This window comes from Eschrichtius robustus, chromosome 9 (assembly GCF_028021215.1).
Source record: "Eschrichtius robustus isolate mEscRob2 chromosome 9, mEscRob2.pri, whole genome shotgun sequence".
NCBI classification, from domain to species: Eukaryota; Metazoa; Chordata; class Mammalia; order Artiodactyla; family Eschrichtiidae; genus Eschrichtius; species Eschrichtius robustus.
Window position 1 is genome coordinate 124753203 of NC_090832.1, and position 144179 is coordinate 124897381.

The window sequence follows — 144179 nt, forward strand, 5'->3', positions numbered from 1 at the left end:
AGAGATGCAAACTGCCTAGCACTCCTGTCTCACCTCACAGTCGCTGTGGTTCATGCCTCATGATACCACCCTTTCACACCATCCACTCTTCCTGTAACATCCATTTTTCTATTTTTACTAATAAGTGTGATACAATTCACAACTTAAAAATTCTAAACTAGTATGCCATCTGTTGCTATGAATATGAAAGATAGTGCCTCATTTGGAGACTTTTATTACATTAAAGCATGAAATGTGGACTCGTGATCTCCCAGTAACCTGTAAAAATCTCTAATTTCTAATTTTGGAACACCTTTACGGTTCACATGCTCCTTTTCTTTTTTTTTTTAATAGATCTTTATTGGAGTGTAATTGCTTCACAAGACCGCGTTAATTTCTGTTGCACAACAAAGCAAATCAGCCATATGCATACACATGTCCCCATATCCCCTCCCTCTTGAGCCTCCCTCCCATCCTCCCTATCCCACCCCTCTAGGTCATCTCAAAGCACCAAGCCCATCTGCCTGTGCTATGCTGCTGCTTCCCACCAGCCAACTATTTTACATTCAGTAGTGTATATATGTCGATGCTACTCTCACTTCGCCCCAGCTTCGCCCTCCCACCCTGTGTCCTCAAGACCATTCTTAATGTCTACATCTTTATTCCTGCCCTGCAACTAGGTTCATCAGTACCATTTTTTTTTTATTTGATTCCATATATATGCGTTAGCATATGGTATTTCTTTTTCTCTCTCTGACTTACTTCACTCTGTATGACAGTCTCTAGATCCATCCACTTCTCAGCAAATGACTCAATTTCGTTCCTTTTTATGGCTGAGTAATATTCCATTGTATATATGTACCACAACTTCTTTATCCATTCGTCTGTCGATGGGCATTTAGGTTGCTTCCATGACCTGGCTATTGTAAATAGTGCTGCAATGAACATTGGGGTGCATGTCTCTTTTTGAATTACGGTTTTCTCAGGGTATATGCCAAGCCGTGGGATTGCTGGGTCGTATGGTAGTTCTATTTTTAGTTTTTTAAGGAACCTCTGTACTGTTTTCCATAGTGGCTGTATCAATTTACATTCCCACCAACAGTGTAGGAGGGTTCCTATTCCCCACACCCTTTCCAGCATTTATTGTTTCTAGCTTTTTTGATGATGGAGATTCTGAGCAGCGTGAGGTGACACCTCATTGTAGTTTTGATTTGCATTTCTCTAATAATTAGTGATGTTGAGCATCTTTTCATGTGCCTCTTGGCCATGCCATCTGTATGTCTTCCTTGGTGAAATGTCTATGTAGGTCTTCTGCCCATTTTTTAAATGGATTGTTTGTTTTTTTGATACTGAGCTCCATGAGCTGTTTGTATGTATATTTTGGAGATTAATCCTTTGTCTGTTGTTTCATTTGTAAATATTTCTCCCATTCTGAGGGTTGTCTTTTTGTCTCGTTTATGGTTTTCTTTGCTGTGCAAAAGCTTTTAAGTTTAATTAAGTCCCACTTGTTTATTTTTGTTTTTATTTCTGTTACTCTAGGAGGTGGGTCAAAAATGATCGTCCTGTGGTTTATGTCAAAGAGTGTTTTTCCTATGTTTTCCTCTAAAAGTTTTATAGTGTCTGGTCTCACATTTAAGTCTTTAATCCATTTTGAGTTTATTTTTGCATATGGTGTTAGGGAGTGTTCTAATTTCATTGTTTTACACGTAGCTGTCCAGTTTTCCCAGCACCACTTATTGAAGAGGCTGTCTTTTCTCCATTGTATGTTCTTGCCTCCTTTGTCGTAAATTAGGTGCCCATATGTGCGTGGGTTTATCTCTGGGCATTCTATCCTGTACCATTGATCTATATTTCTGTTTTTGTGCCAGTACCATACTGTCTTGATTACTGTAACTTTGTGGTATAGATTGAAGTCTGAGAGCCTGATTCCTCCAACTCCGTTTTCCTTTCTCAAGATTGCTTTGGCTATTCGGGGTATTTTGTGTTTCCATATGAATTGTAAGATTTTTTAATTCTAATTCTGTGAAGAATGCCATTGGTAGTTTGATAGGGATTGCATTGAATCTGTACATTGCTTTGGGTAGTATAGTTATTTTCAAAATATTGATTCTTCCAATCCAAGAACATGGTACATTTCTTCATCTGTTTATGTCATCTTTGATTTCTTTCATCAGTTTTGTAGTTTTCTGAGTACAAGTCTTTCGCCTCCTTAGGCAGGTTTATTCCTAGGTATCTTATTCTTTTTGTTGCAATGGTAAATGGGAGTGTTTGATTTTTCATTGTTGGTGTATAGGATTGCCAGAAATTTCTGTGCATTAATTTTGTATCCTGCAACCTTACCAAATTCATTGATTAGTTCTAGTAGTTTTCTGGTAGCATCTTTAGGATTTTCTATGTATAGTATCACGTCATTGGCAAATAGTGACAATTTTACTTCTTCTTTTCCAATTTGTATTCCTTTTAGTTCTTTTTCTTCTCTGATTGCTGTGGCTAGGACTTCCAAAACTATGTTGAATAAGAGTGGCAAGAGTAGACATCTTGTCTTGTTCCTGATCCTAGTGGAAACTCTTTCAGTTTTTCACCATTGAGTATGATGCTCGCTGTGGGTTTGTCATATATGGCCTTTATTATGTTGAGGTAGTTTCCCTCTATGCCCATTTTCTGGAGAGTTTTTATCATAAATGGGTGTTGAATTTTGTCAAAAACTTTTTCTGCATCTATTGAGATGATCATATGGTTTTTATTCCTTAATTTGTTAATGTGGTGTATCACATGGATTGATTTGCATGTATTGAAGAATTCTTGCATCCCTGGGATAAATCCCACTTGATCCTGGTGTATGATCCTTTTAATGTGCTGTTGGATTCTGTTTGCTAGTATTTTGTTCAGGATTTTTGCATCTATGTTCATAAGTGATATTGGTCTATAATTTTCTTTTTTTGTGATATCTTTTTCTGGTTTTGGTATCAGGGTGATGGTAGCTTTGTAGAATTAATTTGGGAGTGTTTCTCCCTCTGCAGTTTTTTGGAAGAGTTTGACAAGGATCAGTGTTAGCTATTCTCTAAATGTTTGATAGAATTTGCCTGTGAAGCCATCTGGTCCTGGACTTTTGTTGGAAGATTTTTAATTACAGTTTCAATTTAATTACTTGTGATAGGTCTGTTATTTTCTAATTCTTTCTGGTTCAGTCTTGGAAATTTTTACCTTTCCAAGAGTTTGTCCATTTCTTCGTGGTTGTCCATTTTATTGGCATATAGTTGTTTGTAGTAGTCTCTTACAATCCTTTGTATTTCCGCAGTGTCAGTTGTGATTTCTCCTTTTTCATTTCTAATTTTATTGATTTGCATCCTCCCTTCTTTTCTTATGAGTCTGGCTAAGGGTTTATCAATTTTATCTTCTCAAAGAACCAGTTTTTAGTTTTATTGATCTTTGCTATTGTTTTATTCATTTCTATTTCATTTATTTCTGCTGTGATCTTTATTATTTCTTTCCTTCTACTGACTTTGGGTTTTCTTTGTTCTTCTTTCTCTAGTTGCTTTAAGTGTAGGGTTAGATTGTTTATTTGAGATTTTTCTTGTTTCTTGAGATGAGATTGAATTGCTATAAATTTCCCTCTTAGAACTGCTTTTGCTGCATCCCATAGGTTTTGGGTCGTTGTTTTTCATTATCATTTGTTTCTGTGTATTTTTAAATTTCTTCTTTGATTTCTTCAGTGACCTCTTGGTTATTTAGTAGTGCACTGTTTAGCCTCCATGTGTTTGTGTTTTTTAGTTTCTTTCCTGTAATTGATTTCCAATCCCATAGCATTGTGGTCCGAAAAGATGCTTGATACGACTTCAATTTTCTTAAATTTTCCGAGGCTTGATTTGTGACCCAAGATGTGATCTATCCTGGAGAACATTTCATGTGCACTTGAGAAGAAAGTGTATTCTGCCACTTTTGGGTGGAATGTTCTATAAATATCAATTAGATGTATCTGATCTATTGTGTCATTAAAGCTTGTGTTTCCTTATTTATTTTCTGTTTGATCTGTTCATTGGTGTAAGTGGGGTGTTAAAGTCCCCTACTATTATTGTGTTACTGTCGATTTCTCCTTTCATGGTTGTTAGCGTTTGCCTTATGTATTGGGGTGCTCCTATGTTGGGTGCATAAACATTTGTAATTGTTATAGCTTCTTCTTGGATTGATCCTTTGATCATTATGTAGTGTCCCTCCTTACCTCTTGTAACAGTCTTTATTTTAAAGTCTATTTTATCTGATACGAGTATTGCTACTCCAGCTTTCTTTTGATTTCCATTTGCATGGAATATCTTTTTCCATCCCTTCCCTTTCAGTCTGTATGTGCCCCTAGGTCTGAAGTGGGTCTCTTGTAGACAGCATATATATGGGTCTTGTTTTTGTATCCATTCAGCCAGTCTGTGTCTTTTGGCTGGGGCGTTTAATCCATTTACATTCAAGGTTATTATCGATATGTATGTTCCTATTACCATTTTCTTAATTGTTTTGGGTTTGTTTTTGTGGGTCTTTTTCTTCTCTTGTGTTTCCCACTTAGAGAAGTTTCTTTAGCATTTGTTGTAACGCTGGTTTGGTGGTGCTGAATTCTCTTAGCTTTGTTTGTCTGAAAAGCTTTTGACTTCTCCATTGAATCTGAATGAGATCCTTGCTGGGTAGAGTAATCTTGGTTGTAGGTTTTTCTCTTTCATCACTTTAAGTATATCCTGCCACTCCCTTCTGGCCTGCAGAGTTTACACTGAAAAATCAGCTGATAACCTTATGGGGATTCCTTTGTATGTTATTTGTTGTTTTTCCCTTGCTGCTTTTAATATTTTTCTTTGAATTTAAGTTTTATTAGCTTGATTAATATGTGTCTTGGTGTGTTTTTCCTAGGGTTTATCCTGTATGGGACTCTCTGTGCTTCCTGGACTTGGGTGACTATTTCCTTTCCTATATTAGGGAAGTTTTCCACTATAATTTCTTCAATTATTTTCTCAGACCCTTTCTTTTTCTCTTCTTGTTCTGGGACCCCTATAATTCAAATGTTGGTGCATTTAGTGTTGTTAGAGAGGTCTCTGAGATTGTCTTCAATTCTTTTCATTCTGTTTTCTTTATTCTGCTCCTTGGCAGTTATTTCCACCATTTTGTCTTCCAGCTCACTTATTCGTTCTTCTGCCTCTGTTATTGTTATTGATTCCTTCTAGCATATTTTTCATTTCAGTTATTGTGTTGTTCATCTGTTTGTTTGTTCTTTAGTTCTTCTAGATCTTTGTTAAACATTTATTTTCTCAATCCATGCTTCCATTCTATTTCCTTGATTCTGGATCATCTTTACTATCATGACTCTGAATTTTTTTTCAGGTAGATTGCTTATTTCCTCTTCATTTATTTGGTCTTGTAGGTTTTAACCTCGCTCCTTCATCTGTGACATATTATTTTGCCATCTCATTTTTTTTTTTTTTCATGAGTGGGATTGTGTTCCTGTTTTATTGGTTGTTTGGCCTGAGGCTTCCAACCCTGGAGTTTGTAGGCTATTGGGTAGAGCTGGGTGTTGGTGCTGATATGGGGACCTCCATGAGACCTCACTCTGATGAATATTTCTTGGGGTCTGAGGTTCTCTGTTAGTCCAGTGGTTCGAACTCGGAGCTCCCACTGCAGGAGCGTCCCCCCAACCCCAGGCTTGCAAATCAAGATCCCGCAAGCCATGTGGGGAGGCAAAAAAACAAAAACAAAAAATAAAGTAAAAAATAAAATTAGACCAGGAACCTAACAGACATGTTAGAAAGAATGTAAAAATAAAAATATAGATGAATCAACAACTGGAAGATACATCAGTACCACAATATTAAGAAAGAGGAGGAGGGAAAGGAAAAAAAAGGGGGGGGGGAGGCCTTGGCTGTGGGGGGCGGGGCCTAAGCAAGGGAGAGGTCTGGGTGGTGGGCGGGGCCAATGCTCAGGACCCACAGTGCTGGAAAAGGCCCTAGGGGCTGTGGGGGGGGTGGGGCTTAGGCTCAAGGAACAGAAGGGGCCCAGGTGTGCCCCCCCAACCCCGGTCTCAGAGAGCGGGGGACCTCACCTGGGAGCCCAGCAGGCTTCCTGGGCTCGAGTGGGTGGGGCAGTCGCCCTCCTCTCCTTTCCTGCTCCTCAGGTCTGGGGTCTGGGATCGCCCCTCCCGCCTGCCTCTCCTGATCTCCCCGGCCTCCCTTCTATGCCCCCAAGAACCCACTTGGCCTGGAGGGGGCTTTGGATTGTAGGGGACCAGCCTGGGAGGTCAGAGGCTCCCGCGGCCCCAGTGGACAGGGCAGTCGCCCTCCGCTCCTCTCCCGCTCCTCCTGGACGGCCCCTCCCGCCTGCCTCTCCCGATCTCCCTGGCCTCGGGGGCACTGATCTTCTCTGGCCTCCACTTCTCCTCTCCCTTTGGTCCCCCTACATCCTACCAGTTCACTTTGGGGGTCCTCCCGTCTCCTTGGGGGTCAGAGTCCCCCACCAGCGGCCAGGCAGGCGCCCTAGTTGTGGGGAGACGCTAGCTCCGCAGCTTCCCACACCGCCATCTTGACTCCTCCCACATGCTCTCTTAAAATAGCAATTCCAAAGAAGAATCTGAGGCTCAAATCAAACACAAAATTAAAACCAGCTTTAAAAGTGCTTAACTTTAATAGAAATCAATGTGAAGCCTTCATAAATTTTAACTGACTTTAACTTCCTGCTTTGGATTTATTTTCTTTACTGATAGTCCATATAGGGAGACCCAGCAATTACTATGATTATTAGAAGAGGGTATATTCAAATCTGCTGTCTGCTGCTATAACTATATGGCACATATTGGTAACCTATCAGAATCCACAATTTACCTCTCTCTTCATATCATTAATACATCATAATCGGATTCAGAAGTTTAGTATTACTTTAACAAATCTGAAGTGTACTCAGGAATGTGAACAAGATTTTATATATGTAAATAATCTACATGTTTGTTACATTTCCACCATAGATTTTACCTTAAAATACCTAATGCAGTTACAGTACATCAGAGTGAAGATAGATGCTTTATACTTGTACATTTTCTGAAACTGGGGCTTATTTTATGAAGCAAACTTGGCTTAATAATTAGAACTTTCATGTTAACCAAGTTTGGGGCACTTATTTTATACAGTCTCAAATTTTAAGATTAAACACAATTTCAATCAATATTTATACTGAGCAAAAATTATGTCTGGTTCTCTTTCCTATAACGCCATCAATCTACTCACTACATTTTTGAGCTTATAGTTAACTTTACAATCTTTAAATTATTATATAAGTAACATACACTTGCAGAGCTTAGAAGTCAAACCCTGCTAAAAAGACTTGTGCCAAAAGTGGCCCCTGGCCCCAGCTCAGAGGCATCACTTTCAGCTCTTCTGTTCTTTTTTTAATTCAGTTTACTTTTAAAAACACTTTATTGAGGTATGATTGATATGTAAAAAGCTGTACGTATTTAATGTATACAACTTGATGAGTTTGGGAATAAGAACACACCATGAAAGCCTCACCACCATGAAGGCTGTTGACAAATCCATCACCTCCCAGTTTCCTCCCACCCCCTTTAACAGTAGTATTTTGCATGTGTGTGGTAACAACACATGATCTGCATCTTTTTTGTTTTTTGTTTTTTTTTTGGCTGTGTTGGGTCTTCATTTCTGTGCGAGGGCGTTCTCTAGTTGCGGCGAGCGGGGGCCACTCTTCATCGCGGTGCACGGGCCTCTCACTGTCGCGGCCTCTCTTGTTGCGGAGCACAGGCTCCAGACGCGCAGGCTCAGTAGTTGTGGCTCACGGGCCTAGTTGCTCCGCAGCATGTGGGATCTTCCCAGACCAGGGCTCGAACCCGTGTCCCCTGCGTTGGCAGGCAGATTCTCAACCACTGCGCCACCAGGGAAGCCCTGTGATCTGCATGTTTTAAGTATACAATCATACTGTTAGTTACAGGCACTGTGCTGAATAGATCTCCAGTACTTATTTTTGCAAGGTAAGTTAGTTCTGGCCCCTTCCAGTCAACTGGGGAAGGAGCACACACCCACACACACTCACTGTAGGGAAAGTGAGGCCGTGCTTTGTGGGCTGCAACGTGGCAGTGATCAGTAGAACCGGTGATGAGCCAGTGAGATGCTGACCTGGGGTCAGCCTGATATTGAGATGGCTTGGGCCATGAGCAAGCAGCATGCTGAAGTTTATTACAAGCCAGTTTCATCAGTTGACCTACAATACCTGAAACTCATCAAAGTGGATGACCAAATCTGCTCTGAGTTCTGGAAATTTTGAGAAGCTCAGGATAGATGTATTGGACCCAGAAGAGCTCAAATTAGAACCAGCTGAAAAAGGAAAATAGTTAAAGAACAAGGGCTTTATGTAGTTATAATAAACTAATAAAAGTGGAGGCCATTCTACTAGAAGTTTCATGGGACCCACACTCGTTCTGTCTTCCTACACTGTGATGCAGTCTTAGAGATATCTCCTGATTTCATCAAAAGTGAACTTTGTGTTTGCTTCTTGCTTTTCTTGTTATTTAGAGGTGATTTTTCAAGAGAAAGCTGAAGGTGTCTTTTGTCTATCCTAAAACTAGAAATCCTAGCGCATGCTAAATTGTGCTTCCAAAGTCTCTGTAAGTAAAAAAAAAAAAAAGTTAAATCACCTTTTTTTCATCATCTTATGTGCAGATGAAGGGATTGGAGATTCCCTTAATATTTTTAGCCGAATCTTAAAAGGTACAAAATATTTGCCATCCATTTCAAATGCCATCTGTTTTAAAAGGAGCATATTTATAGGATTTTATTTTTTAGGAGCTCCAAATACACACTAAATTAAGCTCCATAGCTAAACAAAAATGTTAAGCATTTGGAAAATTATGTGCATTATAAATTCATATTCACAACCATTTAACAATGTATCCAGTTCTTCATTTTCTATGCAAATTAATTCCAAACTTAATTATACCAGGTATGGAATCTAAAAAGGCTATATGCACATAATTAAATGTATAAAAGATAGGTGAAGGGAGACTATAAAACAGAATACCTGATTACTTGAGAAGTCACAGTCTGTCTTGAATATCTGAAATTGAGTTTGGCCCTATAGTTTTTCCCACACAGTCTTAACTTGGGCCATTTAATTTTTATTTTCAAACAAAGAATGGTGCTAGAAATATTTTTATTGAGGTATAACTGACATAAACATTTTATTAGTTTCAGGTGTACCACAGAATGATTCAGTATTCACATATACTGTGAAATGATCGCCACAATAAACCTAGTTAACGTCCGTCACCATACATAGTCACAAAAATTTTGTTTAACAGTGCTGTACCTAACACCCCATGACTTACTTATAACAGGAAGTTAGTACCTTTTGAATCCCTTCACCCATTTTGCTCACCCCTCACCTCCCACCTCTGGCAACCACCAATCTGCTCTGTCTCTATGAGCTTGGTTTTTTTCTTGTTGCTTTCTGTTTTTTTCTAGATTACACATAGTAAGATCATACAGTACTTGTCTTTCCTGACTTACTTCACTTAGTATAATGCCCTCAAGGTCCATCCATGTTGTTGCAAATAGCAAGATTTCCTTCTTTTTATGGAATAATATTCCACTGTGTATATGTGTGTATCACATCTTCTTTATCCATTCATCCATCAGTGGACACTTAGGTTGTTTCCATATCTTCACTATTGTAAATAATGCTGCAATGAACATGGGGCTGCATATATCTTTTTGAGTTAGTGTTTTCATTTTCTTCAGATAAATACCCAGAAGTGGAGTTGCTGGATCATACAGTAGTTCTATTTTTAATTTTTTGAGGAACCGCCATACTGTTTTCCAAAGTGGCTGCACCAATTTCACTTATACATCAACAGTGCACAAGGGTTCCTGTCTCCACATTCTCATCAAAACGTGTTATTTCTTGCTTATTTGATAATAGCCATTCTAACAGGTGTAGGATATCTCATTATGGTCTTGACTTGCATTTCCCTGATGATTAGTGATGTTGAGCACTTTTTCATGGCCATCTCTATGTAGTCTTTGGAAAAATGTCTCTTCAGGTCCTCTGCCCATTTTTTAATCAATTTTTGTTGTTTTTTTGTTTGTTTTTTTCTACTGAGTTGTATGAGTTCTTTTTATGTTTTGGATTATTCCCTTATCAGAAAAATAAGTTGGAAATATTTTCTCCAATTTAGTAGGTTGCCTTTCCATTTTGTTGATGGTTTACTTTGCTGTGCAGAAGCTTTTTAGTTTGATGTAGTCCCACTTCTTCGTTTTTGCTTTTGTTGCCTTTGCTCTTGGTGACAAATCCAAAAAAAACATTGCCAAAACTGATGTCAAGGAGCTTACCCCCTTCCCCCCCCCCCCCCCTAGTTTTATGGTTTCAGGTATTTCATTCAAATCTAATCCATTTTAACTTTTTATATGATGTAAGATAGTAGTCGTTTCATTCTTTTCTCTGTGGCTGTCCAGTTTCCCCAACACTGTTTATTGAAGACACTGTCCCTTCCCCATTGTATAATCTTGGCTCCTTTGTCATAAAATTAATTGGCCATATATGTGTGGGTTTCTGTTCTGTTCCATTGATCTGTGTCTTATTTTTATGCCAATACCATTCTGTTTTGATTACTATAGGTTTAAAATCAGGAAGTGTGATGCCTCCAGCTTTGTTCTTTCTCAATATTTCTTTGGCTATTTGAGTTCTTTGTGGTTCCATACAAACTTTAGGTTTGTTCTATTTTTGTGAAAAATGCCATGGGAATTTTGATAGGAATTGCATTGAATCCATAGATTGCTTCGAGTAATGTGAACATTTTAACAATATTAATTCTTCCAATCCATGTGCACAGAGTATCTTCCCATTTATTTGTGTCTTCTTTCATCAGTATTTTATAGTTTTAATAGGTCTTTCACCTCCTTGGTTATATTTATCCCAAAGTATTTTATTCCTTCTGATGCAATTATAAAAGGGATTTCCTTAATTCCTCTTTCTCATAGTTCTTTATTAATGTATAGATTCACAACAGATTTTTATATGTTGATTTGTATACTGCAACTTTACTGAATTCATTTATTCTAACAGTTTTTTGGTGGAGTCTTTAGGGTTTTCTGTAAATAATGTGTTACCTGCAAATAGTGAAGTTTTACTTTTTTCCTTTCCAATTTGGATGCCTTTTATTTATTTATTTAGCCTAATTGCTCTAGGGCTTCCAATACTATGCTGAATAAAAGCGGTGAGAGTTGGCATCCTTGTTTTGTTCCTGATCTTGGAGGAAAAGCTTTTAGCTTTTCACCATTGAGTATGATGTTGGCTCTGAGCTTGTCATATGTGGCCTTTATTCCCTCTAAACCCACTTTGTTAAGAGTCATCACAAATGAATGTTGGATTTTGTCAAATGCTTTTTCTCCATCTATTGAGATGATATGATTTTTATCCTTCATTTTGATTTGCAGATGTTGAATCACCCTTGCATCCCTGAAGTAAATTCCACTTCATCATGGTGTATTATCCTTTTAATGTATTGTTGAATTCAGTTTGATAACATTTTGTTGAGGATTTTTGTGTTTATGTTCATCAGGGATATTGGCCTGTAGTTTTTCTTTTTCTGTGGCATCTTTGCCTGGTTTTAGTATCAGAGTAACGTGGCATGCATCAGAATCACCTGGAGGCCTTGCTAAAACATTGATTGTGGGGATCCACTCTACACGTTTTGGATTCCATAGAACTGGAGTGGAGCCTGATAATTTGCATTTCTCTCAAGTTCCCAGTGATGTTGGTTGCTAATGTGGAGACCAAACTGAGAACCACTGATCAATGATTATCCTCAGTTTCTTCCCTGCAGTTTAGGAGAAACAGATAGTACTTCTCTCCTTTCCCACAAGTTTTACTTTGTACTCTTGATTCCATCTTCATCCCCATTCTGCAATTATTTACTCTATTCCCAGCACCTCCAATCTCTTTCTCTCTGTGTCGACTTCTCACCTTCTGCTTTCTTGATGCATAAACTTCCATTTTTAAAACACAGAACAAGTGACCCATCTACCTATCATTTCTGTGTCTCATGCATCTACCTGTTCACTGCCAAGTTTCTAAATGAAATATCCTTGAATCAAAACCTCTACATTCTCTTACTTTTCTCCATTACTCGGATCATCTCTAATCAATTAGAGTCCTAGCAGGAAACAGACAGTACTCTCACCTTGGGTAAATTACTGAAGGACTCTTTATAATGTGGGCAGGATACTGGGAAACTACAATGAATATTGCAGTAACCTGGGCTAGAAATAATGGGAGATCTTTTGCCATTCCTAGAACTGAATGGGTGAAGGGAAACAGAATCTGGAGAGAAAAGTGCTCTGTGGAGAGTGAGCTACCTGATAGGAGCCTGTGAGACATGTGGCCCGTAGCAACATCATGGAGGTAAAGGGCAGAAAAAAAAAAACCTTTATCTTTCCTCCTGTCAATATGCCAGTATTCTGCTAGTGTTCCAAATTGGCTAATGTAACCAGAAGCCAGAGGTTGCCTAACCCTGGCTGGTAAATAAGCTGACTGGTAAAGTCCTAGAGTTCAACTCCACAAGACATAGTAGAGGGAAGAAGAACAGAGAATGGATCTGAGGTGCAAACAGAATATATCCAGCACAGTCCACTCCTTTTGTTCTTCAGCATCTATTCTTGTCCTTTATTTATGCAACAAATTTATGTCCGCAACATAGGAAACAAAGTCCTGTAAGCTACCATTTCATAAGAGGTTGATGTCAATTCAGTCATACTCTTCTCATGAATACAATGGAACTTTCATATGTTAGATGATAAGACATGTCTCAAATTTAAAGGACTGAAACAATAAAAAATAAGTATTCCAAATTTAACAAAATTAAATTAGAAATCTACAACAAAAGGATATTGGGGGAAATTCACAAATATTTTGATATTAAACAATATACTTTTTAAATAATCCATGGTTCAAAGAAGAAATCAAGAGGAAATAAGAAAAAAGTATTTTGAACTGAATGAAAATGAAAACACAACATATAAAAATTTATGTAATGCAGCTAAAGCAGTGCTTACCAGCAAATTTACAGCTTTAAATGCCTATGTTTTGGAAAGAAGAAAGACCTTAAATCAATAATCTAAGCTTAAACAGCTAGAAAAAGAACAGCAAATTAAAGCTAAAGCAAGCAGGAAAAAAGGAAATAATAAAGATCAGGGTTGAAACAAGGGGGATGCAGGCAAAATAGGGAAAGATCAAAAGGATCCACAACGTTGGTTCTTTGAACAGAACAATAAAATTGTTATGATCAAAGAAAAAAAGAGAAATGGACTACCAAGATCAAGAATGAAAGTGGGGACCTCACCACCAACTCTACACAAATTAAAAGGATTAGAAGTAAATGCTATGAACAACTTTATGCCAACAAACTAGACAATTTAGATGAACTGGAAAAATTCCTAGACACACAAATTACTGAAACTGACTCAAGAAGACAGAAAATCTCAATAGACTTATATATAACATGTAAAGAGAAAGAAACTGAATAATTTAAAACCTTCCCACAAAGAAAAGTCCGTAACCAGATGGCTTCACTGGTTCATTCTATCAAATATTTAAATAATACCAATCATTTATAAACATCCAGAACACAGAGGAAAAGGGACTACTTCTTAAATCACTCCATGAGGCCATTATTAAACTAACTCTAAAGCTAGAAAAAGAGAGCAAAAGAAAAATCACAGACCAATATCATGAATTATAGAAACAGAAATCCTCCATGAAATACTAGCGAATCAAATCCAGCACCTCTTTCCAAGAGGCTGTTAATGGTCCATTGCTTGACTTACTGGTAAATCACTGAAGTAAAAACCTTTTTGTCTTGTGTTACGGTTCAAGATTTTGAAGATTTAAATACACACAAGAAAGAAAAAAGTGCCTAGCCTATGCCTTCAAACTATAAGTAATAGTAAAAGTAAAAGACAAACAGAAAAACAAAAATAATGGCAGAATATGACAAGTTCCCTAAAAGATATAAAGTGTTAAGAGGAAATGGGAACATAATTGATCCATGTATGCTAATACTTTATTTTGGTTTACTTTTGAGGAGGTATGAGAAGGAAAAAACAAAAAGTTTATAAGGAAAATAAAATTGGGGTTGCCTTTATCATGGATGGGTAGAATTTCAATAGGTGAAGAGAAAGAAAAATGTAGGTAGAGATCTACACGAGCAAAGCTTGAAGCCTCTTTGGCAGAAACATCAGGTCAGGTTTGGCTCCACCACTATGTGTATAGATTTAAAAAAAAAAAAAAAAGAAAAAGAAATCACTGGAAGCCCAAGCTGAGGAAACATGAACTTAAAAGTGTAGAGGAAGTAACTTGAGTTTTCAGAGCAGGAAGATATGCTTTGGGGGTATTAGTTTGAGAGTTAAAGAATTTAATGTCTTGGACCAGGAAACAGAGAATGGGGTGGCAGTTAAGGGACTCAACAATTAAGGGACTTAAGCAGTTAAGTGGACCACTTTCTCGACCTTTCAGGAGTTGGCAAGGTCAAAACTATTTTCATAACATGTTACTTGCCTTTTTCAATCTCAGTCTTTCAAGTTTCCAGACACTATGACATTTGTTTTCACAACAGATTAAATGTGGAAGCAAATATGAGAATGTAGGAGTCCTCTATTAAGCCAGACAGTAAAGGCCTGAACCTGAAATACTGAGTTACATATTTTCATATATATATGAAAATATAAAACAAGCTCACTCTTCTAATTTTGTTTTGTAAAACAGTTACATTTTCATTAAAAATTTTATTTATGTTAGTATGTGTTGGCTTATGATTTTTAAATGAACTAAATTTAAAAGTTCTAATTTCCAATACATTATATATGATAGATATGTAATGAATATAAACAAAAGCTCTTTCGGGTCCTCAATAATTTTAATCAGTATAAAGGGATCCTGATGCCAAAATGTTTGAGAACTTTCAGAAAAACTTCAGGACCTAAAACAGAGTAGTACTAATGTGAATGAAATGAAGAAAATTAGATAAAAGATATTGCAGAGACAGAACTGACAGGAGTTGGACAATAAATGTGGGAAAGAGACAAAGAAACCAAACATTTAGCCTTAATGAGAATGACAGAATAAGAGATACGGAAATAAAAAAAGATGAGGGTTTGGGAAAGGCAAGAATTCAGTTTTGACACAAACAGCCAAGCAGCCAAGTAGAGACATACAAGAAAATGAAATATATATAGGGTCTGAAATATAGTTTGATGGTCATGTGTGTAGGAAAGACCAGGTTGTTTTGGCATCTTACATGATTGAACATCACCTCAAGCAAAAAAGATATATATCAACATTACCATGAGTATCTTGGATCACTTGTCCCCAATTCCCTGCTGGGAGGTTGCTGCAGTTTCTTCTGAAAATAGCTCTTAAATTGATAATTCTGGAAGCTTCTGGGTTATATGTATTTTTACTAAGTGCTTTTTAATATTTTCTTAGTCTTGGCTAAATTGCTACAGACAATTAGTAATTTCTAAGCAGCAGTCTGGTGTAGTTGTAGGTGGACCAGACTGAAAAGACATAAGATTTCATTCTCATTAGTCACTTTCCCTGGAGTTCATGCTCTTCAATTTATATAATAAAGTGAATATACAGGGTTAATCTACAAGGTTTCTTCAGATCTACAATTTTATGAATCAGGACTTCCCTGGTGGTGCAGTGGTTAAGAATCTGCCTGCCAATGCAGGGGACATGGGTTCAATCCCTGGTCCGGGAAAATCCCACACGCGGCGGAGCAACTAAGCCCGTGCACCACAACTACTGAGCCTGCGCACCTAGAGCCCGCCAGCCACGACTACTGAGCTCATGTGCCACAACTACTGAAGCCTATGCTCCATAACAAGAGAAGCCACCTCAATGAGAAGCCCATGCACCACAATGAACAGTAGCCCCCGCTTGCCACAACTAGAGAAAGCCGGCGCACAGCAACGAAGACCCAATGCAGCCAAAAAAATAAAGTTTTATGAATCAGCTATCAACCCCCTTATCATGAACTAAAAAATACAACCCAGCCTGCAAAAGAGTATAGAACCAACCAAGATATTAACTAGCAATACCTTTCTCAACTGACAATCTGTTGTTGTTCCTCTATAAAGATTGTCTACAATCTATTTTAAAAGCCACCTCTTTGGACTTTACAAAAAGTCCTGAATCCTAGTATTTTGTCAACAAATACGACTTTACCTGACTGGTCTTGATTTTGCAAATTTTAAGCATATTCTGCTCTGACACCTCTACCCCCAATCCCAATTCCCCATCCAATCAACACCTTTCTAAGCTAAGGAGTTCTGTGATTGTTCTGGTCAATCTTAAAAACCTCTTCATCCCACTGATCCTTAAATTGCCCATTTCTAGAGTCTTAAGACTTTCTTGACATCATGGGATTAAAGGTGAGTTAATTATTGTAGGCAGAATAATGTTAAGGAAAAAACCCATCACTTTCCTGGGCTTTTTGGTCAGTGTATTGGGTTGCTATCTTCATGTAGTTTGTAGCAGTGCTTACCTTTCATTTTACTAGCAAAAGAACTTTTTTCTCCCAAATGAAGTTTTATATAATACTCCACTATATAAAACAGGTTGTAAAGTGCAATTGCTCTGAATGAGGTTAGTGAAGACCTAAAACCCACCCCACAGACTTGGTCAACCCTGGCTCCTCCTTCACATCCCACTCACCAAAGGCCCTTAGGGTGCTTCCCAGGCAGCATGGAGTACACCACGGAAATCATCACTTTATGGTATCTTTAAAGATGCCAAGAAGCGTGGAAGAATCAAAGGTTCAAATGAAATAAATCAATTACTTCAGAAAATCTCTTTACAGCAACATCCATAAAATTCATTGCTTCTCAATTTACTCAAACATGCAGGTGCATTTTAGGAAAACTGCCCTTTTTTAAGTAGTTAAGGAATGGATACAGCATCAACTTCAACAAATACTGGCTACAATATATGATATTAGGAGGAATCATTCGTAATTCCTCCTATAATAGGTGTCAATATAGTATAAGATATCAAACACACAGTAACAGTGAAATGGATCAAGATTATTTTTTATTGCACATTTGCTTACAAGTTTGCTGCTTTGGGTGGAGCTCAAGTGTTGAGTTAATTTCAGCCGTATTTTCGTCAACCTAATTATAGCAGTGATTTGCCTGTATGTTCCCCTTGGCTTATTATTTCTCAGAAACATTAACCTTCCCAATTTGTCTAGGTGCTGGAGCACAGATTTAACATTTGTTTTTTTAAAAATTTAACCACTCAAAAACAACCCAAACAGCATACTGTAAAGAAAACAATGTTTATGTCTATTCATATAACCCAGGCTCAGAGAATTTCTGATTATGTAACATTGTAAAGGTAACTGTAAGCCAGCCTTCTTCCAAACTATTCAATTCTTATATGTATAATTAAGCACGTATTTTAGAAAATTTTAACACTTTCAGAAATGGATTCTGTCACAATAAGGCTTTTATAAGGTCTCCTCTCCCCATCCAGAAACAATCCCCACAATGACTCCAAATCTTATAAGAAACTATTATCTTAGACTAAGCTGCTCAGAATAGTATTCTTATTTCCTTTCCACCATACTCCACAGTTCAATGCAAAATGGAGAATGTGTTGTTGAAACCGAAATAAAATGGCATTCAAGCAGCTCAAGCTTTAAAAATCAGGCCAGAACGTTCAAAGCCTGATGAAAGACACAAGAATGGAGGCATAACTACTATAGCAAACACAAAATTTTGGCTATCAATGGATCAAAAGTAATGGCTGACACTCCTACTTTAAGCTCATCAATGTCACACTAAAAAAAAAAAAGATATTTGGCAAAAATCTTCTAAATTATTTATCCCAAATTCTCAAATGGAAAGTTATTTTTAATGCATCACTCTTAAATTTTACACTTCAATCACTCATGTTTTCCTTTTAAGACTATTCAGAAGAAATAGTTCTAATAAGTTTTTCCTCTCACACATTTTTACACAAAAGGTTACTAAAATCACAATTCTGAGGGATTTCTTTTTAATCATACAAACAGTATATGCTTAAAGTTCAGTAAAGAAATTAAATCCTTTCTTATTCTATCTAGAATGATCTGTTACCAAATTTGTAAGAACTCTTTTCCCATAGCATGTATTTATAACAATCCCAACTTATGAAAATTGTATCTCAACTCCGTGGTGAACTAGCATCCATGCTTATTCCACAGAGGTACTGCCAGTGGTCCCTGCGGTGTCCTTTCAACAATGACAAACTCATCAGGGTTGCCAAATGCTTCGTAGAAAACCAATAAATCTTGTATCGCACGCTCCTCAATCTGAAAGGAGAAAGGAAAAAAGAGAAGTTGCTTTGCTCCTTCAATTATAAACCGAGCAGGATTCTATTAGCTTTCCAATTTCCTTTTGTGGAACTACCATTTCATACAAGACAGTGGAATAGGTATCCTGCTATCCCCTTCAAAAGGGTTGAGGCCTGAGTTAGAATAATCAGATACCCACCTTCCCTTGATTTTAATCTAGAGCAAGGAAAAAGAAACTGAAGATAGCTGTTGGAATCCATTCATTCCAATTGCTCATCCTGTGAGATACTTTCTGTTGTTGTACAAGTCGTCTAGTTCTTTAAGCTCTTTAGGACAACTATGAGTCTTGTCTGTTTCCTAAGCCTGGCTCTCTGGTTTTCAGCTAAGTCTGTGGAATCTCAGTGTCTCTCAAATAAGTTCTCTTCTCCTTAAGTTAGCCTGACTTGGTGTCTGTGGCTTACAACCTAAGAACTCTTACTGATACATAAGCCAGGTGTAGAGCTAGATAATGCCAAGTTCTCTACTGGCCACTTTCAAAAACTAAAACAGTCCAAAGCATCACCAGTGCTAAAAATATTAGCTTTAGCCCAATTTATTAGTTGTAAATTAATTATCCTGAATACCTTCAATTAATACTTGCTGAATGCTTCAGTTTTGTTTTACATTGCACTCACATTTTAATGTGATAAATACATGCACCTCTGCAAAGCAAACAAAGAGAATTTTCTTAAGACCTAAGAATGAAATGTAAATTAAACCCAAATAAGCATGTTATTTACCTGAATCAAACCCAAGGGTTTTTCTCGACTTCTGATAAGAGCTGCTTCCTGCTGTAGCTCTTCTTCTACAATAGATGCAAAAGTGACTGGGGCTAGCACGGAAGGAGCAGGCAATGAAGAACATAGCCAGGGACTGAAAGAACAGGAATTATGAGTTTTCATTCATCCTGCCAAATTTTTGCACACAAAATCTCCTCTGAAATACTCTTTAACAGTGTTACATTTTTTCCTTGTGACCTATAATGTAAGGGGACCTGGAAGCTTTTGCATTCAACTTACAGAATGACAAAGTGACAAACAGAAACAAGGAGAACTAATATTTTATTTGGATTGGTGCTGTAGAGAAAACTTTGGAAACACCAAAAAGTGGAATGGAGCAAAGCTATATAACTAAACAGAAAGGTAACTCAAACTGTGGAGCAGAAAGTATTCAGATAATACATTCTACTCAATATCATACAATATATTCCCAATTTCTTAATATTCTCTCTCAGTCCTAAAAAGCAGTCTAGCTTTGAGGTCCCAAAGCTAATCAATTAAACTTACTTGGGACTATCTAGAAGTGGTACATCTGAAATATGGTTGCCTTCTGGTCCTGGGGAACCATGAGTAGAACATCTGCAAAACAACAAAAACTGAAGATTAAAGCTTCTAGTACCATTAGTAAAATAGCTTATTAATAGAAATACAGAGGAGGAATTGCAGGGCCCTGACTCAGAAGACAAATTAATATATGCAATCAGACGTACCTTTAAAATTGTAAGTAAACAACAACAAAAAAATCTGTAGGTAGTTATAAAATCTTGTGTAAAAATACCATGGGGAAAGATCTTGGAAGAAATGGTCTGTTTTTCAGAAACAGAGACACAGATGTAGAAAACTTACAGTTACCAAGGGGGAAACGGGGTGGCAGAGGAATAAATTGGGACACTGGGATTGACATATACACACTACTATATATAAAATAGATAATTAATAAGGACCTACGGTATAGCACAGGGAACTCTACTCAGTACTCTGTAATGGCCTATATGGGAAAAGAATCTAAGAAAGAGTGGATATATGTATATGTATAACTGATTCACTTTGCTGTACACCTGAAACTAACACAACACTGTAAATCAACTATACTCCCCCACAAAACAAATGGTCTGTTTTTTTCTAATAATATTCATATAGCTAATTTACTGTAATCAAACATATGTTAGGAAATACAGACAACTTTGTGAAGAATGTTTTATATTGGGAACATTTATGAATAAGAGTGACAAATTAGCACTGAGTTTCAAAACACATAGAAACAAGATAATTAGCAGCCAAATTTTGTGACTGTAATATATAGTCTAAATTTTGTGAGCAAGAAAAAATACAGTAAATACTCTGATACTCCAGGGATTATAGATAGGACAGAAATTTTTTTTATTGAAGTATAGCTGATTTACAATGTTGTGTTAATTACTGCTGTACAGCAAAGTCATTCAGTTATACACGTGTGTATACACACACACACACATATTCCTTTTTTTAAAATATTCTTTTCCATTATGGTTTATCATAGGACACTGAATATAGTTCCCTGTGCTATACTGTAGGAGCTTGTTGTTTATCCATTCCATATACAGGAGCTTACATCTGCTAACCCCAGCCTCCCACTCCATCCTTTCCCCAACCCCCTCCCCCTTGGCAACCACCAGTCTGTTCTCTATGTCAGTGATCCTGTTTCTTAGATAGGTTCATTTGTGTCATATTTTAGCGTCCACATATAAGTGATATCATATGGTATTTTGTCTTTCTTGTTCTGGCTTACTTCACTTGGTATGATAATCTCTAGGTCCATCTATGTTGTTGTAAATGGCATTATTTCATTCTTTTTTATGGCTGAGTAATAGTCCATTGTTTATATATTCCACATCTTTATCCACTCATCTGTTGATGGACATTTAGGTTGCTTCCATGTCTTGGCCATTGTGAACAGTAGTACTGCTATGAACCTAGGGGTGCATGTATCTTTCTGAATTATAGTTTTGTCCAGATACATGCCCAGGAGTGGAACTGCTGGATCATATGTAATTCTATTTTTAGTTTTCTGAGGAACCTCCATATTGTTTTCCACAGTGGCTGCACCAGTTTACATTCCTACCCACAGTGTAGTAGGGTCCCTTTTTTTCCACATCCTCTCCAGCATTTATCTGTAGACCTTTTAATGATGGCCATTCTGACTGGTATGAGGTGGTACCTCATTGTAGTTTTGATTTGCATTTCTCTAATAATTAGCGATGTCAAGCATCTTTTCATGTACCTATTGGCGATCTGTATGTCTTTTTTGGAGAAATGTCTATTTAGGTCTTCTGCCCATTTTTGGATAGGGTCTTTTTGTTGTTGAGTTGTATGACCTGTTTGTATATTTTGGAAATTAAGCCCTGTCAGTCTCATAGTTCGCAAATATTTTTTCCCACTCTGTAGGCTGTTTTTTTTTTTTTTAAATGATTTCCTGTGCTATGCAAAAGCTTGTAAGTTTGATTAGGTCCCATTTGTTTATTTTTGTTTTTATTTCTATTGCCTTGGGGGACTGACCTAAGAAAACACTGGTACGATTTATGTCAGAGAATGTTTTGCCTATGTTCTCTTCTAGGAGGTTTTATTGTCATGTCTTATATTTAAGTCTTTAAGCCATTTTGAGTTTATTTTTGTGTATGGTGAGAGGGTGTGTTCTAACTTCATGAGTTACATGTGGCTGACAGGACAGAAACTTAAGACACAATCTGCCTTCCAAGAACTCACAAACTAGATCAGGAAACAACATATAAAATGATATAATACAACAGAAAAGAATTTAAGAAAACAAACTTAAAGGTCTTCTGACTGACTATAAGGACTATAAAAATGATGGAGAAGACAATAAAAGGGCTATAGAATGAGGGGGGGGTAAGAAGCATTCTGTAAGGAGAAAAATTAACAAAGGAACTATAGAGCATGGCCTAAATGTGGAATTTTATGCTTAGAAAGATAACTAGAAATTACTTAGATTAATCCAATGCCCTCTTTCAGCAATAAGCAAATTTAGGTCTAGCTGGGTTTAACAACAGAAAGTCAAACAGCAAGTGAACAAACAGGGCCTAAAATACTGACTTCCTGATTCATTTATGCACATTTATTGGGTTTGTGTCAGTACTATGGTACTGAAAATCAGGCTGATTAAAACTCAGTCCCCTCCACTAAAAAAAACTCTGGTAAAAGAGATTTTAAAAGGTATTTAAGAATGACAGGCTTCCCTGGTGGCGCAGCGGTTGAGAATCTGCCTGCTAATGCAGGGGACACGGGTTCGAGCCCTGGTCTGGGAGGATCCCGCATGCCGCGGAGCAACTGGGCCCGTGAGCCACAACTGCTGAGCCTGAGCGTCTGGAGCCTGTGCTCCGCAACAAGAGAGGCCGCGACAGTGAGGAGGCCCGCGCGCCGTGATGAAGAGTGGCCCTCACTTGCTGCCACTAGAGAAAGCCCTCGCACAGAAATGAAGACCCAACACAGCCAAAAATAAAAAAAAATAAAAAGATTACTATTAAAAAAAAAAGAATGATAAAGCAATGTGAGAGTATATAATTAATATTTATACCAATGTGTACCAAGTACTATGGATTCACAGGAGAAATTAACAATATGGAGGAGGGTATAAACTGTTGGCTTCACTGAGGAAATGACATTAAAGCTGAGACTCGGAGTGGCATTGAGATAGGGTTTTGGTCATACAAATACATGGAACGGTAAAAGATTTTGTTGGCTTAAGTAAAGGTAGGTTGTTCTCTTCAATAAACCGAATGATTGGATTAAGAGATTAGGAGGGAAATAAAGTTAAAATGAAATGGTAGGGTCAGAGTACAAATACAGTAAGAACTAAAATGTTTAAACCTGATGTGTGAGTGGGCAAACAAATTTACTGAGAGTATTTTCATATACATTATCTCATTTAATCTTTGTAATACTCTGTGAAGAAAGCATGCATTATTTCCGTTATACTGATTAGGAAACTAATACTCAAAGAATATTCGATAATTTGCCTGATTCGCAAATTGGGAAAATGGTAAGGACAGAACTCAAATCCAGGCCTTTTTCACTCAGAATACAGTGTATTTTCCATACACTGTAGTGTAGAATACAGTCCATTAAAAATGTCTTCTCATTCTTTAAGGACTGGTTCAAATATATCACCTTTTCTCTTTTTAGAGCACTTCAATTACTGTTCTAAAACTTCACACACATCTGTCTTAACTGCTAGACTAGTCTCTCAAGGTACAGGACTCTGTTTCTTTCATCTTTGTATCTCACTGTCCAGCAAAACACCTGGAACATAGTTGTTTGTAAAAAAAAAAAGTAATTAGAGAATAAATAACTGAAGCAGAAAGCCAAAGGATTTAAAATATGGGACAGAGTAAAAGCAGAGTTTTTCTTTAACAAATTCCTTATTCTTTCGAATTACTAATAACTTCTTCCTTCCAGATGTGGGTACCGAAATACAAAATGAAATGAAAATGGGTACTTATTAGGTTCTTAGTTTTAATGAAGTTCTATGACTTGAATCCTGCCGGGTACCTGACCTATGACATCCAAAAAAAATAAGAAAAGTCTCCAGGATGAAGTAAAAGACTTCCAGCCAGAAGAAAAATGAAGCCAAGGAGATGAACTAGAAAGCTGTTGGGATAAACCTGTTAGGAGATGATGAGAATCTAAACTAAAATGACTATAAAATAAACGGGAAAATTCTACATTCTAATGGAACAGATAACTACCTTGGACAGGCTAAATGTAAGTCCCCTTGGTTAAGTTCCTTGAAAGGTCCTTAAGTCAGTCAGGGCTGGAGATTAAAGGCCTTCTAGGACAATAAATTATAACACAGCATAACAAAACAGATAATGACTAAACTGGTGCTGAAAAATCATCCTGGTGTCTAGGGATCAGCTAAAGTGTTTTGACATGTTCAAAGAAATGCAAAAATCATATAGAACCAATTACTTTTTAATTGTTAAGTAAGAAGCAGCAACTATAAGCCCTATCTTTGAAAATGATGTCACTGGCAAACAACTGAATATAGGACTAAAGTATCTTGTATAGGCCTTGTTAAATTAAAGCCAAACAATCAGAGCTTAAGTATAACAACTTTATCTATGTAACATTCTGTAATTCATAAAGTACTTTCATATGATAGGCATTACTGTTCTCGTTTCAGAAAAGGTTCAGAGGGCTGCTGTTAGCATTAGACTTAAATCTGTTCCATAAGATGTTAGCATTCTTTCCATTAATGATTTTCCTATGGATAATCTCATTAATTATAAATTTACTTAAACAGCTATAAGTCTGTCAAAATTTCATCTTACAATGAAGCAAAATTGCTAAATAAAACAGAGCTATGACTAAACAAATACAAAAAAAAGTATAAGCTTTCCAACAATAAATAACAGCATTATTAAGCCTTAGGTATTTGCAACACAAATAGACATCCCAATAGATAATCCATATAAAATTTAGCCTTCTGAAAATAAAACCAACATAAAAGGGCTGGCTAATTTTTGTTCAAACTGAAGAATATTACTCTTGCCAAATTTAGACTTCAAGAGAAAAACTAAATTACTTTTTGCTCACATAGTTGACTATTTTTAAAAAGAATTTTGTATTATCCCAGTTACAAAGATTTTATATAAAATTAGAGCTGATAGAATGATTTTGTCTCACACATAGTTTTCCTTACTAATTAGAAACACAAGATCACATTTTCTGCCTAGAGTTACATAAGGAGGTATTTAAGTGAAAGGAAAATGAAAGAAAACACATTAAAATGAAAAACAACACAGAAGTAACAATAAACAAACAGAAACTGCATTAATCCTTCTTTTCACATCAATAAGTAACAACACTGCCATTCTTCTAGTTCTCTAGCCTTGGGGGGAAAAAATATCACATTTCCTACAATTAAAACAAGAATTTATTATTTGTGGAATTTCCTAAGATGAGCCCTCCATCCCTGCCACCCTGATTCCCTAAAGAATCATAAGCATTCTTGTCTTCTTGCTTTAATTCCCACTATTTCCTCTGTTTATACTGCCCTTTCTCCTCTCTTCTTTTAAAAAATCCCATCCTATGTTCAAAAGCTAGTAGCAATGAAATGGATCAATATTTTTCTAACACTATTCATATGGCCATAAATATAACGATCAAATATTTGCGACTGAATAGGAAAAGTGTTTATGAACTTAATACTCAAGCCTTTCCTCCTCAATGAAGTTTTTCCAGACAAGTCTAGCCCACTGTCATTTTTCCTTCTCTGAACTACTCATACAGCACTTAGTCATATATTGCTTTGTGACTTCTTTAACGGTTATATTATACTGCAATTTTATTCTTGTTCTGTCAGTTAAATTCCATGTGTGCATAAACTTACCAACTTGATTTCAAACATATTTAAGGATGCGCCTATTATACTTTTATATATACCCAAGAGAGGCCAGCAGAATACTGTACGTATATCAAGTGTCCCATAATTTGCTGAGTTAGTTAATATTTTACTTTATCTGTTATGTTTTATTATTTCCTTAAAAAAAGCTCTCCTATGATAACATATTTTCTATGATGAAATTAAAAATGAAACCCAAGCTGTTTTCTTTCTCAGTGATCAGATGATAACAAACAGCTATTTAAAACATTAACTTCCACTTGCCAAACACCCAAGCTATGGATAGCATGATACTACTATCACACACTCCTTTAACTAAAATTTGCAAAGCAGTCTAACAGCACATACCACTTTTCACAATTAAGAGCCTGATGTTATAGCACACCCTAGCGATCAACTATGAAACCACACATCCTTAAAATTTTTAAAGTTCCACGATAAATAAAAGTATTTATCCAAAGAAAATAAATTTTAAAAAATACATTCAATATTTAAAATGGAAAAATATTACAAAAACAATCTTAACATTCATACCTTAACATTTATGCATCTAAGGCATACAATATAACTCATTACATTAGAAGTAAATGGTACTTGAAACAGAGCTACAATTTTGTTTCATTTATTCTTCTCCTCATTCACCAGATGCTCACTGAGCACCTACCACATGCTAGGAAACATTCTAATCAGTGATGAGCAAAGACCAATCTTCCTCCCTCTCACTGAACATACAGCTAAAAATAGAGACATTAAAATACTTGTATTCGAAAACATTAAACAAAGAATCACACCAATAGTTAAGTGTACAGTAGTTCCCCCCCTTATCCACAGGAATACATTCCAAGTCCTCTAGTGGATGCCTGAAACTGCGGATAGTACTGAACCCTATACATACCATGTTTCTTCCTATACATACATACCTATAATAAAGTTTCATTTATAAATTAGGCACAGTAAGAAAGTTACAACAATAATAAAATAGAACAATTATAACAACATATTGTAATAAAAGTTATGTGAATGTGGTCTCGCTCTTTCAAAGTATCTTGTACAAATATAATGCCTTTTCCATCTTAACTAGGAACTTACGCACTGTGGCCGTAACTTCTGCATTCTGAGGTATGATAGCAAAACTGGCATGAATTTCTTTTTCCTTCTTCATAATGTCATGGATAGAAGATTCACTTGTATCACAGATCTTAGCAACCTAAGGATACAGGTTTTTTTCTCTCCTTATTAGGTCGAGAACTTCCATTTTTTCACTTAGAGAAAGCACTTTACGGCTTCCCTTCGGCACATCTGAATTGTCAGCGTCACTACTCTTGTGCTTTGGGGCCATTATTAAGTAAAATAAAGGTTACCTGAACAAGCGCTGTCATACCCTGACAATCGATCTGATAACTCAGATGGCTACTAAGTGACTAACGGGCAGGATACGCTGGACAAAGGGATGATTCACGTCCCAGGTAAGATGGAGCCAGGATGGCGAGAGATTTCATCGCGCTACTCAAGACAGCGTACAATTTAAAACTTAAAAATTGTTTATTTCTGGAATTCTCCGTTTAATATTTTCAGACTACAGTTGACAACGGGTAACCAGAACCACGGAAAGGAAAACCGCAGACAAGGGGGGACTACACTAACTGTGGTGAGTGTGATGAGTGAGAAGCGCTATGAAGACATGTAACAGGAAACTGACCCAGTAAGAGAATAAGACAAGTCAGACTTCTTCAAATATGACTGGACAGAGATTGGAGGAGAGTCAACTATTCAAAGGGTAAGTAAGTGGGAAGAAGTAACTGGTATTTGAGAAACTAAGAGAAGGCCAAGGTGGCTAAAATACAGAGATCATATTAAAAGATAAAGCTAAAGATGCTGGCAGGAGCTAGACTATGTGGGCCTTGAAGGCCATATAAGAACTCTAGCTTTTATCCTACAAGGTTAAGATTTGCATTAAAAAAAGAAAAACCGGGGGAGGAGAGAAGATGGCGGAAGAGTAACACGCGGAGATCACCTTCCTTCCCACAGATACAGTAGAAATACATCTACACGTGGAACTGCTCCTACAGAACACCCACTGAATGCTGGCAGAAGACGTCAGACCTCCCAAAAGGCAAGAAACTCCCCCTGTACCTGGGTAGGGCAAAAGAAAAAAGAAATAACAGAGACAAAAGAATAGGGACGGCACCTGCACCAGTGGGAGGGAGCTGTGAAGGAGGAAAGATTTCCATGCACTAGGAAGCCCCTTCGCGGGTGGCAGAGGGGGGAAGCTTCGGAGCCACGGAGGAGAGCGCAGCCACAGGGGTGCGGAGGGCAAAGCGGAGAGGCTCCCGCACGGAGGAGCGGTGCCGACCAGCACTCTCCAGCCCGAGAGGCTTCTCTGCTCCCCCGCCGGGGCGGGCGGGGCTGGGAGCTGAGGCTCGGGCTTCGGTCAGATCGCAGGGAGAGGACTGGGGTTGGCGGCGTGAACACAGCCTGAAGGGGTTAGTGCACCACAGCTAGCCGGGAGGGAGCCCAGGAAAAAGTCTGCAGCTGCCGAAGAGGCAAGAGACTTTTTCTTCCCTCTTTGTTTTCTGGTGCGCGAGGAGAGGGGATTCAGAGCGCCGCCTAAACGAACTTCAGAGACGGGCACGAGCCGCAGCTAACAGCGCGGATCCCACAGCAACAGGGGCGCAGAGGAAAAAGCGGAGAGACTCCCGCACTGAGGCTCGGCGCCGAGCAGCGCTCACCAGCCTGAGAGGCTTGTCTGCTCCCCTGCTGGGGCAGGCGGGGCTGGGAGCTGAGGCTCCGGCTTCGGTCGGATCGCAGGGAGAGGACTGGGGCTGGCGGCGTGAACACAGCCTGAAAGGGGTTAGCGCACCACAGCTGGCTGGGAGGGAGACCGGGAAAAAGTCTGCAGCTGCCGAAGAGGCAAGAGACTTTTTCTTGCCTTTGTTTCGCTGCGCGCAAGGAGAGGGGATTCAGAGCGCCGCCTAAACGAACTCCAGAGAAGGGCGCGAGCCGCGGCGATCAGCGCGGACCCCAGAGACGGGCGTGAGACGCTGGGGCTGCTGCTGCCGCCTCCAAAAAGCCTGTGTGTGAGCACAGGTCACTCTCCACACCGCCCCTCCCGGGAGCCGGTGCAGCCCACCACTGCCAGGGTCCCATGATCCAGGGACAAATTCCCCGGGAGAACGCACTGCGCGCCTCAGGCTGGTGCAACGTCACGCCGGCCTCTGACGCCGCAGGCTCGCCCCGCCTCCTCCGTACCCCTCCCTCCCCGCGGCCTGAGTGAGCCAGCGCCCCCGAAGCAGCGGCTCCTTTAACCCCGTTCTGTCTGGGCGGGGAACAGACGCCCTCAGGCGACCTACACGCAGAGGCGGGTCCAAATCCAAAGCTGAACCCCAGGAGCTGTGTGAACAAAGAAGAGAAAGGGAAATCTCTCCCAGCAGCCTCAGTATAGCTTTGCTTTATAATAGCTTTATTTTACTTCACTATATTATAGCCTCTTTCTTTCTGTTTTTTCTCCCTTTTACTCTGAGCCGTGTGGACGAAAGGCTCTTGGTGCTCCAGCCAGGCATCAGGGCCGTACCTCTGAGGTGGGAGAGCCAACTTCAGGACACTGGTCCACAAGAGACCTCCCAGCTCCACGTAATACCAAACGGCAAAAATCTCTCAGAGATCTCCATCTCAACATCAAGACCCAGCTTCACTCAACGACCAGCAAGCTACAGTGCTGGACACCCTATGCCAAACAACTAGCAAGACAGGAACACAGCCCCATCCATTAGCAGAGAGGCTGCCTAAAATCATAATAAGGCCACAGACACCCCAAAATACACCACCAGACGTGGACGTGCCCACCAGAGAGACAAGATCCAGCCTCATCCACCAGAACTCAGGCACTAGTTCCCTCCACCAGGAAGCCTACACAACCCACTGAACCAACCTTAGCCACTGGGGACAGATACCAAAAACAACGGGAACTACAAACCTGCAGCCTGTGAAAAGGAGACCCCAAACACAGTAAGAAAGATAAGCAAAAAGAGAAGACAGAAAAACACACAGCAGATGAAGGCACAAGGTAAAAAGACACCAGACCTAACAAATGAAGAGGAAATAGGCAGTCTACCTGAAAAAGAATTCACAATAATGATAGTAAAGATGATCCAAAATCTTGGAAATAGAATAGACAAAATGCAAGAAACATTTAACAAGGACCTACATGAACTAAAGAGGAACCAAGCAACGATGAAAAACAAAATAAATGAAATTAAAAATACTCTAGAAGGGATCAATAGCAGAATAACTGAGGCAGAAGAAAGGATAAGTGACCTGGAAGATAAAATAGTGGAAATAACTACTGCAGAGCAGAATAAAGAAAAAAGAATGAAAAGAACTGAGGACAGTCTCAGAGACCTCTGGGACAACATTAAACGCACCAACATTCGAATTATAGGGGTCCCAGAAGAAGAAGAGAAAAAGAAAGGGACTGAGAAAATATTTGAAGAGATTATAGTTGAAAACTTCCCTAATATGGGAAAGGAAATAGTTAACCAAGTCCTGGAAGCACAGAGAGTCCCATACAGGATAAATCCAAGGAGAAACACGCCAAGACACATATTAATCAAACTGTCAAAAATTAAATATAAGGAAAACATATTAAAAGCAGCAAGGGAAAAACAACAAATAACACACAAGGGAATCCCCATAAGGTTAACATCTGATCTTTCAGCAGAAACTCTGCAAGCCAGAAGGGAGTGGCAGGATATACTTAAAGTGATGAAGGAGAAAAACCTACAACCAAGATTACTCTACCCAGCAAGGATCTCATTCAGATGTGATGGAGAAATTAAAACCTTTACAGACAAGCAAAAGCTGAGAGAGTTGAGCACCACCAAACCAGCTTTACAACAAATGCTAAAGGAACTTCTCTAGGCAAGAAACACAAGAGAAGGAAAACACCTACAATAACAAACCCAAAACATTTAAGAAAATGGGAATAGGAACATACATATCGATAATTACCTTGAATGTAAATAGATTAAATGCTCCCACCAAAAGACACAGGCTGGCTGAATGGATACAAAAACAAGACCCATATATATGCTGTCTACAAGAGACCCACTTCAGACCTAGAGACACATACAGACTGAAAGTGAGGGGATGGAAAAAGATATTCCATGCAAATGGAAATCAAAAGAAAGCTGGAGTAGCAATTCTCATATCAGACAAAATAGACTTTAAAATAAAGACTATTACAAGAGACAAAGAAGGACACTATATAATGATCAAGGGATCGATCCAAGAGGAAGCTATAACAATTGTAAATATTTATGCACCCAACATAGGAGCACCTCAAGACGTAAGGCAAATACTAACAGCCATAAAAGGGGAAATCGACAGCAACACAATCATAGTAGGGGACTTTAACACCCCACTTTCACCAATGGACAGATCATCCAAAATGAAAATAAATAAGGAAACACAAGCCTTAAATGATACATTAAACAAGATGGACTTAACTGATATTTATAGGACATTCCACCCAAAAACAACAGAATACACATTTTTCTCAAGTGCTCATGGAACATTCTCCAGGATAGATCATATCTTGGGTCACAAATCAAGCCTTGGTAAATTTAAGAAAATTGAAATGATTTCAAGTATCTTTTCCGACCACAATGCTATGAGACTAGATATCAATTACAGGAAAAGATCTGTAAAAAATACAAACACATGGAGGCTACACAATACACTACTTAATAACGAAGTGATCACTGAAGAAATCAAAGGGGAAATCAAAAAATACCTAGAAACAAATGACAATGGAGATACGACGACCCAAAACCTATGGGACGCAGCAAAAGCAGTGCTAAGAGGGAAGTTTATAGCAATACAAGCCTACCTCAAGAAACAGGAAACATCTCGAATAAACAACCTAACCCTGCACCTAAAGCAATTAGAGAAAGAAGAACAAAAAAACCCCAAAGCTAGCAGAAGGAAAGAAATCATAAAGATCAGGTCAGAAATAAATGAAAAAGAAATGAAGGAAACAATAGCAAAAATCAATGAAACTAAAGGCTGGTTCTTTGAGAAGATAAACAAAATTGATAAACCATTAGCCAGACTCATCAAGAGAAAAAGGGAGAAGACTCAAATCAATAGAATTAGAAATGAAAAAGGAGAAGTAACCACTGACACTGCAGAAATACAAAAGATCATGAGAGATTACTACAAGCAACTCTATGCCAATAAAATGGACAACCTGGAAGAAATGGACAGATTCTTAGAAATGCACAAACTGCCGAGACTGAACCAGGAAGAAATAGAAAATATGAACAGACCAATCACAAGCACTGAAATTGAAACTGTGATTAAAAACCTTCCAACAAACAAAAGCCCAGGACCAGATGGCTTCACAGGTGAATTCTATCAAACATTTAGAGAAGAGCTAACACCTATCCTTCTCAAACTCTTCCAAAATATTGCAGAGGGAGGAACACTCCCAAACTCATTCTACGAGGCCACCATCACCCTGATACCACAAAGACGTCACAAAGAAAGAAAACTACAGGGCAATATCATCACTGATGAACATAGATGCAAAAATCCTCAACAAAATACTAGCAAACAATCCAACAGCACATTAAAAGGATCATACACCACGATCAAGTGGGGTTTATCCCAGGAATGCAAGGATTCTTCAATATACGCAAATCAATCAATGTGATACACCATATTAACAAATTGAAGGAGAAAAACCATATGATCATCTCAATAGATGCAGAGAAAGCTTTTGACAAAATTCAACACCCATTTATGATAAAAGCCCTGCAGAAAGTAGGCACAGAGGGAACTTTCCTCAACATGATAAAGGCCATATATGACAAACCCACAGCTAACATTGTCCTCAATGGTGAAAAACTGAAACCATTTCCACTAAGGTCAGGAACAAGACAAGGTTGCCCACTCTCACCACTATTATTCAACATAGTTTTGGAAGTGTTAGCCACAGCAATCAGAGAAGGCAAAGAAATAAAAGGAATCCAAATCAGAAAAGAAGAAGTAAAGCTGTCAGTGTTTGCAGATGACATGATACTATACATAGAGAATCCTAAAACTGCCACTAGAAAACTACTAGAGCTAATCAATGAATTTGGTAAAGTAGCAGGATACAAAATTAATGCACAGAAATCTCTTGCATTTCTATACACTAATGACGAAAAATCTGAAAGTGAAATTAAGAAAACACTCCCGTTTACCATTGCAACAAAAAGAATAAAATATCTAGGAATAAACCTACCTAAGGAGACAAAAGACCTGTATGCAGAAAATTATAAGACACTGATGAAAGAAATTAAAGATGATACAAATAGATGGAGAGATATACCATGTTCCTGGATTGGAAGAATCAACATTGTGAAAATGACTCTACTACCCAAAGCAATCTACAGATTCAATGCAATCCCTATCAAACTACCACTGGCATTTTTCACAGAACTAGAACAAAAAATTTCACAATTGGGGGAATCATGCTCCCTGACTTCAGACTATATTACAAAGCTACAGTAATCAAGACAGTTTGGTACTGGCACAAAACCAGAAATATAGATCAATGGAACAGGATAGAAAGCCCAGAGATAAACCCACGCACATATGGCCACCTTATCTTTGATAAAGGAGGCAAGCATATACAGTGGAGAAAAGACAGCCTCTTCAATAAGTGGTGCTGGGAAAATTGGACAGATACATGTAAAAGTATGAAATTAGAACACTCCCTGACACCATGCACAAAAATAAACTCAAAATGGATTAAAGACCTAAATGTAAGGCCAGACACCATCAAACTCTTAGAGGAAAACATAGGCAGAACACTCTATGACATACATCACAGCAAGATTCTTTTTGACCCAGCTCCCAGAGAAATGGAAATAAGAACACAAATAAACAAATGGGACCTAATGAAACTTAAAAGCTTTTGCACAGCAAAGGAAACCATAAACAAGAACCAAAAGACAACCATCAGAATGGGAGAAGATATTTGCAAATGAAGCAACTGACAAAGGATTAATCTCCAAGATTTACAAGCAGCTCATGCAGCTCAATAACAAAAAAACAAACAACCCAATCCAAAAATGGGCAGAAGACCTAAACAGACATTTCTCCAAAGAAGATATACAGATGGCCTACAGACACATGAAAGAATGCTCAACATCATTAATCATTAGAGAAATGCAAATCAAAACTACAATGAGATATCATCTCACACCAGTCAGAATGGCCATCATCAAAAAATCTAGAGACAATAAATGCTGGAGAGGGTGTGGAGGAAAGGGAACCCTCTTGCACTGTTGGTGGGAATGTAAACTGATACAGCCACTATGGAGAACAGCATGGAGGTTCCTTAAAAAACTACAAATAGAACTACCATACGACCCAGCAATCCCACTACTGGGCATATACCCTGAGAAAACCATAGTTCAAAAAGAGTCATGTACCAAAATGTTCATTGCAGCTCTATTTACAATAGCCAGGACATGGAAGCAACCTAAATGTCCATCGACAGATGAATGGATAAAGAAGATGTGGCACATATATACAATGGAATATTACTCAGCCATAAAAAGAAATGAAATGGAGGTATTTGTAATGAGGTGGATGGAGTTAGAGTCTGTCATACAGAGTGAAGTAAGTCAGAAAGAGAAAAACAAATACAGTATGCTAACACATATATACGGAATCTAAGGGAAAAAAAAAAAAAAAAAAGGCCATGAAGAACCTAGTGGCAAGACGGGAATAAAGACACAGACCCACTAGAGAATGGACTTGAGGATATGGGGAGGGGGTGGGGTGAGATGTGACAGGGTAAGAGAGTGTCATGGACATATATACACTACCAAATGTAAAATAGATAACTAGTGGGAAGCAGCCGCATAGCACAGGGAGATCAGCTCAGTGCTTTGTGACCACCTAGAGGGGTGGGATGGGGAGGGTGGGAGGGAGGGAGATGCAAGAGGGAAGAGAAATGGGAACATATTGTGTATGTATAACTGATTCACTTTGTTATAAAGCAGAAGCTAACACACACTTCAATAAAGATGTTTAAAAAAAAAATGAATGGATAAACAGAAGGTGGTATATACAGAAAATGGAATACTATTCAGCCATGACAAAGAATGAAGTTCCGATACATGCTACAACATGGATGAACCTTGAAAGCATTATGCAAAATGAAATAAGCGAGACACAAAAGAACAAATATAACATGATTCCACTTGTATGAAGTACCTACAGTAGGTAAATTCATGGAGACAAAAAGTTAAGATTAGCAGTTAGCAGGGGCTGAAGGGTGGGATGAGTAACAGAAAGTTATTGCTTTGTGGTTATAGAATTCCTGTTTGGAGTGGTATAAAAATTTTGTAAACAGCTAGTGGTGATGCCGGTACTACATTGTGAATGTAACTAATGCCACTGAATTGTACACTTAAAAACAGTTAAAATGGCAAATTTTATGTTACATATATTTTACCACAATTTTTTTAAATTGGTAATGTAATATGCTCCACTCCCCCCAAAAAACCCACATTGAATTGTATGCCTTACATGGGTAAATTGTATGGTATATGAGTTACATATCAATAAAGCTGTTAAAAATCAAAAAAAAAAAAAAAAAAAAAAAGAAAAAGAAAAACCACCTCACACACTAGCTCAGTATATTTTAGAGAAGAAAGAAAGGCTATGGCAAGACCAGTTAGGAGGCTTACTCAGATGGCCCAGGTGAAAGATCAAAGTAGTCTGAATGAGGGTGATGGCAGTGGAGATGAGGTTTAATACATAGATCTGAGAAATATTTAAGAAATAAAACTGTGATGTCCTGCTGGAAGAATGGAAATTGCTGAAGAAGATGGACATGCCGAAGACTTGCAAATGACATTTACCGAGGAAGAGAAATCAAGAAGAATAAACTGGTTTTATGTTTTGTCTGTGTTTTTGTTTGATTTTGGTTTTATGATAAGGCTATGAGGAAAACATTAAGTTTGGTTTTGGACATAAAGTTGAAGGTATTTCTGAACATCCAAATAGGATGGCGATACCAAGAAGGCAGACGGAGAATGAAGTGTGAAGCTCAGATGGCAGCGGTGGACAGGCAGTTTAACGTTGAGTCTTTAGGGTACAGCTGATAACTCAACATAGGAGCTCAGGAAATATCAGCATAGAAAGAATGTAAGTGAAATGAGAAGACGGCCTGTAAGTGAACTTCAAGTACGACGAGTCGTTGGCAATATGGAGGTCACTGCTGAACTTATTAGCCTGAACTGTTTCAGTTTAGTAATGGGATTGGAAGCCAGAATGGATTGAGAAGTGAGCGGGTGCTGACAGCTCTTTTGAGAAATCTGGCTGTGAAGGAAACAGGAAATTGGTAACAATAGGACAACTGCTGGAAAACGTGTGGGGGATGAGTGAGGGATAGATTACCCCACCCATTCCACATGTGAGAGACCTGCGCATATTCAAAACCAGACGGGAAAAAATCTACTTAAAAGGAAAACACTGAACATCCGTAAGAAAAAGAGAGGGATAATTAATAGTTGAAGCCCTCAGAAGTGGGAAGGGGTTAAGATACAAGGTACAGGTATAAATCCTAGCCTTAGATGGGAAGGATAACTCTTCTACTGTAAAACAAGAAAGGAAGATAAGATGAATACAAATAGAGGCAGATTTGTGTGTCTTGAAGTAGGAAAAATAAAGAAGTTATGTCTTTCTATTTAAAAGTATGGTCTACAGGACAACACTCATATAACTTACCATATAACTTACGTTTTTTCTTCTATCAGAAGACTATTCATTTTTTAAAAAATATAATAGATGTAGGGTCATTACAGAGAATGATAACCAATTAAAAAATTTTTTTTCTAATTGAAAATTTGTCTGAATAGAAAAACCTCATGAGATGTGTATACATATGTAATGCTACATTTATGAAATATATATGTATAAGTGTGTGTATGTGTACAAGTAGCACTCAAATGTAGTTTGGACATGGAATGCCAAGAAGTTGATTTGTTTTCATCATTATTAAGAAAATCCTAATTGAAATAAATACTAGACAAGACAAAATGAGAAACAGATTGAATGTTGAGGCTGATAAACGTCCTCTTCATAATGCCTTGTACTCTTTTAATTAATCATTTCTGTAATAAGGTTGCTCTTCTCTTTTGGACTAAGTTCTACATGAGCAGGGGCTATGTTACAGTTCACCACTGTAACTCTGGTACCTAGTGTAATGCCTGATACAGAGCAGCTAATAAATATCTGTCAACATTAAGACAGCATCTTACATTGCACCCAATTTGTATTTATGAGCCTATCAAAAGAGCCTTAATATTCTCACTTCATCGTAAGTAAACATTATGTAAAATGGTTTATCTATCTGTTTTGTATGTTACGGTTCCATTTAAGATTTTTATTTTAAAATAGCATTACACTGCTAAAAAGTATTTGAAAAGTTAGGGAGATAGACCAGATGACTTCTTCAGGTTAATCTCTCTCTCATTTTCTGTACTGTAAGTTAAGTGGCTCAAGAACTTTGGTTGTAAATGTACATAGGAAAGCCAGTCACAAAATCAAAAAAACTATGTTTAAACAGTTCATCTAAACCAACAGTTTCCAATGTTCTTGGAAGACTCTGACAGTTCCTCAGGAGCTGCTTACAGGACAGGTAGGTAAGGTGAGGTTAAACTAGTTTGATTCCCAGACCAGACCCCTCTCCTCACTTCAATCAGAGAAGTTTATATTACCTGTTTGATAAAATAATTGGACATGATATTTGATTTTAAAAAAGGGTTTAGGGAGGAAAAAAAGAGGTTTGACAGTGAAAAATTATCATTATGAAAAACAAAATTATTAATCTGGTCACAACTAACATTTTTAATCACATTTTTGTAATTAAACACTCCCTAAAACACTCTAGGGAGTGTATTATTTGGGAGATGTCATATTAGCAGAAATAGGGAAAAAAAACTCCACTTAGTTAACCAACTTGAAACATAGGCCAATGTTGGAAGAAAAAACTATCTGATGCCCCAAGAATGTTTGGTTCCCTTTTGAATAATAATTAAGAGAATTTACAGATCATGGTGAAACTATGTTTAGATTTTCATGGTTCATGTAGGCATTTATAATATGAAACATCTTTGTTAAACTCCAATGTATTTTAAAATCAGTATCAAAAATAGCTAGAGAAAAAGCTGGAAATACCCAAGTCGCTCAACAGATACAAATAAACAGGTGGGTTCATAGCCAAACAAAGAAATATACTACTCAGCAATAAAATGGAATGAACTACTGATACACTTAACAACTTGGATGAATCTCAAAATGTATGCTAAGTAAAAGAAAGATTTTTATAAAAGCACATGCTAATAAATGATTCTATTGATATAAAACTATAGAATATCAGAGCTAGTCTATAGTAACAGAAACAGATTAGTAGCTGCAAGGAGACAGGACGGAGAAGGAAGGACTGCAGAGGGGCATGAAGAAACTTCTGAGAATGATGGATCTATGCACTGACTTGAATAGCTGGTGATGATGGTTGCACGAGGGTATACGTATGCCAAACTTCAAATCGAATACTTTAAATATATACAATTTACTGCAAGCCAATTATACCGAAATATATCTTTAAAAAAATACGTTAATTTTGAATGTAAAAGAATGTATAAAAATCTACCTCATAAATTTTTAAAGATTATTTCAGGATATAGAACCACCATAGCACATTTTAAGGTAGGAAAATGATTATTACCTTACAACTTTTGCAGCCTGGGAACTTTCAATTCCTTTAAAACAAAGTTTTTTGACATGATCTCCGGAGCTTTGGCCAGTAATAGATTTTTTTTCTTCTAGTAAGAAATCCCAGAATGACTTGGATGAAACTGAATGTAGAGAAGATGCCCTGTAAAAAAACAATAGAGATCATGTAAAAACACTCATTTTTGCTGGAAGTGACAAGGTGATAATGGAGAGTATACCAAAAATTTTACAATGATATAATTACAGTTTTCAATGTGATGTTGGATTCTTGCTGTCAATTGTAGACTAATCAAAACTGTGTGGAAAAAACAATAAATGGAGACCAACACTGGTGATAACCCAGATGGTGAAGTAAAAACAGCTATTATAACTATGCCTCAGGTAACAACAAAAAATATGGTCAGAATAAATTAATAAGAAAATCTGTATAGACCTATACCTCTTTTAAAAATTGAATTAATCCCACCAGTTTTTTATTGTAGAAATTAACAAAGTGATTCTATAATTTATATGGAAATACAAAAACCTAGATTAGCCAAAGTCATCGTAAAAAAGAGAGATACAAAACTGGAAGAAGATAAAACAAGTTACAGTAATCAACACAGTGTGGTATTAAGGATTAACTGATCAATGGAACAGATTAGAGAACCCAGTAATAGACCCTCATGTAGATAGTCATTTTACTTTCAATAAAAGAACTGCCAAAGCAACCCAGTGGGAAGAATGTTTTCTATAATAAACAAATGGTTTATAGAAGGAAAAAAAACCTTGACCTTTATTTCACACCATACCCCAAAATTATTTCAAGATGAAATATAGAACTAACATAAAAGCTAAATATCCTGGAAGAAAACAGAAGACTATCTTCATAACTAACTCTGTGGTAAGCAAAGGTTTCTTAGGACATAAACAGCAATAACCATCAAATCAAGAAATGATAAATTGGACTTAACCAAATTAAAAACTTCTGTTCATCAGAAGATATCGTTAAGAAAACATATCGTTAAGAAAACAGAGAAAATATTTGTAAAACATACATCTGGCAAAGGACTTCTACCCAGACTCTAAAAAGAAATCCTAAGGACTTCCCTGGTGGTGCAGTGGTTAAGAATCCACCTGCCAACGCAGGGGACATGGGTTCAAGCCCTGGTCTGGGCAGATCCCACGTGCCTCAGAGCAACTAAGCCCGTGCGCCACAACTACTGAGCCTGCGCTCTGGAGCCCGTGAGCCACAACTCTGAGCCTGCTCGCCACAACACTGAAGCCTGTGCGCACTAGAGCCCGCACGCCGCAACTACTGAGCCCACGCACCACAACTACTGAAGCCCGCGTGCTCTAGGGAAGGTGTGCTGCAACTACTGAGCCTGTGTGCTGCAACTACTGAAGCCCACGCACCTAGAGGCTGTGCTCCACAACAACAGAAGCCACTGCAATGAGAAGCCCACGCACAGCAACAAAGAGTAGCCCCTGCTCACCATAACTAGAGAAAGACCACACACAGCAATGAAGACCAAATGCAGCCAAAAAAAAAGACAAGGCAATTTCAAAAGGCATGCAGAAAGGCTCTGAATAGACACTTCACAGAGGAAGAGATGTTAATTGGTCAATAAGCACGTGAAAAAGTGTGCTCATTACTCATCAGGGAAACACAAATTAAAACCACAAGGAGAAACTACTACATGCCCACCCAAACAGGTAAAATTAATTGACAATACCAAATGCTGGCAAGGATGTGAAACAGCCAACAGTCTCATAAATTTTGCTGGGAGGATAAAATGATACAAATGCTGTGGAAAAGATCTGGCAGTTTTTTTAAAAAAGTAAACATGCATTTTCTGTAAAATCCAGCAATTCTACTCCCTAGTGTTTACCCAAGAGAAGTTAAAATATATGTCTACAAAAAGCACTAAACAAGAATGGTCAGAGTAGCTTTATTCTTAAGAGCCAAAAACTGGAAAGAGTCCAGGTGTCCATTGACAGGAGTAAACACAAATTGTGGTATATTCATACCTTGGAATACTACTGAGTAATAAAAAGGAATAAACTATTGGTATACACAATCCAAATAAATCTGAAAAACATGCTGAGTGAAAGAAACCAGACACAAAAGTATATTATGTTTCATTCTAATTACATTAACTTCTAGAACAGGCAAAACTCAACTATAGTCAAAAAAGAAAAACCACAACGATGGTTGACACTGGGGTGAGAGGGGGGCAAAGATAAAAAGAGAACTTTTTGAAGAAAATTTTCTGGGATAATGGTAATAATGCTCAGCAATTTACTAAAAAGGTAATAAACAATGACCAATTGGGCTTTATTTAATGCAAGGTTGTTCTAACACTCAAAAAAAAAATCAATCAGTATAATTCATCACATTAACAGGATAAAGGAGAAAAATCCTACAGAAAAGTTCTATGATCCAGTCAATGGATGCATCAAAAAAATTAAATACTTAGGGATACAATTAACAAAACGTGGCTGGACATGATACATATACTTAAAACTATAAAAGACTCCTGAGAGATTTTAAAGAGAATCTAAAGGATACCATGTTCTTTCTTAGGGGACTCAATGACCCAATACTGATAACCTGTCAATACTCTTCAATTCATCTACAGATTCAAAGCAACACCCAAGAAATCCCAGTAGGCTTTTTTTTTTTTTTTGACAAGCCAAATGTAAGATGTATTTAAACATGGTCAAAACTAAAAATAGAAAAAATAATTTTGAATAAAAAGAACAAAATCAGAGAAATTATACTATCTGATTTCAACACTTATAAAAGCTATCATCAAATGCACATACATATAGGTCAAACGGAACTGAGTAGAGTCCAGAATTAGACCCACACACACATCATGGTCAACTGACTTCCAGCAAAAGTGCCAAGTAATAAAATGGAGCAAGAACAATCTTTTCAACAAATTGTGCTGCAACAACTAGATATCTGTATGAGAAAAAAAAGAATAAACAAAAACCTTGATCTCTACCTTACCCACATATAAAAAGAAAATCACAAACCCAATCACAAAAGCTAAATTTAGGAAACATCTAGATCAAAACAAAAAATTTTTGTAACAGAGTAGTCAAAGATATAAAAAGCCCTAACTTTCAATGAAAACCAAAAAAAAAATGGATGTAATGGGTTTTACCAAAATTAAAAACTTCTGCTCCTCCAAAGACAATGTTATTACGAAATGAAAAACCAAAATACAGACTGGGAGATAATATCCACAAAACACATCCAAAAACGTCCTTATTTCCAGAATATAGACTCTCAGAATTCTAGATTAACAAAATAGCCCAATAAAAGGCAAAAGATCTGAAAAGACATTTCAGAGATATGAAAATAGCCAATAAGCCCCCAAGAAATATAAAATAAACCACACCTACGAGAAGACCTAAAATTAAAAAGATTAAATATACAAAGTGTTGGAAAGGATGTGGAATAATGGGAACTCTTACACACTACTAGTAGGAATGTCCAATGGCATGACCATTTTGGAAAACTGTTTGGTACTTTTCCTAGGAAGTCAAACATTCACTTAACATACGAACCAGCAATTCCAATCCTAAGCATTTACTCAAGAGAAATAATAACATAAGACTTGCACATAACTTTTTTCATAAAAATAAACTCGGTATTTCTCAACCATAAGAAAGGAAGAGATTATTGACACCTGCAACAACATGGATGAAGCTCCAAACCTTTATGTTGAATGAAGGAAGCCAGACACAAGAGAGAGCATACTGTACTTACATGCCATTTATAAGCAGCTCCAGAACAGCCAAAACTAAGCTGTAGTGATTGATAGAAATTTCATCAGTGGTAGCCGGGGGCATGGGTAGAGGGTGGGGGTTGGTTGAGAAAAGGTAGTGGGATGGTGGAAATACTTTTCTTAATTGGAGTGGTGATTACACAGGTGATACATCTGTCAAAACTCCCACTATACACTTGAAATTAGTGCATTTTACTGTATGTAAGTTATACCTCGGTAAAGTTATTTCAAAAAAACGGAATACACAATGAAATCTACTGTACTCCTTCTGAATGACTAAAACAATTTTTTATGGAAAGGAAGTGGAAAAAGGTCAACTCACATACCACTAGTGAGAGTGTTTAGTGGTATCTACTAAAAATGAACATATACATATCCTACAACCCGGTAATTTTATTCCTAGTTATATACCCAACAGAAATGCAAATATGTTCAACGAAGACGTGAACTAGAATATCTACAGCAGCACTAACCCTAACAACAGTAAAACAACAAAGCTACTAAAATGCCAGCAAGAACTGAATGAGTAAAATAAATTGTGGTATATTTACACAATGGAATATTAGACAGTACTCATCAAAATATGAATGAATTTCATAAATATAATGAGCAAAAGAAGCTAAAAACAATAATGATTCTGTGTGTGTGTGTGTGTGTGTATTAAAAAGGGAGAGATTACTCTATGGAAGTAGAAGTCAGGATGGTGGGTTGGGGGAGGGGACTTCTGAGATGCTGGTAGTGTTACTTCTTGATTTGAGTGCTGGTTGCACAAGATGTGTTCAGTTTGTGAAAATACAACAACCTACACTTAAGATAACTGCACTCCTACCGGACACTATAAAACTCTTAGAGGAAAACATAGGAAGAACACTCTTTGACATAAATCACAGCAACATCTTTTTTGATCCACCTCCTAGAGCAATGGAAATAAAAACAAAAATAAACAAATGGGACCTAATGAAACTTCAAAGCTTTTGCACAGCAAAGGAAACCATAAACAAGACGAAAAGACAACCCTCAAAATGGGAGAAAATATTTGCAAACAAATCAATGGACAAAGGATTAATCTCCAAAATATATAAACAGCTCATTCAGCTCAATATTAAAGAAACAAACAACCCAATCCAAAAATGGGCAGAAGACCTAAATAGACATTTCTCCAAAGAAGACATACAGATGGCCAAGAAGCACGTGAAAAGATGCTCAACATCACTAATTATTAGAGAAATGCAAATCAAAACTACAATGAGGTATCACCTCACACCAGTTAGAATGGGCATCATCAGAAAATCTACAAACAATAAATGCTGGAGAGGGTGTGGAGAAAAGGGAACCCTCTTGCATTGTTGGTGGAAATGTAAGTTGATACAGACACTATGGAGAACAGTATGGAGGTTCCTTAAAAAACTAAAAATAGAATTACCATATGACCCAGCAATCCCATTCCTGGCCATATGTCCGGGGAAAACCATAATTCAAAAAGATACATGCACCCCAATGTTCATTGCAGCACTATTTACAATAGCCAGGTCATGGAAGCAACCTAAATGCCCATCAACAGACGAATGGATAAAGAAGTTGTGGTACATATATACAATGGAATATTACTCAGCCATAAAAAAGTAACGAAATTGAGTCATTTGTTGAGACATGGCTGGATCTAGAGACTGTCATACAGAGTGAGGTAAGTCAGAAAGAGAAAAACAAATATCGTATATTAATGCATGTATGTGGAACCCAGAAAAATGGTACAGATGAACCAGTTTACAGGGCAGAAGTTGAGACACAGATGTAGAGAACAAACGTATGGACACCAAGGGGGGAAAACTGTGGTGGGGTGGGGATGGTGGTGTCCTGAATTGGGCGATTGGGATTGACATGTATACACTGATGTGTATAAAATTGATGACTGATTAAAAAAAATAAAGCTGATAAAACTAACAATGTTAGATCACAGTGCAGCAAGCAGTGTGCAGCTCAGATGGTCATAGAAATTGAAAATATTTAAAAGAAAATTCAATTAATAGATTTATAATTGTTTTCTGAACAAACTTCCAGTGAATACATTAAATGTGCTTATTCAATAGGGAATCTGTTTCATGTAATACATAGTTTTCGTGTTGCTATATTAAATAGGTTTGTTTCCTGTACTAAAATAAGGAATAAATACATTTTCAAAAAAAATTTAAAATTTAAATCTAATTTTACATGGAGAACATAGAGGAAATAAAAATTAAGTTGATCTAAATAATCAAAAATACACAAAACTAATCACACCCAGTATAGGTGTAGTACTTTGAGAATTAGTTGAGTGGAATGCACTTTAGAATATCTACCAAAAAACAGTATACAAATTAAAAATCACCTTTACAGATTAATTTAGCTTCCAAAGATTTCATGCTCAGATTGCTATGGTATGAGAATCTTTTTATTCAACAATCAATGTTTTACTGCAATCAAAAATGTAAAAAGGATTTGCAGGGTAGTAGTCAGGGTCAGGCACACAGGCTCTGCAGCTAACTGTTGTAGGTTCAAATCTTGGCTCTGTCACATACCAGCTTTGACCTTGGGGAGATACTAACCTCTGAGCTTCAGTTTCCTCATCAGTAACATGGAGATACTGACACCATCTCCTTCCTTATAATGGTTGTTATGAGGATCAAATGTTAACTTATGGTAAAATACTTACTTAAACAGTACCTGATACATAGAAATGCTATGTTAAGTCTGTTACTATCCACAATTTTCACAGCATTTAACAAAACTAACTTATTTTAAGAGAAAAAGAAGACAATGAGAACACAGAAATTCTGACATGAAGAAATATAGTCAGTTCATAGGCATATCATCTTTCCTTCCTAAAGTCTAACTTCGAAAAACTGATTCAGAAATGTAACCTTTAGCTATTATTTTGTATACTAGAATTACACTGTAACCTTAGCATCATTTTCAGAAATCCTTAATAAGTCAAAATTATGAATAACAACATAAGCAATTTCCTAGTCTAATATTAATTTCTTCTATTTTATTTACTCAGAAAACAAAGTGAACACAAATGCTAACCAGTTAATTCCCCAAGAAGTTAAATTCATACTTTGAAGAAACCATAAAATCCACGCCCAGATTAAATTCATAAACTATTTGGGGTTCCCCATAAAAAATTAGCAAGGCCTTCTAAAATCCTGTATCTTGTCTGAATAACTCATCTGTACCTGATTCTGACCTAACCACCAAAACACTTTTACATGCATCATCTCATTTAACCCTTACAATAACAATCCTTAAAGGTAAGTATTTTCATCACTACCTAAGTTTAAAAGAAGAGTACAACCAAAGTTGAGGGATCTGAATGATCCTAAGATGACCAGAGATAAGGCAGAACTGGGATCCAAACCCAGTTCTTAATGATCACAAAACTCATGCCTGGCCATCTAGTCTATCACTGGCTTCAATAAGAAATGAAAACAATACTCCTTGTAAAGAGCCAAAGATGACACAGATGGGAGGAACATAATGGTGATTCACACTGTTTTGTTAGCATATGAGTTAAGCATCTATTCATAACAAAATCGGCTAAAAACTTTTACCAAATTTTTATCTACTCAATAATTAAATCAATACAAACTACCTCACATATAATTTTTCTAAGGAAAAAAACTAACCAATAACTTAATACATGTTAAAGAAATCAATCATGTGAACATACTACAGATTAAGTTACAATTTATTTAGTATGTAATAATGGTGAACATTTATACATTTGATTATACAACACTGAAGGTGCTAGGCTAAATGTGTTTAACTCAGTGTACTCTTCACAATACCCCTGTGAAATAGGTACTGTGTTTAGCCCTATTTATGAACAAGGAGACAGAAAAAGATTAAATAACTGATCTGACAGAGAAAGATTAAATAACTTATCTGAATTCACACTGCTACCAGGTAACAGATTCACAATTCCAAGCTCAAGCAAGGCTCACTCCAGAACCCAAGAGATCACTATAAGATCTATATTAAGATCACTATACTCTACTACTGTGTCCACATTTAAAAATCATTTACCCTATGTAAAATCTTAAATCATAGAAGGGAAATGTTCTTTACAGATTTATCAGAAACATGACCTACTGAAGTATTCACATGAAAGATATTTTCTTCAAAAGGAACTTACCTGACTTTACCACAAAATTTTCTCCAAAGCACATACACATGCAGAACACTGAAAAACTGAATACAAAGAACCACTCTCCGTTTCCTTACCAACTCCTTTCTGCTCCCGAAAACACACATACCTGAAGGTTTCTACTGGCAAACAACGTAACTAACTATGGTGGAAAGTACAGTGTCTCATTAGTCATTAGGGAACACTGCTGGCGAATACTCTGCCAAAAAAATCCGCTGAATGTCTTTTGTAAGTAATTCACGTCTCTAAATACAGAAACTTCACAATGATCTGTGTAAGAATCACACGGTGTCAGATTCATCTTAGTGGTAATTTGGGAGCTCCTAGATGTGGTAAATAATATACACACTAAAAATTTTTATTTCTTTAATGGCTACTTATGATAACATCTCCTTAAGAATAAATATAGGTAACAATGCTTACAAGATACCTTAAACTCACATGTTCATTAACCATGCACAGTGGTTACCTATAAAACGTCTTACGCAGACTTCTTTAAATGAGTTCTGTTAGTCTTTCCACTGATCATGCCATACTTTGAAACAGTGTCTGATTTCCAACGATTTTACTTTCCTAACTCAAAGGTTCTGGCTCTTTCCCATTTTAGCAGCCAGAGAAACTTAATGAAGAAGCATCTGTAGCCACATAAAAAATTAATCAAGATTTTGTTCCTCAACTAAAGCAGCCGTGAAATTTTTGCTTTAATGAATAAAATTTCTAGCTCCAAAAATTTAAATAATTGAAATTAGTTTATAATTTATAGGTTAGCTCTAAATGGAATTTGGAGAATTTACATTCATACATCAAGCCAGGCCACAAAGATTGTGCATTCTTCCACTCAAGATGACTGGTGAGAAATGTTGTATTATTTCTCCAAGTAAAATAAAGGAAAATGAAAAGTGACCAACTCCCATGTACACTTGGCGTTTTCACATTAGATTTAAAAGTCAACTGGTTAGAACTTCATTGTAATGCAAAAACCAATTATCTTTCATATTTAACACCAACACAAGGTGAGTGAATGTGTGAACAATCTAAGTAAAATTCCTTACCACAACCAGAAGCGGACTTAGAGGGCTAACGTGTGATTTGCTAATGAACGGCACATTAACCTCATTATTAAGATAAACACAGTACAAAAACACCTTCTAGGGCTTCCCTGGTGGCGCAGTGGTTGAGAATCTGCCTGCCAGTGCAGGGGACACGGGTTCGAGCCCTGGTCTGGGAAAATCCCACATGCCGTGGAGCAACTAGGCCCATGAGCCACAATTGCTGAGCCTGTGCATCTGGAGCCTGTGCTCTGCAACAAGAGAGGCCCGCGCACCGCGATGAAGAGTGGCCCCCGCTCACCGCAACTAGAGAAAGCCCTAGCACCGAAACAAAGACCCAACACAGCCATAAATAAATAAATAAATAAATAATTTTTAAAAACCCTGCTAATAAATAAATAAATAAAATCACATTAGATGATTCATCAGGATGAAGATGTCCCTTTGAGAAGTATTTAAAACCAGATAAATCACTACAGTAATGAATATATTCCATAAATACAATCTGTAAATCAGATTAAAATGCTAATTTCAGATTAATTTTCTACTTTTTTCAAAGCTGGGCAAAGTTAAAATTCTACCAACTTTCTATAAACCAATATTTACAAGAGATATTCTCAGGAAAACAAATCTATTACTATTTTATTTCTTTAACCATATACCACATGTATTTACAACCTATGTGTAACTGATTAAAAATGAAGTGATATACTAAACCTGCAGCCTTATAAGAATTCAAGAAAGAAAATTCAACAACCTAAAAATGACTATTTCCATTTCTACTAAATATACATCATAATTCAGGAATACCAAACATCAACCATTTTACATAAATATGTTCTTAAAAGTTCTAACAAGGGACTTCCCTGGTGGTGCAGTGGTTAAGACTCCATGCTGCCAATGCAGGGAGCCCGGGTTCGATCCCTGGTCAGGGAACTAGATCCCACATGCATGCATGCCACAACTAAGAGTTCGCATGCCACAACTAAGCAGCCCGCGAGCTGCAACTAAGACCTGGAACAGCCAAATAAAGAAATAAATAAATAAAAATAAATATTAAAAAAAAAAGTTCTAACAAATGTTTTCTGATCCCTGTCATTAATTTATATGCATATATTATATACATATATGCTTATAATACATATGTATAATTACGTACATTTCTTGACATATATATCTTACATACATATATTCTACTAAGTTAACTCAGCCCACTATTTATTTATTTAATAACTCAAGCAGTACATAAATTCAGAAGAATTTAGGAGAAATGAACTTTAAAAGATCCTTCAGATACCAAAAATTTGGTCTTATAAAGTCATAAAAAGGGTATAAATGATTGATTTTATGACAATTCAGATATCTCTCACTTTCATAAAAATTCAGAATAAATTACCTATAATTGGTCAGTTAGATAAATTTCTTTGGTTCCGTAAAATACATAAGATCCATTATTCATCTGTTTGTATTTAGATTTTCCAGTCGCATTTTCATCAACTAAATGTATAATAAACATCACTTATAATTCAGTCACCAAATTACTTTTCAAAGAAAAATACCCTGATTATATTTTTGGCCAAATTTTATGGCATTCTTCCTCCCACGTTCCTAGAATGCTCCTTAATATGCCATAATATATTTTTTTTGAAATTTAGATAGTCTCTTCAATGTAGGAGTCTGAGTTCATATTGCTAATAATGACTAGGGAAATTTTTTTCCTAAACCTGAAAATCAAAGTCTGAAGTTTCAGATAAATGATTACTCTAATCCTTTCCTCTAAAATCCCATGTTAAGTGAACAAGAATATAATCAGAAAGGCATAAACCCACACAGGCAAAAGAATAAGGCATTATTAAGACAATGGCAGACCAGAAGTAATAATACACTACTGGAGGACAGAACAGGGCCAGAATGAACCCTGATGTAGTGGAAGTAAAGAAAACCTGTCATCAAGTGGAGTGGGGGTAGAGTGTGACGCTTGGAGCCCTGAAGAGGCTCATACGTTGGAGACATCTTAAGCATTAAATCCTGACGTAGTCATGCAGATGAAAACAGGAATACTGGCTGAAGGTTCACTTGTGGAGTGGCGGAGAATGCCAGATGCCCTCCCTATCTCCACGTGGTCAGATGACTGTACTTCCTTCACCTTGGTAGGAGGAGGATTTGATTGAAAATCACCAGTATATAGAGGCAGGTAGGACTGAACTGCTGTGTTTAAAATCTATACACTAAATGATGAGATATGTGAGAATCTAGACCAAATTGTGAGAACCTCAGTCCCAGGCCTAACTGCCTCACCCTGATCAGCTTCCAGAAGGCTGGCAACCAAATATAAAAATTAAAAGCCTTCTCCTTAGAGAAACTGACAGACCAAGGAGAAAAAACACGGAGACAGTGGTGCGGGGGTCCTCTAAGGGTACCGCTGGGTCACCCTACAGTCGCACCCATCAGTCAACCTGTCCCACACAGGCACACAGATTCCAACCAGAACTTAAACAATCCACCAAATAAAACAAAACGTAACTAAAACATACATGAAAAAAGAGTGAATACACATCAATGTAAATCAATGACTATTTTTAACTTTTATAAATGGAATCATATAGTTTTATTTTCTGATTGGCTTCTTTCGCTCAATATTACATTGATAAGATTCATTCACACAGTTGTATTTAGTCATAATTCATTTTCATCATTGTGTAGTACTGTACTATACAAATAAGCTATAATTTATCCATTTACTGCTATAGACATTTAGGTTGTTTACAGTTTTTGGCTTTTACAAATAAGGATGATACAAACATTCTGATACATGTTGCCTGGTGCACATGTACATATATTTCTGTTGGATATATATTAAAGAGTGAGAAAGTTTATAGAGTACAGGCATCTTTGACAGTTGAATGTTGAACAGGATACTGATAAAAGGGCACTATCGGCAAGTAAGAAAGAGCTCTTGGCAATTAAAGATTTTAATAGTTAAATTAAAACATTCAGTAGAAGGTTTGTAAGATAAAGTCTGGGAGATGTTCCAGAAAGTATTTAGAATAGGAAGATAATTATATGAACATTAGAAAAGCAAAAGTAAGAAAATTAGGGAAATCCAGGAAGAGCCATATCCAACTAATGTGATTTCTAGAGAAAACAGTACAGAAGAAAGTATCAAATAGAATACAAGATGTTCCTAGAACTTAAAGACATGCTTTTCCCAATTAAAAGAGCCCATCAAGTACCCAGCATAATCTATCAAAAAAGAACCCACATCAAGGCACATCACTCTGAAATTTTAGAACACTAGAGATAAAGAAAAAGGGAAGGGGGGACTTCCCTGGTGGTCCAGTGGTTTAAGAGTCCTCCTTCCAATGCAGGGGACGCAGGTTGGATCCCTGGTTGGGTAACTAAGATTTCCACATGCCCCAGGGCAACTGAGCCCACGTGCTCTGGAGCCTGTGCCACAGCTAGAGAGCCCACGCGCCGCAAGGAGGAGCCTGCATGCCACAAGTAAGACACGATGCAGCCAAATTAATTAATTTAAAAAAAGAAAGAAAAGAAAAAGGGAGGAGGGGGAGAGGGAGGAAACTGGTAAACATAGTAAGAGTTAGGAATTGGAATGGCATTAAACTTCACAACAGCAATAAGAAAAAGGAACTCTACAAATGATTTCCAACTCAGAATTCTGTTCCGATCTATCAGTCAAGAATGGTGAGAATAAAAACATTTTCAAAGATATAAGAGCTCCAAAAATGTATGTCCTATACATCTTTTATCAGAAAACCACTGGTTTTTATGTAGATTGTGCTACATCAAAACAAAGAGTAAACCAAGAAATAGAAAAACAGGATCTAGGAAACTGGGGATCAAACACCAGAGGGAAGCAAAAGAAATTCCCAGGATGACAGTTAAGAGAAGTCTCAAGATCACAGATACTGAGCAGGCCTGGAAAAGGCCTAGTTCAGACCAGAGAACTCAGAGTTCTAATGAAGATGCCTCCAATAAAAAACAGAAGTCATAAATTATCTGGTATGTTGCATCGTAATGGAGAGAGGTATGTTTTAGAGAGCTCTGGGGGGGGAAATTACTGATGAGTACATAGGCAGTATAGGAAAACTGACAGAATTAGTTATTATAGGGAAAAAATAGAAGAGTGTAAAAAAAGGAAATAAAATCATCCTCGCAATATGACTCTGTTGTGAATCTTAATTAACCAGTCATAAAAGAGAAAGTTTGGGGCAGGGCAGGCAACTGCTATCTTTCATGATAAGAAGCCTTGAAGTATTACCATACTATTAAATATTTTAAAATATGTGTTTTGATTTAAAAAAATACTTTATTGGGGTTGGAAAGAACTCCTATGTTTGAAATAGATGCTAAACCAAGAATTTTTGTCCAGTAGTTGGATTTCCTAACTTGAGTGATCATTGTTTTGATCCTTCTTTTGTTCATTTACTTTTTGTTTTTAAATAAGGAAACTGGTTGATGGCAGGGCTATAACTGTATTTACTAAGCCCAAAGCTTCCTCATGTGCTTAGTTAATTCTCTCAAATTGCGATATATTTAGTATCTTGAGAGCTAATCAAAGAAGGTTTTTTTTTGTCTTTTCCATACTTTTGTTTAGGGAAAACATAAGTCAATATTGTAACAGGGGACTTCCCTGGTGGTGCAGTGGTTAAGAATCTGCCTGCCAATGCAGGGGACACGGGTTCGAGCCCTGGTCCGGGAGGATCCTACATGCCGTGGAGCAACTAAGCCCGTGCACCACAACTACTGAGCCCACACACTGCAACAAAGAGTAGCCCCCGCTCACCACAACTAGAGAAAGCCCGGGCGCAGCGATGAAGACCCAACACAGCCAAAAATTTTTAAAAAGTAAATAAATAAATTTATATTAAAAAATATATATTGTAACAGCTACTCCATAAACCCTACAGAGGCAGTGATTAAATCAGTTTTGTATATTGCCTTATCATCAGAAACTAGAACAGTGCCTTGCATGTAGAAGGTGCACAACAAATACCAATCAATTAAAACATTCTACTTGGGCTTCCCTGGTGGCGCAGTGGTTAAGAATCTGCCTGCCAATGCAGGGGACACGGGTTTGAGCCCTGGTCTGGGAAGATCCCACATGCCGCAGAGCAACTAAGCCCAAGAGCCACAACTACTGAGCCTGCGCATCTGGAGCCTGTGCTCCGCAACGGGAGAGGCCGCGACAGTGAGAGGCCCGCGCACCGCGATGAAGAGTGGCCCCCGCTCACCGCAACTGGAGAAAGCCCTCGCACAAACGAAGACCCAACACAGCCATAAATAAATAAATAAATAAATAAATAAATAAATAAATAAATAAATAAATAAATAAATAAATAAATAAATAAATAAATAAATAAATTTATTAAAACAAAAAACAAACATTCTACTAAATCCATTCCCTCAAGTTTTACTCTCTTTTCTTTTTCACTTGGGTGTTCTCACCTCTTGTTTTCTTTTTCTGTGATCATGTTTTAGATTTCCTAGTAGGTCTGATATTTAGTCCTACTGGTGGCGATCAAAATGAGTTGCCACTCTCTTCAAAATAATTTACATTCTAATTGGGAAAAATACTCCCTCTTACAAATAGAAAAAAGTGGCATTAGAAGTAATGAAGGGATTCCCCCAAACCAAGAGTAGTCTCTAATACCCTCTTCAATGCTTGTGAGAACAACAGGGTTCTACTGATCTTTCCTGCCCTTCACACTATCCATGTATTTTTCTTCCAAAATTGGTTTCCAATTATTATGATATTAGTTACCAAAAAAAAAGGGAGGATGGGAGGGGAGAAATACAACCTGTTTTTCATATGTCAAAACTGCTATCTGACCTCTTTGGAGATTATTCCTATTAATGTTGCATTATGGGTAAACTGTAATTGAGAAAAGTTATATAACACAATGTTAAGTAAACAGCCCTGCTTAAAAGTGACAATGACAAGCTATGATTATAAAAATTTAAAGATATTCATGATACATACAGGGAATATACAAAGAAATTAGGGTGCTAAAAGAAAACTCTTTGCTTTTATCAAACTTCTCTATGATATACATTATTTTTTATAAAAAATGAAAAAATAAGAATGTTCCCTTAAACTGCCTTAGCAATAAACATTAATTAAAATACCAAGAAGAAATTTTATCTACACATACGAAAAAAATTCAAAAATCATGATGTACTTCTCAAAACAAACAAAAAACTAAAGTATTTCCCAAGGTCCAATTTTTAACTTGAAAGCAAACAGGGGAATGAAATATTTGAAAAGATAGGAAGGAAAAAAAAAAAAAAAGCACCCAAAGCCAAGAACTACCTTAAAAGCTAATGTACAAAGCTTATTTTAATTAAAAATTAGAGCATACCATGCATTCGCTGGTTTGGGGGTTTTTGAAGGAGCACTTAAAGCTGTTTCCATGCTATTCATTCCTGAATTATTATCTTTGGTAGTCATTGCAATCATTTTTCGTTGCTTCTGAGACAGTTTAACTCCATGAGAAATCATTTTTCTAGAAATTAAGTTAAATTAAACCAATCAGTTTCACCACTTCTGAGAAAGTTTAATTCCATAAGAAATAATTTTGCTAGAAATTAAACCAATTAACATTAATTTCTGCTCAAAAAAGGTTACTGGTAATTATATTGCTCTGTGTTTATTTGATGGGATTTTACTATTACTAGATCAAAATGACCACAAGTTTCAACAGTGGCAAAATATATAATTAGTTTATACTATCAAGGATCAAGTAATAGCTACATGGGAGCCCTCCTAATACACTTGCATCACACTTGTATGAGAAATAGATCATTTTAGAGGCAAATTTCCGGCATGTAATACTGTATTCCACAAGAGCTAGACTATCAACCCAACCCAGTCTTCAGCATATATTTAAGAAATAATGTTATGGCGGCTAAATTACCTAGAAAAGAGCTTACAACTAACTTTAACATCAAATGCAGAAAAATAATAGGAAAGGTCCAGTAGGTCTTTCCAGTTCTTTAGGGCAGAACTATAACACAACATGGTCTTTCCTTTTTTATGATTTTGTAACCAACCCCAAATTTGTCTTTGGTGTAGCTCCACATTTTTGTCTACTTTCTTCTATTTGCATGATGGTTCTGAGATCCATGACAGGAGGGCTTACAGGACTAAAAGACATATAAAAGTTACTTTACAACCCATTCATTTATCCATGAAGTCCAACACCCAAACATTACTGAAACTGTAAATTATATATAACATTATTAATGAGAGGATAATTTAGGTCTATTTTGTCAGCTGTGGCCAACTTCAAAAAGGATATTTTGAATGAAAGCTACTTTTATATATACATACATAATAATAAGATGCATCAAAAGTCATAATGTTAAGAGATACATGTTTAATAAAATATCTAACATTAGTGATTAGAAGATGCTTCCAGGTGTTCCCACAAATATGTTTACTTAGGAAGAAAGGTGAGACTACTTTCTGAACTATCTTTAGACCATGAAGCATCATAAACTGGGACATCATCACCTTTATTCCAACTGTGCAAAATACAGCATATTTCAAAATAATTACACAAATGGCCCAGATGACAATACAGTTGGTAAGTCAATTAACAGTCTTAGCCTATTATAAACCATACTAGGTAATAAAGATAAAGCATAAGCTCAATTAGTTCTTTGAAAGAATACTGTATGTTAATTATACTTATTCCTTCAGTTTTAAAAATTGACTTTTCTAAGTAAAAGAAAAATATGGATAGAATATAGGTTAAGTTAAAACTACAGCATAACATTAAATGAATTCCCTCTGAAAATTAATTGTGAGTAACAACACATTTTGTGAGATCTTAAATACACTTTAATGTGCAAAAAAAAAAAAAAGATAAAGTAAGCTTACAAATGACAAAATGGTCTTCCTGAGTGGGAGTTTTTACTAATATACACTATCCATTAAAAAAGAAAAAGAAGCTGATATCAAATGTGTGTGTGTGTGTGTGTGTGTGTGTTTGTTATAGAGTATTTTACTAAGTATTCCCTGATGACACTGCAAAGGCAACTAAATTCTGTCTGGAAAAAAGAGCCTATTTTAGCTGGTTGGTAATTTGTATGCACTTTAGCTGGTAATTTGTATGCATTTAGGTAATTTGCTGTATATTAGAAATTTATATTAATTTTTTAAATGCACTTCATTAAAAAGTTTCACTTGACTAAAAATAAATGATATTTCTCAGACTAACAAGTACAGAACAAAATAAAAATCCTACCTGAAAGAGCCAGAAACCCAACTGGAAGAGCTTGTAGTATCAGTTCTGTTACTGGGAATGGGCTGTGGAGCAGATATTTTAAATACTGATGATTTTTCCCATGGTTTTAAATCTTCCCTAAAATGTGTAGGAGGTGTACCATTAACATAGGATTTAGTTTTCCCCTGGAGGTAAAAAAAAAAAAAAAAAAAAAAAATTAAAAAGTGAGTAATAGCAGGTACCCCTAGCACAGTAGCTAACACATAGTTGGTACTCAGTAAATACTGGTTAAACTATATTAAAGAATAAAACCTTACAACAATAATTATCTAGTATTTTCAATTCAGTTCTTCTACAGTTTAGTATCTTGATCAATTCTCAAACCATATCAGTGGCTATAACCCAATTATTAAAAGCTTTGGGAATAATTTTTAGGGACGTAAGTTTGCATATCAAGTTCTTATTTACCTGAGCATTAAACAAAAATGTTAATAAATATAAGTTGTTCAAATAAGATATGAAGCAGTAACTTTAAAATTAACATCCATGACTTTAAAATGAAACAAAATGAAAGTCTGGTATAAATGTCATACAATTCACTCTGAATATAATTAAAGGACTCTGAATAAAATTAAAGCCAAATAATATTGACACTTCAAAAGGGACCCTAAAACTATTGCGATTACAATAGGTCAAGGAAGTTACTGAAATGGTATTTCCACTGCCAGGACAGATTCTTCTACTATTGCCAAAAATTCACAGTATGCCTTCAACCTTCTTTTAAACCTCATCTGTCTTCCAGGCCAACCTAAGTGTAATATTAATTTCCCCCAAACTTCTACCTTACATAAAAAAATTTTTATGATAAAAATTTGTTTTATATCAATCCTTGAGGCCTATAAGACTCTTAATAAAGGGTAAATTTTCTACTGTCTCACAAATTTCTAGATGTTCTAATATATTTTGTGGATGTACAGAGGTTAGAAAAAAATTACTCTACATCTGGTAAGTTTGACATTCTCCTTCCCTGTAGATTAACAACTATGGAATTAAATGTTAAGAGATGTCTGAAACATGGCCTCCCCCAGAGTTGACCAGCCTAGGAATTCAGCAGCTTAGTGTCAATTATGCTAGACTAGGAGAAGAACTCCATTCCAGATTGCATTGCTCCAGTTCACACCATGGCGGAAAGACACTAAACGGATTTTGGTATTAGGCTTACTTTCAAAATCATTTTCCTTTGACAATTTTTAGCTGGTGTTAACTGACATTTCACAAAATATATTTCAAGTAATTTAGCTATGAATATATATTTCAATATGCCTATACAGTATTGCTATACTTTACATCAACATTACTTTTATTGCAGAAAGATCAGAAATACAACATCATAAAGGGCTCAAAACTGCAATTATAATCTTTAAAACTAGAAATATTAGGCAAATTTGAGAAAACTAACACTACATATATTATGTCATTAACTGTATTTTCTTATAAACCAGCCAGAAGAGTGTTTTAAAGTTAGAGTAAAAATAATGAAAAACTAAACTGTCTACAGACTAAAATTTGAAGAAAAGAGTGCATTAATAAACAAAGACAAACCTCAGTCTTATCTGCATGAAATCCTGTTGTGAAATCAGGAGACTGTAAATCCCTAGGACTACCCACTCCTGCATAGCTTCCTTCAGAGTCTGATGTCAACAGTTCTGGAAGAGATTCCACAGAATTGGTCTTACCAGACTTTAGCAATCCTAAAAAATAAAAATTTTTTCATGTTTAAACACATATACAGTAAACATATATGTATTACATTTAATGAAACAAATAGAGCTAAAAGCATCCATTTATCCAGATTTAGTAACATTTAAATTATAGTCACTGTACTAAAGTCTTAATAATTCAAGCTAACTGAAGAAAGAAATCAGTTGAAGCGAAAAACTGAAATGGAGAATTTTAAAACAACAGTTTTATTCATTTTAATTACACACCAATTAAGCAATAAACCTGAGGAAGATGGTTATTTGGTATCTAATTTAAAAAGTGACTCAGAACATTTTTTTCCCCATAAAGATAAGACAGCAAGACAAAATTAATAAACTCTAGACCCCTCCCCTTTCCCTTTCTCATCTGTCTCTGCACCTATGCAAAGGGGGATTAGTCCCAGTCTGTGTGGAAGAAGCATTATAACCTTTCTGCCACTCATCTAAGCCAGCAGGCTGGCCAGGTAGCAGAGGCTTTGCGGAAGTCAACTGTGGCCTGTTTGAGGGTTTTTCCTTCTGCAAAATATCTGTGAATTGAGAGCTATTTTCAATTAGCTTATCACCTAAAGCATAAGTTGTTATGAAATGTATATACCATTTGTTCTCTTAGGCAAGCTAAGTACCTGTCTCCCTGCTACATCTGGTATCCTGGCTCATTAGCAAATCAGTCATTTCAAGTATAAACAGAGTAAAAAAAAAACAAACTTTTGCTTAGGTTCATGTGTTTATTTCCATATATTTAAAATGTAGTACAATCTAAATGAAGTAGCAAAATAAATACATTATAAAACATATCTCATAAATTCAGTAAGTGTTGTTCTCTTTAAAAGTAAGTCACCCTGGGCTTCCCTGGTGGCACAGTGGTTAAGCATACGCCTGCCAATGCAGGGGACACGAGTTCAATCCCTGGTCTGGGAAGATCCCACGTGCCGCGGAGCAACTAAGCCTGTGTGCCACAACTACTGAGCCTGCACTCTAGAGCCTGCGAGCCACAACTACTGAAGCCCAGGCGCCTAGAGCCCATGCTCCACAACATGAGAAACCACTGCAATGAGAGCCAGGGCACTTCAACAAAGAGTAGCCCCCGCTCACTGCAACTAGAGAAAGCCTGCGCGCAGCAACAAAGACCCAACACAGCCAAAAATAAATAAACTAAATAAATAAATTAAAAAAAAAAAAAAAAAGTAAATCACCCTGACAAGGTATGTGCCTTTTTTGTTGTTATTGCTAAAATACAATTTGGAAATAACATTCAAACTTTTCTCCCCCACAATGTTTTAAATATTTTTAAGAGTAGCAAACTTTTATATGAGAGTATATTTAATACTGGGATGCTCCCAAAAGTCAATTAGAAACAAATCTAATAAATAAAGACGATTAAAGTGGCCAACAATTATTTTTGATTAAAAAACATTTTCACAGAATGACTTCTAACTTTAAGGATCAACACAAACAAACATTAAGCCTTCATACAACTGTCCTTGATGAAATTAGCTTCATACTCAGATTTTCTCCCAGAATAGGTTACTTTGGCCCCCAGTTAAATTTAACCTTTCAATCATTTTTTGCTTTGGCCACAGAAGGAGTAGTATAACAGGAAGAATACCGAACAGGAATCAAGAAAATAAATTCTACCTCTGGCTGCTACGACCTGAAATCACTTAAAAGTTTTCTGAGCTTGTTTCCTCAAGTTTAAAGGAAGGGGTGTAAATTAATTCATTACTAAGGTCTCTTCCAGCTCTGAAATGCTAAGACTCTTAACACATATGCTATCAATAACATCCTTTAAAACAAACCAAGTATCTGCTTTTTCCATAAATCTTTTAGGTATTTGGAAAATCACTAGCTCCACAACTGTCTGTCCATTTATTCATCCTGCCATCAATCCACCTATGCCTCCTTCTAAGGACTACGGGTAATTCATATAACACAGAGGATGCAAAATCACAGAATTTAAACTTTAAAAAGGTCCTAAAATAGGAATCAGGATATGCAGCAAATGAGAAAGACCTATAGACCTATCTTCAGTACTTCATCAATCAATTTAGGTATATTAGCTTTCTTTTTTAATATCTCGTGTGTTATCTAAAATGACTATTCTTCACATTATTTATTTATCAAACATGTCAAATACCTCATTTTTACTTTTCAAAGTTGCCTGTATACGGCTGATTGACTGTGAAAACACTGCTGATAGAAATTGCACCAGTTTGTCTTACGGCTACAGACACACCAACTATTTCTGAAAGCCATGCTATGCTGCCATTCTTTTTTGGTTACACTTCAAATTTTTATCTAAAGAAACTGTTAAAATTTAGGTCGTTCAATCTGGATCTAATCAGATGAATCCAGAATGTGGGATAGTCTACAATACCACTGGCCTCAACTTCTGAAAACAAAACAAAACAAAACAGAAGGGTGTGGCGGTGCTGTTCTACTTAAGAGACTAAAAAGACATTAATAAGCAAAGGCAATGTCAACCCTGATACGACATTAGATTTTTTTTTTCTTAATGTTAAAACAGAAAAGGCTATAAAAACATGTTTGGTCAATTACGGAAATCTGGGCATAGACTACAGCACTAGATAATATTAATTAATGTTAATTGTCTTTCAATGTGATAATGGTATTGTGGTTGTACAGAATAAGGGTTGTATCTCCCTTATGCTTAGGAGATTCATATTAACCTTGGGGGGCAAATGTCATGTCTACAGCTTAGTTCCAAGTGGATCAGGTTAAAAAAAAAGGGTGTCTGTAGAATGTTTGGAGGATGAGGGAACAGAGCATGCAAGACAAAGCCTGCAAGAAAAAGCAAATGTGGTAAGAGGTTAACAATAGATCTGGATAATGGGTATACACAGGTGTTCATGGTATTTTTCTTTCACCTTTTTAGTAACTTAAAGATTTTCAAAATTAAAAACTGGGGAAAAAAATTTCAGAAAAACTATATATAACCTTACTTTCAAACAGGCTCACATAATGCCTAGATATAAAACGTGTTGTATTTTACTACTGGATTATAACCTCCTTAACACGCATGAATGGAATCCCACGTGGCATCTCACTTGAAGCACTGATATCTATGAACTGAATGCACGTGTTAACAGTATCTCTGTCATGTTTTGCCCACCTCTAACCCTCTATGCCACTAGACAGAGTGGTCTTTTCTAAAAACATAAACCTTATCCAGTCACACCCTGCCTTAAAAAATCCATCAATAGCTACCTGTAGCCTTCAGATTAAAGTCCAAATTCCTTAGTTTGGCATATAACACCCTCCAAAATCTGACCCTCTCCAACCTATCTCCTATCTGCACCTACCCGATATGGCTGAGCTATGCACAACAAACATGCAGTCTTTCTACTGCCTCTAGGCTTGAAACATACTGCCCCATTCTCTTAGCATGTCAATCTGCCTCCTTTTCTTGGCTAAATTCTCTTCACTCTTCAAGATCCAGCTCAGGGATCACTTGCCTCTAACAGATGTACCCTGATCTTCTCAGACTAGTTTGGGTGCCCCTTCTGTGCTCACAGAGCAAATGTCAATCAGAGTACTTATCACAATACATTATCATTTTCTGTGGCCTCCCTAAGACAAGGACTATTTTCTATTTCTGTAGCACCAGCAGATGGCATATGAGAGTATTTAATACATGTTAAATGAATTAGATAAGGAACAGAGATATGAAAGATTAGATCAGAAAATATACCCTAAACTATTTTCCACTAACCTGTAGATGGTGGACTCTGAATAATATCTGAAAGGTTATAACCTCCAGAACTATCTGACCGCTTACGTGGCTTCTTTTTTGCTTTCGTTTTTGTCTTCTTGAACACACTTTCCCTAGGAAAAAAGCAAACATAAAAGTCATTTTAAAAAAATTAAGTTACAGATGAAACAGGAGAAGAACTATGCATTTTGAGCAATGGAATACAGCATTTTGGTCAAACAGAAAACACAGAAGAATACATATGTTCTAGTCCCATTTATCTAAGTGGCCCAGAGCAAGTTACTCAACTCCACCAAACTTCAGTGTGATACTATCACTTGTTCTAACCCTAGCATTTCTGTGAAAGTTAAGACACAAGATGGTACATAAGAAAATACTTTGAAAAGTAAAATACTGTACATGTTCACACACAAGCTATTATAATCTATGATCTGGAACTAGAAATATTTGGTGATAAGTTTTAAAGTATTTCAGGGGCTGCTTAATTCCTTGAATTATTATTAATCAGGAAAGAGAAAATAACTATCTATGAGGACTACAACAGTCTTATTTCACCTAAAAATTATAGATCTCATTACATAATTCATCCACAGTAACACAAGTCAGCTGTGAATACTATTATTTTGTGAAGGATAATGTATTTATGTCAATGTTAATCATTTTATTATAATTTTTAATGTAATAACATGTCATACATCCAAGTCAGATATTTATAAACCTCAAGTATTCCAGTGGCTACCACCAAACTCTAGAAAAGAGGTTAAAAAAAATTTCTGGAACCAAGAGCAGCTTTTCAGTGAGCTACAATTATACTCATACGTATATATACACTCACACATATATGTAGTAAATGACTTGAATATCCGAAGATTTTATTTTAACAGGTTATTTACCAAGCAGAAGGAAAGTAATTCTATAACCAGCTGATAAATTAGCCTAAAATGCAGATTGGAAATTCTAAGCAGGACTTATTAAATGGTCAACAGGGAGATTGTGTAGAACCTGGGATATTTTATTGAAGGACTCCCAAATGCCAGTCACTGTGGGTCATATCTCTTGAACGAGTAGGGTTCTCTATAGAGAGGGATCTAGAAGAATGGCTGATGAACTCCCCTTGGTTCACCCTCTCCAGAAGGCAAATCTCTCGTCTTCTGCCAAGATGGAGGAGGGGCAATCACTTGGTTCAGGAATACATCAATGCTCTTTGAAAAATTCTCCAAAAAAAAAAAAATGCTCTTTTCCAAATCCAACCACTTACACTGGTCTTCATAAACCTAGTACCTGTAATTCTTAAGCCTTTCCAGAATTCTGTTTTAGTTTTTTCTGTTCTAAGTCATTACTGCTCGGCAACCACTTTCCAACTTCCAAAACTGTTAACATCTCCTGACTGCCATTTACTCCTTTCCTGTTCTCTCTGCTCTAGTGCAATATGCCTTTTTTTATTTCTTTACTATAATCTCAGCAGGGTTTGGAAAGGTAGTTAAGATAACTGCACTTATTCAACCCAACATATTTAACCAGAAGGCTACATTCTTTTTGTGTTTATACTTAACTTTGTTATATCTGCAAGTATTAATTACGCATTTACTTTGTATTATATCAAGGCTAAAAATGAACATAAATACCTATTTTTTATGTTAGGTTCTCAATTTTTCTTTCCATATTAATATAAAAGTGTCAACAGTGTCCAAGATTGGGGATGGGGGAAGGAGAAAAGGAAGGAAAAAAAAAAAAACAGAGCTTACGAATAATTTTGTTCCATATTTATTTCTTCTTTCAAAAAGATATCTCCATCTTCTACATCCAAATAGCTAATATCTGGTCCATCTTGATATGGTGTAATGACTCTTCTATCCATTGCTGGAATCTATAGAAAAAAAGATGTCACTTTTTAAATACAGAATTTGTAGAGGAAAGACATCAGCTACCTTTCTGTCTCCCCTTCAATCTACAACCAGTAAAACATGCAGAGCTCAACAAAGTTGCCTCTGCCCAACACACTAGAACACCAGAGAATTCCACACATTTGTACATCTAAAGGCGGGTAGGCTGGAACACAAGAGGAGAGAGGCAGAACAGATGAAAGAGTGGAGTCTGTGCCTGCAGTTCTGGGCCTCTAACCACGGCAGCTGAGCCCACAGCTTCAGGGAACCCAGCACCAGCATGTGAGGCGGTGCACTTACAACTCTGGCATCCTGAATGGAGGGGTGCTCACAACCACAGGTAACTTGGTAGCAGTGGAAGTGAGCCCTGGAACCCAGCCGCCATCCCCCACCATCAACAGTGGCAGAAGCCCACGAACCTCATACAATATCAGACAGAGTACAGGCACCTGTGCAACCCTGGCTTCCAACACCCCCATGATCCTCCTCCCCCCACGCAAAGAGTGTTACTCAAGGAATCCCACAAACTGGGGAAGAGCCCAACATTCCGATGATGACAGTAGCTCTGGCAGAAGAAAGGCAGTAAGGATCTGGGAGGCACAAGAAGCAATAATGAAGGCACAGAAGCACACCTCTTTCAGAGCCGGTGGAGGCTGGAAAATGCCAACTAGCAAATATAATCAGAGCCAGCTCAGGTAAGAGAAAACAAACCTGTGTTATAGTGCCACCTACTGGAAAGCAAAAGAAAGGACTCTAACTTCTAACCTGTCATTAACTTCAAATGCACCTGCAGAGGAACAATTTAATTCAAGTACCATATACAACCACAATAACACTCAACCACAAAAAGAAAATAACAGTTCTCCAGAAACCAAACTAAGTCACAGAATATTTCAATCTAACTGATAGAGAATTCAAAATAGCTGTCATGAAGGAACTCAATAAGCTATAAGAAGTCAGAAAGGCGGTTTAATGAGCTCAGGAATAAAATTAATGAACAGAAGAAATACTTTACCAAAGAGACTGAAACTCTAAAAAAGAACCAAACAAACGCTGGAGTTGAAGAACTCAATAAATGAGATGAAGAATGAATTAGAAAGAAATGGAAATACAGCAGATCATATGGAAGAGAGAATTAGCAAGCTCAAAGGTAGAAATCTTGAAATGATACAAGTAGAAGAGAAACAGAATATTAAAAAAGTGAGGAAATTTCACAAGACCTATCCAACTCATTTAGGAAGGAAAATATTAGGGTAATGAGTAACCCAGAAGGACAAGAGAGGGAGAAGGCAAAAGAGAGTTTATTTAAAGAAATAATATCTGAGAATATCCCAAAGCTGGAAAAGGAACTGGATACACAAGTCCATGAAATTAAAAGAACACCTAAATGCAAAACGACCTTCTCCAAGACATGTAAAAAATATTAAAATTGTCAAAAGTCAATGACAAAGATTTTTAAAGGCAGCCAAGAAAAAGGATGGTAGCTGGGAATTCCCTGGTGGTCCAGTGGTTAGGACTCAGTGTTTTTACTGCCAGGGCCCAGGTTTGATTCCTGGTCGGGGAACTAAGATCCTGCAAGCCATGTGGCATGGCCAAAAAGGGGGGGAAAAAAAAAAAAAAAAGGCTGGTGGCCTACAAAGGAACCTCCACTAGGCTAGCAGCAGATGTCTCAGCAGAAACCCAACAGGCCAGGAGGGAGTGAAATGACAATCTCAGAATACTAAAAGATAAAAACCGTCAGCCAAGAATACTCTGTCCAGCAAAGACATCGTTCAAATATGAAGGAGAGATAAAGACTTTCTCAAACAGAAGCTGAGGGGAGTTCATCAACACAAGACCTGCCTAACAAGACATGTTGAAAGCAGCACTTCTAACAGAAACAAAAAAGACAAAGGGACACAAAACTTTGAGCAAGATGATAAAACAGAACCAGAAAATTGCAACTCTATGAGAGCATAAAGGTTAAATGGAGAAAAAAAGAAAGAAAAATAACTATAAGCTATTTCTTTTTAGTAGCAAACTCACAACATCGAAAGGGATAATGTGAGAAAACAAAAACATAAAAGGGGATGAAAAAAACTCATACAGGTAAATGAAGATAACATACTATCAGCAGAAAAAAAGACTGTTTTATCTGTGAGACGTTTTATACAAAGCTCAGGGCAACCACAAAACTTTATGTTACAGAGCAGAGACATGAAACATAAAAAAAGAAGAAACTAAGAAAAATACCACAGAAAACCTCCAAACCAAAATAACAGACAGAAACACAAGGAAAAAGAAACAATAGAGATATCAAGCAACCAAAAAACAAAACACAAAATTTCAGGACTACATCCTCATCTATCACTAATTCCCCTGAATGTACATGGACTGAATTCATCAATCAAAAGACACAGAGTGGCTGGATGCATTAAAACACAAGATCCAACCAAATGCTGCCTCCAGGAGACGCACCTCAGCTCTGATGACAAACACAGGCTAAATGTGAAGAGATGGAAGATGATACTCCAAGCAAATGGCTGCCAAAAGAAAGCAAGTGTAGCCATCCTTATACCAGACAAAATAGACTTCAAGCCAAAAAGGTAACAAGAGCAAAAAATGGTCAGCATATAAAGAGGACAACTCATCAAGAAGACATAAAAGTGACTAATGTATATGTACCTAACATAAGAGAACCAAAATGTATACAACGATTACTAACATACCCAAAGCAAGGGAACTGACAACAACAAAATAATTGTAGGGGACATTTAACACCCCACTTACATCAACAGATAGATCATCCAGACAGAAAGTCAACAAGGAAACAGTGGCCTTAACTGGAACGTTAGATCAGATATAGTTAACAGATTTAAACAGAACAATGCAGCAAAACACACATTCTTCTCAAATGCTCATGGAACTTTCTCAAGGATAGGCCATAAATTGGGACACAAAAGAAGTCTCAATATAGATTTAAGAAGACTGAAATTCTATCAAACATCTTTTCCGATCACAATGGTATGAGAAACTAGAAATCAAGAACAAGAACACTGGAAAAATGACAGATAGTAAAGATGAACAATATGCTACAGAACAACAATTGGGTCACTGAAGAAATCAAAGGAGAAACAAAAATATTACCTGAAGACAAATGGAAATGAAAATACAATATACCAAAATCTATGGGAAACAGCAAAAGCAGTATTAAGAGTTTGTAGCGATAAAGGCTTACCTCAGGAAACAAGAAAAACTTACACCTAAAGGTACTAGAAAAAGAAGAACAAACAAAGCCCGAAGTCAGTAGAAAGAAGGAAATATAAAGATCAGAGAAGACAGAAGAAAAGATGAATGAAACTAAGAGTTGGTTTTTTGAAAAGACAAACGAAACTAAGAGTCAGTTCTTTGAAAAGATAAACAAAACTGACAAACCATTAGCTAGATTCACTAAGAAAAAAAAGAGAGAAGCGTGATAAATAAAATAAAAAATGAAAGAAAAAAAAAGATACTATAGAAATATAAAGGATTATAAGAGAATACAAAAATTGGACAACCTAGAAGAAATGGACAAATTCTTAGAAACATACAACCTTCCAGGGCTGAATGATGAATAGAAAATCTGAATAGCCCAATTACTAGTACAGAGACAGTGTACTAGTACTTTTTGAAACAGTAATCAAAAAGCTCCCAAAAAACATAGGTCCAGGACCAGATTGCTTCACAGGTGAATTCTACCAATATTCAAAGAAGATTTAATATCTATCCTAAAACTATTCCAAAAAACTGAAAAGGAGGGAATGCTTCCTAACTCATTTTACAAGGCCAATATCACCGATACCAAAACCAGACAAAGACAACACAAAGAAAGAAAATCACAGGACAATATCTCTGATGGCTGCAGTTGCAAAAATCCTCAACAACATATTAGCAAAACGAATTAAAAATTACATCAAAAGGATCATACAACATGATCAAGTGGGATTTATACCAGGGATGTAAGGATGGTTCAACATCCTCAAATCGATCAACATGATACACATTCACAACACATTCACAAAATGCATGTGATCATCTCAATAGATGCAGAAAAAACATTTGCCAACATTCAACACCCATTTATGATAAAAACTCTCGACAGAATGGTACAGAAGGGATGATATGTGACAAACCCACAGCTAACATACTCAACGGTGAAGTAGTAAAAGCTATCCTTCTAAGATCAGGAATAAGACAAGGATGCTCAATCTCACCACTCTTATTCAACATAGTATTGGAAGTGCTAGCCAGAGCAATTACGCAAGAAAAAAATAAATAAAATACATCCAAATTGGAAAAGAAGAAGTAAAACTGTCACTATCTGCAGAGGGCATGATTTTTATATACATAGAAAACCCTAAAGATTCTACCAAAAATCTGACACAAATAAATGGAAAGATATGCCAGGCTCATGGATTAGAAGAATTAACATTATCAATATGAAAAGATATATGTCCATATTACCTAAAGCAATCTAATTCAATACAATCCCTATCAAAATCCCAAGAACATTTTCCACAGAAATAGAACAAAAAATTCTAAAATTTATATGGAACCACAAAAGACCCTGAATAGTCAAAGCAATGCTGAGAAAAAAGAACAAAGCTGGAGGTATCATATTTCCTGATTTCAAACTATATTACAAAGCCATTGTAGTCAAAACGGCATGGTATTGGCAGAAAACCAGATGCAAAGATCTCTAAACAGAATTGAAAGCCCAGAAATAAACACTTGCATACATGGACAATTAATTTACAACAAAGGAGCAAAGAATACACAATGGAGAAAGGACAGTCTCTTCAATAAACAATGCTGGAAAAACTGGACAGCCACATGCCAAAAAATTAAATTAGACCATTATCTCACACCATACACAAAAATTAAGTCAAAGTAGATTAAAGGCTTGAGTGTAAGACCTGAAACCATAAAACTACTGAAAGAAAACACAGGTGGTATGCTCTCTGATATCAGTCATAGCAATATCTTTTAAAATATGCCTCCTCAGTCAAGGAAAACAAAAGCAAAAATCAATGGGATTACACCAAACTAAAAAGCTTCTGCACAGCAAAGGAAACCATCAATTGAACAAAAAGACAACCTACCAAATGGGAGGAGATATTTGTAAATCATATACCCTAAAATAACTCATACAACTCAACAACAACAACAAAATTACCTGATTAAAGAACGGACAGAGGAATTGAATACATATTTTTTCAAAGAAGACATATAGATGCCAACAGACAGATGAAAAGATGTTCAGCATCACTAATTATCAGGGAAATGCAAATCAAAACCACACTGAGATATCACTGTACACCTGTCAGAATGGCTAGGGTCAAAATGACAAGAAATACCATGTGTTGGCAAGGATGTGGAGAAAAGAGAACGCTCATACACTGTTGGTGAGACTGTAAATTGGTGCAGTCACTACAGAAGACAGTATGGAGATTCCTAAAAAAATTAAGAATAGACTACCACAAGATACCCAGCTATCCCATTTCTGGGTATTCATCCAAAGAATACAAAAACACTTATTTGAAAAGATATATGCTCCCCTATATCCACTGCGGCATTATTTGCAATAGCCAATATATGGAAACAACCTAAGGGCCCATCAAGGGATGAATGGATAAAGAAAATGTAGTATATGTGTATGTATATATAAATACACACACACACACACACACACACATATACATACAAAGGAATACTACTCAGCCATGAAAAAAGATGAAATCTTTTTTCCACATAGATGGACCATGAGGATATTATGCTAAGTGAAATAAGTCAGATGGAGAAAGACAAATACTGTATCATTTCACTCATAGATGGAACATAAAACACTAATAAACAAACAAAAACAAAATAAATGAACTAAACAAACAAAAAAAAAACCCCAAACATGTGGATACAGAGAATAGAGTAGTAGTTACCAGAGGGAGAAGAGGAGGTGGGGAGTGAAATAGATAAAGGGGATCAACTATATGCTGACAGATGGAAGTTAAATTCTTGGTGGGAAGCAAGCTGTAGGGTATACAGAAGTAGAAATATAATAATGTACACATGAAACTTACATAGTGTTATAAATCAGTTACCTCAATAAAAATAAATAAAATCATTAAAATCCATATTTTTACACTGTCCTGATCTTTAGTAAATAAATAACGAAAGACCCCAAAGCATTCAATAACTTTCATTTATAAAGAAATTTAAATAGGTATTAATTTTATCATTAAATATCTTCAATTTTTATTATCGTGTTTACCTGTACAGCTTGTAAAGAAATATTATGTCCTCATTTTTAAAAGATCCTAATGAATCAGAATTCATTAGGAAATTGTTCCATTGAGAAGTCTGACCAAATATACTGCGTTAGTTGATACTGTAATTGACAAAAACATAAACCTTACCATTTTTCGGTAAAACACAGAAAGATCCTTCAAAACACCGTCACTTAAAACATCAAGAGACCTAAATAATAAGATATAAAATTCTATCTTAACACTCAAGTTTAATACCTGTTAAGACTTTCAAATATGCAGAGACATTTTATATTGTTGAATAAGGAATATTTTTTTAAAGCATTAATATGCCAGCTGCAACAAATTCTTTTTGGAAGTATGTGTAGTTATATATTTCACATAAACAGCAAACATATTAGACAAACATACTGAATAAAACTCAAGCAACTCTTATAAATAAGTGGTAGAAAAATATTTTCTATCATAATAGCAAGTATTCAACTTTCATTTTCCACAAGTATAATCTTTACTACAGAAGGAGTACTATATTGACAGAACAATGGCCTAACTATCAGGTACCTGAATTCTATCTAGAATTATCACTGCTCCCAATTACCTACATGACCTTGAGCAACTCAGTTTCCCTCTCTAGTCCTTAATATCTTCATGGGTAAAATGACGTTTGGGGACTTCCCTGGTGGCGCAGTGGTTAAGAATCCGCCTGCCAATGCAGGGGACACAGGTTCGATCCCTGATCTGGGAAGATCCCACATGCCGCGGAGCCACTAAGCCCGTGCGCCACAACTACTGAGCCTGCACGCTAGAGCCCATGAGCCACAACTACTGAAGCCTACACGGTCTAGGGCCCAAGTGCTGCAACTACTGAGCCCGCAAGCCACAACTACTGAAGCCCACATGCCTAGAGCCCGTGCTCTGCAACGAGAAGCCACCGCAATGAGAAGCCTGCGCACTGCAACGAGGAGTAGCCCCCGCTCGCCGAAACTAGAGAAAGCCCGCGCACAGCAACAAAGACCCAACGCAGCCCAAAATAAAAATAAAAATAAATTTAAAAATTAAAAAAATAAAACGACATTTGGACTAGTTCAATTGTATTCAAAGGAGATTTTAAGGAATTCTCAGGTTCCAAAGAGGTACTTTGAGGCATCAGTAAAAATTTAAATCAAAGTTTACATTCTAAAGTGTACTTCAAACTATTTTTAAAACTAATACAAAGCAACCATATTCAAATCTGTACCACATTAGTTTTTTAACATTTTGAAGACAATTAACTTGTGATGCTACATCAATTTTGATGCAGCTCTGTTTTCTTAACATCTCTGTGCGTATTTATTTACACTTCTGGCAAACACATATTTGACTAGGAATGGTTACATTTACATAAATCTTTGCTTTTAATGCAAGTTATAATGTCTACTCATGTAAAACTATTCACCGCAGCACATGTGCCACCCTTAATAGTTCAGCTGACAAACTTGTCACAACATAATAATGGAACAATAGTAATGTGACACATCATCCTCCAATATCATATTTTAGATAGATTTGGCTTGTTTCACACTGTGACAAATTAAACGAGCTTAATTTGGCAATGCAAGGGGAAAAAATTGCTATGATTAGAATGACTAATGTAATGTCAGCAAAAAAAATAAATGTATTCTGAAACCTCTGCCAGGTTCTGACAATGAAATACCAGAGGCATTTTGAAATGACATTGTCTAATATCCCATAATATTAATTTTCATTTGGAAAGCATTTTTCACAAAATAACAAAGCATTAAATAGCCAAAAGAATTTTCTCTAAACTGAACCCTAAATGGCAATTATTAAGAATCTGTTAGTGATTCACCTTTTAAAAATGGTAGAAAACTTTTACTTCAAACATGTTTTTGGAATTAGTTTCATTAAGCATCATCAAGCATCGTCCTGACTTTGAAAGGTGAATTATCAAAAAACTGTTACCATTTATAATTAATTATATGGATCAAGGTTTTCTTGATTATTTGCCAAAAAAAAAGTTTCACGGGTTTTCTCATCCTCATGTGAGGATATAAACAGAATCTACTTCGTAAGGTTTTCATGAAAATTAAGTGAATCCATATAACACTTTTAGAATGCCGCCTGGCACATACCATTAATTATCATTATTACTATTACTATGTAACTATTATTATAGTACTATTATTAATTATTACTATTAATAACTATTATTATGGCAGTAAGTGTTAGCTATTATTACAATTAAAACAAAATACAGCATTACACTAGACACCGACTTTAAAAATGCAACTGACACCAAGAAATCTAATCTGAAATTCCCGTGCTGACCAAAAAGACTTACTTTTTCTCATCACTGACTTTATACTGAGTAAATGTAATGAATTTGTGACCTTATGCTAAAAAATAAAGCTGTAAATTTATTTCATTAAAAAATTCCACTGCTGGGCTTCCCTGGTGGCGCAGTGGTTGAGGATCTGCCTGCCAATGCAGGGGACACGGGTTCGAGCCCTGGTCTGGGAAGATCCCACATGCCGCGGAGCGACTGGGCCCGTGAGCCACAATTACTGAGCCTGCGCGTCTGGAGCCTGTGCTCCGCAGCAAGAGAGGCCGCGATAGTGAGAGGCCCGCGCACCGCGATGAAGAATGGCCCCCACTTGCCGCAACTGGAGAAAGCCCTCACACAGAAACGAAGACCCAACACAGCCATAAATAAATAAATAAAATATTAAAAAAAAAAAAAAAATTCCACTGCTAAAACAGTTGAAAACAATGGGATTAAATTTCCCAAGATTCCTCTAATTCTAAAATGTCGATGACTCCTAAATCATTAGCATTTATCAAATTCTTTCCATCCAGGTAAACATCAATATAACATGAAATATTAGCTTATAAAACAGGATACATATATTTAGCTGATTTTTTTCACATAAAATGTGTCATTTTTCATAAGAAAAATTTCATTACCATGCAAGCTTCAACACACATATCAGCTTGCCATAAACTAGACCAACTCAATTTTTTCAGGCCATCTGGTGCAGCCTAAGTTTGACCAAAGAATCAGTATGTAGTATAGGAAATATCTTAAAAGAGAATAAATACAAAGAGAAAACAGAAATCAACCAGTAACAAATTGTATGCATGCATGTATGTGAAGTAATTAAGTGCTGGCTTAATTAGTATTACAGATAGTTTCCAAAAGCCAAGGTAAAAACTACATAGATACAAATTAGCCTAAACAAAGAGATATGAAAACATATACAAATATACTTGTGATAATATTGTCCCACAACCTTCCAACCAGCATGTAAGCACCACTGAGGGTGAGGATATTGTCTTTATTTGTTCCCGGTAGTATCTTAGCAATGGCTGGCATATATTAAGCATCCAAATACTGATGGAATGATTAAATCCCCTTACATTTTCACTTTTTCTACAAAGCTGGGATTTATCGTTATTCACTTTTAAATTACTAATATATTTGTTATCATATATAAATAAGTGCTTTTGCAACAGTCTGTATATATCTAACCTACCTTGCTTCAAGTAAAGCTGCCATATTCAGTCCTATAAACTGTAAACAAGATAGTTTCAACTGTTCAGCATTATACATTGCTGCGAATTCCAGTAGCATAGCAGCATTCTTAAGGGTAACTACAAAGGAAAAGATATGTGAAATGAGATGAAAGGCATGTTACTACAGCAAATGAAATATACTTATTTCTCAAGTTGTCAGGTTTGAACACTTAGAAGAAGGAAAACTGAAAGTAGTGTCTTGCCAAAAATAAGTTATACTAGGGCAAATATACAACTCATTTTCCATCCCAATATGCCAAAGTAATTTTAAATGACTTGTTCACAGGAAGTATAAACACACGTAAAATTTTAAGCAAAAGAAAATACAGAAGGTGCATTACAGTGTCATCTAAAAGCAAACATATAAGAATTGACAATCTTCTACCTAACCTTTTCAGAATATTTTTAACTTTCACTGATAAACAACATTCCTTTTCATTTATATAGCACAGAATAGTCATTCTCTCTTCTATAAAACTAAAAAAGTATACTTAGGAGTAGGAGAAACTGATGAAATCAGTCTACAAAATGTATTTATGTTGAGTCATCTATCAGACTTTACGTGGGTATATTTACATATATAAACACATACAAATACTATATATTTAGAAAATAAGTACATTTAAATCTTACCACATTATTGTTCATGCCAATGCAGAATCTGGCATACTGTACAAAAGATGCTGGATTTTGTTACAATCCTTGTTAACTTTATATATGAAGTGTGTTTTGCTAGAGACTGTCCCAGAATAGTCTATTTACCTAGCATGTAACTTTGGCTTCCCAAACCCCTCCATTCTTTTTCTTACTTACTCTGAGTCCCAGCCAACAGAGGAACACAACTATTTTCTACACCTGGCTTCCTCCACTTCTTTGTTCTTTCTCCCTTATAACTCAGTCAAAAGTTATATGCAGACAATATGCAGACAATAATGATCGCTGCCTCACTCTTGACTAACCTAAAGTTTCAACTAATGATGAACCCAAATTCTCCCATTTCACAGAAATAAAAATGGATCATACAAAAACTTTAGAGTTGTTCAAGGAGAGAAGATACTCCACAGAGCTCAAGAAAAGTGAGTAAATAAGACTCTAAAGCTAAGACAAACTATTAGAAGCACAAATTAGAAAAATTTGACAGGAAATCCCTTCACACTTCCTGAAAAGGCAAAGAAAGAGAACAAAGATAAGATTAGAAAGCCAAGAAACTTTTATATCAGGGTGAGGAAATTTAACCTTTAGCCCAGAGTAAGCAATTAAAAATATATGAACAAGGGAAGACATTAATTCCTTCCTACAGAAAGATTAAAGAAGTTAGAAAAGAGAAACAGGAATTAAAAGACTACTATGACACGACATAGAAGGGATGGGTAACAGTGATCTCAACTAGCAGAGTGACAGTGAGAATAAAAAGGTAGGGGAAATGTGATCAACACAGTTAAGATTATAATCAATTTTGACAGCTGCAAATTGGGTGTAAAAACAAAATAACAAAAAATAACTCTGGGTTCCAAAGTTGAGTGTTAGGATGACAGCCATGCAATTAACAGAAATAATGAACAGAGAGAGAAAAATAAGAGTTTGAGAGAAAAGAGAAGTTTTTGATCAAATATATTAACGGGATGGTTACATAAAAATTCCAGCAAATAGCAGGGTAGCTAAGTGTAGAGTTACAGACCAGGGCAAGGCTAAAAAATTTCTGCTTTCAAACTCTCATCTTTCAGATTCCAAAATAAGTTTCATGCCATCTTTATTATTCAAGCTTTTATGGCATTTCCAAAAAATTAACGTATTTCAATTCTAAGATGTTCATGTTTTCACATATTAACATCTCTAAAATAAGGATGTGCTTACAAATGATGACACGAAGTAGTTTAAATGTCTTGATATTTTTAATGATACAAAAACATGCATTTTACCATAAACTTCATCAGAAAGTCAATAAAATACAGTAAATCCTGGATCAACCTGAAAACACACTAAGATTCTAATTCAAAAACTCACGTTTTTCACTTAATGCCACTTCACAAATCTCTTTCAATCGAGATATGAGAAGCTGATCAGCCACCACAAGAACACTACAAACAAAATCCACATTTTGAGATTCTAAAAAAAAAAGAAAAGAAAAAGAAGCGTCACTCTTTATTATTATTTTGTAAACATTATACGTAAGGAGAAAAAGTTCAAGTAATTAAGACACTACAAACGAGAGAATTATGATGATTATTTTCTAAATGTTGAAATGGAAAGTATGATAAACAGCAATAACATCAAAATATTTCTGTCTTTTCAGTAGAAAGCTGTAAAATAAAACACACCCAAAATGCCCTGGTTCAGACTAGGACCATAAAATGGGCAACTTGAGTAGATCTTTTTTAGTCTAAAGAACCACTAGAATGCCTGACTTGTTTAAAATCTCCCATGGCTGTTGAACAAACATTTCTCAAACTAATAGAGGGGAAAGTCAAATCTCATCATCGAAGGTAATATACAGGTGTATGTTAATTAGATACACATATGTTAAAACATATATATACATACGCGGGGTAGAGGGGGCAGGGAAGGACGAAGGGAGAGGTGAATAATGCTCTTAGGCTTCCTTACTTAAAACAAAATTGGTCATCTAAGAGTACTTTTTTTTTAAAACTATAGAACTTCCTTAATTTAACATAAACTTGATCCAGTGTACTATTAATGACCTTAAGCAATGCTAAAATCACTGCCAGAATAGTAATATAAATAGGAAAGAAAAAAAAAAACAATACCACCACCATAGGAAGAAAAAAAAAAATACTTAAAAAGAAAAAAATGAGCGACTTTCCTGGTGGTCCAGTGGGTAAGACTCTGTGCTCCCAATGCAGGGGGCCCAGGTTCAATCCCCGGTCGGGGGACTAGATCCCACATGCACGCCACAACTAAGAGTTCACACACCACAACTAAGAGTCCACACACCACAACTGAGAAGTCTGCATGCCGCAACTAAGAAGTCCACATGCCAACAACTAAAAGATCCCACGTGCTGCAGCTAAGACCCGGTGCAGCCAAAAATAAATAAGTAAATAAAAAGCAAAAAGCCCTCAAAATGAAGATGAAATATATGCATTTAAAAAAGAAAAAAATGAAAGTAGATAAACCATTTTAAAAAATGAGGGAGGGACTTCCCTGGTGGCGCAGTGGGTAAGAATCCGCCTGGCAATGCAGGGGACACGGGTTCGAGCCCTGGTCCGGGAAGATCCTACATGCCACGGAGCAACTAAGCCCGTGCACCACAACTACTGAGCCTGTGCTCTAGAGCCCGCAAGCCACAACTACTGAGCCCACGTGCCAAAACTACTGAAGCCCGCGCTCCTAGAGCCTGTGCTCCACAACAAGAGAAGCCACCGCAACGAGAAGCGTGTGCACCGCAACGAGAAGCGTGTGCACGGCAACAAAGAGTAGCCCCCGCTCGCCACACTAGAGAAAGCCTGCGAGCAGCAATGAGTACCCAACGCAGCCAAAAATAAATGAATAAATTTTAAAAAATTAAAAAAAAAAAATGAGGGAGAGGTGAAGTCATTGTAAATGGCAGACTAAGAACTACTTCAAAAATTCTTCTCCACAAAAGCAATGAGAATATTATAATAAATTATCAAAAATCAACTTTTTCAGAATTCTAGAAATTAGCCAAAGGCTTGCAATAATCTAGGGAGCACTGACTCAAAAAAATTGGTGGAATCTTAAGAATAGTAAGCTTTTGGAGACTAGCTGCTCCTACTTAGATCCTCCTCTCCTCTCCTCGCCTCTCCTCCTCAGTAGTTGTGAAAACCATCAATCCTGCAATCACAGGCAGCTACATCCACTGGAGGAGACAGAACAGTTGTGGGGCAACATTATCTAGAAACTGTCATTATTTGACCTGTCTGGCAGTTTCCTGGAAACCCAGTCAGCAGGGGTTTATTTGACCTGACTCAAAGCTTGCCCAGTGTGAACAGCCTCAGAAGAGGGCATTTATTCAAAACAATTAGCAATTACTTAACACTGAAGCTGCCCAAGACAATAAATAAGGGATAGAGCAAACAAGAAGCAGGTTAAAAAAACTTAAAAAGAACATCTAGGGAAAGAGATATTGTCGTGACTGAACGTTTATGTCCCCTGAAAACTCATATGCTGAAGGTATAATTTCCAGTGTGGTTGTATCTGGAGACAGGGCTCTAAGGAACTGATTAAGGTTAAATGCAGTCATAAGGTAGGGCCCTGATCTGACAGGATTAGTGTCTTTCTAAGAAGAGACATCACAGATCCATCATCTCCCCCAACTAATCCCCTTCGTGTGTGTGTACTCTCTCACTCTCTCTTTCTCCACTCACACTCACACACAAGCACTGAGGAAAGGTCAAGTAAGGACATAACAAGAAGGCAGCCATGTACAAGCCAGGAAGAGAATCCTCACCAGAAACCAACCTTGCTGGACCTTGACCTGAGACGTCTAGCCTCCAGAACTGTGAATGATAAATTTCGGTCTCTGTTATTCTGTTATGGCAGTCTGAGCTGACTGTGTCCATAAGGGGTTTTGAAGTTTTAACATATTCCTATGAATCTAGAAGGTCATACATATGTGGAGGGCTGTGCACATGCCCAGAAAAAACTTAAGAAGGCCCAAAACTCTTACTTCTGGCTGACCTTGAGACTGCAAAAGCAGGAAGTGAATCTAAGGCACAGTTGTAAACTGCCTGGCTAAGAACTGAAGCCAGGCCGCCACACACACAAAGAGCCCCTAGACACAGACTGGGAGATTTACTGGTTTAGGCATTTAAGGAAAATTCCGTCTAATTAGTAGCTGACCACTAAGCTGACCAAGCAGAGACCTCAGTGGTCATATATGACAAAGAATACCAATTTTACAGAATTAGTTCCAATAAGTCACTAAACAAACAGCAAACACAACAATCCCCAGGGAAGGAGGAAAATCTGATTTCAAGAGTTGCTACATGATATTATTTAGATATGTCCAGTTCTCAACAAAAAATTATAAAAGATGAAAAGAGAGATGTAAATATATGGTCTATATACAGAAAAAAAGCAGCCAAGAGAATCTGTCCCTGAGAATGCTAAGATGCTGAGCCATTACTTAAAATCAATTATTTTGAATATGTTCAAAGAACTAAAAAAATCATGTCTAAAAATCTAAAAGAAAGTATAAGAATAATATCTCATGAAATTAAGACTATCAATGAAGACAGAAACTATACATCAATTGAGATTATCCAATCTGAGGAACAGAAAGAAAAACAAGAATGAATAAAAATACACTGAGTATAAGAGACCTATGGAACACCATCCAGCCTAGATAGATACTTATGGTAGTCCCAGAAGGAAAAAGAACAGACATAAAGAATATTTGAAGAAATAATGCAGAGGGGGAGAAAAGTAAGAGTGAAGAGGATTTGTATGGAATCAAAGTTAAGTTGTGAATAACAACCAAGATAGGGAGTAACCCCAATACCCATCAATAGACGAATGGATAAAGATGTGGGTGGGTGGGTGGGCGGGGGTGTGTGTGTGTGTGTGTGTGTCTCACATACAGTGGAATATTACTCAGCCATAAAAAAAGAATGAAATTCTGCCATTTGCAACAATGGACCTAGAGGGTATTGTGCTTAATGAAATAAGTCAGAGAGAGATAAATACTCCATGTTATTAATTATATGTGGAATCCTGGAATCTAAAAAAAATAACACAAATGTATATAACAAAACAAAAACAGACGCACAGATATAGAGAACAAAAGCAGTTGTTACCAGTGGGGAGAGGGAAGGGGGAGGGGCAAGATAGGTTTATGGGATTAAGAGTTAGAAACTACTATGTATAAAATAAATAAGCAACAAGGATATATATAGTGTACAGCACACAGAAATACAGACATTATTTCGTAACAACTTTAAATGGAGTATAATCAATAAAAATATTCAGCCACTATGCTGTACACCTGAAACTAATATTGTAATTCAACTAAACATCAATTTAAAAAAAAGAAAAAGAAAAAAAGTTGTGGTTATTTTAAAACAGACTGTTATAATTATAAAATATTATTACATGTAAGCCTCATGGTAACCACAAAGCAAAAACCTACAGTAGAAACACAAAAGATAAAGAGAAAGGAACCAAAGCATACCACTACCAAAAAATCATTAAATTACAAAGGAAGACAGCACAAGAGGAAGAAGGGAACAAAGGAACTGCAAAACAGTCAGAAGACAACTGACAAAATTCCAGAAGTACATCCTTACTTACCAATAATTACTTTAAATGTAAATGGATTAAATTCTCCAATCAAAAGCAAAGTAGTTGAATAGATTAAAAAACAAGGTACAACTATATGCTGCCTACAAGAAAATTATTTTACCTTTAAGGACACACATAGGCTGAAAGTGACAGGATGAAAACACATACTCAATGCAAATGGTAACGGGGGATGGGCATACTTGTATCACACAAAATGGGCTTTAAGTCAAAAACAGTCACATGAGGGCTTCCCTGGTGGCGCAGTGGTTGAGAATCTGCCTGCCAATGCAGGGGACACGGGTTTGAGCCCTGGTCTGGGAAGATCCCACATGCCCCGAAGCAACTAGGCCCGTGAGCCACAACTACTGAGCCTGCGCATCTGGAGCCTGTGCTCCGCAACGAGAGGCCGCGATAGTGAGAGGCCCGCGCACCGCGATGAAGAGTGGCCCCCGCTTGCCGCAACTAGAGAAAGCCCTCGCACAGAAACGAAGACCCAACACAGCCATAAATTTTAAAAAAAAATGTTTAAAAACAGTCACATGAGACAAAGATGTCAGTATATAATGATAAAGGGGTCAATACATCAATAAGATATAACAACTGTAATAGACATACAGCACTGAAGCACCTAAATATATAAAGGAAACAGTAAAAGAGCTGAAGGCAGAAACAGACATCAATATAACAACAAACAAAGGACCTCAATACTCCATATTCAATAGGAATAGATAATCCACACAGAAAACCAATAAGGAAACAGCAGACCTGACTAACAATACCCGCCAAAAGGCCCTAACAGACATATAGAGAACATTCCATCCAACAACAGCAAAATACACATTCTTCTCAAGTGTACACAAAACATTCTACAAAATAGACAATATGTGAGGCCACAAAACAAGTCTTAACAATTTAAGAAGACTGAAATCATACCAAGTATCTTCTCTACCAACCACAATGGTATAAAGTCAGAAAAACAGGAGGAAAACTGGAAAATTCACAAATATGTGGAAATTAAACAATACAGTCCTGAACAACCAATATGTCAAAGAAGAAATCAAAGAGAAAGCAAAATAATATCTTGAGACGAAGGAAAATGGGAAACACAACGTATCAAAACTTATAGGGGGGCTTCCCTGGTGGCGAAGTGGTTGAGAACCTGCCTGCCAATGCAGGGCACACGGGTTCGAGCCCTGGTCTGGGAAGATCCCACATGCCACGGAGCAGCTGGGCCCGTGAGCCACAATTACTGAGCCTGCACGTCTGGAGCCTGTGCTCCGCAACAAGAGAGGCCGCGATAGTGAGAGGCCCGCGCACCGCGATGAAGAGTGGCCCCTGCTTGCCACAACTAGAGAAAGCCCTCACACAGAAAAAACAAAGACCCAACACAGCCATAAATAAATAAATAAAAATTAAAAAAACAAAAAACAAAAAACTTATAGGATTAAACAAAAGAAGTTCTAAGAAACACGTTTATACTGATAAATGCCTTAAAAAGAAAGATCACAAAAGAACAACCTTAAGGTTTTTACACAACAAAGAACTATAAAAAGGAAAAACAGAGCCCAAAGTTAGAAGAAAGGAAATAATATAGATAGAACAGGAATCAATGAACCAGACACTAGTAAAACAATAGAAAGGACCAATTAAACTAAGAGTTGGTTATTTGAAAAGATAAACAAAATTAACACACCCCTGTAGACTAAGAAAAAAGAAGACTCAAATAAATAATTGTAAATGAAAGAGGAAACATTACCAGTGATATCGCAGAAATACAAACGATCATAAGAGACTACTGTGAACTATATGCTAATGAATTGGATAATCTAGAAGAAATGGATCAGTTCCTAGAAACATACCAAAACTGAATCATGAAGAAATAGTAAATCTGAACAGACCAATAACACAGTAAGGAGACTGAATCAATAATTAGAAGTCTCCAAAATAAGTAAAGCCCAAAACTAGAAAGCTTCACAGGTGAATTCTACCAAATATTTAAAGAAACATTAACCTCAATCCTTCTTAAACTCATCTCAAAAATTGAATAGGAGGGAAAACTTCCAAACTCATTTTATGAGGCCAGCATTATCCTGACACCAAAGGCAGACAAGTTCACTACAAGAAAAGTACAGAACAATATCCCTGATTAACATACATATAAACATCCTCAATAAAATACCAGTAAACCAAATTAAACAGCATATTAAAAGGATCATACACCATGATCGAGTGGGATTTACACCTGTGATGCAAGGATAGTTCAACATGTGCCAATCAATAAACACGATACACCACGTTAACAGAACATAGGCTAAAAATCATACGATCCTCTCAATAGCTGCAGAAAATGAATATGACAAAATTCAACATACATTCATAATAAAAACTCTCAAGAAATTAGGTATATAAGGAATGTACCTCAACAAAATAAAGGCCATATATGACAAGCCTAAAGCTAACATCATATTCAACAGTAAAAACCTGAAAGCTTTCACCTAAGATCAGGAACAAGACAAGGATGCACACCCTCGCCACTTTTATTCAACACAGTATTGGAAATCCTAGCCACAGCAATGAGACAAGAAATAGAAGGAATCCAAATTGAAAAAGAAGAAGTAAACTGTCATTGTTTGCAGATGACATGACAGTATACATAGAAAACCCTGATGACGCCACCAAAATACTATTAAAAATAATGAAAGAATAAAGTTGCAGGGTACAAAATCAATACACAAAAACCTGTTGCATTTCTATATGCTAACAATGAGCTAACTGAAAGAGAAATTAAGGAAACAATCCCATGCACAATCGCATCACAAAGAATAAAAGACTTAGGAATAAACTGAACCAAGGAGGTGAAAGATCTGCACACCAAAAACTATGAAACACTGAGACAAGAAATTAAAGAAGGTAAAAATAAATGGAAAGATAGCCCATGTTCATGGACTGGAAGAATTGATATTGTTAAAATGCCCATTCTACCCAAAGCAATCTACATATTCAATGAAAGCCTATATAAATTCCAACGGCATCTTTCACAGAAGTAGGAAAAGTAATCCTAAAATTCATACGGAACCATAAAAGACCGTAAATAGCCAAAGCACTATTGAAAAAGTACAACAAAGCTGGAGGCATCACATTTCCTGATTTCTAAATCCTATTACAAAGCTTCAGTAATCAACACTATAACGTACTGCCATAAAAACAGACATGTAGACCAATGAGACAGAATACAGAGCCCAGAAATAAACCCTCATATATACAGCCAATTAATCTTTGACAAGGGTGTCAAGAATACAAAATGGGGAAAGGACAGTCTCTTCAATAAAGAGTATTAGAGAAACTTAATATCCACATGCAAAACAATGAAATTGGACCCACATCTTACACCATACACAAAAATCAACTCAAAGTGGATTAAAGACTTGAATCTAAAACCTGAAACTATAAAACTCCTAGAAGAAAAAAGGGGAAAAGCTCCCAAACATTGGTCTTAGCAATGATTTTTTAGATGTGACACCAAACCACATGTAACAAAAGCAAAAATAAACAAGTGGTATTACATGAAACCAAAAGCACAGCAAAGCAGTCAACAAAATAAAAAGGCAACTTTGGAATGGGAGAAAATATTTGCAAACCATAACTGATAAGAGATTAATATCCAGAATATATAAGGAACTCCTAAAAATACAATAGCAAAACAAACAAAAAAAATTACAGACTTAGAAAACAAACCTATGGTTACCAAAGGGGAAAGGTGTGCCGACGGATAAATTGGGAGTTTAGGATTAACATATACACACTACTATATTTAAAATAGATAACAAACAAGGACCTACATATAGCACAGGGAACTCTGCTCAATATTCTGTAATAACCTAAATGGGAAAAGAATCTGAAAAAGAATAGATACATGTATATGTATAACTGATTCACTTTGCTGTACACCTGAAACAACCTGCAACACTGTAAATCAACTATAGTCCAATACAATATAAAATTTTTTTAAAAAGAAACATAAAAAAAAATTTTTTTAACAGGCAAAAGACCTTAATAGACATTTGTCCAAATAAGACATACAAATGGCCAACAGGTAAAAGAGAAGGTGCTCAACGTCATTATTTATCAGGGAAATGAAAATCAAAACCACAGTGAGATGTCACCTTATACCTGTTAGGAAGGCTATTATCAAAAAAAACCAAGATAACAGGTGTTGATGAAGATGGGGAGAAAAGGAAACCCTTGTGCACTGTTGGTGGGAGTGTAAATTGGTGCAGCCACTATGGAGAACAGTATGGAGGTTCCTCAAGAAATTAAAAATAGAACTACCATATGATACAGCAATCCCACTTCTGAGTATTTAGCCAAAGGAACTGAAATCAGGATCTTGAAGATATACCTGCATTTCCAAGTTCACTGCATTATTCACAACAGTTAAAATATAGAAACAGCCTAAATGTCCATCGACAAATGGATAAAGAAAATGTGGTATCAACATACAACAGAACACAGAAGCATACCACTCTATGACTAAAGACACCTGGTAAATAAAACATGGGTGTGTTGCCTGACAAAGTATACAAATGAACTGTCTTTATAAATTTCGGTTCAATTATTAGTCTATTTATTTTACTTCAGGTATGTTCGCACAGGGGAAAAATAGGCAAGAAAGAACTTTTGTAGACTGTCAAAGCTATACTCCCCGCTGTCAAGTCCTCATTTAATCATATAAGTAGCTGGGTATGGAAATGTTAAATCTAATCTCAACCAATATTAATAAGTCTTATATATTCACATAGGTAATGAAAATTTTCTTTTCCATTCTTTACTATTAGTAATCATCCCTACTGCTTATTTTAAATTTAAGCCTCTGTTGATGGCTTATTTCAATTAGAGTAGAAATTAAGATTCATGTGATTTTTATCATTTTTAACTATATCTTAAATATCTGAAATGTCTTAACTCTTATTAATACCTTTTATCACCACAGCTTCATCAGTATAGAGGTAGTCCAAAATAACTTTCAGTATGTCAGAATGTATTGGCATTTCCAGAGCTGCACAACTGGAAGCCTAAATAAAAGAGAGTAAAATAATTAAACTACAAAATACTACTACAATCTGACTGAGGTTACTGATATGAAAAACTTTTAACAGGAATCACATCAAATGCAAAACAACATAACATTTATAAAACGCAAAGCTAAAATGAGATACATTTAATTTTAAAATGCCTTGTAACATGAAAAAGAATCAAGAAAAATTGAGAAAAAAAGAAACAAACTGGTATTCCAAATACAAGTCCAAATAATAATGAAGAATTTATTTAAGGAACTTTTTTGCAACAATTTTCATTTTGGAATGTTGCTATTTTCCAGCAGGCTTATGCATAAATAAAGTTGAATACAAAGCAAAAACTGAGTTAAAATATTTTTTAATTTCTTTAGCATATAATTTCCCAAAAGTATAAAGTATAACTACCAGCCTATGTGTTCTATTTAAATCTTACCTCAATCCATGAGCTACTCAGCATACTATGAAAATATTCTGAAAGAAAAAAATTGAGTAAGAATAGTGAAACAATACCAAAACAAAAAATCAGCAACTAACAAAAGTGTACCTACCAAGTCTAGCACAAAGAACGCATTTATGACAAGGAAATTCCTTTCCATCCACTGATTTCATGGTCACATCACATAAATAAGAACTGAAAAAAAAAAAAAGTTTAATTGAAGAGCAATTTCTTTACATATTTAGCAAATAAAAAATAAGAAAATCCATTATAGGATTTGTTTTAACGTTTGATTTTCTCCTAATTAAAGGTGGCAAAGAATATACAACTTGAGAGTATACATATAAAATACTTCATCTCCTTCCACTTTAGGGAAGATAATAAGGCCTTACAATAAAGATAATATTTGTAAAGGGAACTGAATACAGATAAATATTCAAAAAAGTCTTGCTTTTTATTTTCCTTTTTCAATACAGGCCCGGTGTAATAAGTAACATCATAGTCAAAGGTCTTTAATTCACTTATTTGTACAACCTATTCTGTGCTAAGCACAGTCTAGATACCGCCACAGTTTTTTTTCTCCAAGACTTTTCACCTACCAAGTACACATACCTAAAAACAAAAACTTTTAATAATAAACATATTTAGAATAGTATATCTATTACGGAAAAAGATTATACTAAAGGAAATAATCTTCATAATGCTGACGAGGCATAATTATTTTGGGTTAACATCATTACTTACTTATAAAAAAATACAAAATTCAGGCCAAAAAAATTTTTTAATTCCTTTCTTCATTAGAAAGTAATCAGAAAAAAATGAACTGTATCAATGTCTTATTGAGCAGTTAATACTTCATCCATTTGCCTCAACAGCTCTCCAACATTTCCAGAAATAAAGAAGACTAATAAAGGTAAGAGGGTATCCACATACACATTTTGCTTCACATATGAGTAAAAAGAGCTCTATTTCCACACTTAGGTCCCAAAATCTAGGGATGAAAAGTTTATCTTCATTTCCTAACTTACCATTTTCTCTGACTTAGCTTTGGTTTATTACCAGTTTTCTTGGCAATGACATTAATTTCTTCATTCTCAAATCGGACTCCATCTAACCTATCAAGGGTAAAAATTAACAACTGGTGAATATACTCCCCTACCAAAACGAACAACAACAAAAATCCACCAAATTAGCCCACATCTGAACATAACTATATAATCTGTATCACCTGGAAGAGTATCTCAACTAACCCCCACTCTGTGATAAAGAAATATCATACTTAACATTCAAAATACATTAAACATCATTATGCATAAAGCCCTTCACTGTTTTCAATTAGAAAACATGATATACTCCCCTCCCTTGCTCCTGCCCCACAACTAAGGTTATACTGCCACAGGCAATATAAATACCTTAAAAACAGAGAATTCCAAAAAATCTGGTTTATAAGATGACAAATACTGTATTAGGCACTTTATACATGCTGTATGACCAAACTACACCAACAATATTAGGTCAATATTATCCCTCCCCTTTTATATACTGAGAAACTGAGGTTCAAGGAAATAAGAAATTTGCCCTAGCTAGTCATAGAGCTAAGAGGCATGTATAGTTCTTTCTAACTCCAAAGACAGTACTCTTTCCAGAATACCACACTGTCTGCCACTCCAGATCCTACAAACACCACTGAGAGTTCAAACCCACTAACAGCCTTCCTATCTTTAATGTTTTAATCCAGGGAATCCCAGAGATAGCTTTCACAGAAAATGGAGAAACAGGTCCATGAAAAGAAAGATACAAATCCAAAAACTAAAGGGGAGTTGGAGAGAAAAGGACATGGAGATGGAGACTGAGGGAAAGAGAAAATAAGAGAAGGAAGATGAGGAGGGAATGGGGGGAAGGGAGGGGAGGAGGAGAAGCAGGTCCAAGAACAGAAGCAAGAACAGTAGCAGCAGTAAATCAAAGCAAAAAACCAAAAAAACAAAAACAACAAAGAATTTCTAAAAGGAGGACATAATGAGGTACATGAACAGATATCAAGGAGGAGTCATACCTACTACTCAAATTACTGAAACCAAATTTCTTTGCAACATTTTGCAACATTTTTACAGGATCATCTTCCCCAACACTTTTTACTTTTTTGGAAGATTTGTTTTTGCTTTTCTGCTTTTCACTAATTGTATGAGCTTGACTACTTTTGTAAACTTCAAATGCTGACTTCTGATTATCTTCATGGGAATTCATTTTATTCAAATGACAATTCGGAGTGCTCTGATATTCTTCTGGTTTTTTGTTTAAATTGATTCTTGGTTTGAAGCCATGAGTTAAAAAGTCACAAGTATCTGTGTATATAAATTGTAAAAGGTATTCAAACAAGTCAGGATGAACCTTCTCTACCACAAAGAGATGGCACCCTGCAGAATCTTCATCTTTCCGGTAAACATCTATAAAGTCTAAAGTAGTACCATCTGAAAGAAACAATTTCTGGAAAAAGTCAGAACACACTGCCAAAATATATTTATGTGCAGGGAAGATTCTATTGCCAACTTGAAATGTCACGTCATGGATGTTGTCCATTTCATCCGTTTCCCTCAACAGTTTGCCAAACTCTTCAAAAAAGGATGATGAGGACACAGCTGGAATTTCATAAAGGCTAGAAATGAAACAAAAATTATTTTTACTTTCCAGAAAATGAAAAAAAGAAAGCATCCCTAGCCAATTCTCCTTTTAAAGTATAATTTCTTTTTTATTTATTAAACTTAGAAAATTTTAAATTTAGCATTTCCAGTAACATAAGGATATTGCTCACAGTCTTTGATACTGTATCACCCTTAAAATATTTTCTATTCCTTTACGTATTTTTTCCCCTAAACTAAAATGACAAGAATTAAGTGTTCCTTTGAAAGCAGTGTTTTCTTTCTACGAGGAAACACTAGAATATAAATTTGAACGACTGTTTCACAGAAATTTTTTAAATGATTAAAAGTATCACTAAAAACATTCAAAAAGAGTAGAGTACAGTTTTCAACTTTTTCCTCTTTTATATCCTTTTATTTCACAAGTGGAGAAAAACAAATACAGAAAAACGAGTAAATACTTCAGGTCCCAGATCCCAGAATAGGTTAGAAACTTAAGGAAGTAAAGATAAATACACACACAGACATACATCAGTCCACAACTCTGGTTCTTTCAGTACTGTAAACATGCAATCATACCTTCCCAATCTACATTTTGCCCTTCTAGGTAGGGTGACCAACCCCCCTGGTCAGCCTGGGACTGAGGGGTTTCCCAGGAGAATAGACGTTCAGTGCTAAATATGGGACTGACCTGGGCAAAGCAGGAGGAATGATAACCCTGTCTCTAGGACTTTTTCCCTCTTCAATAAGACCCTTGATATTTATCTTAACCTGTCATCTCTGTACTAATGTGACAGAAGATTTGCACTGAGATTCACAATGCCCACCAGATGACTCTATACTACCTCTTCCTTTGTCATTTCTCATTGTATTCAAGGGTCAGAAATTTTTATAAACTACGTAACAAATATTTATAATCTATTTCTCAGAATCTGAGAACCTAGAGTACATCACAAAGTACTAAAGAATCAATTTTGTGCGTATATGTACACATTATCTTCAATATTTTCAATAAATATCAGTTTACAAGCTAAAAGGAACATTCAACATTTCCAATATAACAAGTTCCACCCCTGAGTTAACCTGGTAACATGACTGTATCCATATGTCTGAAGTCTCTACAAGACTTGACAACAGCTCTTCAATTAAATTTGTTCCAAGAGCTATTGAAAACAGAAAACCCAGTGACTGTTCCTTCTAAAAATGAAATTTAATACATACAAGAGTACCTTGTTTTAGGATCTGACTGCAAGATTGCAAAGTTGCATCCACTTGGATCTGTGCTGACACTAACAGCTCTATGGGCAAAAGTAAGTTTCTCAAGTCGAATTCTTTCATATGCACTATTTATATCAGAGACACAAGACACATCTGGTGAGGAATTATGAAGGTTTGATAAAATCTCTGCTAAAAAGAAAAAAATAAACTTCAATTAATCAAGGCTCTATTGAAACTGTTAAAATGATTTAGGAGTAAATAGAACAGAAAAACAATTAGGAGAATATGGAAATATCTTTTGTCTGTATTAAGTCCTTCTGAAGAACTACATCTTCTCTCTCTTCAACATAATTTACACCCTATATATTGGTTGCCTTATAAAGGAAATTTTGGTGGGTCAATTCTCAATTATTCATATTATCCTCCACACTGCAACCAAAGCTGTCTAAAAGGCAAATACAATATTATACGACCTTCTAAAATTCCTGTTTCCATTAAAAATTTTATTTGCTCCCTCCCTTCTTCTCCCCCTTCCTTCCATTTATTCAGCAAATATCTGAGTGACAACACTGTGCTACTGTGATAAAGTGCTTTACAGTGTATCCCTAGTAATACAGTAGTGAACCTATAAGATAGGCATGTCCCTACCATCTTGAAGTACACAATGTAGCAGAGAAGACAGACATTAAACAAATGATTTTATCATTAGAAGTCAGATCAAGGCTATTTAAAAAAAATATGAAATGTGCATGCAAAGAAATGATTCTGACTGTAGTATGAAAAATGTTTAAAGTAAATAAACATAAAGACAAAGAGATCATTTAAGAAACTAAGAGTCCAGAAAAAGAATGAACACTATAGACTGAGGTTGTAGCAATGAAACTAGAGAAAGTGAAGATTTCAAAAATATTTGAAATGGAAGTGACAAAACTTGGTGACCAATGGGATGTAGAGGGTGAGTGAATATGGGGTGTGAAAGATAACCATTTACTTAGAAACACTGAAAAGCAGATGCATGAGCATGAGATCAGAATTCAGTTTTAGACCACTAAATATGACTAAGACACAATTCTGAGGACTTCCAACACTTACAAGTCGAACGTGCATTCTGGTTACTCTCTCAAAAATTCACTCTATTTCAGCCTCACAGAGCTTTACTAATCTTCCCCTGACAATCAGTTATTCTAATTTCTATGCTCTCAAAAAACTTATCATGTCCACATTAGTATTTGTCTCCATGAACTGCAAATATTTATATACATGTCTATTGCCCCTACAAACTCGTTAAGTGTCTGAGAACAGGAGCCTGTCATATATTTTTGTATCATTAAAACCTAGCCCTATATCCGGCACATAGTAAATATACCTTAAATGTTTACAGACTTGTGTAATCTATAAAGAAATAAAATATGACAACTCAATAACTATCCAAAAATCATTCCTTTGTGGCTTTATAATTTTAAAGAATATGTTTATAACTTCCTGAGTAATTATAAATGTTCTTTATATATCTTTTAGCATATAATAACTGATTTATTTATTCAACAGATGACTTAATGAGGGACTACTATGTGTCAGGAAATATGCTGAATGCTAAGGAATACAGAGGAACCTTTGATTCCTCTATAAGGATATACAGACCTTATATCATGGTCCTTGCCATCTTATAATCTGATAGGAGACCAGCATTAGAAAAATTAATCACAAAGATAAATACATAAAAACAAGTAAAAATAAGTTGCATGATGAAAATACAAAGAGAGTATTAAAAGTAAAACAGGGTTACTAAGTTTAGATTAAGGAATCAGTGAAAACATCTCTGATGAAGTAAAAATTAAGCTGAGATGTGAAAAATTAGGAAAGGCCCTGGGACTAATCACAGCTGGACAAGACTGAATACCTGAAGGTCAGTGTGTCTGAAGAGTGGTAAGTGAGAGAGAGAGAACTCAAGAGGAGTTCAGAGATGCAGACAAGGGTCAGAGCAGGAGCCTTGTAGGCCATGTTCAGGAAGTGAGGAAACCATCAGAGTTTTTAAACACAGGAATATTAGGATCAGAGCTTAAAAGCTCTCGCTGGTAAGAGAAGAGATAAAAAGAAGCAAGAGTGGAAATAAGAAAACTTATTTTTTGCAGTCGATCATGTGATGATTTGGGCTAGGGTGGGAGCAATGAGATGTAAAGAGGTAAATGAATTCAAATTTTTCTGGAAGGAAAAAAAAAAAGCAACAGATTACTAATTACGGATGAAAGAAAAAAGCTGCTAACCTAAGTTAAAAACCAATGTTAAATAACCCACAAGTTTGTAAATTTATAATCAGATAATTAAGAATGAACTATATAATGTAATGAATGACTTCTATTTTCAATGGTAGCATCTTAATTAAAGCTCTCCTTTATATTCATCAAGGAATGAATAAAACTTGTCTCCAATTATTCAGCAATCGTTTAATAAAACAACCTGTACTTTTTAAAATTCTCAGTGAACATAAAAACCTTATTCTTCCTGTAATTTTCCTCTAAGTCCTAAGATACTTTATAAAAGTTTAATTTTATATATTCAACATGTAAAAAAACAAAAACAAAAAAAACCATAGCATAAGCCACTCAATTCTCAGTCTGGGGAGAGAAAAAAAAAGGAGCTTGGAAGATGGTTCAAATCCATCTGGGAAGTTTTTTTTTTTTTTAAACTTTATATATCCCTGCCCCTAGAGCCAAGGCTAGAGACTAATGTGCCCCTGTTACTGATGGGAATGTGCCATGACCTCAGGGCATACTAAAAGGTTGAAAACTACGGACTTAAGTGGATTGAATTCCCTTTGTTTACCTGCATACACACAACCAAAATCAAAAGAAGAGATATAGGGGTAAAACCTAATAACACTTGTCAGTTAAACCTAATGATAAATACTTATAAAATTAAACGTTAGCTGAAGGTATGCCATTCACATATATGAACTAACCTTTCTTTTCAGAACTCTTTCTTTTTTCTTCAAACCATTTCCCTCTAAATCCCTCTCCATCTCTTGAGACAAAAAGAATTTCATTTCTACTTAAAGCAATATCAGAAATGAAGACTTGGCGTGGATAGGCCCATCGACACTGCTTCAGAGAACTGTTGACTGATCTCCAGCAAAATACCTAAGATAAAACCAAATTACAGTGGAAATAGAAAGCAATATAGCATCTGAACAACCAAAAAATGAAATCAAGAGATATTATCTCTAAAAATAAAAGCTCTGATTAGTATGTTTCAATGTTCATTCTTTCATAGTAAAAGATAAACACTATAAAAGTCAAGATGGTGTGTCTTTCAGAAAATACATCAAGCTAACATGAAGCGTTAAAAATGCTTTAAAGACACTCCTCTTAAGAAGTAATTTTCACTGTTACTTGTTTGGGGCAAACAGATACAATGGAAAGAAAAATGAAAATCTTAATGCTAAAACTTGGAATGTCAGACTTGGTGTAGTATTTACAAGAATGTAAACCACCCTATGAAAATCCAAACTTTACTCTCAAGGGGGAAAAAAAGGAGATGTCTGCATAACTCAAGTAAAACAAAGTCTTAGAGACAGAAAAATCATAGTATTCAATGGCTTCCACGTGGTTCTGCAAACCTTAGTGTTCCTGAGAAATGGCTCAGGGGCTGCTGCTCAGGGATGGAGAACGATGAGAGGCAGGGTGCTGGGCTTCCCAATCCAGCTCTATCCAGAGCAGCAACCCTTTTATCTGCTTCACAGATTGGTATTCCAAGTATGATTTCATTTGAGCAATTAATACTGCTGATCTTTAAAAGCTCAGTCCCCTCATAATTAAGAAACCTAAAGCACAGAATGGTATCTGCCAAGGTCACTCAAAAGTTATGTACACAAAAATAGACTATATTGATTAACTGATTCCGTCAGAGCTTGGCTGTCATTTTTATAGGAAAGTAATTAATTTTACAGGAGGTAAATATCCACGTGTATAAACAAGCTAGATCCCTATTAATGTAAATGAAATAAATCCCAAAGTCAAATGTTTTTATATTCAACTTTTTAAATGCAACTCCATGCCTCTACTTCCTGCTTTTAGTACAACTTAGATCTCTGATTCTTAAATATAGTTCCCTCAAATAAAATGATCAACCACAGTAGATTTATGCCTGTAATGTACCAGCAGGTGGAGCTTTATGATTAATTGTTCAATTTCTAAAATGTCAATTTTTAAAGCACTTTATAAAACCTCAAAAAACACTTGTTGTATGTTTTTATTGTATAAACAAAAAGCAGAAAGCAATCTGTTTTTCCAGTCACAGTGTAAAATTTTTTCAGTGTTTCTAATGTATAATACTTACTTTTTAATTGACCATTTTATCAGAGGAATAAAAATTAGAACTCTATTTACTTAAATGAGAAGAGGTAAGAGAGTCTTTTTTTTTTTTTGGCTGCGCTGTGCGGCATGCAGAATCTTAGTTCCCTGACCAGGGACTGAACCCGTGCCCCCTGCATTGGGAGTGTGGAGTCTTAACCCCTGGACCGCCAGGAAAGTCCCAGAGATTCTTTATATAGTGATCTAGAAATACATTACATTTTCTATATGATAGTTATGATCTCTGCATACATATAATGTGTACATTTGTTTAAAACCAAATTTGAGAGAAAATTTCCAATTATGTATTTTTAATATTGCCAGCTTAGCTTTTTACTTTTTTTAAGAATAGTTATATATCTCATATCTAAGCAATTCAATACCATTTTTCAGTACTCAGTGTATATATCAAATAAGCTATCAAAACCCCTTACTTCCATTTTAAGTGCAATAAATGAAACTTTAAACTACAGTTTAACAAGGCAGTACTATGCAACATCAGTTAAATGTCATCATACTTTCTTTGAAATACCAGCTCCCAACTATCAATAATCAGTACTGGACATCAAAAACAAGTAGGGGAACAAAAGTCAACAGGAATCATCACTATCATAGCAATACAGTTTTACATCATCAGGTCTCCTACAGCTATCAACTGAGAACAAGATTACTATGCTTTTGTATAAATATATACTCACCCTTCCAGCTCCATCCATTCCAAGAATGCAAATTTTTTCACCCCCATTTTCTTTCAAATGTTCAGGATCAACTTTGTATTCCATATGCCCCCCAGATACAAGAACCTTTTTCATGTTTAGTTGTCTGGGTGAAAAAAAAAATTCTAGATTAACATGTTCTCTAAAATATACAATCAATTTTAAAGAAATTACTGTTCAAACACTAATTTAGGGTGATTACTGTGAACGGTGGAGTAAGATGGTTTGGTCTTTGGTATCCTCAGTCCCTCCTTTTATGAGTTTCCCCTACACAATGACCATTTCTTTCTATGGCAAGTCCTTCCCTCCCCACAAGTCTCTACCTACCCAGATACACACATTAACCATCTAAAACCTCACTTGCTCATGTACACACATTCTCTCTAGCTTAAATAACTGATAAGCCTAAAAGCTCCTAAATATATCTGCATTGTAACAGAAAAAATTTAAACCTCAGATCAAAACAGAAATCCTTAATTTCAAATACGGACAACTTTAAATAGATACACCTACCATAAAAATCATTAGTATTGCTAATTTAATAACTCATGCACTAGCCAATTCATTATACAGTTCATTACATCTACACATGTGATGTGCCTGTAGCATTCTGTGAAACCTGCCTGCTATTACTCCAATGATTATCCTCCCTTTCAGATATTTTACCCACGTTTTAAAATGTTTTTATTTGTTTGTTTGTTTAATGTTTTTCTTCTCAAAATTACTATGTTGTAACCAGCTGTAACAAAAGAATTTTCTTAGTGAAAACTTGCATGTAACTTATATTTATGTAATTTAATGTTATCAGGGCAAATTTTATAAATGTAAAGTAAAAACAAAACCTAACATTCCACAAATCATCTCATGCTCAGAAAGAAACCTACATAGTCAGTTCTAAGAAACATGTATGTTCACATTTTCATGTTTTTATAACTGAAATATGACCTACAATTGATAACCTTCCAGTTGTTACACACAGAAGATAAGTTGTATATATTGATGGTTGACATCTGCTCATGAGCTAACCTCACAGTTGGTATCTATTCATGAAGTTACCATCTCATTGACATTAGCAAAAGCACATTCTGTTGCATTTCAATTCAAATCCCTGATTACTTTAAAAGCTGGATAACTACTCTCTAGAATTCCTACACACTCCTGCTTCTACTAACTGAGCTATTGTATCTGCTCAAAGATCTATTTCTCTACTTGTATTTATTACTACAGTTATAATATAATGAAATATTATGTAAATCAATGAAATATTAGTCTGAAAAGAACACTTTCTGTAAAAGCTGAATACTTTAAAACGACACAATAAATATGACAAGCAAAAAATGGCTGTCAAATCAGATATGGATTAACCAACCAACTATATAAAATACTGAAAATATATAAAAAATATAGGATTCTGCCCTTAACTTACTTCACACTTGTTTTTTTAAGCACTTGCTCCTTAAATCATTCAAAATGAAGTAACAGGTAACACATTATAAGTATTATAAGTATGGTTTATGCACAAAAGACAGAGAACTTCAATTGGCAGACCCATCTTAGTTTTATAATTCCCTGCTTTAACTGACTTTTTGATTAGACAGCCAACTGCTTGTTTACTGCCATGTTACTAAAACAGATAACAACTGGCTATACAGATACAAAGATAACAAAATATACCACTTAGGTATAAATACATGGACTGAGTAGAGGGTCCACAGAATATGATTATTTTTTTTAAATAAATAAGTGTATAATATATAAAAGGCTACACATGAACCAATGATGATAGTGTCACAAACCAAGAATTATGATTCATCTAGTTCTGCGCACCTGAAGCATAAAAAAGGGAAACTTATAGGTCATATTTAACCATATGTTACCATAATTCAGAAATAGTGTTTTACAACCTACAAAGAACTTTTATATATATTTACTGGATGTTTGCCAAAAGACTAAGATTATCAAAGGCAAAAACTCCTGACTTTCCCACCGTTCAATTTTCTCCATCTGACATTTCAGAGAATGCATAAAGCTGATACTCAGATATTTGCTGGAAGAGCTGAATTATTATTAAAGTATGTTTCTTTCACAAAAATACACATACTTAGAAGCCATCTTCTTGCACTGATAGTCTGCAAGTAAGTAAATATCTCCCTTTGTGGTAACACAGACAGTTGCCCCATCACTAGCAGCAACCAAAGACACAGTGATGTCCTTATGATGAAGGGCAGAGACTTGACGAGGAGCAGTTACACACTTTTCTCCATTGGGATCTAGTAAATAACCTAAAAAATTACACAAATAAACAAATCACAAAATATCCGTTTTAAGAATACAATTTATTTTTCAGATATTGTCATCATGGATTTCTTACCCAGCTGTCCACCATTTAGTCCCATAGTGTAAACAGCTTCTCTAGTCCATAGCACTGTGTGAAACCTGCCTGCTGCTACTCCAGTGACTGTCCTCCCTTTCAGATATTTTGCTTGCATCTATTCAAAAGGCAAATAAGACTTCAGTTTATTATGTACCTATGAACTAACAGAATTTTGCACAAGATCCAGCAGACCAGGGTAGCAAATATATGGCATACTTGCTGCCAGCACCCCCCTCAAGTGCTAATGGCATTCATCACTAATAGATCTCAGCACTAATACTGAGACCCCAGCTCTTCTCAGAATACAAGACATCTTGATGCAGCCACCTTAAGTCAGCAGTTTAAACATGTAAAAAAAAAAAAACTGACACAGTATAAAAACCAAATCATTAAACTTTTGTTAACAAGCAATATGCAAAACAGGCGTTCTCATTCTTATTAAAAACTATGATACCTTTAAACTTGACATATCCAGAGTATCTCAACAGTGACACTACTGACAGTTTGAACCAGATCATTCTTCGTCGTGGGGATTCTGTTGTGCATCGTAGGAGGTCTAGCAGCATTCCTGGACTCTGCCCACTAGATGTCGGTAGCACCACTCCCACCCCTACACCCAGCTGTGACAACTAAAAACGTTTCTAGACACTGCCAAATGGCTCCTGGGGCACAGAACTGTCCACACTGAAGAGTACCGGCTATGTCCATATCAACCCAGAGCTCTAGACATTGCCAAACGGCTCCTGGGGCACAGAACTGTCCGCACTGAAGAGTACCGGCTATGTCCGTATCAACCCAGAGCTCTAGACATTGCCAAATGGCTCCTGGGGCACAGAACTGTCCCCACTGAAGAGTACCGGCTATGTCCATATCAACCCAGAGCTCCACGGTAGCCACACAATGAGAATAAAAATGGGAGTAAAATCTACCATTTCTAAAGAAGCCTGCAAAATGATTACATATCTACAAATTCCACAGTTGGTTGGGGAAAATGGGCCTAAGAAGTACCAAAGATTGCAAACTACCTCTAATTATTTTGGAGTAATTCCTGTTGATTCATTAGCCATCCAGGATGGAAAAGCATTGGATTTTAAAGCTTATTACTAAAAATGTGTATCTAATAATCATTTTAAATCCAGAGGATTAAACCAGTGAAGAAGTCTAACACCCAAAATACAAAATCTTATGAGTTGAAAACACATTTGCTATATGTGATGATTCTAGTAACATATTAATGTTAAAGCACCAGTCCTGTCCTGCGTACTAGGTCCCTAAAGTTGAGGAAAGGCCACCCTCTGGTGGTGGTTGTACAAATGGGAAGGGGAAAACAGAACAAGAACAGTTGCTTTTAGACCTATGTTCCCTCACATAAACTTGCCAGGTATGATTTCTGCGCAGAGACAGATCTACCATGAAGCCAATAACCTTAAGTTTCTGGATGCCTCATTTACATGGCCCATTTTTTACTTACAAAATTTCTATTTTTTTCTTAAGGAGGGTCTCAAAATTATTTAAGTTTCAAACCCAAAATATCTGGATTCCCCGATGCTTATGAACACATACAAGTTGAATCTAAGGCAGTTTGCTGCCTAATTTCCCAAGTGCTTTCTTCCTCACTCCAAACAAATGTTAATCTGTACATTACTATGCTTAATTTCTCCTGTGAAAAATAAAATATATACCACTGAAAAAACACACTGTTGAATACAAGTAAAATAAGTTGCTCTGTCAATGCCTTCCATTTTTTTGTCCATATAGGTTTTATACCAATGGTCACCTTATTATTTAAAAAAGAGAAGTTTACCTGTCTGGGTACATTACAACTGGAAGGTGGAGGAATGATTCCTAATTGATGAAAAATATTTAGGCCAAACGTATAAACACATCCATCTTCAGTTAATACAACAGTATGATCCTTAGCAGCTGCCACTTGAGAACAATTATGACCACTCAGTCCTTCCACAAGCCTAGGGACCTACAAAATAAAATTAACTTTAGTATATTACATTAACCATTTATATACAGTACAAAATACAAATACAATCTTATGATACCACATCCCAAATGATACGACTGCTGTACACCTGTATCTATCATAGGCGAACTGTACAATTCAGCAAGGGGGAGATAAGTTTAATGGACATTGCTTTGTAAGTAAAATACAAAATCCCAGTAAGACATTTCAATAAAACAATTTGATTCAATAAATGATTTCTGAGCCCTTATCAATTATCATACACCAAGTGCAAACGTGTTTGGTTTGAATAAAGGGAGCTCTTCAGCCAAAGTATTCATTGGTGTAGTGAAGAAATAAATAAGAATACAGGAATCAATGCAGCCCTTCGATGCATAACCAAACATACGATATCATATTCCTTTAAAGTCATCTGTTCTGGGTTCAAATCTTAATTCTGTCATTTACCAGCTATTTGATCTCAAACAAATCTCTTATCTTCTCTCATTTTCTTCATCTGAACACAAAATAATAATAGCATTTTGGATGATAAAAAATCAGCATAAGGAGTAAATGAGTTAGTAAGTACAAAACACAACACTCTCTGGCTCAGAGTAAACAACTGATAAATGAGTGCTATTATTATTGTCATTGTGTATAAAATGAGGATAATAAGGCCTATAACCTCACAGGGCTGTTGTTAGACTTAAGTCAAGGTAATGATATTGCATGGAAAGCATGAACAATGCCTAGAACATAATATACCCTCGAAAAATGGAAGAGACTACCATAGCTCTCTCTCATTTTTAAAGACCTCTTAACTGATGAAGATGCCAGCAGTCCCCTCAAAAAAAACTTACCTTAAAAATAACCTAGTGAGGAAATAACTTTCCTGAATGTAATGATTATTAGGTTTCTTCCAATTAGCACTAAGTTTCAGTAGCATAAGTCAATTTTGTGATTATACAATGAAAATATTGGCTTAATTTTCAGACCACAAATACCTTAATGAGAAGTTAAAAATGAATAAAAACTTGGACCCCGGACTACAGGAAAAGAGTTTTACAATTAGTCTGATTTTTTAAATTTCAACTATGGAAATATTTGAAAGCTTATTTATGTACTCTCCTGACTCAATGTTTGCTATACAATATAATTTTTCTTTGATGCTTTAGAATTTTGCATCATATCTAAATCCTTATTTTGAACACAATATACCAGGAAAGTAACTGATCTTCTAAACTCTATTATCAGTCGGTATATTATTTTCTCCTTATAGTTGGTCAAAAAAAATTTTTAGTTAACTGAAGTTTCCAGTTTATAAAATTTTACCGAAGTTACCTAAACTGTATAATGACATTTCAATTACCAAGCATGTCTGTTCATCTCCATGGCCTAATCGTCCTCCAGGACCATGACCACAGGTATAAACTTGCCCTTTCTGAGAAAGAAACACTGAGTGAAATTTACAAAGCACCACCTACAGGAAAACAAGAGAATATTATTAAACTTCTGTGAATAAAACATCCTTTATTTTATAAAAAAGAAATAAGAGAATATTACTAATTGTTTAAGCTAGATAATAGGTACATTAGGATTCATTATACGGTTCTCTCTACTTTGTACATGTTTAAAGTTTTCTGTAATAAAAATTTATAATATATGGTGGTCTATTTTAAAACTACGTCTAAAAACACTGACATTCGGGGAAGAAAAATTTAGAAGGAATTAATAAGCATGTGTTACCCACAAGAGACTAAACAAAGGAAAATGCAAATCTTAAGTATTCAACTACAAAAAGTAGCAGCCAGTTGTTTTCCAATTTCATAAAATCTCAAACAGCAAGAATTGAACAGAGTAAAATATGAAGCATAAAAGATTACCAAATAGTGACTATTACTAAAGAAAATAGTGAAAATGCTTTAAGAGTATTTTTTCCACCTTATAAACAGGGAGTGGGGGGTAAACAGTATGTGCTTTTTATACCTCTGATTTTGTCTAATATATCTTTAATATAATTACATGGCTTTAAATAGTTTTACACTAATTTTCAAGCTTTTCTCTTTTCCCCACTTCCTTTCTTACTGCTTCCTTCCCAGAACCCTCTTTGCCCTGACAAACAGTTCCATTTTCATACATTCTTACCAGAAAACAAGGTTACTAAAAGGGCTGAACTGCATCAGAAGGCAATAATAGGAAACCAACAGCAGTTTTAAATATGCATGCACTTACATACCTAACCTGCAGGCCACACTTTGCTATTTTTCAATGCATCAGTATACTTATTTTACCTTAATACTATCTAAAAATCCTTTTTTATTTTTAAAAATAATCTGCATTTACATCTCTTATGCCACCCATAAATATTTCTAGCTTAGGATATTAAAAAAAGGATTAAGAAATAAAAAATCCTAGAATTATTTTCCAGAAAGTCAGGGTCCTTTGGAAAAATAAGAAAACCATGGACTTCCCTGGTGGCGCAGTGGTTAAGAATCCGCCTGCCAATGCAGGGGACACGGGTTCAACCTCTGGTCCAGGAAGATCCCACATGCCACAGAGCAACTAAGCCCGTGCGCCACAACTACTGAAGCCTCCACGCCTAGAGCCTGTGCTCCGCAACAAGAGAAGCCATCGCAATGAGAAGCCCGAGCACCGCAGTGAAGAGTAGCCCCTGTTCACAGTAACTAGAGAAAGCCCGTGCGCAGCAACGAAGACCCAAAGCAGCCAAAAAAAAAAAAGTTACAAGCTGAATTGCAAGCTGTTTACACATATCCCTAAACCACTTGGCGAGTTCTGTAAATACATGTGCCTATGATAATGCAAAAATCACTATCTTCACTATCTTATTTAGCTGTACCATAAATACCTGAAAAGTCTAAAAATAAAACCCAAAATTGTATTCAAATTTGTAATACAAAGTTACAATCTGTAAGGGAAAAATTATTTCATAAAACCAGAAGTAACACATTTTGTTCAATTCTATATTCAATATTAGAATGCCATTCTATAATCTCTGACTTCTACAAAACAACAAATACCAGAGTGAAAGACCTCCAACTTCAAAACCTCTGAATTTTTTAAGAAGGTAACTGATCATGGATTTTCATCTTAATTCTCAGGAATATATTATGCTAATAATAATCATCTCTGTCCCATGGCAGTTAATTCATCTGGTACTATACTACAGAATCAGCCCTTTTTCAGTAACAGGGCTCTCAATATAACAGGTGCTCAGTAAATATTCCCATTAACTTGCTTCCATTTTTCTTACTGAAATTTACACTGCTTTCCTTCCTCTCAAACCTATCCATAGTGCTTGTGTTTCAACCCTCCTCTTCGTAATTAAAAAAAAAAAATCCCTTACATCCTTAATTTCTTCACAAAATACTCTCACATCCTTGCCTTAACTGAAATGTAGTTTTCTCTTTGGGTATACTGTTTCATCCTTAACCCTACCAAGTGGAATATGCTCAATTCTTCTACAGCACATGTATCTTAGGATCAGAAGGTACAATCAGCCCGTTTCCTAATGCCACCATTATTCCTTCACTTTTGTGTAAAAATCTCTGCTCCTGAAAAATCTCACCTCATGAAATCTGACTATATCACGTACTAAGTCAGAAAAGGAAAACAGGTATCTTTCTAAGTGCCTCAACTCTGATCAATCATTAGTGGCTGTTGACGGGTGAATTCTGAGGACCTGTTCAAGTTCAGTCTAAAATAGAGAGGGGAGAGAAGAGGGAGGAAGGGAGGGAGGGAGGGAGGGAGGGAGGGAGGAAGGGAGGGAGGGAGGGAGGGAGGGAGGGAGGGAAGAAGGGAGAACAAGAGTACGCTGTGACTGATTAGCGACATCTGCCAAAGGCTCTGAACTAGGTGAGTAAGAGCAGCCAGCCCTGCTCTAACAGCTTTCCTCACACTCACTAGAGACTCTGACCCCAAGCTTATGACTCTGGGCCATCCCAAGTCCTTTCAGTATCCTAAGTTCCCCCAAGGTCTATGTAGATGGCCAGTCAGAATCCTAGCTTTCAGGACACCACTCTACTCTCTACTTCTCTAGTCACTCTTCATTCCCATGTGGGCTCCTGTTCCTGGCCTCTCAAATTTTAATATTCTCTTGAGTTTAACTCTTCTATTTCATTTTTTTTAAACTGCTAATTGTGATACATTAACTAATGACTTTTGGTGTGAAAAACACTGTTCTACAGAACCCTAAATATGGTGGCCATATAATTTATAATCCAAATATTTGGGGGAATAAAAGGGGAATGACATTAACGATTACATCAGGAAAAAAAAAATCACGTAGAGATGAACTCAAAAGACACATTCTGAGGTGTAATTTTCAGGATTCAGAAACTGAGATTTATAGCTTTAAAAATTAAGTAGAGAATGTTTAGGAGTGGCAAAATTAGCACTTCAGACAGTTAAATTTAAAAACTTTGAAAGAATGTCTGGAGTACAACTGAAATGAAACCCAAGAGGAAGAAAGGCTGAGGCTACAGATATAAATTACACACACACACACACACACACACACACACACACACAGAGAGTTACAGAGAAAGATGAGTAGGTCAACAGTAGCAAAATCCACTGAAGTGGAATCATCCAGAATAATGATATAAGGCCAAAGACCAAACCTTTACAATTATCAATTAAAATTTTACAATTACTTGTATTTAAGAACTCAGGTTCACTTACCAAAAACTAATAACAAACTTCATTTGAGTATCAACAACAAATTCACTTGAGAAACAATTTGAAGAACTCTAATTAAGTAGAAAGAAAAGCTAGAAAATCAACACAAGCTCTACCTTTTTAAAATTAATATCTGTATAATGCCTTCTAACTTCTAACATGCCTTACACAAACATCTCATAGTTTTATAATATTTTACATAGTCTAAATATGATTAAGACTAACAAAATCTAAAAAGAATTAGTAAAGTTCTGTTCATCAATTTCTTCATTCAAATATGTTACTGTACCTTCACCAAAGTTAACATAATCCAAATGAAAGATAAGCTATCAAATACAAAAGTTCTTTTTAATCTCTAAAAGTACTCAGATTGTATTTCAATATACCTGCTTGATATAAACCCCACTCCTAGAGAACAGATCCACCAACTCGGGATGATGTTTGCTATTCTGGCTTCCATGACCCAGGGTGAAATTTGTATTATCTCCCCAAGTGTAGACATCTGTAGGATCTAAAATGAAAATTAGTTTTTATACTCTTTTACATTTTAAACAAGTAGCAGTGTAGTTTAATTACAGATATACTCCACTAATCAGTTTACCTCAAACATGATTCTTCACAAAAACTAATTTAATTACCATATTTAGAAAGATACTACCAACCCTCTCTTTTAAATTATGAATCTAATAATTTACTATATAACTCTAAGAATAGAAATCAGAAAATCCAATTCAGCACAGGCTTGTCCCAATGTAAGCAATCTAACACTTTACCCTTGTTTCTTTAGCAGTTAAAGTTTAACTGCCAAATGATTAAAATACCACCTGCCATATGCACCTAGTTTCCATGAAAATAATACATATAATTATTTAAATGTAAAATGTTATTAAAACATTTAGTATATAAAGGTTCTAAATGAAGCAAACATGATATTAGTTCCTATTTCTACAGAAACATCATTTTCAATTAGTTTGCTCTTGATAGATGCAAAATCACACTAGAGATTGGGCCAGTATCCATTAAACTGGGATAAAACTTAATCACAGCTAATTATGATATAAAGCTTCATTTTTATTTTGGAAGGCTTATAAAGTTCTTGAATGGAATTATAACTGTAACTTGCAACATAGTGTCCAAGATAGAAATAAAAATGAAGAACATGTCCTTACTTAGCTTGCTCACTAGTTAAAATGCAAATTAACTAGTGCCCCCATTTAAATCTCTTCTCCTTTTCAGTCAATTTCCATTACCAAAGCTCCCAGGGCAAAAAAATAGAAGAGATAAGTGCAATGAGAAGAAGGAACACATGGGTAGAAGAATCACTTCCTTTCCCCCTCTACCTCAAATGCTGTTACTTTCTGAATGCACATCAATGGCTTTACAGTAGTTACAATTCTAGCTGCCTTCCCTTTTTAGGCTGTGTTTTTACTCTTATACACAGAAATGAACACTGAATCTGAAAAATGTAAAATAAACCAAAGTGCTCTGAAAGAAAACCAAAGTTATCAACCAACATACATCAGAATAAAAGTTCTTTGCAGATATCCACACAAATTTTCTCAGGTATTTCTATAACAATAAAATTTCATTAAAATTTTCTAAGCTGTACCTTAATGGAATATATTTGTGGAATTTTCTTACCGGTATTTCTGAATACTACATGAGCTGGTCTATCCTTCATTAGAAGATCCAAAGCTGACAAGCCTTCTTTATCTTGAATATACAGACTAACACCACGCTAAAAAAAAAGGAAAAAATATGTGTGTGTATATACAGATATATATGTATTTATTTTTAATCATTTACCTATAATCAGTAATTTATTTATCAAAAAGTCAGATGATAAAACCCATAAATACATTAAAAATAAACATTTAATAACAATTATCTCCTATGCTCATACACATTTATTTCTCACATAAAAGAAAACTAAGAGAAATCGAATATCCAATTCTTGGGGGAATAAAGAAGAACCAGAAAACGTGAACAAATAAAATAACATTTAAAATCAAAATGAAAAATAAATCAAAATGAACTAGATATGAAAGCTTTCCACAGTAAGGCAGGTCAGTTACTGAGAAGGCCCTAACTTTTGGTCTGCGTCTACATGTGTATGTACACACACATGCTTTTTTTTTCGTATTTACAGAGCCAAACTCCACATCCAGCTAAGGGCTGTAAAGATTTCTACACAATGGCAAACAATACTTTTTACTTTTTATATATATGTTTTTTAGGATTTACTGTATATAATGTGATCACCTATGCTCCACCTTTTTGCCTTGAATTCTATTACATCTATTACTGACATGAAGACAATTATATTCTTTTATTTCTACTTGTGTGATATATATTTTTATATTTTTCCACTTAAAATATTCTACTTAAATTTTCAGAGCACTGTCTCTTACCACTTATAGTTAGATTGTATCAAAAAAAAAAATCCCTGAGAATGCACGTGTGTGTGTGTGTTTTAAGAATGAATTTAAAGTAACCTGTAGTTTTATATCTCCAGAATTCAAACATGAAACAGAACATTTTCTGTCCCATTTATTTAAGGCAGTTAGCACACCCTATCCCTAGCACCATATTTACTGTTTTTAAAATATACTGGAGGAGGGGAGAAATAGAGCAATGTTCAATTCATATTATTATTATTACATACAGTTTTTTAAACACAAAATGTACTCCTTTTCATAAATAACATTTAATATTTGCTGATAGTTTAATAAGGCATTCAACAATAATTTTAACTTGTGTGAGTGATCACTGCCCATCCATCTACACACACAGTTTACCTGGGCAATTACAGGTTGAGACGAACCATGAAGTTTTTAAACTCGAACCACAACATGTTGGAATACTCTTTTGGGGTTACTTAAGAAAGAGAATCTCCTCTTACCTTGTAACAATGGATTTTAATAAATTAAAACCAAGATGGTTCCAGATGGTTATAACACTTGATTTCACACGGGTTGTCAATGAACAAAAGTACTCGTTAGTGAGCTAACAAATAAAACAAAATTCAGAAGTGACCTATGATCTTAACAAATTTAAAAGTGTATGTTGCCTGCTACTTTCAAAGTTAGATACAATAAATCCATGTGGGAAGACCTGAGCTTGGCCTTCATAAGGGTAAGAAGGGTAGATTTCAGGGCAGAGTGTTCCAAGCTACGAATCTGACAAACAGGATCCCAGAAACTTAGATCCCTGGAGAGTTTACTTTACCAGTTTTATAAATTTGTCCTCAACTTTATATATATATACCAACTGGACCCGAATAAGACTACATACAGTTGCATCATCCTAAGTAGCCCCAACTGCATAAAGGACTAGGAACACTTTTTTGCCTTTACAGCTCCCTACATATGGTGGTCTCTGACACTTTCTAATATGCTCACCTTAAACTCTAAAGGTAGTAGGATCAGTGTGTAGTCTAGTCTATCCCATTTATTAAAAGATCAACTCTTTACATATCCCCAAAATAGTAGGTAAATTCATTAGCTTATTAAATAGTATCTAAGTATAACCAAAAAACAAACTAACAAACAAGCAAAGAAAAGGATTCTATCCTTTTTTTTTCCCACTACAATATCCCTAGCACTTAGATCACTGCCTAATACACATTAGGCACTAAAAAAAAAAATGTATTCCAAATACTTTACAAACAGTATATCACTTAATCCACACAATCTTATGATTCAGTGAGTTCTTCCATTTACAAATGGGAAAAACTAAATCAAGTTCTTCCAGGTTAGTAATATAAGTAAACCACCAATATTAAAGAAAAATGGTATAGAGGTAACAGACACAGCAGGACCCTACGAACATAAACATGCCTCCTGTCACGGAATCAAGAAGGTAATGAAAACCTGCATAAGATATGCTGTTGCTACTCTGGCTTTTGGTAGACAAGAAGTTTCTGCTGAGGTTTTTCCATCTTTGGCAATCGGGAACTGATAGCACGGGTGTTTATTTATTGTACAATTTTAGCACTTAATTTTAAAATTTCATACCTATAAAGCTTTTATCAAATGTAATTCATTTAAAATGCGTTTTTCTGTATAGTCTCTTCTTGCTAGTCCGTAACACCTTAAATGCTAGCGCCATCAGCAGAAGTGGAACTGACATGAACACCCCTATCATTGCAGCCCTTCCAATTAAAGGAGTGTTAAAAGGGGAAAGAAGTCTGTGCTAAAAAAATGCAGATGGCTTACAGCAACATGCGAACACTAAATGGGTGAAAGAGGTTTCTGTGGGAATATTTTTATCAGTGGGAAGCATCCATGTTAAGTGTCTATCACGGATCAGAAGGACGCTGATGATGATAAGACAGTCAAGGCAAGAGCAAGGCGGCCCAAGGCACAATTTCCTGGCTTCTCTAGCCAAGGAGGCGAGGATGATTTCTAAAGGGAAATGAAACCCAAAGGGAGGGAAGGTCCAAAATTCAGACCAGAACCTATTTCAAACTGAAGCCCCAAATCCTAACACCAGAATGGCAACCCCTAGGACAGCAGAAAATCCAAGGACACTCTCAAGCTTGAAAGGATTGGCAGTCATCCAATTTTCCAGCAGAAACTGGTGGGAAAGGGTAGAAGTAGAGCTGATAGATGCTTTAACTCTTACTAACCTAGCTTTTCCTATAAAAGAGATTACAATAAGGAAATTAAACTGATACCCAAAGGTTTTAGATATAAGAGGAATTAACAGTACTATTAATAAACTTAAGAAAAGTTTTTCTTCACTGAAACTCCCTGGGGGGAAAAAAAATAAGGAAGGTACCACTATTATCCTCTTTTTATAGATGAAACTGAGGTTCAAGATTTAGTAACTCATCCAAGAGGACTCAGTTAAGTAGTAAACCTAGATAGTTTAGTTCCAAAAAAGGATATTTTGCTATTAACACATACTGAAAATTATTTTGATCAGTAAATGTTACCACCTAAAGACCAGTATGTAAACAATTTTTCTGAAGTCAAAAACAGACACCAGGACTTCCCTGGTGGCACAGTGGTTAAGAATCTGCCTGCCAATGCAGGGGACATGGGTTTAAGCCCCGGTCCGGGAAGATCCCACATGCCACGGAGCAACTGGGCCGGTGCGCCACAGCTACTGCGCCTGCGCTCTAGAGCCTGTGAGCCACAACCACTGAGCCCACGTGCCACAACTACTGAAGCCCACACACCTAGAGCCCGTGATCCACAACAAGGGAAGCCACCGCAATGAGAAGCCCGTGCACCGCAATGAAGAGTAGCGCCCACTCACTGCAACTAGAGAAAGCCTGCGGGCAAAAAATCACCCAAGGCAGCCAATCAATCAATCAATAAATAAATAAATAAAATTTAAAACAAAAACAGACACCAAAGATAAAGACACTGAAGATAAGCTCCCTAATGCCTTAATGTGACCACAAGTGCCTTGAGGACAGGAACTGCTTTGTTCTTCTCTGGTCCTCCACAAACATGACTAAATGCCTATACAAAAGCTAATTGTTCAATTTAAAACTCATGACTTCTAACAGTTTTTAATTTGCATTCATTAGTGAAATGACATCCATGGGGTATATATCAAAACACTTCATATTATTTGGCTAAACAGTACAACAAACCTAGATTTAATCTACTTGATGGGAAATTTAAAATAAACTGATTCTAATTATTTTTTTTAGAGGTAGATTTTTTTTTAATAAATTTATTTTATTTTTGGCTGCGTTGCTGCACGCGGGCTTTCTCTAGTTGCAGCGAGCGGGGGCTACTCTTCGTTGCGGTGCGCAGGCTTCTCATTGTGGCGGCTTCTCTCGTTGCGGAGCACGGGCTCTAGGCCTGCAGGCTTCAGTAGTTGTGGCTCGCGGGCTCTAGAGCGCAGGCTCAGTAGTTGTGGCGCACGGGCCTAGTTGCTCCGCAGCATGTGGGATCTTCCCAGACCAGGGCTCGAACCCGTGTCCCCTGCATTGGCAGGCGGAATCTTAACCACTGTGCCACCAGGGAAGCCCTGATTCTAATTATTTTTTTAAAGAACTATAAAAACTTAATCCTAGCCAAACAAGAAATAAACACACTACTCAAAACATAGTCCCTAAGTGATTTCAATAACCAGTGCCCTTTTAAAGTAGATAATAATATAGTTATACAAAAGGAAACTATATTTCTTAAAAATACTAAAAGATATATAGTACTGAGTAAATGACAAAATGGGATTTACTTCAAAATAACATGGGGTGGAGAAAGTCAGTGGAGACATACATAACACAAAATTGGCCAAAAGTTCATGATACATTGTAAACTTTGGTATATGTTTAAAATTTTACATAAGAGGTTTAAATTAAAAGGATATATGAGACTTGAATTCTAAAGATGAGTTATAATAGTAAAAGATATCAAACAATTGATAAGAACTCAAATCTCTTTTGGAAAGTAAGTGGAGTATATGAAAAAGATTAAGAAAAACACATGCCAGACCAAATAGTTTTAAATAAACAAATGACACTTACCTTCAATAGAGACCAAACACAATCAATATGTCCATAAAAAACACTTCTATGTAAAGCTGTCCATCCTGATTCCTTGTCTTTCACCAATGGATCCACTCCTTTCTCAATAAGCCAATCTAACACTCCTTTCTTTCCACAGGAGGAAACAAGGTGGAGGGCATTTCTGCCAAAGGCATCCTTGATAGTTGCAGCATTGTAACAATGACTGGAGAGAAAGGCCTTAATCTGGTTTTCACTCCCCTTTGTCACCACAGAAAGGACATCCAAAGCATGCTTCAGGGATCGACACTTTGATGTGCAGTCAGGGATGGAAGAATTCATCCTAATTGTTTTTATACAGCTTACTTCTTCTGAACAGTCAGATAATTTTAAAAAATGAAAAAGCCAGGACACAAAGGTGCTATTCAGAAAGATTTATAGAGAATAAATGGCCTGTTTAGGATTATAATTTAAATCCTCATGGCAACAGTATAAAACCATATAGATTTGTACAATTTATTTTGGCACTTAAATCCAACAATTATAAATAGCCCTATAAAGTTTATATCAAACACAAGTTCTTTATTTAAAAAAAACACTTCCCACAGTTTATAAATTATTCCTGGAGTCAAGCACCAAGGGGGAGGAGGAGGGGAACTCCCCCTCCACACTGTCCGATCCTTTTAAATATCCATAATTGCAAGTGTGACCTATAAGAGAAGAAAGATAAAGTAAAAAATACACAATCTATCTCTTGCTCAAGTATTTTACAATACAATTACCTCCATATTTAAGTGCCCCTAATTCCTATTTCAAAAACAAACAAGCAAATAAATGAGCCTACCAGCTTCTCACTGATAGGATCTGACGTTAGTTGCTCCCCCTTCCCTGTGATATTTTCTCCCTATGGAATGTGTGGCAAAGTTAGGAGCTTCACTGACAAAAAGCTCGACCTCCTCTCCCAGTTTTGATAAGGGAGGTTAGTTCTGCTCGGCCACAAGCCTGACTGAAAGGTGGCTCCATCCACCTCCACCCGAGAAAGTTGAAGAGGAAAGGGAAGTGGATCCGCTTGGCAGCAACCCTCCAGCCTGTTCGCCCGGATTCTACGAATGTTACCATACAGGTAACTGGAAGGGTCAAAGAGCTCTCACATCCGAGGTATGTCTAAGTTATTTGACTTCACTCAAACTTTATTTCAGAATCCAGGCATCACGAGTAGATATGTATATGTGGAGCGATGAAGTTATTAATGCATTTAATCAGGAACCCCAAAATGGAGGCCACCCCAGTGTCCTCACCCACTTCACAAATCTAAACCTGTCAGTCTGCACCTACAGGACACACCTGTCAAGGAATCCTAACACCGATCAATCCTCCAACTCCGCTTTAGTGAGTTCACCTCACTCTAGAAAACAGGACCTGCATGCCTTATTAGGAAATCCCCAACCTCCTAGCCAAGCGCACCCTGCTTCAGAGTTGCCTCTTCTAACATGCTGTAAGTCTCTCTTGCCCAAAATCCCTTGGAAGATTGCTTCACTGCCAGTGAGCACTGACTCCCCACCCCCCGCAATCCATGCGTTGTTTTCCCTTGAACGAAGGACACCCAAGTCGTTACTAAATTGTTTTGATTTTGTCATTTGACAGGAGAGAGAGAGAAAGAGAGAGAGAGAGAGAGAGGGAGGAGTGGGGGAAGGGAGGAAAGGAGAGAGAGAAGAGAGAGAGAGATTACTTTGTGCTATTCCTGTGTTTGAAGTGCTTTTCAAGCCCTGGAATTGTAGTCACCTGTCCATTTCAAAGGTAACTTTTAAAAGAAATGCACTTCAAAGCCACCTTGATATTGTTTTTCAGATAGCCACAGTTTTGCATTATCTGCTCTGTTATTGTTGCTAATACCAATAAATTTAACTAACCATGTTAAAAACAAACAAACTTTCCACTGATAGAAAAAATTTTCACATCCTGAGATATGGGGAAGTCATCATTCTGGCTTATACATGACTTGGCTTGAACTTTACGCTAACCAAAACAGCCTGTCTTACGGCCTGTCAAACACACACTGTACATCTGCTTCAGCCATTAAAGAAGAGTGTAGCTCATCATCCAGTAACACAAAAGGTTAAGTTGCAACGCACTGCAGAGGCCCACTGACAGTACGTCCTGAGGGAAATTCAGGATGGGAAAAACAGGATGAAGCATTCTATGCTTTGGATCTACAGGCTCCTAGGTAGGTAAAAAGACCAGATTCTTGCACCTTCCCATACACAGGAAAACACTAAAATCATTAACACGAGATATCTGTTCTTTGTGATTAGCAGTAATCTTTTACCAAGATGTATGCTTGACTACATGTATTTAAACACTACAAGTATTTAAAACATACATAAAAAATTTTAAAGACAAAAAGGAGAAAATTTTTCCTTAATATATCATCTCTACAAATCATTAAGAGACCAACAGAATAAAAGTCAAACAATATGACCACATTTCTCAAAAAAAAAGGGGGGGGTGGATTTAAATGGATTTTTAAAAAGAAAGAGGCTCACATCATTCAAAAGAAATGTAAATTAAAAACTATAATGAGACACCATTTTTATCTATCAGAATGACAAAGATCAAAAAGGTTTAAAAAAAAAAAAAAAAGGTTGATTACTATGTATTGACAAGGTTGTGAAGAAATAGAAACTCTACTCCACTGTTGGTGAGTATAAATCAGCACAGTCTTTATGGACAGCAATTTAGTAATATTTACTAAAATGTAAAATGCACATTCCTTCTGACTCAGTTTTACTCCTAAGAATTTATCCTGTAAAACTATATCCGTGTGTGAAATGGCATAAGTACAAGAACATTCATTGCATCACTGCATGGAAAAAACCTAAATAGTTAAAAGATAGTTATGGCATGTCCATTCAACAGAAGATTATTCATGTATCAAAAAGAATAAAGTAGCTATATATTTTCTAATATGAAATAATCTGCAAGATATATTGTAAAATGTCTCTTAAAACTAAATGTATCTGTAATGCCACGTATGAGAAAATGTACATGTAAGTATATGTTTATGCTTGAATATGCATGAAAGATGTTTAGAAGAATACACAAGAAAATGGTTAATAGTGGTTGCTCTAGGAAGACCACCAATGCTTGGAGACAGATATGGAAGGCAGACTTACTTTTTACTACCAGTAACCTCTTTTGAATGCTTTACCATGTGTATGCATACCTATTTTAAAATAAACATCTTAAAAATATAAATAAATGCTAATATATTGATTAGAGAAGCCCACAGGAAAGTCTAGAAAACTCAACCATCATACATGAGCCTCTAGCTTTTTTCCAATATGCTAATGTGTCTGCTTTGCCCATTCAGATCTGGAGAAATGAAATATCATTGTCAACTACTTGAAAAGCTACTAGCCTTCAGTTTCTTCACTTCCTGTTAGAAAACTAACCACCAATATATTAGAAATTTTATATCTAGAGTGGACTACTTTAAGCATTTCTCCATCATCTTTTTATTTATCATCTCCTAATTATCTTCTTCTTTCAATATTTTTGTGCTCTGGATTTTAAATGAGTAGTCAACCCATCTATAATGCTTAGATTTTAAAGCTTTTATATTAGAAATTCTACATAAATTCTCTTCTCCAAGGTATCAAATTAAGTTCCACAAAATACTTTTTTTCATTTTAATTTATTTTAAAAATACAGTCGGCCCTCCAATGCATGTTCCACAACCGTGAACCGAACCAAGCTTGAATTGAAAATATTTTAAAAATTCCAGAAAGTTCCAAAAAGAAAAGCTTGAATTTGCCTCATGCGGGCCAACTACTTACATAGCATTTTCAACTATAGTTGACCCTTGAACAACACAATGACCCTCTTACAGCTGGCTTTCCCTATAGTAGGTTCCTCGTATTCACGGTTCCACATCTGCAACTTCAACCAAAGGCAGATCCTGTAGTACTGCAGTACACATTTACTGATGAAAATCCGAGTATAAGTGGACCCATGCTCTTCAAACCCATGTTGTCCAAGGTTCAACCATATTTACATAGCACTGACACTGTATTTAGATATTCTAAGTAATCTAGAGATGATTTAAAGTATACTGGAGAATATATGTTGGTTATATACAAATACTATGCCATTTTATATAAGGGACTTGAGCATCTGTAGATTTTGGTATCCGTTGGGGTCCTAGAACCAATGATACCCCAGTGATACCAAGAGACTACTGTATTTATCTGAATGACAGAGGAAAAACGGTTATAAAACTATTTAGAGCGACACAAGTGAGTTTACATATATGTACAGGAAAAATTTGTGTGCGCCAGACATAAACATTCCAAATCTGTATTTTCCACTCCCATTTCAAACCACACTAAGTCAGAAATCCTAAACCTAACTAGTTCTTAACTATTGTGATTTCCGCATCTGGAAATGATAGCACAGAACCAGACAACTCCTAGTCCTTTCTAGCTCCAGTTCTGTTTCTGCTAGACTACATATAAACAAGCAAACAAAGTGTTTGGTAGTTAGTTGACATGAAGAAAAAAGTACCAAAGCCTCAAGTAGTTTAAAATGTTTAAACTGGAAAACATGACAGATGGCAAAATAGTCACATGTAGTTAATTTCATCCCTTTGAGGCTCTAAAATTTTGCCATCTTTGTTTTCAGTGTCTTCCTAATACCTGAAAGGAACTACTTATGTGAATAACTCAAACCCTACATGAAATAATTAAGATACAAGAGAAAAGAATTCCCTAATTTGTTACTATACATAATTTAAACACTTAAAAGGGAAAAAAGAATATTAAATATAAACAAAAGTGATACTATACTATAATATATAATGAGAGAGGCACATACAGAGTACTATGAACATAAATTAGGAAGGGACTAAGTGACTAAGAGCTAAGAGCTAGCATTTCTTAGAATCCTACATATTTGGATTCAAATATAGCAATGCCAGCTGTTACCAATTACGTAACTCTACAAATTACATAATCTCTCCAAGCCTTCATTTCTTCTTCTGAAAATGGAGACAACGCCACCAACCTCAAAGGGTTACCGTAATGACAAATAAAGCTGCTTATCATGGTACCTGCTACCAAATGTACATTCAACAAATAGCAGCTTTTATTACTATCATTTCTTTGGTAACAAAAAGATAACAAATTTTTATTCCAAAGTTCATGTTTGGGCTTCAATGTCTCTGCTACTAGTTTCCATGCATTCTTCTCCTATGAAACCATACATACTAAGGTTACCAATGACCTCCAAATTGCGAAATACTTTTGGTAACGTTACTTGACCTCCCTGCTTTCGAGTCATGACCACAACATTCTCGTAAGGAATCTAAAAAGGAGTACTGAAAGCATAGGAAACCAATGAAGCATCTGCGCATGGGATCTCTCTCCTACCACTTCTTCCAAGGGCATCTTCCCTTCCCCTGACCTTCAAATGTTAGGCTTCTCTCAGTGTTCCACTTCAGTCTTCTTTTCCTCTCTAATTCATACTCACCCTGCATAATTTCAATCTCTTCATGTTAACTTTAACCTGTGCTCATAATCCTCAAATACGTCTCCTGCCTTCACATCTTTCCTAAATTCCTGGCCCAATGCCTAGTGTTAGTCTTATTATGCTTTCAACAAATGCTTATTGAAGGCAAAGAAAGCAAAGGAAATACTTATTAAGCATGTAATATTTTACATGATGTGATATTTTACATCAAAGAGGTTAAGTAAGCCACCCAAATCACACTATCAGTAAAAGAGGAGTTAGAATTCAAACACAGATCTATTTCACAGTAAAGTCCCAGCTATTTCTACAACACAATGCTGCCTCTTCAGTGCATCCGCAGGTCATAAGGTACTGCGAAAACGAAAATACACAGGACTTAAATATTCTAGATATTCTAGTACAGACTCATGGATAATACTTAAGTGAAAATATAGCTCATTTAACAACTGTATTGACTGAACAAGATTTATTATCTATTACGCGGTCTCTACCATCAGTGGGGCATGGTCTAGTAGAGGAGAATGATTTTTATTAAATCAAGTCCTAAAAATATATCATGATTAAAACCTATGATAAAGATATAACAAGTGACTCATAGGAATGGGGAGTCAACAAGAGGGATAAAGGGAAGATTCCCCAAAGGAGAGGAGATGAGTATGTGTCTGCCTGATAAATTCAGGGCCAGTGGGCATTTGAGGCAGAAGTAACAGTAAATAGAAAACACTAAAATCACCTTGGTCCATTCTGAAAATTCTAAGTAATTCAGAAGACAGAAATGCATAAGGCCTAATATATACACAGGGATGAACTAGATTATAGACAGCCTTATGTGCCTTTCTTCAGGGATAAAGAAAGTGAGCAATTCAGAAACATATTTAGGACCTTGAGTTGACAAGATGTGGTCAACTCCTAGGTTTCTGGCTTGACTACAGATAGAGCAGCCAGGAAGAAGAGTAAAGGGTAAATGCTTTGTAAATCAAAAAAATAAAACAAACTGGAAACAAAAGGAACAAACAGAAATTAAAGGAGAAAATTTTTGCTTTGTATGTTATGAATACGAAGTGTTGATGAGAAACTGAGCCGGAAGACTGTAGCTAGCTACACAGGCGATTGTTAACCTTGAAGACTGGTCCACCACATAGGTGCCAGCCAGTAGAGGTTGAGCCCTCAACAATGGCTCACAATCCTATTTAACCTTGGTGAAGAGTTCAGTTATCTTCCTAAAACACAAACCTGATCATGCTATTCTCTCACATATCCAAGACCAAAATGAACCAATATCTGTATTTCATGTGTTAATAGCATTGTGACCTCAGGAAGAGGATGCCAGCTAGACTTGGCAACCACGTAGCACACAAAGTTCAGACTGTGAATTCAGAACACTGAGCTAGTAACCACTAAGTGACCCTGGGCACATAAGAGTTGCCTAAGCTTCAATTCTCTCACTTGTAAAAAGGGAATAAAAACTATTTATCTCCTGAGTTGTTCTGAAAAATAAATGAGACAATTCATGCACATGTAAGCACCCAAGAAATGTTACGAAGGAAAAAGGAACATAGTGATATAATGTATTGGTCAAAAAATAGAATAACTATATTAAAGCCCTTTCTGCTTGGAATGTTTTTACCCAAACCTTTACAGGGCTGCCGACTTGTCCACGGCTTACAAACATTACATCTACCATCTTATGAACTTTCAAATGGACAAGCATAGTGCTTTACATAAATGAACTAATTTAATCCTCTTTCCAGCCTGTACTGCCCTGTATGTATTAAGTAAGAATGGGGTTCCTATAATCTAAGAATTGGGTTTCTATTATCTAATTGGTCAAGTAGCTTAATCTTCCTAATCCTCAATTTCTTCTTCTGCAAAATGATAATAACAACATGCCTTGTAAGTGTGGACCTTGACTACACATAAAGATTCTAAGCTCCTTGGGGCTTCCCTGGTGGCGCAGTGGTTGAGAATCTGCCTGCCAATGCAGGGGACACGGGTTCGAGCCCTGGTCTGGGAGGATCCCACATGCCACGGAGCAACTAGGCCCGTGAGCCACAACTACTGAGCCTGCGCGTCTGGAGCCTGTGCCCCGCAACAAGAGAGGCCGCGACAGTGAAAAGCCCACGCACCGCGATGAAGAGTGGCCCCCACTTGCCACAACTAGAGAAAGCCCTCGCGTAGAAACGAAGACCCAACACAGCCAAAAAAATAAAATAAATAAATAAATAAAATCCAGCCATTCATATTAAAAAAAAAAAAAAAAAAAAAGATTCTAAGCTCCTTAAGGCAGGGAAGAGAATGCCATACTTACTCATATTTCTCACAAAATATAATATGTATTCAATAAGTAGGCTTATATTTTTAAAGAGTTCTCTAAAATCAAAATATCTTCTCTATAAACTTGTATCTATATTAACTGTCACAAAGCTACAAATTATAGTGACTCATAATTGGAGAATTTTTAAAATTTTAAATTCCTTCTGTAAGCCCTGAAAATAGTTCACATAACTTTAAAACATCAAGACTTACTACTTTAGGAAATTAATAATTTAACTTTATCAATATTGTATTTTATTTTATTCTGTTTTCTCAATTATTCTCTGGGTACAAAGGATAGAAACTTCAATATTTTACTAGTGCAAAGCCCAGTTTCACAATTGAACAATTCCCCAAATTTTAGGGGGCAAGCACATCTCTGGAGGTGGCAAAGAATTACTACCCTTGGGCCTTCCCTGGTGGCGCAGTGGTTACGAATCTGCCTGCCAATGCAGGGGACACGGGTTCAAGCCCTGGTCCAGGAAGATCCCACATGCTGTGGAGCAACTAAGCCCGTGAGCCACAACTACTGAGCCTGTGCTCTAGAGCCCGCGAGCCACAACTACTGAGCCCACGTGCCACAACTACTGAAGCCTGTGCGCCTAGAGCCTGTACTCCACAATAAGAGAAGCCACTGCAATGAGAAGCCTGCGCACCGCAACGAAGAGTAGCCCCCGCTCACCACAACTAGAGAAAGCCCACGTGCAGCAACTAAGACCCAACACAGCCAAAAATAAAATCAAAAATAAAATAAAATTTATTAAAAAAAAAAAAAAGAATTACTGCCCTATTAACGATAATAAAGGGACTTCCCTGGCAGTCCAGTGGTTAAGACTCCGCACTTCCACGGCAGGGGATGTGAGTTTGATCCCTGGTGGGGGAACTAAGATACCATGGCCAAAAGATGATTAAAAAAAAAAAAAAAAAAAAAGAAAGAAGATAATAAACTAACTTTGACATCATTTATAATAATTAACTAAGTAACACTGAGCTCCTTATGCAATATGGTCTATTGTACTTTATGGTTCCGAAGCATAACGTAGAACTTAGCATGCTGAAAGCCCTGGACACAAGTTCTTTTGTTTTAACATCTTTATTGGAGTATAATTGCTTTACAATGTTGTGTTAGTTTCTGCTGTATAACAAAGTGAATCAGCTATTTGCATACATATGTGCATATGTATATCCCCATATGCCCTCCCTCTTGCGTCTCCCTCCCACCCTCCTTATCCCACCCCTCTAGGTGGTCACAAAGCACCGAGCAGATCTCCCTGTGCTATGCGGCTGCTTCCCACTAGCTATCTATTTTACATTTAGTAGTGTATACATGTCCATGCCACTCTCTCACTTCGTCCCAGCTTACCCTTCCCCCTCCCCGTGTCCTCAAGTCCATTCTCTACGTCTGCCTGGACACAAGTTTTTTTAAAAATTTTTAAATAATGGAAGAACCATTTTTTAAATTCCTTGAAGTAAACCGCTTTGACTAAATATCCGTACTTCCAGCAAATATCTATACTATAATTCTTTTTAGAAAACATCTCTTTCTGCCCTTATCTGCCCTATATCAGTTTCTAAAACCTATTAAAAAAAATCAAGGAATTTAAAATAAAAAGGGCAGTGAAAAGATCAAGGAGCTATGGAAGGACGTGAATTTGCACATCATGGGCATAAAAACACTACCACTCATAGAAGTCACGTTCTTTTAGTACTTCTGATAAATCTCGACTTTCAAACGCCCTACTTCCAGGCATGAGAGAAAAAAAAAAAAAAGGTGCTACATCAATCTCTGCTTCCTGAAAAATATCCCGTCCGGCTAACACACTTTAAGTTTTACTACCTACGTTGGAAATCCAGAGTCACGGATACCCTGGGTTACTTGTTTCGCTGATGAACTAAAACTTTTTAGAAATCGGCAACATGATACAAGAACAAAAGGCCTCTATCCTGTGTCCCCCATCCCCCCAAGAAAGAACGGGTCCCTTTTCACTTAACAGTCGATTCACACTGAACTTCATCGTTAGCCTCCCCAGACTGAACTAAAACTTCTGTGACGCCACGAAAGGGATAAGAGACGTGGGCGCCTCGAGGAATGGCTTCAAATTCAAGGCTCCAGGGGAAGTGACACGAGACAACTATCAGAAACTAGCAGCGCCAACGTCGCTGGAGGGCTTGGCAGGCAGGACCGCAAGGTAGCGCGGCGCCCGCACAGACCATTCATTAGCTCCGGGCGGCGGCGAGGAGGCGGCCGCCGGGACCCGGGCCAAGCAGCCGGCCCCGCAACGCCTCTCGCGGAGCCCGGCAGCCTCGGCGCCGCTGAGGCCCCTCCCCGCGGCCCACCCGGGCCACCGGCGCCCGCGGTCACCCTCCGGAAAGATAACACTGTCCAGTCGCCCCGCGACTCAAGGGACGCCGTTGCCTCTGCCCGTTCCGCACGGTCGGGCCGCACCGAGCCCTCCCTCACCAGTCGCTAGATGAAAATCCTCCGGTGGTCTCCGCGGGGTGGGCACACGGTCGCGCAGGGACTCATCCTCAGTGAAGGCAGCAGAAGAAAACGAAGGGCGCCAGTGGACGCCTGTCCCCAGGCCCGGCTCAGCTCCGGAAGCGGCTGCAGCAACAGCCGCCGCGTCTACAGACTTCTAGAACTGGGGCAGGAAGGAAGGGCCGGCACGGGCGGGACCCAGGAATAAGGCGGGCGCTGATTGGCTGGGGCTCGTGTATGCCTGTGGAGGATTGGCTGGTGTCTGCCCAGAAGGTCTCGCGTGGCAGCGCCTAAACTGTGGTCTTCCCCTGGCACCCTAAAGGAACTTGACCCCTCCGGCCTTGGGGGCGGGGAAAGGCAGCGGCCGAGGACTCTGGGCCAACGGGGGGTGTGAAAATGTCCCTCCCGGGGTCAGCAGTAGCCCAAGGAGAAACCTCCCTCTCCCCGCAACTCGAGACTTGGAATCCAGGATAAACCCTGGTGGAGAGACTGAGTTCTGGGGACCTGGACGGATGCCTTGGTCACCACGCAGCAGAAACCAGAGGCGTGGGCATCTTGCACCTAAGAGAGTTTCCTCCTGTCGCCCTACCGGTGGGGTCACAGGAAAGCCCAGGGCGTCGTCTCAAAGAGACTCAGCCTCGCCTCTCCCCGGCCGCTCCCACCCCCGGATTTTCCGGGGTCACTCCCTGGGTCAGAAGGCGTCACTGCCTTCTTAGATCACTGTGCGGGGCCAGCCGCCGACCCGGGCCAAGCCACTCACCACGTCACGCCACTCTGCCTGATGCCAGGCTCGTACTACGCTTTTTACCCCTTAAGCCTGCCTCCAAGGGCCGTTTTAAAAATGGTCAAGTGAAAAAAATTAGGACACCAAGTAGCCAATAATCGATACTAGGATAGCGAAAAGGAAACATCCTGCCTGGGAATGCCTGAAACAGTAGGCGCCCAGTAAATGTTTGTTCAGGGAGGGTTACTGTAACTCAGAACAAACAACACTAGGAGTCAGGAGGTGTCTGTGCAGCTCTGCCACGTGGTCAGTTATGCAAGCCACTTAGTCTCCTTCACCTATAGAAGGAAGGAGTTGGACTAAGATGTCGTCTTAAGGGCGGCCCATTCAGCTTCACTCTTTCTGGAGCCTGCCTTGCGGAAGCCCAAAGCCACCCAGCTGGTTAGTGAAGAGGAAAGGAAAATAGCTCTGCCGCTGCTCCTCCCAGTACAGTGTTCTGTCTCTTTGCCCCTTATTCTAAGTGCCCTACTTCCTTCTTTGACGTGTAACAAAAACTAATTTGTAATGTAAAAATTGAGTGATTTTGAAAATAAGCTATGTACGCTGACTTTTATATTCGTGCACAAAGAAGCTAGCAATGGCAAGTAAAGTCAATAACGTAAATGAATGCATTGACCTAAGGTCAAATCTTTTATCAGTCTCCGGACAAGTTAATTCGCTTTTTTGAAGCCTCAGTTTCCTCATTTGTGAAATAGGAGCAATAATGCATTTTATGGTTGTGAAAATTAATTATATAGAGATATATCGCACTTAGCAGAGTGCCTAGCACACAGTAACACTTCCTGAATGTTACTTTTTATAAATAAGAAGTATTTCCTTAGCAGCAGAATTATTCCAATTCCATTCCAATTATTCCATTCATTTTAACAATAGCCAGTGTCAGGCACTTGTGGTAAGCCATAGGGATCCAATAGTGAACAAAACAATTATAGACCCAGAAAATTCCACACATAAGAATAATGTGCGGGACTTCCCTGGTGGCTCAGTGGTTAAGAATCCGCCTGCCAATGCAGGGGACACGGGTTCGAGCACTGGTCTGGGAAGATCCCAAATGCCACGGAGCAACTAAGCCCGGGCGCCACAACTACTGAAGCCCGCGCGCCTAGAGCCCGCGAGCCACAACTACTGAGCCCGCGTACCACAACTACTGAAGCCCACGCACCTAGAGCCCATGCTCCACAACAAGAGAAGCCACCGCAATGAGAAGCCCCTGCACCACAATGAAAAGTAGCCCCTGCTTGCCGCAACTAGAGAAAGCCCGCGCGTAGCAACGAAGACCCAACGCAGCCAAAGATAAATAAATAAATCTATAAGAAAAAAAGAATAATTTGCAACTTTTACAAGAACTGCAAATAATACTATGATAAATTTAATCTAACTTCCCAAACAAGTGACACTTGACCTAAAACGGGAAGAATGAGTAGGAGATAACCAGATGAAGTGGGAAAGAAAGAACATTGCAAGCCAAGGGATGTGGAATTGCTCCCCATTTTCCTGGGAAATTAGGTGCCTTCAAAGATACTGGTAATTTGCAGGACAGAATATTGAAATGATTAGGAAATAGTACAAATGAAGTGCAATTCAATTTCATTTGACGCATCGTAGATGTGTTTGGTGAAGGAAGAGATCAAAATTAGCCATTTAAAAAATAATTCTGTTTGTGTTTACACATAGAAGAAAGAAGAGATAGAAATATACCAATAACAATGATTATCTCTGTGTGGTGGGTTATGGGTGATTCTTAATTTCTATCATTTTGAATTTATCATTTTTATTTGCACTTTTGTTACTTGATTAATTTTAAAAAATCAAAGTTAAGAAAAAATAACTGACTGGAATTTCTAAAGTAGGCTTAAAGCAAGAAATAAATCTAAGGACGGTTTTAGAAGATTGCAGTGATTTAGAGGAGAAGAAGCAGGGGAATAGTCCAGGCATCGGGAATGGAGTTTGAGACGAGGCCAAGATAGAGCACTGCAGAAGTGTTTAAGCCACACCATTTCCAATACACTCCCCAAATGCCACTTTTTCCCAAATAAATTAATCGTGCTATCCTTCATCATCAAAATGTATTGTGCTACCACTGAAGTTGTTTAGAGATGAGGAATGCCGGTGCTGCCCCTGCTTCAGCTGGTGACAGAAGAAAGAATATCAGAACTTGTATGTTTGCAATGGACCAAAGCCCAGACCTGTTCAGGTTCTACAAGAATGGTTATCAAAACAGGAAGATCAGCAGTGCAGCTGGCCTACAGATGACTAGAACCTTATTGTTTGGCCTAATTATCTTTTACTTCAAACTGTCTTCCACGTGAGAACAGTTGGCTGGAAGCAGCTTGCTGACACACACCTCGGCGTTACCATTAGGGAAGGTAGCACTGAGCCCTCTGCCTCAAGCACAGAATTCCCAGGTGCCCCGATGTACCCTGATATTGGCTCAGATTAGGTGAGGAGTCAAGGGTATCATGATTGACAACCCTCATTAGAGTCCTGTGGTTGAAGCAGAGTGACAAGTAGTTTCCCAAAAGAAGACAGGGTACACAGCAGATGAAAAATAGACAACTATAGGGTGTTTCCATGCTATTGGCTCCAGGGGCTATGGTCCCAGCTGCGTTCTTCCTATGTAATGATTATCCTTCCAATTCTCACTTAGAGAAGGCCGCCTCCTCACAAATCTGTGACGCCTTCCCTGATGCCCTTTCCTAACAGTTATCCCCGTCCTCTCTACTAGTTCTATAGCTTATTCATATTACTGTGTCACACTGTGTTGCTTTTAGATTTATTAGTTTTACATGTGGGTGCAGTAAAAGCAAGGGTTCTGAAGGCAAACTGCCTGAATATAAAAGTTTACTCCTATTCTTACTAGCTGTGAGACCTAAGGCACGTTAATATAACCCATCTAGGCCTCAGCCTCCTCACCTCTAACACGGGATTAACGGTACTTCCTTCATAAAGGCCTTATGAAGTTTAACGATTTGATACATGTAGAGCTCTTAGTACAGCTGTTAGCACCTCATAAAAGTTGACATCCCTGAACTCTTCTGAATGAATGTATTTGCATGAGAGAGTTTTGAGGGGTGGGATTGGGAGACCCAAGGAATGACCCACAAGATGGCAGTGTTTGAATATAACTTTAGAACTATATAAGCTTGAAAGCAGAATCCACCAATAAATCTAAAAATTCTAGGCAAATACTGGAGCAATTCAAGACAAATTCAAAGTCTGCATGAGACAAGCAAAAATTGTGAGAAATCAAACCAATAAATTTGGCAAGCTTAGCACTCTTTTTATAATCAGAACAAACTCTATCTCCCCTTTACTATGAGAATTTGTAGTGCTCTTTTCCCAGCCCATCTTACTTAGAATTGATCGTGTTCCTTCTTTATCTAACTACATGATTAAACCAGGTCGTTATCACCACTGCTTCCTTAAGAAGAAGAAGAGGGAGTTTGATTTAAAGATTTAAGAAGAAAAGCAAGTTTGATTTAAAATGGCAGACTGGACACATGCTACAGCCACATACTACATGCCACAAATCCCTAGACCTGGCGGAAAAGACATCTTTAAAACTGAATTTCAAAATTCATAAAGAGTGCATTGGAAAACAAAAGTTTAGCTACTGATGGTCCAGAACTTAGGAAGATTCCCTGAAAGATGGATAGGAGGCTGGATTGGACAGTAGAAAGTAGTAACCCATAAGATACCATAAGCATATCTTATGGATGGCTATTATAATAGCAGAAAAATAGACTTTGAGACAAGAAGTATTACCAGAGATAAAGAGGGATATTTAATAATGATCAGAGGATCAATTTCTCAGGAAGAAATAATGTGTATGTACCTAACCATGAATATGGATGTGCCTGATAACAGAACTTCAAAATATATGAAGCAAAAACTGACAGAACTAAAAGAAGAAACAGTTCCATAAAAAAGAGAACAATTGAACAAAAAAATTAGGAAATCCATAGGTAATTTGAACAAGATTGTCAACCCCTGTGATGGTTGTGACCTCTCTGATGGTTAATTTCAGGTGTCAACTTGACTGGGCCATGAGGTGCCAAGATATTTGGTCAAGTATTATTGTAGCTGTGTCTGTGAAGGTGTTTCTGGATGAGAATACCATTTGAAGTGGTAAGCTGAGTAAAGCCGGTTGACCTCCCTAATGTGGGTGAGCCTCGTCCAAACCTTTAAAGACCTGAAAAGAAGAAAAAGGGTGAATAAAGATGGAGCTCCTCCTTCCTGGCTGCCTGAGAGCTGGGATATCCGTTTTTCCCTTCCTTCAGACTTGAACTGAAACAGCAGCTCTTCCTGTATCTCTGGCCTTCAGACTGTGAGTGGGACTGGATCAACACCATTGGCTCGCCTTGGTCTCCAGCTCACCTGCCAATTGCAGACGTTGTGACTTGTCAGCCTCAATGATCACTTGACCCAATTCCATATATACAATCTGTGCTGTTGGTTCTGTTTCTCTAGAGAACACTGACTAATACAACTTCCTTGATGTTTAGCTGTTCTCACATTCAATGACTGCAGAATACATATTCTTTTCAAGTGAACATGGTCCATTCAGCAAAATAGACCATATACTAGATCTTTTTTTTTTTAAACTATTTTAAAGCCTTTTTTTTTTTAATCAGTCATCAATTTTATACACATCAGTGTATACATGTCAATCCCAATCGCCCAATTCAGCACACCACCATCCCCACCCCACCACGGTTTTCCCCCCCCTTGGTGTCCATACGTTTGTTCTCTACATCTCTGTCTCAACTTCTGCCCTGCAAACCGGTTCATCATTTTTCTAGGTTCCACATACATGCATTAATATACGATATTTGTTTTTCTCTTTCTGACTTACTTCACTCTGTATGACAGTCTCCAGATCCATCCACATCTCAACAAATGACTCAATTTCGTTCCTTTTTATGGCTGAGTAATATTCCATTGTATATATGTACCACATCTTCTTTATCCATTCATCTGTCGATGGGCATTTAGGTTGCTTCCATGACCTGGCTATTGTAAATAGTGTTGCAATGAACAGTGGGGTGCATGTGTCTTTTTGAATTACGGTTTTCTCTGGGTATATGCCCAGTAGTGGGATTGTTGGTCATATGGTAATTCTATTTTTAGTTTTTTAAGGAACCTCCATATTGTTCTCCATAGTGGCTGTATCAATTTACATTCCCACCAACAGTGCAAGAGGGTTCCCTTTTCTCCACACCCTCTCCAGCACTGTTTGTAGATTTTTTGATGATGGCCATTCTGACCGGTGTGAGGTGATACCTCATTGTAGTTTTGATTTGCATTTCTCTAATAATTAGTGATGTTGAGCATCTTTTCATGTGCTTCTTGGCCATCTGTATGTCTTCTTTGGAGAAATGTCTATTTAGGTCTTCTGCCCATTTTTGGATTGGGTTTTTTGTTTCTTTAATATTGAGCTGAATGAGCTGTTTCATATACTAGATCTTAAAATAAGCCTTAATAGAGTTAAAACACTTGGAATCTAAAGAAAGTTGAGTAGTATTTCATACTGAATAAAAATAAAAATACAACATAACATTTGTATGATGCAGCTAAAGTAGTGCACACATACAGAAATTTATAGCTTTCAATAGTTATGTTAGTAAAGAAGAGCGATCGAAAATCAATCACCTAAGGTTCTACATTAAGAAGCTAGAAAAAGAAAAGCAAAGTGAATTCAAAGTGTGCAGAAGGAAGAAAATAACAATGATAAGAGCAGAATTCAATTAAATCGAACAGAGGAAAAAAATAGAGAAAATTAGCAAAACTGGAAGTTGTTCTTTGAAAAGATCAACAAAATTGATAAACTCCTTGTCAGTTGTTAAGAAAAGATAAAAATTGAGAACTGTCAAGAATTTCAAGGGTTTGAGATTGTACCCTACTTGGAAAGCTAACCAGGTTAGCCTGCCACAGTTTCATGGCTGCTGGCGGACTAAATGGGATTCCTGGGCCAGAGACAGGACTTTATTGCTCATGGTACAGCAAGCAGAATGAGCTTTATGTTTGCATCACTTCCTTTAGGCCCCCATATCCCTCAAGAATAATATAGATGTTGCCCAAGTAGACGTTGCAAGTGTAGTGAGTTGGCCTCCCAGTTAAGGAATTCCAATCTTAGGGAAACTTAATATTTTAAAATATACTGCAAGCAAACCTGCCTGTTTCTGCCCCTGAAGTAGAAATTATCTTTATTATACTGGACAGTAAATAAACCTGTCCTCTACTCTGAAGGAAGCCACTATCACTATTTACCAAGGCTATTTGCTATACCAACAATATCCTTGAGAAGGTAGTGGAGGACAAAGGCTGTCAGTGCCCTCCTCACAAGATGTGCAGAAACATGAAGACATGTAAGCAGATAGGGTTGGGGGCGGGGGGGCGGTTCCCTGGAGAAAGAGAACCAGGCATGGTTTTCTGGACACAGAGAAGCCATTCTGGGCCTAAGCCATTTTGTGATCTAAGCCTGCACAATGCTTATCCCTAACAGATCTCAGTAATCGAGATTTTAAGGGAACAAAAGAATGCAGGAACAAACAACTATTATCAGGCAAGACAAGTGAAAATAACAAATATAATAAATCAGCTGTAAAGACTCCCAGTTCTGTTACAGTGATAAAGGTTAGCCTGAGGCACATTCTTGAGCTCTTTTGCAGAATTCAAACTCCCCCCAGCACTCAACCACCAGGTCAACTGGAACTAAAGGAATGAAGAGGTTGATGTTGACATTTTCTGATCCTCATGACTTCTATCAACTAAAGCTTGGACTCTGTTAACCTTTGCCCCAATTCCATGTTGAATTCTCCTCTGCTCAAGCCCCTTCATGAATATGAATACACTGCCCCAACCCCTTCATCGAATATGCATGTACCCTTAGCAATTTTGCTGTTTAGGGAGACAGTGCTTTGGGAAAGATCCCTGGTATTCTTACTTGCTGCAAGTAATAAATCCTTCTTTCTCCCGTTCTTTGGCTTGGTTGTGTCTTTTGACTCAATAGCCACCAAGAGGCAAACCTAGTTTTCAGGTAACAGAAACCCATGCGTAATAGTCTCTCAATAAGAATCCCAATTACCAGTTCAGGAATGAAAGAGTAGTCATCACTACAGATCGTACAGATGTTAGAAGGAAAAATAAGAGACATTACAAACAACATTACGTTAAAAAATCAGAAGAGTGGTTTGCCTTTGAGGAGTTGGGGATAGGGTATGAGAAAACTTTCTGAGGTGGTAGAAACACTTTGTATCTTGACAGGGGTGTGGGTTACAAAGGTGTACGCATTGTCAAAACTCAACAAATATACACTTAAAATTTGTGCATTTCATTGTTTAAATTTTACTTCAAAAGAAAAAAACAGTAAACAATATGAACTTTAGCAATGATTTTTATGCTGAAACATTTAGGTGTAAATTGATACCTGCAATTTACTATGTAATGCATCAAGAAATAGAATTTGTATAAAAAGATGAATAGATGGTAGATATGTGATAAAACAAGTATATTAAAAATGTTTACTGTATAATCTTGGTGGGTATATAGTTGTTCACAATGAAATTCTTCCAAATTTGTGGTATGTTTAAAATTTTCAAAATAAAAAGTTGGAGGAAAACAGACTTAAAAATTGTATAAATCAATTACAATGTATGGACTTTATTTGGATCATAATTTGGACACATAAGCTGTTAAAAAAAAATGACAAGACACTAGGGGAAATCTGAATGCTGGCTGGTTACTTGTTAATTGTTTTTATGCCTGTATAGGAGATGCTGTCAGTTCCCAGGTCCCATGGTCACTCACCCTTACTACTTCAGGGCATGCTACCCAGAATTCAGCTGTCATCATCTGCATCTCTTTGCTGAGGGCTTTCTCCGCCTGCTGAAACTTTTGCCTGCCCTTGGCTGTCTGCAAATGCTGACGAGTTAATGCTTGCCAGAGCAGCTTTCTGCCAATATCTAACTTACAACCTTCCCTTTGTCTCACTTCCCCCTTTTCCCTCTTGGGTCCCCCTCTCAAATAGACTATTTGCATTCAAGTCTTTGTTTTGTTATTAGTTTCTGGAGGCACCCAAAGTATGACATTGGGATAATGGCATTTTAGTTATTTTTTTTTTAATTCTTCATTTTTGGAGATATATATTGAAATATTCACAGATAAAATTATATTTTGGGGATTTGTTTCAAAATCAAGTGTTCGTAGGGAGAGCAGGTGGAGTTATGGATGAAAGAAATGGCAGAATCATGATACTGTTGAAGCTCAGTGATGGACATGGGTGTTCATTATACATTTCTGTCTACTTTGTATATGTTAGAAATTGTACTAAATGACCAGTAGGGGCTAAGGATGATAAAGGGAGGTCTGTTAAGAACCTTGGGCACAAACTCTGGCCTGGGCTCTATCAAGCAGACCCACCTGAGAAAGACATTGGTTTAAAAGTTGATCAGAGAACCTGCACATGAATATTCAGAGCAAATTTATTTGTAATCCTTCCAAACTAGAAACAACCAGAATGTCTTTCAGTGGGTGAACACTTAAACAAGCTATGGTATATCTGCACCTTGGAACACTACTTGACAATGAAAAGTAACTAACTTTTCATTGTTAACTAACTAACACAATAGTTACATCTGAAGATCTGAATAGTTAGGATCTGAAGGGTAATATGCTGAGTGAAAAAAAGCCAATCTTAAAAGATCATATATGACTGCATTTACATAACATTCTTGAAATGATAAAAGCATAGAGACAGAGACAGATTAATGGTTGCAGGGGTTAAGGACAATACGCAGTAGGTAGGGTAGCACAAATGAGACTTTTACAGTGATGGACCAGTTTTGTATCTTGTTTTTGGTAGTGGTTACTTGAATCTATACATCTGCGTGGACCTGTACACTCAAACTCACTCACACACATGTGTGACTCACTCACACATGTGTGACTCACTCATTCACATAAATGAATTCATGTAAAAGCGACAAAATCTGAATAAGGTCTGTGGATGGTACCAACCTCAATCTCCTTGTTCTGTTTGTATTATAGTTATATAAAATGTAACTATTGGGGGAAACTGGGTGAAGTGTATAAGGGACCTCTCTGAACTACTTTTGCAGCTTCCTGGGAATCTATAATTATTGCAAAATAAAAAAGGTTTTCTAAAACATAAAGAAATGGAAATAAAGTTAAAAAAAAAAGGCATCCAGATTTCAAAGGTAGTTAGGGTGAAGGCCCTAGCCCTTGAGTTCCATATCCAGTGTTGATAGTGCAAAAGAACAAGCTTCCATTCCTCTATCCAGAAGCAGAAGGGATACAGTCTTCACTGGAAAACCCAGTAGCCTAGTTAGTACAGGGCCTGTAGCGTGTAAACCTGATTATAAGGCCCTCTCAGAAACTGTAAGGTGCCCAACATCTTAATACATTACTTTTCTGCTTAAACTAGACAATGCAGGCTCTGTTGTTTGCAGCTTCGAATGCTGGCTGGTTTTTATTCTGATGGTTTCAACTGCATATCTTAATTTTCTGAGGGATTTGAAGGGGTGATAAACAAAGCTGAAGCATATCTCTACACACCGAAGCCACTGAGAAATTGATATCATGCTAGAAAGTAATAAGGATATGCAATATTCCTCAAGAATTTCTTTGTTTTGACCCTGATTAGAGCTGCTTGGTTACCTCTAGAAGCAGAGAGAACTGGAGCTTAGGCTGCCTTGCAATGATTGGTGGCCCTCCCTTTCTGAGGTTTTTTTGTTATTCTGAAATCCCTAAGAAGCCAGAATTCTTGCCTGTACTTCTGTGTCCAGAAAATAGATTTTTCTTCTGTAGCTCACTCGTGATATGCAGCACCGCCCTCTCTAAACCCCGAGTGGCTCATGCTGGTTTTCAGATGGAAGGAAGACTATGCCTGGGAAACCTTCCTGCTTTTAAGTAGAGCTTAAGTGAGGGCTCTGAAAGGGGGACGCTGAACAGAGCTGTACAATTGCCCTGTACAGTAAGCAGATCAGGAGTGGACAAGAGGACGGGCAAAGGGCCACAGAAGCAAGAGAACAGACGGAAACATGTAGTTCAGAAAAAAGGAATAAGACTTAGAGAAATTATCTTGGCCTAAGTCAAAGAAGGAAGAAGAGAGCCAGCATCTTTAAGGACCTCATTATTTCCCCTATTACCTCTATGACTGCTTTGCATTCAATGTGTATGTGGTTTTGGATCCTTGCTGGTGTTGGTCGTTTGCACCTAATTTACAGATTAGGTACAGCTTTTAATGTGATGAAATTCATGTACAACGTTTACAGGAGCAGAACCAATCAACAGCTGCATTTGAATGGAAGTTTTCTTTGGTCCCAAAACAGAAAAGGCCATTTTTATTATACATTTGTTTCTTGATCCCAGTTTTAGGTTTGTGGGTAAAATGTAGCTGAATAAGCACTTTCTAAAAATTTACTTAATTGCCCAATAGACCTGCCCCCAAAGGGAGGTGACAGAGAGGATCAACATAGGTACACGCTGTGACTTGTATAGCAGTTTCTTCTTCACAGCTTTGTCCCTTCTATATCTTCTAAAACTTCCACCATTAGATATTTAGATTTTTGACAAAAAACAAAAACAAAACAAAACAAAAAACAGGGAAGTTGGGGGTAGCTTTGGGCCAGCCAAGGTCCACCATTAATTATCAGTATCATTGCCTACTTTTCTTTGGTGCTTTCCAGTTTGGAAGTTACTTTAACATCCTTTGTTTCCATCATGATTTTGCTTCTTAGCAACAATCTTGAGAAAGAAGTAGGGGCTTACATTATAATCAAAAGGTTTAAAATAAAAAAGGGGATGCCTAAAGAGGTTAAGTAACTTTTTCAAGGCCACAGAGCTAGTAAAACGATCCCTCATCACTCACATCAGAAGCAGAGTAAACCTGCTGCCCTCTCTCATGCTAACAGATTAAATGAGAGAAAAGAGCCCTGGGGAATTTCCTCTAATCACCCCACATTAGCTGAATAGCACAGATTGCCTTCTACTTCCTCTCAAATCCCATTGCACTTACCATCTGTAAAATTCACCTGAGCTCTTCCTCATATTTTTCCCTTGTCTTTCTTTTACGAGTTGAATAAGTGAATGGAGAAATGGTGTACGTGTACGCTTTAACCCCCTCATTATATAGTACAAGTATTAGAAACAGGAACCTAGATTTCTGTATTCTCACAAAATTTAGCACAGTGCAATGCTTATAAATAATTTTTATTTGAATTTAACTAAATTAGATAATAGCATGGAAAATACAGACTTTGGCCCCGAGAAGATAAAATAGAGAAAAGGAAAATTTTAATAAAGGTATACCAGGTACTTTTGTGCCTATGGAGTCTATTACCATCATTTAAATCATCCTTTTGCTAAGATATTTAATTCCCTGACCTTCTTAGTGCACACGCCCACCTCAATTCAGTCGTAACACTGGATCAACCTACACGTACCCGTCAGCCTTCTCACTCCTTACCTTGGCTAGCCTAGAAACAAGATGACAAGCAACAGAAAGATGAACACACACTTGCTTAAATAATGAAAGGTATTTGGACTGAAAAGCCCGAAGGTAAAACTGCCTTCAAATGCGGCTTGATCTTACAGCTCAAATGACGTGAGCAAGACCAAGCTTCTCTTTGTCTTTTCACTCTGCTTTCCTCAGGGTTGGCTTTCTTCTCCTGCCAGGCATCGCTCCATTGCCTTCTAGTGTGTAGCAGGGCTACTGAGAATTCTGATGCCATTCTCATTCCTGGTCCTTGGTATGTGACCTATTTTTCCCCATTGGAAGCCTTAGGGTTCTAAAATTTCGAAATAATCTTTCTTCCTCATATCCAGCAGGGAAAAACAAATACGTGTCCCCATATTCACAGTAAAAGTCCTAGGTCATGTGCCCACCACGGAACCAGTCACTCTGGGCAGGTAATTCAGATAAACTGATAATTTTAAGCTCTCTTCTGTGTTCCCATATTGGAGCTAGAAACAGAATCAATTTCCCTAGAATCCCATGGATCCCAAATAGAAATCAGTAGTTACTGGAAAGGGAGAAATAGATACTAAAGAAATAACTAACACGTTCTCCACTTTCCTTTATCTTGACTGATGGGTGTTACTAGAAGAAATCAAACAACTGTGTAATTCACAAATGAAAATTTGTGATCTCTAATGTCTGCAGGATTCTCGTTACATTAATTGTTCTCCCTCCTTCATAGTTCGCTCTCTACTAAGTGCTTTTCCTTGGCTTAGTGATCAAGTATCTCTCTTCACAAAAACAAACAAAGCTTAACTCGAACCAATGCCGCTTAACTATTACCTTGTTTATCTCCCCTCCCAGCCAAGCACTTGAAGTCTTCACACAGTGGAATCCATAATAAAGTGAGACAAAAGCAAGATCCCTGCTACCCATAAGATATCAATCATCACACTTTCCCAGCTACCACGAGTGATTACTACTTCTTTACCAATCTTCCGTCTAGTCTGCCCTCCCTGCAGATAAGATTTATTGAGATATCCAATCATAGAATTGCCCTCACTTTTTGGTAGTCAGTAAACCCCTATTTCCTTATACTCTCTCCCAAATTACCCAACTAATCCAGTAAAGCTCAAATCCAACAAATAGGTTTTTTCTAAGGCCCCCTTACAGAAACACCCCTTGGTTCCTCATGGTGAGTGTTCATTCCTCTTGCAGTGAGTAATAAAGCCAACTTGTTTAAATAAAGGTATGTACCTGGTGGTCTTTGGCTGGAGGGTGCTGGCAGCCCTTACTGCATCCATTGATGTAGTCACTGAAATCCATTAAGTACCCTTCATTTCTCTTCTGAATTACTCCAGCATCCTCAAAAAATGGTTTTCCCTGTTCTCAGTCGTATTTTCTCTAATCTATTCGGAAACTCAGATCTAATCATGTCACTTCCACGAAGAATGAAGTCTAAATATTTTAGCTTAGCCTGTGACACCCTCCTTACAATCACACCTCCTGTCTTATTAGTCACCACCTCTCCAACTCCAATTCCATGCACCAGCCATGACGAATTTGCTCGCAACTCTTCCAAAGCATTTTTCTGAACTCTGGCATGGCCTTTGGACCTCTTCTGATGCCTAGAGAATCTAGCTAATTCTCACTTAATTTTTACTTCTTAAAGACATGGCTCAAGGACTTCCCTGGTGGCGCAGTGGTTAAGAATCTGCCTGCCGATGCAGGGGACACGGGTTTGAGCCCTGGTCCGGGAAGATGCCACATGCCGCGGAGTAACTAAGCCCGTGCGCCACAACTACTGAGCCTGAGCTCTAGAGCCCGCAAGCCACAACTACTGAGCCCACGTGCCACAACTACTGAAGCCCGCACGCCTAGAGCCCATGGTCTGTAACAAGTGAAGCCACCTCAATGAGAAGCCCGTGCACCGCAACTAAGAGCAGCCCCTGCTCACCGCAACTAGAGAAAGCCCGTGCGCAGCAACGAAGACCCAACACAGCCAAAAACAAATAAATAAATAATATAATAAATTTATTTTTAAAAAAAGACGTGGCTCAAGCATTTTGTCCTCTGAGAAGCCTTCTTGGATACCTCTGGGAGTCATTGGTTTGTGTTTACTTCTCTCATAGAATGTACTGTAATTACTCATCTGTTTTCTCTATGAGGCTGTCAACTTCCCAAGGCCCATACCTTGTCTTATTCCTCCTGATACCCTCCCACAGGGGATCATACCCAGGGTTCTTCCGCATGCTCTGCGGTGACCTAAATGGGAAGGAAATCCAAAAAAGAGGGGATAATGTATACATATAGCTGATTTACTTTGTTGTACAGCAGAAATTAATACATTGTAAGGCAACTATACTCCAATAAAAATTAAAAAAAAAAAAAAGGAAGAAACACCCTAGGTTCTCAATAGGTATTTGTTTGTTGAAGGAATGACTAAATAAACATGAATGAATAAGTAAAGTAACGTAAAAATGAAAGAATAAATTAATGAATAAATAAAGAGGGAGAAAAGTAGGGAGCACTGTATTTGGAGTGCAAGCATACCCCAAGGGGAGATATTGATTGGCAAATTCATGCTCTGACAACTTAACATCTTCCCCTGGTCATATCTGCTGTCTCTTTCCCCCTGGGGTTGTGAGGGCAAGGTGCAAACTGAATTGAAAGAACTAATTAAAGTGAATAGATTCATATGAAGATATCTGTTGGGGGAGATAAAACCAGGCTATCTTGGTGGGGGTGGGGGAAGATTTATTTCGCCTCTGACATTTACCTCACCTTTTTCAAGACAAGACATCTTAATTCTGATTTAAACTTTATAGTCAACCATTTAACCTAAGACCCATTACTTGCAGCTTATTGTTGCTGCAAACTAAAATCCCCAGGGAGCAGATGCCTTGCGAGAGTTGTGGTTTTATTTACCAATGTAAGTACTGTGTGACTCACATCCTCCCCTGAGGGGAATCTCAGCTAGGTAAAACTTTTCCAAGGCTCAACTTTTTCTGGAATAACTTTGTCATTAAAGACATAGGCACTGAATCAAAAGCTAATTGAATCAAAACTGTGGATAGTTTAATCTGGGATTCTAGACCCATTTAGTGCATAAATAATTGGTACCAACTGTCTTTTATGCAAGGATGCCAACTGTTTCTGGGTCCCAGTGCAATTATTTCTAGTTTTGAAGGCAGTGTTTTAAACTCCCTCAATTTATTCACATACTCAATGACAAAAAGATTTCAATGTAATACCAATTCATAAAATATTAGCTGATGATCATGATCTAACCTGTACTTCAAAAAATAAAAGGCATCCTTAAAAATCTTTTTTTTTTTTTAAATCTTTAAAAAATTTTTCTATTCACACTTTTTATGGGAATACTTTTCTAAACTTCTAATTCCACTGGAGAAAATCACAGCAAAGTCTTCTCATAAGAATGACCAGGAAGGACTTCCATTCATTTAAATAATTGTAGACCCCGCACTTTAAATGTTCAATTTCTTCATTTACTGGTGGTAAAATGAAATACTGCCACAGAAGAGAGACAAGGGAATTGTGGGGCTATAAGCGAGAGATCACAATCAGTTGAGAGGATCAGGGTAAACTTCTAAATTGAGTGATTTGTAGAGGAATTTAGGGATGAATAGGATTTGGGGGAGCATCTGAAAGCAATCTCTTACTTCCATGATTGCCAACATAGTGGAGAATTGTGAAAGACTTTGAAATGTACCCAAAAGATCTGGCTGACTTCAATGGAAAAACTAGGTGAATTGGCTCATAATATTGGGTTACTGGGCCTTGCATTGTCTGTGAGCTATTTTACAACGCTATTATTTGTACACAGGTGACAGCAATGCAGATAACTCCTGTTCAGAGACAAGAGAATCTGTCTGCCAGCAGTCTAGTCCCTTTCCACTACATACACGCGGTGCACGCACCTCAAGTAGACTCCTGGTGCCCGAGTCCTAGTGCCCAGGTTGTCAGAAGCACTTCTACTGCCTCTCACTGAGGTCTCTTGTTGCAGAGCTTGATGTCCAAGCAGGCTCGGATGGCTTTTCCTGTGGAACACATAATATCTGTCCTTCCCATTACCTGCTCACACACCAACCTCTCACTCCTGTCCCTAACGCACAGGAATCACTTTGAACATACAAGTTAAACTGCCTCTTAAGAAGATATAACCACAGACACTGGATTCCAGACCATGAAGATACAAATATCTCTTTATGTTCATCCCTATCCGTCACCTTCTTTTAGTACCTGAAGCATAAAATTCCCTCTGAGGATGAGAACTTTTACGCAGGGGTCATTGGTACCTTCAAGTTTTCAGAGTATGAAGTTGTCTCCTAAGATGAAATGTTCTTTTGCTTCCTAATTATGTCCATAAAACCCAGGAAATTTTAATAAGAAACCTAGATAATTTAGAAATGTTTTTTGGAATCACAGACATGCTTTAAAAAATAATTAACCATTACTACACTGTTTCCAGTTTTATGAAAATGGAACAGCCTTATAGTTGCTGCCATTCCTGAGTCCACTGTAATAAAAATGGCCCTAGTTCCTGGTTAAAGTCAGCAACCTGTCAGTCCACTCTCTTCAGTAGATGTCTTCTACTGCTGCAGGCAAGAATTTGTTTTAGGTGCTCTTTTGTTCATTAATAAAATGATATACCAGAAACTGACCAGTGCCCCAGTACTGTGTTGCAAACAGCTTTCCATCAGGAGTGGGATCTGAAAAAGTTATTTCCTAGTGAGGACACAAAGCCCAGGGCCCAGCATCTATGCCTCCTCTATTCACACATCATTGACAAGGGTGGAGCAGAAAGAGAGAGATTGTGAGAGGAGGGTCTTAACTATTGAGTCTCATGGTTCTACTCTTAGGGGCAGCATAAAATAGTGTCTAATGGGTTACCAGAAAGTTCAAGCACTAAGAGAAACCAGAATGACATAGAAGGCAGGCTTTTCTTACTGTATGCCCAGGAAAACTCTGAGTTAATGCCCACCCAGAGAGAAGAGAAAGAGATGCCAACACAGGCTATGTATTACTTTAATTGAATCTCTGTATGTGATTTGATGAAGACTTTTGAAGCAGGGTTGGGGGGTTGGGGGGATGGCGAGGCATATTTAGGGTTGCAAGATAGCACATTCATCACAACCTTCATCATGCCATGTCCCGGTTATGTAATTATGAAATAACTGAACTGCCCTCATAAAATTATATAAACATTAAATGATTACATTTTAGAAATGAACTGCTTGATCCTGCTCAGGTCCTAACCCATAATAAACTTGGCACCACTGGAGAGGGTTGGAAGTGAGACAAAAAGTGAGCACGGCTTGGCATCCTGCCACTAAAATTCCTGCTGTGGAAGGGTGGCCCTTTCAAAGAACACCAGAGACCAAACTGGTATTGAATTTAAAAATCTTTAACAACAACAATCCCAACAACTACTTCAACTCCACCTCATGTCAATTCTTTTATTTTTTTCATGAAGATTGTCGACATTATTTTTATTTTCATAATGAAGAATTTAAGCCAAAGTTATAACCATTTTCAAGCATTAAGAAAGCATAGAGAATAATACAACAATCATCAATATCATTCACCGGCCTGTTTCACCGCATGTCAATTCTAACTACCAATTACGACATTGCTGCTGATGCCATCAGCCAAACGGCAGCCTCTGAATTGGGGGAGTAGGGGGATTCGAAAACCATAGAGATCAAGAGACCACTATCCTGTTTCTGAAAAGGAAAATTCTGTAGTAGTTTAGCCGAAATTAAGAACAGAGGTTTTGAGCCCTTTTTAATTGAAACTGCTTTAGACAGGTGTACCTCATTCAGTTACTCATTGTAATTAACACAGTAAAAGGATAGTACTGGGCCCCAAAATCCGCTCTCCTGAAACGTTCATTTTCATCATATTCATTTTCACAGTTATGAATACCTTAAGAAGAAAAGATTAAGACCAAAGAAATCCTTTCGTAAGCACCAGGGAACCATGAGAGGAAGACCAAATTTATTTAAGGACAAATTTCCAGACGATGGGTTGTATTGGGAAATTTGGGATTTCACCCCCTGACTCAACAGATACGTATCTCAGCAGACATTCTATGAGGTCTGAGAGTCATCCATTCAAGTAACTCCTATTATTTGAAGCATGTTAGACTTGCCCAGCATGTTTTATATTTCAATTCACTTTCGTGTCTATCAGTTTATCCATAAGATCATGACAGAATGCAAGAATGCACAACTGGAAGAGGTCCTGAGAAATGCATTCGAGGTCTCTGAGGTAAGCATGGTAAGGACTCACCTCTGTCACCAGTCAGGAAGCAGGTAATGATTGACACATGCAGATTTGATCAGCTTCTCAGTGCTGGTACCGGAGAAGAACCCAGCTATGAAAGGCAGAAGTACTTTGGAAACAGCAGCTTATACGTACAGATCGAGATGGATTCCTGGTCCTGGAAATATCTCACAAAGCAAAGCCAGCCTCAATTCCAAGTGAGAGATCAGTCTTTGAAAGGGCACGCTGATCCTGGGAGATAACAAATAAATTAGACCATAGTTTCTTATTTGGCTGTCATTTTTCTAATTGTTGCTTTCTTTCTATATGTGTGTGGGGGGCAGTTGTTTATTGATTTTGAACTTTGCTAGCAGGGGGCCAACTTCTAAAACTCTGGTGTTGTCCACATAGAAGTATACCTCTTTAATAAATATAACTGATGAAACTTTGTACATATTCATATATTTAACATTTAAAACAGTAGATTTAAGTGAGAAGAGTTGGAAGAGGAGAGCGCCTTTGTATTTTAAGTGGCATGATTATTGCAGTTTTCTCAGATTATTAACATTTTTCTCTTCTGAGCAGAATCAGTGTTTTATTTTAGTGAGATAGTCAGAAAAGGAGTGGCAAGAAAGCCTAAAGTTAAAATAGCAATGCAGCATCAATTACTCTGGATTTTCAGAGTTATGTTTTTTGGCTCTCCACAAAGCAGATTAAAACTTAAAATTCTCAGTGACACCAAAAAGGGCCCCCAGGATTGGATATCCTCATAGGACGTACGACAAAAAACAGAATTAAGCCTGGGGGTTCCAAACCAGACCCTAATAGTAGCAGCTGTTTTCCAGGTTCATTTAAACAATCCCTAGATTGAAACAGACTTTTTAAACATCTGTGCCACTAGATGGCACTATATAAGCACTTTTATTTTCACTTTTCCCATCTTCCCAAAGAAATAGGAAGGAGGCAAAATATTAGGTAAGGGAATCCATTCAGTCCTTGAAATTGCTATCGTTTATTAACTTAACTAAATCTTTAAATTATAAGCCTAAACACCTTGTAACCGATTTGCCAATACCTTAATTCTCTAACAGCAGGTACAGTTCCATTGATGAGAGACTGGCTCAAAGGCCGCTTTAGATTTGTTAATTGGCAGACAGGAAAGTGAATAAGAAGGCAAGAAAATTGATAATATGTGAGAGGGCAGACAGGAAAAAGAAATACATTTATAAGAACATGTCTAATCTTGAATTTTCTTTGGTTTCCATTCAAACTCCCAGTGCCTCAGAAGATTGTCAGTGTAATGTTCTATCAATAGTACCACAATTTATTCTTTTGTTACACCATGGGGATTGGAGACGAAAAGGCCCGTGCTAGCAGGAGGCACAGGAGGAGATTATATATGCAAATCATTCCGTAGCTCTTGTACCAGGAGAGGGTTTGTCTTGTAATATTTCTTTTAAGTCGCACAGAGAAATCTTTGGTTGGTTGCCAAAAAGCAAAATTGGGAGGTTAAAAAGAAGGGGAAGAAAGGAAGAGACGATTTGAAAGGAGTATGCAAAGCTGTGAATGAACAGTCAGAAGATGTGTGATAACTGCAGTGTCTGTGATTTTTTTTTTTTTTTTTTTAAAGAGCTGAGAATGGAGGGGATGCAGGGGTGGGTAAGGAATGCAAAGCAGTCTGGCGAAGCAAGGTTAAGTGTATTCAGGCCTGGGGAATTGAGGACATCTGGTCATATCCAGACCAAATGTAATCTGCGTGACTGGCAGTGGGTGAGTATAACCCAGGTCACCTGCCTTCCTAACCCAGGTTGGCTGCTTCTTGATTTTCCTTCCCAGGAGCAGTCAGCCACGTTCCACAGAGCGGAGGTGCCAGATGCTACTTCTTTCCCCGAAAAAGTCAAGTGGGGACTTCCTTGGTGGCGCAGTGGTTAAGAATCCGCCTGCCAATGCAGGGGACACGGGTTCGAGCCCTGGTGTTGGAAGATCCCACATGCCGCAGAGCAACTAAGCCCGTGTGCCACAACTACTGAGCCTGCACTCTAGAGCCCGCGAGCCACAACTACTGAGCCCGCGTGCCACAACTACTGAAGCCTGTGTGCCTAGATCCCGTGCTCCGCAACGAGAAGCCACAGCAATGAGAAGCCCGTGCACCGCAACGAAGAGTAGCCCCTGCTCGCCGCAAATAGAGAAAGCCCGCGTGCACCAATGAAGACCAAACACAGACAAAAATAAATAAATAAATAAATAAATTTATATTTAAAAAGAAAGTCACGTGGACGCTGAGGGAGAATTTTAAAGACATCAAAGAGCCTGAGTGGACAACCGCATCCCTGTAGCTGTCAGTTCTACCGGTCCAGTAAGTTCAGGGAGGATGGAGATGAAGGAGCTGTAAGACGTGGGTGGGGATGGGAGTGAGGGTGGTGGAGGGCTGCTTTGATGGGCTTTCTTCCGCTAGCACAGAGTCAGTAAACTTGGTTTTCTTCCTTTGTATACTTTAGCTTACAAACATTGGCTCCTCTCTGAAAAGGTCACCCTGCTATTCAGGCAGAATTTGTGACTCTCAGCAGCTGGGAAAACCTTGGAACCAAAGAGAACCTATTAGGAGAGAAAAAAACCCCAACTCATCGCTAAGCCAAGATATGGGGACAAGATTAACCTCTACAAAAATTTTTTTATGACAACAAGAACACAAAATTTCTCTTTGATTCATAACCTTAATAAATTCTGCTTATCGTTTGCAATAATTCTAAGGTATTCTAAAAATACTTTTATATTAGCAAAGAGTTTCATATTAGTTTAAATTATTTTAGGAAAGAGATGCCCTATTCCACCACTAAAAGTTATGGAAAAATCAATAAGAGGACATTCTTTACTCTCACTAATGAAGAAAGAACCTAATAAGGATTGCTGAATTTTGGAGACTGGGGAGTTGTGTTTATACCCACAATAAAACATTAGGCTACTACATCAGAAAAACCTTGGTTCATTTATTTTGACACAAGTATTCAAAATAATTTAGTTTCCTTGGTAAATGGTCTGTAGACTCTTCGAAGTGTTGCTAGCTAAAATATTATTAATGTGAATTCACTCAACACATCTCATAATTTTGCTGAGAAATGAGATGTGAACACTGCATTTTATGGGAGCAAAAACTGGAGGAAGGGAGCAGAGAGAGGAACAAGGATAAAGAAACAGTGGGTTTGAATTTAAAGAGTTCAGAGCACCAGCAACTGGGAAAAAGAAATCAGGAAACTTGGATTTTGCTATCAATTACTCAGATTCAGCTTAAAAAATAACCTCTGTGGTTAATGAACACGCTGGGGACAGTTCCACATGAACTGTGGGCACATTGCTGGGAATTTCCTAAGCATTCAATGTCATCTAGTTCCCACGTGCTAAATTCATTCACTTCACAAATGTTCCCAATGTCTTCATCCATCTAGTATTTCGTTAAGTTTATGCCGGACATCAATTCTAACGTGACTATGATCCCAGCCCTACCCCAGGCTGCATTAGGGGGGCCTATTCCGTGGCCAGGAGCTTGACCAGTTGTGTCCCAGTTCATGCAGGACGGAGTGGTTTCTTAGGATGTGGGACTTTCATTGCCAAAATGGGGACAGTAGTAAACTGGGATAGTTGGTCACCCTATCACTGCTCCCCTCGTCCCCCTGAGTAAACGTCCGTTAGAGCTCTTATAAATGGACTGTCATTTTGATTCTCTCATTTGCCTCTCTCACTAGACTAAGTTTCTTGTCTCTCTGTATCCCTAGCATCTAGCACAGTGCCTGGTACTTAACTGATACTCACCAATGTTTGTTGCGTGCATAAAAGAATGGAGAAATATATGGGGGGGAACGACAACTATTTTGTTTCTTTCCCCACGAAGGGGAGAAACTATCCTTTCTGTGTTTCAATCCTATTATAGAGGGTTTTCGGAGAAATAGGGCCATCAGAAGAAGGCAGGGTTTCATCTGTAGCCCAGAGATCTCTCTTCATAAGGAAGAGGCCCGAGAAGCCACCATGAGCTGCCCGCTCTCTCCTCTTTTGTGCAACTCAAGGGTTTTCTCTTTTAAAAAAACTTCTCTCACCCTCTGGCTTCCCATTCTGGGGCTTCTATAGCATTTGTTTGTCTTCTCTGCTGCTCTGAGGGCACCTTTTTTTTTTTTTTTTTTAATTGAGGTATAGTTAATTTACAAAATTGTGTAAGTTTCAAGTGTACAGCAAAGTGGTTCCATTATACATATATATGTATATATACTTTTTCAGATTCTTTTCCACTATAGGTTATTACTAGAGTATAGTTCCCTGTGCTATACAGTAGATCCTTGTTGTTTACCTATTTTTTATATAGTTGTGTGTATATGTAAATCCCAAACTCCTGATTTATTGCTGAGGGCATCTCGAACTGTCTTTCTCTTAGTCATTTATGGATCACCAGAAGCTACCACTGTATCTGGTCCATAGTAGGTGATTAATAAAGGAACAAAAGTAAATGTCGAAAATACAGAGGAATTCATTCACAAGCGTTCCATCAGACAGACATAGAAATCAGAGGGGCCGAACTTAACAAGGAGATGCTCATAATAAGAACATAGATCGAGTAGGCTCTCTGTATTATTTTATTTAATCCTCACAAACAAGCCTCATGAAGTTTGAATCATCCCATTTTTTGAAGGAGGAAACGAAAGGTCAGAGAGATGAACTAATTGCCCAAAGTCACAGAGTTCATGAGAGGCACAGTCCAAGCTGGTTTCACATTCCGTTTCATCTGACCTCCTTTTATCTAGGGATAGACGTTTTTGACGTGGACAGTAATAGTACCAGATCTGAAGAAAGCAGGTGTTTGAAAAACTGGCTCCCAGTGTATATTAAAGATGGAGGAGGGGGCGGACAGGACATACAGAGAAGGGTATACATTGTGACTAAAAGAGCCTGTGGAGGGCTTCCCTGGTGGCGCAGTGGTTGAGAATCTGCCTGCCAATGCAGGGGACACGGGTTCGAGCCCTGCTCTGGGAAGATCCCACGTGCCGGGGAGCAGCTGGGCCCATGAGCCACAGTTACTAAGCCTGCGCGTCTGGAGCCTGTGCTCCGCAACAAGAGAGGCCGCGATAGTGAGAGGCCCGCGCACCGCGATGAAGAGTGGCCCCTGCTTGCCACAACTAGAGAAAGCCCTCGCTCAGAAACGAAGACCCAACACAGCAAAAATAAATAAATTTATTAAAAAAAAAAAAAAAAAGTTTGTGGAACCAACCACCCCCCAAATCTCCCTTTGGATGAGATATTAGACATGACTTACTCAAAGCTCTCACTTCCTCAAATACTCTAGATTTCAAGATTTGCAGGGAGGACAAGCAAGTGTCCAGACCTGTGCCTGATTTTATTTTTATGCCTATTAGTGAGATATGAGTGAATATGATTATATGATCTTAAGGGACTTGGGAGAAAAAAAAAATCCAGTCTAGATTACACCTGGAACGCAAAACCCTGGAGAAATTCCACTTATGAAAAGAAGGACCTTTAAAAGAAAAGAAAGTTTGGGACTTCCCTGGCAGTCCAGTGGTTAAGACTCTGAGCTTCCACTGCAGGTGGCGTGGGTTCAATCCCTGGTCAGGGAACTATAATCCCACATGTTGCGCAGCATGGCCGGAAAAAAATTTAAAAAAAGAAAAAAAGGAAGGAAAATTTGTACAATGAGGTACCACTTCACACCGGTCAGAATGGGCATCATTAAAAAGTCTACAAATAACAAATGCTGGAAAGGGTGTGGAGAAAAGCAAACCCTCCTACACTGTTGGTGGGAATGTAAGTTGGTGCAGCCACTATGGAGAACAGTATGGAGGTTCCTCAGAAAGCTAAAAACAGAGCTGCCACATGATCCAGCAATCCCAACTCCTGGGCATATATCCAGACAAAACTGTAATTCAAAAAGATACCTGCATCCCAATGTTCATAGCAGCACTATTCACAATAGCCAAGACACGGAAACAACCTAAATGTCTATCGACAAATGAATGGATAGAGAAGATGTGGTACATCTATACGATGGAATACTACTCAGCCACAAAAAAGAACGAAATAATGCCATTTGCAGCAACATGGATGCAACTAGAGAGTATCATAATAAGTGAAGTCAGAAAAAGAAAGACAAATACCATATGATATCACTTACATGTGGAATCTAAAATATGGCACAAATGAACTTATCTACAAAACAGAAACAGACTCACAGACATAGAGAACAGACTTGTGGTTGCCAAGGGGGAGGGGATTGGGGGAGGGAT

At 37.1% G+C, this 144179-nt stretch overlaps 1 protein-coding gene and 1 pseudogene across 2 annotated transcripts; both read right to left on the reverse strand.

Moving 5' to 3' along the window:
- The window catches only part of LOC137769179 (amine oxidase [flavin-containing] A-like), a 6768-nt pseudogene extending 1089 nt beyond the window's left edge, over window positions 1–5679 (reverse strand).
- Window positions 5680–17074: 11395 nt separating this feature from the next.
- IBTK (inhibitor of Bruton tyrosine kinase) lies at window positions 17075–119509 on the reverse strand. Of its 2 annotated transcripts, none has more exons than XM_068551673.1 (29): window positions 119330–119509; window positions 109051–109739; window positions 104202–104298; window positions 102947–103071; window positions 99232–99342; window positions 97713–97883; window positions 95906–96023; window positions 95636–95816; window positions 93517–93640; window positions 91429–91606; window positions 88481–88655; window positions 86669–87268; window positions 85644–85730; window positions 84728–84810; window positions 84613–84650; window positions 84080–84176; window positions 74848–74949; window positions 72804–72921; window positions 69421–69481; window positions 62852–62973; window positions 61107–61219; window positions 57219–57367; window positions 55638–55801; window positions 54439–54531; window positions 53748–53891; window positions 38346–38495; window positions 19663–19734; window positions 19117–19249; window positions 17075–18355 (listed from the first exon to the last, which is right to left on the reverse strand). In XM_068551673.1, the coding sequence occupies exons 2-29, from the start codon at window positions 109369–109371 to the stop codon at window positions 18224–18226; spliced, it is 4059 nt and encodes a 1352-aa protein (XP_068407774.1). In that variant the 5' UTR covers window positions 109372–109739; window positions 119330–119509; the 3' UTR covers window positions 17075–18223. The 2 variants fall into 2 exon arrangements, with proteins under 2 accessions (XP_068407774.1, XP_068407773.1); XM_068551672.1 differs by having other exon boundaries at window positions 88481–88658.
- Between the last annotated feature and the right edge of the window lie 24670 nt (window positions 119510–144179).

Excerpts from the sequence above, each read along its gene's own strand:
- IBTK (XM_068551672.1), bottom strand. The coding sequence starts at position 109,371 with ATGAATTCTTCCATCCCTGACTGCACATCAAAGTGTCGATCCCTGAAG. Across the intron at positions 103,072-104,201 it reads TGTAGTATTCAGAAATACCG|ATCCTACAGATGTCTACACT; the intron begins GTAAGAAAATTC and ends TTTTCATTTTAG. Across the intron at positions 84,177-84,612 it reads TGAGTAGCTCATGGATTGAG|GCTTCCAGTTGTGCAGCTCT; the intron begins GTAAGATTTAAA and ends TCTTTTATTTAG.